The 121,896-nt window shown below is 43.4% G+C and overlaps 5 protein-coding genes and 1 long non-coding RNA gene across 8 annotated transcripts; 3 read left to right on the top strand and 3 right to left on the bottom strand.

Moving 5' to 3' along the window:
- Positions 1-458: 458 nt before the first annotated feature.
- Positions 459-14,756, bottom strand: slc37a2 (solute carrier family 37 member 2). Of its 3 annotated transcripts, none has more exons than XM_079738702.1 (18): positions 14,283-14,756; positions 13,937-14,018; positions 13,440-13,530; positions 13,216-13,294; positions 12,993-13,128; positions 12,542-12,618; positions 12,082-12,248; positions 11,863-11,900; positions 11,294-11,419; positions 10,435-10,525; positions 10,156-10,218; positions 9,929-10,014; positions 9,496-9,544; positions 8,746-8,819; positions 8,495-8,573; positions 6,233-6,330; positions 5,634-5,698; positions 459-4,980 (listed from the first exon to the last, which is right to left on the bottom strand). In XM_079738702.1, exons 1-17 carry the CDS (start codon positions 14,339-14,341, stop codon positions 5,645-5,647), a joined length of 1,449 nt encoding a protein of 482 aa, XP_079594828.1. In that variant the 5' UTR covers positions 14,342-14,756; the 3' UTR covers positions 459-4,980; positions 5,634-5,644. The 3 variants fall into 3 exon arrangements, with proteins under 3 accessions (XP_079594828.1, XP_079594829.1, XP_079594830.1); XM_079738703.1 differs by having other exon boundaries at positions 11,294-11,416; XM_079738704.1 differs by lacking the exon at positions 13,937-14,018 and adding an exon at positions 14,019-14,099 and having other exon boundaries at positions 14,283-14,313.
- Positions 14,757-16,525: 1,769 nt separating this feature from the next.
- psmg1 (proteasome (prosome, macropain) assembly chaperone 1) lies at positions 16,526-22,519 on the top strand. Its single transcript, XM_079738472.1, has 7 exons — positions 16,526-16,738; positions 17,412-17,497; positions 17,862-18,007; positions 19,872-19,934; positions 20,374-20,572; positions 21,676-21,803; positions 22,250-22,519. Exons 1-7 carry the CDS (start codon positions 16,626-16,628, stop codon positions 22,325-22,327), a joined length of 813 nt encoding a protein of 270 aa, XP_079594598.1. The 5' UTR covers positions 16,526-16,625; the 3' UTR covers positions 22,328-22,519.
- A 10,045-nt stretch (positions 22,520-32,564) lies between these two features.
- Positions 32,565-52,203, bottom strand: LOC307077140 (cytochrome P450 2K1-like; the record flags this gene model as incomplete). Its single annotated transcript, XM_079738445.1, has 9 exons — positions 51,987-52,203; positions 37,191-37,353; positions 36,896-37,045; positions 36,656-36,816; positions 36,285-36,464; positions 36,027-36,168; positions 33,654-33,838; positions 32,854-32,995; positions 32,565-32,752 (listed from the first exon to the last, which is right to left on the bottom strand). The coding sequence occupies exons 1-9, from the start codon at positions 52,191-52,193 to the stop codon at positions 32,565-32,567; spliced, it is 1,518 nt and encodes a 505-aa protein (XP_079594571.1). The 5' UTR covers positions 52,194-52,203.
- Positions 52,204-65,922: 13,719 nt separating this feature from the next.
- ncf1 (neutrophil cytosolic factor 1) lies at positions 65,923-74,875 on the bottom strand. The gene is made up of 11 exons (XM_079738883.1): positions 74,789-74,875; positions 74,321-74,401; positions 74,058-74,133; positions 70,555-70,714; positions 70,275-70,333; positions 69,511-69,633; positions 69,318-69,425; positions 68,778-68,895; positions 68,438-68,551; positions 67,434-67,591; positions 65,923-66,229 (listed from the first exon to the last, which is right to left on the bottom strand). Exons 1-11 carry the CDS (start codon positions 74,858-74,860, stop codon positions 66,069-66,071), a joined length of 1,230 nt encoding a protein of 409 aa, XP_079595009.1. The 5' UTR covers positions 74,861-74,875; the 3' UTR covers positions 65,923-66,068.
- Positions 74,876-94,297: 19,422 nt separating this feature from the next.
- LOC307077523 lies at positions 94,298-95,432 on the top strand. The gene is made up of 3 exons (XR_013811945.1): positions 94,298-94,398; positions 94,830-94,970; positions 95,384-95,432. It is a non-coding gene; the product is annotated as an uncharacterized lncRNA (long non-coding RNA).
- An 8,117-nt stretch (positions 95,433-103,549) lies between these two features.
- On the top strand, positions 103,550-112,348 carry mks1 (MKS transition zone complex subunit 1). Its single transcript, XM_079737636.1, has 18 exons — positions 103,550-103,814; positions 104,177-104,298; positions 104,527-104,579; positions 104,703-104,861; positions 105,087-105,184; positions 105,701-105,829; positions 106,621-106,725; positions 106,878-106,986; positions 107,225-107,281; positions 107,396-107,438; positions 108,012-108,074; positions 108,595-108,665; positions 109,722-109,791; positions 109,886-109,993; positions 110,376-110,509; positions 111,083-111,165; positions 111,445-111,542; positions 111,795-112,348. The coding sequence occupies exons 1-18, from the start codon at positions 103,738-103,740 to the stop codon at positions 111,890-111,892; spliced, it is 1,677 nt and encodes a 558-aa protein (XP_079593762.1). The 5' UTR covers positions 103,550-103,737; the 3' UTR covers positions 111,893-112,348.
- The last annotated feature ends 9,548 nt before the right edge of the window (positions 112,349-121,896 follow it).

Raw genomic sequence — 121,896 nt, 5'->3', positions numbered from 1 at the left:
TAGACTAGACTCCTACACCACCACCGGCCAGTCGTGATTAGACTAGACTCCTACACCACTACCAGCCTGTCCTGATTAGACTAGACTCTTACGCCACCAACTGTCCTGAATAGACTAGACAGCCAACACCACCACCTGTCCTGATTAGACTCCAGCCTACACCACTAACTGCATGTACTGATTCTGCGGTTCCTGAACCCAAGAGACATTTATTGGAGTCCAGCGGTCGCCTGGCCATCTTTAGGGAGAAATGGGGAGTCTCAAGAACTCCAGTCTCAGACTCCACTGGCGTACACGCCCAGTGCCGCTGAGACGCAGCCCATCCCGAGGAGAGAGAAAAACAGATTCAAAAGTATTTTAGGGTTTTTATTACACAAATTACACCAGGCAGAAATAATAAACACTAAAGAACCGGCAAGGTTCGGTGGTCCTGGTGAGAGCATTTATTAGGGCGGCAACAGAACTAAAATACCGGATGAAGCGGTGATAAAAATTTGAGAACATCACAAAGCCTCACTTTTTTATCCCCGAATTTTATCCCAGTCATTGAATTCTTATTAGAAATTTCCACAGAGAGACCCTGAAACAAAAACAAAATTCTAGAAAGGATATTCATCTTGATGGATTCCATACTTTGAGTAAAACTCAAATAAAAGGGTTAGAATTCCCTCTTATTATGTCAGAATTGATCTTATTCACGATTGGGTCACTATTGATTTTTTTAATGGTTGTAATTTTCTTTGGTAATAATACTCCAAGATATTTTATTGCTGTTTGCCTCCACAACATCCGAAGCATCGAACAATGAAAGATTGGAGCATGAGTTAGGGACAAATTTCACATATAACACACTGGGTCAAATGTAGTTCATTTCTGTGTTTAGCTGAGTAAACTGACCATAATGTTCAGCTAACTGTTGTAAATAATAATAATAAAAAAACATTTTCTATCTACGCGTGCAGCTGTGACCTCATGTATTGTAATTTATTGTATGATGTGTACTGATGATTATGTATGATGTGTAAGCGTCATCAACACGCCCTCTCAAGTGGTGTGACGAATACCGACTTTCTATTCCTCTTTCACATATAAGGTAATTTACGTTTCCTAGAAAATACTACCTTAGGGGTTCTTTTTTTCAGAAGATTTTCAGGATACCAATAACAGGATATTTTGTTCACACATACGGCTCATCGGGAGAATAGCAGGAGAATAGCAGGACTTACATGTATGTGGAAAAGCAGCTAATGTGTCTGGACACACTATAAAATGCCTGTATTTTGTCCCTGGCTTGCTGTGCTGGTAGCTTAAACTCCTTGGGCCACTTGGAGCTGTTGGAGGGTGCTGCGCTCCTACTCTATGCTGGAGTGCAGGAACTCATGCATTGCATTCTCTGTTTTATCTTGTACAGCTACCTCTTCCTGGAGGTTTATCTGTCACCTGACTTCGGTTTACGCTTACTTAGTTCTGGTGCCACTGGGATCATGTTATTATGTCCTGAACATCCAGGAACTGTGGCCTGAATTTCTAGCTCAGCCAATTCTCCTGCTCAAGATACCTTAGGACATGAGAAATTGAAGTTTTACCAATCATTTCTAACAGTTTTTTTTCCTGTTCAAGAATAAAACAGAAATCCCAGTTCACAGTTCAGCATTTCAGAAATTGGTTTGGAGATTTGCCTACAAGGGGAAAATGGGTGTTGTGCCAGCAGCAGGATAGCGGCGCCAACTTTGTGCTTCTTTTTTTTTCTTTTTTCTTTTTAAGCTACAAACTGTTGAGTAGGAGCGTTGTAATGATCTATGTTGTACATGTATTGTATATGTGCCACACACCATGGCGATATACTAGAAGCAGGTGCATAGGGACCAGGGGCCAGATTCACTAACATTTTCTTAAGATAAAACTTTGTCTTATGAACTTCTTTGTTTTCTGACTTCAGAAGTTCTTAGATTGTTACCCTACTTTGAAAAATTAAAATTGTGCGACTATAACGTTGTACAGTGCTAATCTCAACACTCCGGAATTATCAATAGGCCTACTAGTTACTGACAGAGATTTGGGCAATTTCATTTTCAATTGTCAAAATAGGCTTTATTTGATATACAAAAACTAGTATGACAAGCTTAAATGAACAACATTGGTTAACATATAGTCTTGGGTTAAGCAATATATTAATGAATTCATATAAATGTCATATAGACATGTTTAAGCAAAGACTTAGCTTTTCACTGCAGCTGTTTTAAGACCGGTGAAGGGTAATCTTAAAGTTGTGAAGAAATTTGAGAAGAAATTCAAGATCTTTGTCTTCAAGAATCTTGTTTTCTCTTAAATACTCTTTTAGAAAAAAAAAATAAGAAGAAGGTTAAGAAAAAACTTAAGTAAAAGTAAGAATTTCTTCATTAATATCATATCTTAATTTTTGTCTTAAGAACACAGTTGAGAAAAAAATGCTACTTAAGAACTTTTTTTTTCTTAAGAATGCTTTGTGAATCCGGCCCGGGGTGCCTTAGAGAAGATTGTTTTTCATTGACTTGTTATCAAACTCTTTTGCTCCCTCCCTCTAAGATGATAATGGATAAGCCTGGCTTCTCCTACACTTCCTATCCTGTTTGTAGTATTCTGTGCTTCTTAGCAATTAAACAGGCCACGTTAGCAATCTTAAATGATTAAACAGTAGTTTGTACAGTTTTTCAACTGAAATGTAATTTTCCTTTCGTTCAAAACTAGGTGAAAACTATTTTTGACAATGTGTGTACTGGTACACTATACACTCCTCCAAACGACTCCACAGTTTGAAATACAACTGTAAGCTATCAAATATATTTTGTTTTACCTTCACATCATTGTGCTCAGGGTATGTGTATTTCTTTTCAAGAACACCTAGGTCATTTCCGCCATCCGTTATATTCTGGTTGGTTAATAGCATATGAAAATATTTTTGTATAATATAAAATAAATAGACAATTTACAAGAGAAAAAAACATACTCTCTCTGGCTAACATTATTTGTCCTCAAAAGGCAACACAATTTATTTTCTTTAGATGACATAAAGCTGAAGCTGCCTGTATACCAATATTCTTTTTAAGTGGCAACTATTGATTTTAGGGCCATCTTCTACATTATTAGGACCCAAAATATACTGCTACATGGCCTTCACAGAATAGGCATACGTCAAACCTCCCTTCCATCTCAAATTGGCACTCTTTTGCCACCCAATAAAGTGTTCCTGAACGCCACTGACTAAGTGTAAGAGTAGCTTTGCCTCTCGGAAGGCTATTGTTGTTGTGTCAACAACATCAAACACCCCCCAGATGAAGCTCCACGTGGTGGAGGCGCACTATGACCTATTTGGAGCTCTGCAATAAGAGCTCCTGATACAAATACATTTTTTGCTCCAAAATAACCATTGAGTAGAGGCCATATGTATTGGATTATTTCATAAGATAGAATTGAGAGGTAGGCCAACTATTGTTTATAAAATCGTGAAAAGTGCATCACATATATCAATGACCAAACTATTGCTCATCACAATTCAATGCAGTATGCCTCAGTGAAAATAATTATTTGATTGAGGCTGATATAATATTTTATTGCAGGGGTGTTAGCTGTATCAGACTACTTGGAAGATTATCCTAGATTCTAAATATTTTGCCTAAACTGGTCAAGAGATACTACTCATCTAGAAATAGCTCTGCTTGATTGTACAATCCAACACCGGAACTTTCTAACCAATAGTTTACATCTAACATCTTAAATAAATATGGACAGAAAATTTGAAGGGACCTTCCAAAAGGTTTTTAACCTGTCGTTATCTATGGTTGCCGAAAAGTCTGTGTTGGGGAAAAATGGTCTTTACCGTTTCCCCTTAATTGTTTAAGTGCGTCACATTGGCCCAAAAGTAGATAATGACTTTAACGTCTTTAAGTAGAATAAGATAATGAGAAACACATTTGTGCATCCTTAGGCCCTTTTTTTGTCAAGACCATTGTGCTTATTAATGAGATGACAAGTAATCTATTGAAGGAATAATACAGGCTAAAACACTTGGACATTGTTAACACCTAACATCTAAGTATATTCCAGGGTTTATTTTTCGAGCTTTCGATGCTGGATTTCAATCGTGTAACTTTTGCTTTTGGGGAAAAACTCCAGGTCAAAAACCCACCAAAAGAAAGCTTTCAGGGAGATATAGGCTATAAGGTTTATGCTGAGAGAAACAAATTAATATCCCTTGAATCGCAGCCCGACCGGTCCGTGACCACATGCTGACCACTTGGCCAGGCCAACAGTGGCCAGCCGGCCTCTTCAAACAAGGCCCTGCATCCATATAAAAATGGAATATGTAGTCCTTCTGAGACAGTCGCCCTGAGTCGTTATATGAGAATGAAACTAATATCTAATGCTTATGGTTATAATAGCATTCTCTTAAATCTAGTTTAGGCAAAGTTAAATAATAGTGTGAGAGGATCTAGGGCGTTGTACATCCCCAATATAAATATCTGAACAATGTCAAAGTGTTTTAGGCTGTAGTTTATCTTTAAGGTTTATTAAATCTACAAATATACGTTTTCTGGTTCTACGGATCAATGAATTTACACATTTACAATGCATTCTCAACTATGTACTTTTTGATATCTGTGATTGGCATAATTTCCAAAATTTAACTAGCCATTGATTGATAAACAAAATGGTAACAATTGCTTCCTTTCTGTTTCATCTCTCTGATCTCATGTCTAAAATTGAATGTGATTTGCAAACATAATTTTATGATTAATCTACAATAGGCAGTGCTTTACGAGTTGATGAAAGCGAATAAAACAATCCTATAGAGATGTTCTTGCTTTCCATTTGGTTTTTGTGCGATAACATGTTTAGCATGTTATGTCAGAATAATCTTGTGATTAATGAATAATTAATTCACTTTGTTGCTGGTCGGCAGTCCTCTGGGATGAGGTGTGGATGAGTCAGATCTCCTGGAACCTGGAACAAATAGTTCAAACATGAACAACCATCATATCTCCAGGTGGATCCACATGTTTCCCTCATGAAATCACTTTTCCTGACAATTGTGTGGCAACAACATATAATTATTAAGACTCTCTCCACGACCCTTCATTATACAAATAACATAACAGTTAATGATGATTCGATCACTATTAGTGACCAAAAAAGGAGGTGTTTGCCAGCTATTGTTTGAAAAAGAGGGTGACTTTTTACACACACAAACAGACACACACCCACACTGTGCCTGTACTAGCCATAATTACCGACGGTAAGTAGGCTTTAGCCGACTAATAGCCCAACTAGCACGCAATAATCGGCGATTGACGTAACGGCCATTACTTTGTATTCAGACCGAGCAGGCAGACTACCGCCTGTGTGCGCATCCACATTAACTTTATTTCATTTTATTTTGTAAGAAATGTCTTCTTTCTAATCAACGTGTTATGCACATTGATAGAGTTTCAAGATGTTTAGAATAATTTGAAAGGTGAAATGATTCCGTTGACTTTTCACATGACGCTGAATTGAGTAATGTCGGCATTAAGTTAATAATTATAAAGCAACTTATTGATTCATATTCAGTCTTTTCGCCATTTTTTGCTTCTTTTGTTTGGATTAAAAATACTCACCCTCTTATAAATTAAGTTCGGCTACACCAACCGCGCACCTCCTTGTACATGAGCCTTGACAGGAACTGAATGAAAAACACGCCAAATGATTATTGTAAAATCTGTCAACTCCCTCATTGCAATTGAGTCAATAAGATGTTTTATCCACATGTCTGTCAACTATTGTAGACCAGAGCCATATCTCCTTTTACCAAAAGCACATACAATTTCAAACTTGATCATTCATGTCTCAAATCTAATATCATTATCTGTTGATAACTCTTGTTTGAACCAGTACCACAATTGTGTAATTTGAAAACATTTCAAACCAACCATTTTACAAGAACTTATTTAACTTTCATGCTTGAAGGCACCAACTAAGGTACAACGATTGGACCATTCTTCTGTTCCTCTCGAGCACTGTTTACATTTCCTGAGGCCACCTCAGCACTGTCACAGCCCTCTGGTTAAGCTCATACACGTCTCTTTCAACATGATTCTCTTTAAGTAAAGAGACACATTTCCCTTTTGTCAAAGAGCAAAGGTAAGAGGGGACATCTATGCATACTCCCCCTCCTATAGGAAGTTGTCTATATTGCATACATATAACCACCACTCACCAAGCAGGCCAGGACATCAGCAGAAATGAGCATATAGAACACGTTGTTCCACCCCGTGGGAGAGATCAGACCGGCTAGAAGAGGACCGATGGCTGCCCCTAAAGGATACACAAAGTGCCATTCATTACAACTCATGTATAATGTTCGTCTTTAACAAGGGTGGGCATTTCATGAACCATTACTGGCTATTGTTTTTCAGTTACGCACTTTGCATCTTTCATCAAGGCCTGCCTCCCAGATACTGGACGGGGACGCTCTCTACTAATGGAGCCGCCTGGGCCCCGGGGCCCCTTGTTTTACAAAGTGCCCTTTTGTGACAATGAGTTACTATTGTTACTTCGTTGGTTCGTCAGTTTATGTCCCATGATGACCCTCCCTGTCTCGACTGATGCAACGCCGTCAGGTAATCATGTGACACTCAGCAACCTTTAGATGCTGAGTTTGATTTGTAGGGGTGGGAATCTCTTGGCACCTCACAATTCGATTCGATTCCGATTACGAGGTCAACGATTCGACTCTAAAACGATTATCGATGGACCTCGATGCATCTCGATGCAACAATTTTTTTTATGTACATTTCCATGCGTGATTTTCAAAAATATATATATACATCTGAGTTTGCTACTCAGAGTTTGCTTATCACTTCCTACTTTTGTGATGATCATTAAAGACATCAACAGATGAATTATCTTATCTTATATTTTATTAGAGAAAAAGCTTTTGTCACAAATATGACTTTCTATGAACAATGCAATAATCAATGCAGCTTGCATTACAACACAATATGGAAGTATGTAAAAAATAGGTTTCAGTTTTCTTTTCTCTCTAATCTTTCTTTTCTATGTCATTAAAGAAAAAGCTGCTCTGGAATTAGAAGGAGTTCTTGTGTCTGGCTCTGAGTTTGCGTGCACGCTGAATTGTAATCGTGTCAAGACAAATCAGATCGGCCAATACACACTGAAGATAAATTAAATAATTTTAAAATTACTAAAATTATTATTTTTTTCAAATTCCGATTATTAATTTATCTGCATTGAGATGGAATCGTTCTTGAGAGAATCGCGATGCATCGCAGAATCGATTATTTTTCCCACCCCTATTGATTTGTGCTTAAAATCACTCCATTTTTTATAGTTACTGTCACCTTCAAAACCGTTCATCAGTGTTGCAACATGTGTTTAAGATGGCGCCTGCTCTGGAACCCCTTCGCTCTACCTCCGCTGCCTCAGTTCATGCTAGGGGACTGAGGCGCCACCTGCCCTCTAATGGCGTGTTTTCACCGGAGGGCGCGGGTCGGTTCAGTTCGCAAAGGTGTGGCACGGGTCGCGTTTCCACCGCCAAAAATGGCCGTGACCCGGACTGAGCGGTATTGAGTCGTACTCTCGCAGTACTCCTCCGTTGGGGTACTGAGACGCCTGAAAGGGGGCCGGCAAGTTCGAGCTACACACGCCGTCCGTTGATCGGTCGACAGAGTCGCACTTCCATGCGACAGGGGGATAATAACAAACAAACACATTATCCGTGACGTATTTCTTGACAATGGTGAAAGCTTCATTTATTGAAGAAAATGTCGCTCAATAGTTTGCCGTCCTTCTTGGACGTCCTACATTGTTGATCTTTGTTCATTGTGAGCGTTTTTCTTTTCCTTGGATTTATTAGCAGGCTACACTTTGTCGGGCTGCTATGAGGTCACGATGCTAAAGTAGCTGCCGCGGCTATCGCCATCCGGCTTAAACCCCCCCCCCCCCCCCCACCATAAGGGTACTGTCGGCGGTGGAAACACGAGCAAGTAATGGTCTCTTCTCTGGCACATTGATCTCTCCATGCATTCTTCAGTATAACCACTCAATCACAACACTAAGATCAATTGTAATTGGAATAGCAATATTTGCCACGTCCCACCTTGTGTGTAACACCTCAGGTTCTGAGTAATAGGTTATTTCATTATTGTTTTTTTTTATATTGCCTTATTGAAATGTTTCAAAACACATCTGTTGTGTTTTGGCGGGAACCAAATCAATCCAATAAGGTAGTTTACTCTGCCGGTCATGGGTGCATGGCCGTCTCCACAGGCGCTCCAGCTGCTCAATCACCCCGCACCACCATTTCTCCCTCCTTGTCGTAATTTCACATTTCTATCATGTTGTGGCTGACTGTTTTGTTTACTTTGTTGACGGTTGAATGTTTGATTTTGACATCACTTGTCCTCACATTAACGCCTGGTATTGTCACGTTTAAGTTGATCAACACATCCACACGTACCTATAGAGCCGGTGCCATCAATAATGGCAGTGACTGTCGACAACGCCCTGGAGTTCCCTTGGAGGCTTTCATGTGTTCCCTGTGAGAGCAGAGACATTTGAGATCAACAGCAAGGAAAAGCATTCACACAGCATTCATAGAAGCTTAAGGGATCCCTGGCGCTGAGTCCATAACAGGAAGATGTAAAAGAGCAGCAGTTAAGTTATTAAACTATGTTATTAAGTAAGAGACACTGATATTTCACTACATACCAGATCGGCAGACACAGCGGTGGTGATCAGTGCGTATGGTCCGTTGACCAGTCCTCCACAAACCAACAGCATCACTGCAATGGAGAGGATGCTTGAATACTATATACATATGGATACTTTGTTTGAAGACAGAGTCTTGCTTTTCACCCCAACTGATTCACATTTGTCACGTTGTAGTTTGATGTCCCTTTTAGCTTGCAACTTACTCCTCACCAATACTGCAACTCAATCAATTTCTTCACAATTAGATTACAACTGGCCCAAACAAATCCCCTAGCAAAGACTGGGGGTTAAACCTTTATGACATGATCACTACATTAATCTACCCCGTTCTGCATTGTCTGCTGCTTCCATTTTACTAATACATCATTGTGTGCAAAGTGAGAGACAGATATTTTGAATGTGCCTTTGTTCCAGCCAGCCATATCCCCAGATACTGATCACTAGCACCTTCCCTTAATTAGCTAATTAATCACCGTTATCTTTACTTCTTTAGTTCCCCTCAGGCAGTCTTGTTTTCACCTTCGGGTAGACATCTCCCATTTCCTCTATCACAACTCTTTGATGACTAATGGGGCCAATGAGCATGGAGTCAGAGCTTTGACGGTGTTACTGAGCACAGTACTAGAAGCATTTGACACCAATTGCGATCAAAGATTCTTCATTCATATTTGTTTTATTTAGTTTAATATCACTACCCAACAGGGTTCCTTCATATCCTTCAAGTCAAGCTTCGATTATGGTACATACCAACTGTAGTTGCAATGCTGGTCTGTCCAACGTAGTTATACAGGAAGAGCTGCAACATAAAGAAATACAACCTTAGTCCTTTTGAACTATTATTGGTTCTTTTTGAGGGAAAACATTTTTGAGAGAAAAATACCAACAACTTGGTAGAAGGATCGGACAATTAGTTGTGATATTTGTGCTTATATTTATGAATAACCATGAATGTTGTATCTATATGAAGATAAATACACATTATATAGTAAATCTACATAATAATATCATTGTAATCTTTATCAAGTTGTCTTAAGTTAATCAAAACCAACGTCTAATAAATTGCCTTGCCTTATTCTCATCACATGTAACTCGCAGTGCAGTGACAAAGTCCCAATCCCAATACTTATTCTATGTCTGGTTGTCTTTTGGTCATACTGTTACGACCAGCCACTATACGTACCATGGGGGCAGCCAGGAGCAACATGGCACAACAAGTGGTCGCCCGGCCGCCAGAGTAGTCGGACACTACGCCCGCCGCAATACCGCCTGGACACATACATGATCAATTGTCTTCTATTCTGAATTATACAAAGTAATATTATAGTCGAGTCAGCAACGCAGCTGGTGTTCAATAGAATTGTAACCACGATTCTCTTTGGTTAAGTATTCACTGAAAGTATTTCCTACCGAGTATTCCACCGACGTCAAACAGTGTGGACATATCTCCTGCTGCTTTGGCATCAAAATGAGCTAAAAAGAAATCAATAAATTTGAATACATTATATAATACAGGCATTCATTGCTATACAGCTTAATCCATTTTTAACCATGTTCCATGAGTTGAAATATCTCTGGGAGAGGTGAGAAGGCATAATATAATTAATGGACAGATGTAATACAAATGTGTTGTATCAGTGTAATCAAGGTTGCATATTCAATTGCACAAATTCGTTTTTCATTACTCACCTACATTTGAGATGTAAAGTGGAAGCCAGTAAAGGAAAGTGTAGCTCACTAACTTTGCAAACAGCAGACAGAGAGAGAACTCCACTACACCCTTTATGGATCACAGTGAAACAAAAGATTAGGACAGGTTTTGGACCGGGCTGGTCCTTGACTAAACAAGTGAGCCAGCCGCTGAACACTAGACTGAAGCACAACACACAACAGGACCAGATCATGTTAACCAAAAGGGATAGAGGTATAGACATAGAGATTTCCAACTGCCTCCATTAATTAGGCTTGTTAAATGTTTATGACTGATCCAATGGATTTTGGTTCTGATAAGTGAATCACACCAATCTCACAAATGGTATTATGCATAGCATTTACAAGTCACTCATCAAAATCTCATCACATTACTACAGCGATTAATAAATCAAATGCTCAGATAGGCCTGTAATAAGCCTGTCCAATCGTTTCATTCGGCCCAGAATCAAATGACTGGATGGCTTCCCTTTGCGGCTCCCTACCTACCTGGCTGACGGGGTGCGCTCTGCCCAGTCACTCATTGTGCAGGACCGGAGACATGCGCAATTGCTAGGCAGACCTATTGCTACAGCTAGGAAGCTAGGAAGCTAGGAAGCTAGGGAGCTAGGAAGCTTGGATGCTAGTCATGTGTTTTTGGGGGGAGTGGCTTTAGAGACCTGAGGGGAGGGGCGTTCTTCGGTTGGATACTTTCAAAATCCAGCTTCCTCTGGATGGCTTCTCCAAACGGCCTGTCTTTAAGTACACCATGGAGCCTTACACCATGACGTCAAAGTCCTTGTCTGAAGGTTTCTTTAGATTCTACATGATTCATATTCCAAGTGTAAATCCCACTCACAGGGATACTGAGTGCTCCACAGAAGCTGATGGCCTGTGTGTGTTCCTCGTCGGTGACGGAGGCGGTGCTGGTCCCCTCAGTAATAGTTGTGCTATGCAGTAAAGGCTCCCGCTCTGTGCCCTCCTGCTGTCACAAAGCAAAATGACAGGAAGTTAGGGTACTCTAAGAATAGGGACTAAAACACATAGGCGGTAACACAAGAACAAATATTGGGAAAAGGAAATAAATAAGCAGAACATAGTGTCGGAGAAGCCTATTTATACTGAGCATGTTCCCTTAATCACTGATGACACGAGGGTCAGTCTATGATCAAGGAGCTGTCATGTTTTCACCTAGAAGGTGGTTTTGTGGCTACACGTTCACTTGGTGGGGGATCTGAATGCAAAATTCCCCATTCAGAGTAAAGGTGTTAACAAAATCTCTGAGTACAAACTAGTTGTTAATTGTTATACAAATCTCTATTAATGATGTTTTTTAATATAATTTTCATAATAATTCAGACATTTCTGTGCAAAAATGGAAACTAGATGTCGATTGTAAAAAAAGGTTGTGGATTTCCAAACACTTACGTGGTGCTGAGGAGGTACGCAGTTCACATCTTCAGGTTCTGTTTGACGGAGAACGGTTTAGCTTAATGGACTTCAACAGCAGTTTGGATTTAGAGGACAGCTTTTTTTCACCTATCTTTTCAAAATATGGCACGCAACATGCTTCAATATAATGAGTCGGACTCTTTCTAATGGGTTGTGCTTTTCTGCAAAGTGAAAAAAAGCTTTGATCAAACTGACTCTCGACCAGAAAGAAGAAGCAGAGAACGCCGGTGGAGGTGATGATGAGCCCGGGAACGATGAAGGAGAGGCCCCAGGCCGTGGACACGAAGGCCCCGGCGATCAGCGACCCCAGGATGTTCCCCACCGACGTGTGCGAGTTCCACACCCCCATGATAAACCCTCGTCTGCTCACCAGAACACAAGACAAGAAGAAAACATGGTCTGTTTTTGTTGAACTTACGGCTGGGAGCTGTTTGGACATAGACAAATGGTCAGACGACTTTTCAATTCATATTGTTTTTTTTTGTTGTTTACAATATAACACTATAACAGTAATACGCCAATCCAGAAATGCGTTAAAATGTGTGCATAGCAAATTCTTTGTTTCTGACAGTTTGTCTGTCAGCTGCAAATACTGCAGATAATGTTGAGTCAGCAGCATAGGTCAGCTTCAGACGTGTGAAGCTGTGTTACTCACTTCCCCTTTCCAAACCAGTTTCCAACACAGGTCACGACTGAAGGCCAACCTGTTGTCTGCACCAGTCCATTCATAGCCTAAAGAAACCAATACATGCTGAAATAAGATTCCTGGAATAACATGCCAGCAGTCAGGTGACTGTAAGATACGTCATGTGATATGAACCAGTGATGCTGAAAGCTTGAATACTTTTGCTCTTTACCACTTGCATATTTACAATACAATACTTGTATGCATTCTTCAAACAATGAAAACAATTAGCTAAATATTGAATCATTCAATATATGGAAATGAAAGCTTTACCCTCAGTTGAAACTATTTCTGAATCTGTCTAGCAATTGTTAAATCACAATGTCATTACTGATCCATGGGTTAAAGACACTCTGTTAAACATGAACACAAAATGAAAATGATGTGGTTGTCAATGGCTGATTTGTGTTACAGTTGTTACCTGGATGAATGCGTAGTACCATATGGAGTGTATGTTCCAGTAGTAGCCCAGCCCAAACAGGGAGGTGAACAGGCCACTGAGCAGCATACCACACGACAGGTAATAGCGTAGTGGGAGACGCTCTCCAAATATCCCACTGAAAACACCACATGATCCGCTGGGTAACGCAAACATACCACAATGTCAATGCCGTGCTGGGTTATTGTTTAATGCACACACGTACCTAAAGAACATGCCAATAGCATACGCCACGAGGAATGAGTTATCCAAAATCCCATACAGTGTCTGGTAGTTGTCCTGATCTACAAAAGGAAAACACAAATAACAAAGTTACACACAAAACTTCTAAATTGAAAGGTTGAATAGTGTACAGGGATAACTGATGTGTCATTTAGAGATGGATGTCTGAGATTTTAAATTCAAATGGGTTGCGTTGTCTGGACTTACCAAAGGGTGCCCAGTCGCACCACGTTTCATTGTCCGTTATGTTGAGATCCACCGGGCGAATAACCATCGAACAATTTCTGTGAAGCTCATTCTAAGCACCAGATGAAATAACAGACACCAATGCATGATGACCACTCGTTTGTAAAACAACCCTCCACCTCTCCTCACAGAGGCCCACTGTAGAACACGTCCTAGTCATACTACAGGATATATAGTATTACTATGTAGTATACTAGTACTACTATAGGCTATATAGTATCACTATGTAGTTCACATCCTAGTCTTACTATGGGCTATATAGTTCATTCGACAACACAAATAATACGATGCCAATAAAACAATTGAACGAGACTGACAATAAACCATCCAACAGTAGTTGCTGTCAGGCATGTTGTTTTAGAGTAAAATCAGTAAAGGAATTACTATTCAGTCATTGGTACGAAATGCAATAAAACTGTTTAGGCCTAAACAACGGCCCAAACAAGGTTTTAAATCACCTTCACGATGCTGATTGGCTTTCGTGACAGGTGGTATGCTGTGTAGGAGAGGAAGGTGAGGAAGAGGGCGCAGCTACGATACCTGCAACACAGATCCTCCTTCAAGAACAAGTCCTTCGTACAGTTCTGGTGTCCATTACATACACATGGCCTTTCTGTATGCCTGTTAATCAGCAAATAGGCTTATAGCTAAATATTAAATCTGAATAACACTATGGCATAGGCACACACAGGCACACACAGGCACACACACGCACACACACACACACACACACACACACACACACACACACACACACAGTACAAAGTACATCAACAGTAGACATCTCTGATCATGGGAACTTACCAGCTGTCTCGAGAAAAGGACGAGAAGAACCGAACTCCAGGAGCTAGAGGCGACCTCATCTTAAAGGTTGATGTTCACAGAACTCAACTTCAGACACCACGGTTGTTATAACATGACCATAACGTGTTATAACATGACTGTAACAGAGAACAGGGGCAACCAGTCGCTCCACCGCGTCTAATTCTCCTCGCGTCTAACTGGCATTCATCCGAGAGTGACGCTAGTGCTATAGAAGAATAGGGAAACAGGACTCGTACTTCTCAAAGCAGACCTAAAGCCGGCTCTCCTCCGGTAGTCCTAAGACTTCCTAGTTTAGGGAGCGGATCCACACTCACTCCACATTCCTCTTTCAGATCACTTCTTATAAATAGTCCCTCGGCTGTTCCATGAATAGGCAATCCGGACGGCTTTTTCGTCACATGAAAATGAGTTGTGTGGCAAATAAAACGCTACCCCTTATTGTGTTTTTTTCTAATTCGCTTCTCCATGAATGTCGAGGACACGTGACGCGCCACTCAGTGACGTCACGCACCGGGATCAGACTCGGAGAGACAAAACAGTCAGGATGAGGGGTTTGATACGAAACATTGAAAAAGTTTTAAATTACTTTATTTGAAGTGTTGATGAAAAGATTATTATATAATATTATAATAATCTATTTATCAACACTTCAAATAATGTAATGAAATCCTGGTCTGCAGAGGAAAACCCTGTGCAGAATATATTAATATATCAGACAAATTATTATAGGACCAAAATATTTTGGATTGCTAATGGCATTGTGCACAGATATTTAAGAGTTGGTTATTAGTTAGTTTGTTCCATATAGTCTGGTGTACAAACTTTTTTATTTTTCCCCAAAGCATCAAGGGAGGTCCTTTGTGAATAAATTAGAATTTCAACCAAATTCCCTCCAAACGTGTACACTGCAGCACCAAGATCAAGATCTCCTTAACATGAAGAAAGCTCCATTACACCCATGAATATTCACCTATGTACTCGACCTGAGTAACCCCCCCCTCGCCCTGGTACTGCCACCAGGTAACTACCCCCTGTTATAACCGTCCTGTACCATCACTGGTGACACACAAATTCCTTCTCCTCTATTTCACCTCGCCGGCGTGGGTCTTCATCATTGATGAAGACCAGTGTCTGGGTCTGTGCTCTGCTGCTTCTCCCTTAGTGACCCTAGGGTTGGTTCCATGCCAGTCACCGTCACATGCCAAGACGCTTCTTCAATTTGAGCACGGAAAAAATGTGTATGAATATGAGTATCAGCAAGATAAGCAGAAGTTATGACCATAGGACCAAACAATCTCTGCTTAATCTGGGAGATGAGTCACAGGGAAACATGGGGACACACACAATAGGCTGCTGTTGTCGTGTGCATTGCATTGATTTTTTAATACACACTCGCGCAAACATATTTACAAATTATAAATTAAAAGGAAAAAAAATCCCCTTGCAGAAAACACACTTGACAAAGATTATTGTTGTTGCCAAAATGACTAAATGATTGTGATCCTTTGGGAACAAGACAAAGCGATTCACTACGTGATAGCCTGTGAATAAAATGTAAAAGGTAAAAGTTATTATAGAGCTAAACTTAATTAAGGTTTATTTTAATATATATCCTAGTTTTTATTACACTTCCATGAGACACTTTTTAAAGAATGAATCCTCATAATAATAAACAGATTAAATGATTCCACATTTATAATATGTAACCTTTATTTAACTATACTAATGAGTGTATCAATGAACTAAATACAATAACGGCTGGTTATTGATATATAGTAATGAATTTACTTTAATGATAACCACGACCTGCTAGTGTATTGCTCACTGCTCAGTTTTCAAGTTCGTTGTACAAGTTCGTGAAGAAGAAGAAGAAGAAGGAGAAGGAGAAGGAGAAGAAGAAGAAGAAGAAGAAGAAGAAGAAGAAGAAGAAGAAGAAGAAGAAGAAGAAGAAGAAGAAGAAGAAGGAGAAGAAGAAGAAGAAGAAGAAGAAGAAGAAGAAGAAGAAGAAGAAGAAGAAGAAGAAGGAGAAGAAGAAGAAGAAGAAGAAGAAGAAGAAGAAGAAGAAGAAGAAGAAGAAGAAGAAGAAGAACAAGAACAAGAACAAGAACAAGAACAAGAAGAACAAGAACAAGAAGAAGACGAGCAGTACCCTTCCAGACCGGTCGTGGCAATATCTGCCCTGTCGTGTTATTTTTGCACCAGCAATCGAATAGAGGAAGACGAATAAGCAGGAAGCAGGAAGCAGAAGGCAGTGTCTGTGCATCATATTATATATATTATTATATATATCAGCTGTAACGAACCGAAGTGGTCAAAGTGACGATGGCCACTTTCTTTGGAGAGGTTCTGTCGGTGAGCTCGCGGGCTGTGGATGAAGATGAGGAAGATGAAAACGACGAAGATGAAGAGATCCTCAAAGAGCTAGACGAAACGAGGTGAGCGTTATTTGACTTGAATCTTAATCAGGCTTTACTATGATAATGCCCAAAGTAATGGATATGAGAATATTTTGTAACGTGAGGCTGAATCTCGGTTTAAAGCGGTTTCCTGTTCTTTAGTCCCACACTGGACACCCTTCTTACCCCCCTCGTGGACCCGCCGGTAATCTTTCTTCCAAATCCGCCTCAGTGACATCACCTAGATTTGTGATGGATAGAAAGGCAACATTTGCTATAGTCCTGTGGTAAGGTTGATATACTGATCTATCCAGCATACATCTAGGTGGACACTTTTATTTTTCATAGGACTCGAGACTTAAACATTGTTCTGGTGCCGCTAACCTTTTAATGCAGTGGCAGGGGCACCCCTTCTTTACACACATTGTCGCAGTATTGGCAGCAGTAATAAATTCATTCGTCACGTAAAGTCTGTCTACATTCATTTGAAAAGATGAGTGAGTGTAAACATTTTTTGTTGCATTCACTGGAAACATTCACCTAATTTCAACTTTTCTCGATTATTTCGATTTGAACTTTTAAAGCTAGAGAAGTTGCAGATTGTTTTTTTCAAACAGGCAATTTCCCTAGCCTAAATGTAACATTATTATCCCAACTGCATGATACATTTATGCTTCATTCACACATTTCCATCAACCCCTTTTTTCAACAGGGAGGTGCATTTGGAGTGGTATCAGTCAAACAGTAATTTGATGACGGATACAAACTTAATCATAGCAGTTGGCAGGAATGCTTCAAGTAAGTATTTTCGTATTAAGGAAACCATTATTATTTTTTAATAACTGGTGGCAATTCTGAAATCGTAAAATCATTTGTTTGTGAAACAATGTATCCACTATAGTCATTGGAGCGCTCAATTAATAATATTCATTATGTAACATGAACATTGGAAATCAAGTGAACATAAATCACAGGTTATCCCTAATCTTCTGTCTACACTGCCCAGAATAGCCCATACTTCATGTACATTTCATTTATTTTTGATTAAAGCTCTGTATGTGTTTCAATTGTATTTCTGGGTTTAGTTTACCGTCTGGCATCTTCATAGCATTCTGTGTACATACACTGTTTTATCACGTTTCTGTTTAATTTCTGTGACTAGGTTTTCTGTCTGTGTATGTGCTCACCTCGCCAAGCTGGGAGGCAGTGGGGCATGCTTCACTTTCCAATGCGGGGAATCAAACTATCTGTGGACAAACGAGCACCGAACCAGCATGCGTCTTCTACAGAAAGAAAGACAACCCTGCAGTAAGTCCGGTGTCAGTATTGAATCAGTATAGAAGTTGCATGCGTGTTTGGATTATTACCATCCAATTTGTGTGTCAATTCATCTCGTATGTTATTGAATTGGGTGTCAAGAATTCTAAGAATTATTTGACTAAACCCCATCCAGTACAATGATAGAATATACACTCAGTGGCGGCCTTATTGGGCAGACCTGTGCTTGTAAACACAAATCTCTAAATAAGCCAATCAGGCGCCAACTACTCAATGCATGCAGACATGGTCGAAAGGTTATGGTTCAGCACAAACATCAGTATGGGACAAAGCAGTGACTGTTGGTGCCAGTGTCCCTGAACCTGCTGATCTTCTGGGACACCCATATGTCTCCACAGATTACTGAAAACATTCAGTGAGTCTAATTTATGTTGGCTCATAATGCAGTTTGATAATAAGGAAGGGAGTGGCAAGGCGAGACACACCCCACCTTGAAGTGGATGGGGTACAGCTGCAGAAGACCACACCGGGTTCAACAGCTGAGATCAGAGACGAGAGAATTTAGATTCATCAGCTTGGTTTGAGTGTAATTTGGTCAATGCCAAAGACATTCATGTGCTATGAAAAGCTCTCTGAGAGTATTTGTTGTGGCTGACTGCGGCCTCTGTATGAGATGATTTAGATTTAAGACCGCGTCTCATAAATCAGGGCATCTCTACCCTGATTGGTGTCGGGGATCCATCCTGCCTGTTACTCACAGGTGCGTGAATCGATCACTTCGCAGTGGCAGAGAATGTAGGGAGGGAGGCAGCAGAGACTTTTCAACTCTCAAACCATACCTACATCGACTTTTAATTCTAGGCAATTTAATATAGAATCACACTGAATCTCCTGAAATTTGCAGACTTACTTCAATTGCTGGTGGTCTGTCTGAACTATATTTCTGCTGTGACAAGGTCGGCCAGAACTTTGCAGTCACTTGCTTGCATCCTACCTTGTGTTAACAGCGCCGGCTGTTGGTGCTGTGAGGAACCCTTTCTCTGCACGCATTGAGTATCTGCAATTGGCGTTGTGTACATGTCAGCCAGTACGGCCTCCATAGTCACCCGATCTCCATCCAAAAAAGGATCTTTGGAATGTAGTGGGTCGGGTGATTCGCAGCATTGTGCGCTGCAGATCACAAATGTCGTGTCTACATGGAACAGAATCTCGAAGGGTGCTTTGACTTTCAGAATTCGCTTTATTGCAAGGTTAGTCTAACGCGTATGGAAGTATTTTCTTGGTATTTGCTGCAAAACAATAAAGAAACAAAAAAATAAAAGTAGAAACATTTATAACATGTAAAAAATATACAGCATATAACAAGAATACAATTATATAGATGTTGTTTTCTTTAACACAGTATAAAGTTTAACAGGACCCAGGCCTTGTTGATAAGGCCAAAAGCAGATGGGAAGAACATTTTTTTTGTGGCGTGAGGTTTCACTCTGGAGCAAACCAGGAATAATAGAAATGTTGGTTGTATCATGCATAGTGGGGCAAAAGTTAGTTGTTGGGTCAGATGGATTACTCACTGCCCTCGACCAGGGTAGGAGCCGACTGGGACCTCCCCCGTGTTGTCTCGGACCGCTTGTTTTGGTCTGACCCAAGTCCAATGGCTGCCTCACCGTTGGCTGAAATGAGTCAAACTAGGGAGAGAAACCCTCCAGGGTCCAGAACAAATGGTTCCAAGTAACCAGGCATGAAAGTGCCTTAGGGAATGTTTCCCATGCCTTGTTGAGCTCATACCACAAACTATCCGGCTGTTTGGGATGCATCAGTGGAAGTAATTTACTTATTTTTTACTGGATGTAGCAATGATGTAATTACGTTGCAATGTGATTTTGCTTTCAAGGTGATCCTATGTAAGATCAGCGGCTACATAGAAGAAGACCAGCAGTTTCAGTGGACTGAAAAGGTAGAGAAATAATGTACAACAGTGGCTACCCAGCAAAAAGTGGTGTAGCCTGTGAATCTTTTATCATGTTTCGCTTTAATATGAAATTGAGGGAAAAGTAAACATTTTTAGGGCATAAGACCAAGGGTTTTAAAGATGCATCTGATTCTAGAGATATATATTATATAATAAAATAATTTTGAGTCCAGGTCAATCTGGTAAGGATAAATAAGCCTAATTCATGATTTCTTACAATAGCGCCACCTTTGGGTGCAGTACCACAATGGGTGTATGGTTAGTGGGGGTTATTGGTAACCATACCTGAAAATTTCAAGAGTTTTCGACTTACGGTATAGGCTGAAAAAAAAACGTTACAGAAACAATAGGGGACCAAGCAGCTTCGCTGTGAACCACCTTCCACCTCTTCTCTACCCCTACTGACCTCTCTTCTTCCTCATAGGTGTTGGGCAGCTTCAAGCAGAAGGGACTGAGCGTGACCGTGCTGTCGGACAGCCCGGTGGCCGAGTACAAGAACATGGACCATGCTAGCAGCAGCTCCTCCCCCTTCCTGCTGTGTCTCCAGACCAAGTGCTCGACAGCAAACCCTCAATGTCCTCCTCTTGAGCAGCCGAATATATTCACTGGAATCCAAGCGGCAGGTAAGCCGCTTAAATTTCATTCATTGCATCATATTGACAGTTCCTATCCCTGTGTTTCATCTCAGGCCTTTTTAAAAGTTCAAATTAGTGGTGGGATTGTAATTTAACTTAAACGACGTATTTCAGCCAGTGTATGACTTTGCATCACAGCAATAGTATTGGCATTGAAGCATTATGCCTCAGGTAAATGCTCGGCTTCTTTATCATTATTATACAATCACCTGCTGCAGTGGTGTTTTTGCACTGATATATTTTCATGAAAGCGTCTCGTTTATGTTCAAAATACCTTGGATCCGGTTCCTCAAAATTTGAATACCTCAAATGCAGACGTTCCAGCCAATGGTCTCAGTTGAGTGAGTTGGATCGGGAGTGGATCAGTGTCTATGAACACTTTCAGGCCTCCATGTTGGTTCTCCAGGGGATAGGTCTGGGCTTTAGCTGGGCCACTCAAGAACTTTCACAGACTTGTCCCAAAGACACTCAAGCCCCTTTTTGACTTTGTCCTTTTTTTGGATCCCAATGCAAGGACATTGGGAAGGGTAATCAATTAATTCCCAAGGGTAATCAATTAATTAATTCAATGTTTTATTTGCGTCCTCATAAAATCACATTATTCAATTATGTGGATTTTTTTTTTTGCAATACCATACATCACCATTGTTACATTCACGCCTCTAATCCAAAATGTAATTGTGATCTTTAGACTCTGTTCGTGCGGGCAACAAGCACTTTATTGCTTCAAACACACGAATGAGAGACACTCTCAACATAAAGGAAAAGGATTATTCCAGTTTCTTCATTGATGCAACAAACTAACTTCTTATTATGTATATAATTATTTGTAAAACTAGTCTGCTGAAATAATTTGACATAAGCTATGGTCCAATATTAATTTTCTGACCATAACGTAAGTTGTAACCACTACGAGCAAATATTTTGCTACCAGTTTGGTGTAAAACAATTGCATGACATCCTCACATCTGACAGATTTATTGCATATACTTCCATGTGAGCATATTTAGGCCCCACACTGTCTGTGTTTTTATTGTTCTAAACGTTATTATTTTGTTATCGATAATGCTCATTCCGTTCTATGTCCTCAGTGCTCAGCCACTGCCAGGTAAACCAAATACCTGCGGTTGCTTACCAGTGCTACAGCGATGCCATCAGCCCTGACTCAATCACCATGGATACCTACAAACTTGCCGTCACTAGTGTTGGGGATATCGAGGTAAGTTTCCCTTTCTTGCAGCATGCATACGGTGCATTCAAACTACTTGTTGGTATACATTTCATTCTTTGGAAGATGTTTGTTTGTGCTGTGTGCAATTGAAACACCATGTCAAGTAGTTGGCTAGAAGTGAGAGAACACTTCTCTATTATGTAAAGAATATTAATTAGAAGAATTATAAGTATTGGTAAGATATTTTTATGAAATGATTACAAAACTCAGCTACCAATACGATAGTTCATATTAGATGGTGAATAGTGCAGTTTAGCTTAATTTATTTATAAAACGTTGACCAAATATATTTTCTGTTTTTTATTTATTTATTATAACATTTATTTTTCTATTAATGTTTTTTTGACATTTAATTGTCTTAAGTTTCCTGGCTAGTCAGATCCTCTTATAAATATGAATTTTAAAAGCATTTTATCCTGTCATTTATTCTCCAGGTTGGCCCGCTGCCCAGTGCTGACACAATCAACAAGTTTATCAAAACAAATCAAATCCAGAGTAATCTTTACATCTGACTTGTTTTTTGTTTTAGTGAAATGGACATGAAAACAAAGCAACTGTTGTAACTTGCCAAACACATTTACTTAAAGTAAAAACTATTCTTATTTTTACTGAACAGTTTTCTTTAGTTCCATATTCTTTTTTTATTATGTCATGGCCTCAATTTATAAATAAACATTACAAATAAACTCATTTTTAATCCTTCATTGAAATACTGTTAATGTGTTCTGGCTCATTAAGCATGGTTCATTGGGATGTTTAGCTATTTTATGTAATGTGTAATTGAGATCATTTATGTGTAATTTAGATAAAATGCACTTTATTAATCCAAGACAGTCAATTGGGAGCCCTCAATGATATATTCTTAGACGGATTAAAAAGCAAGTGGGGAAATACATTGGTGCATTAACCTGTGACGATATAGTGATATAGGTTTTGGCAGGAGTTTTATCTTCCATGTTTATGCTGTATAGGGGAAACCATGTTTTTTGCTGTATAGGGGAAACCTATGTGGAAACAGGGGACATTCAAACTACATAGAAAGGCACAAATCAAAACCCGTCACCCCATTCATAACAATTTGTGAATAACTTTTTATGGTTATTCCATTAAATCAAACAATACTGGTCAATGAATCAATTCTCATGAGTTTAAAGCCTCATTATGTAGCATTTCAAACAGCTCATAGCTTGTAATTACCTTGACATATCTGTAGTCAATGCTGATGGATGGAGACTTTAATCAATATCATTAGGGGTCCGAGCAGCAAAGCTGCTTGGTCCCCTATTGTTTCTGTAACATTTTTTTTTCCCCTCAAATTCTGTAAAAGTCATACTGCAGCCTATACCGTAAGTCGAAAACTCTTGAAATTTTCAGGTATGGTTACCAATAACCCCCACTACCCATACACCCATTGTGGTACTGCACCCAAAGGTGGCGCTATTGTAAGAAATCATGAATTAGGCTTATTTATCCTCACCAGATTGACCTGGACACAAAATTCTTTCATAATATTATATAATATATATCTCTAAAATCAGATGCATCTATAAAACCCCTGCCCTAAAAATGATTACTTTTCCCACAATTTCATATTAAAGCCAAACATGATAAAAGATTCACAGGCTACAAAAATAATCAAAAGTTCACCCAAATCGCCACATAAAATCTTTAGACCAAGCCTAACAAAAATCATCAAACAGAATTTGTCATATTTAGTTCCATTTGAGAAATATTGGCCAATAAAGTTGGAGCAGTTAGCCCATTTTTCTTATATGACCATTTTGTTATTGTATAAAAAAACATACGACTATTATTAGGTGGATACCAATACCACCCACTATCCATAAACCCAAATTGTGGTACTACACCCAAAGGTGGCACTATTTAAAAAAATTATACTTATTTCTCCTTACGAGATTGACCTGGACTCAAAATTCTTTCGTCATATTAATCTCTAAAATCAGATGCATCTTTTTCACCCTGGTCTTCTGCTCTTAAAAAACTTTTCCCACAAAAGACTACTTTCTTTCATAGAAAAGCCTAACGTCCACAGTCTCAACCCATTTTGCCTATATGACCATTTTGTTATTGTATAACTACAATACGGCTATCATTAGGTGGATACCATTAACAGTGCAAATTTCCAGATCTGTACTATTTTAAGAAAGCCCTTAATTGTCTTGTGAAATGTGTGCTTGCTGAGGTTTGTTGATGTGTGCTTATCAATCAACATTTTCACTGTGTGAATGAGGCTTCATGCAGTCCAGGAATGTCAGTGGCCCAACAGGATAATGCCTTGTACTGGTGATCCTTAAGTTGAGAGTTTGAATCCTGATTAGAGCATTATGAACAAGCTGAACATGACATTCTGTCATTGCCACTCATTTAAGAAACACAACATTGAACAGCACCTGAAATTCATCAGGTAATAAACATTCCGGCTCATTAGTTTCCAAGAATTTAACTGCAAAGACACAGTATCGCATTAAGGGGAACTTCTTCGTTAACCATATTTCCTTCATAATGAACTCTGTCATATTAATATTTCTTCCAGTGTTCAGTGTTCTTGACAACAAATGTTTAATTTCCCCAGAATTTCAGGTATTTGCTTTTCAGAAAGGGCTACATTTCAGGTTTGTCAGTGGCTCAATGGGACAATGCCTTGTACTGGTGATCCTTAGTTTGAGAGTCCAAACCTCATTTAGACAATTATGAACAAGCTGAACATGACGTTCGGCCATTGCTCTGCAGCCCAGTCACCTGAAAGCTGAGGCACAGGATGGCATTAAGGGAAACATCAACATCTTTCCTTCATAATTATGTCATATTTATATATCTTCCATTAGTGTGTTCTTGACTTTTCCTTTTGCTCGGACCCCGTTAATCACCGCTTGCGGTTATATTTATACTTTAAATTGATATGAATCTGTAAACCATACCAAAGAAAAAGGCATCAATGCTTTCCGTGCTAACATAGGAAGTGTGCAGGGTTGAATGGGCCTTTCCCATTCTTCTCCCATTCTTTTCAAAAGTAAGTTGAATGAAGAAACCTTGAATTGAGAATTTACTTATTTCTGTTCCAGTGGTGAGATACCGGGGGTAAGTGAGTGCCACTTGCACCTGCCCCAATAGCCCAGCTCTCTGCAGTCTAACTCTTAGAGTCGATCATGAATGTCGTCTTAAACAAGCCCCAGACAAGGTTAATGGTAATGTGGTTGATTATGATAAAATGAACATGGTGTAGGAAGGCTGTGTCTGTGGTGTAGGGCCACATGGAGGAGCCTTGAACATCATCATGTTGTTGGACTCACTGGGGACTGTGTTGGAACGATGCACAAGGAGTAAGGTGCAGGCCCCTCGGCAACATAGGAGATCAGTTGACGGTTCATCTCGCTGTGCTGCAGGACTTTACGGTTTAATGGATCGTTAAGCATCAGGCTTTACAACATCCTCTCTCTCTCTCTCTCTCTCTCTCTCTCTCCTTCTCCCTCTCTCTCTCTCTCTCTCTCTCTCTCTCTCTCTCTCTCTCTCTCTCTCTACTCGGTGCAATAATCCTTCAAGGACTTGTTTAAACTTTTTTATTATTTACATATTTTATTGTGTATTGCCACTTATCTATATGTATATGCCTGTATGATCTATTTATCTGCCCTCATTAACCCATAGCTACACTGTAAATGTCATTCCTTTTACTTTCTAGGTTTGTTACAACATGTTACTCAAGGCCAGAGCACGATAGTTTGTCAGGGTTTATGGATAAGGGGTTGAAAGGGAATTTATACATTCTTTGTTTGAAAGGGAGCGAGGTAAATATTACGCAATACATGTTTATACTTTGAAAGAGTTGAACATCAATAGAAGTATGCTTGTGCATGGTTGAAATATATGCAAGAAATTAAGCGCAGTGGGTTTATATAGATATTGTGAAGGGTGAGCTAGTTTCCCGGTTCCGGGAGACTCTTAATACATACATGGAAACAACCTCACTTAGGCCGAAAGACCACAAGCTATAGCCGTCTGGCTACGAAACTGACCGACTCACAGAACTGGAGCAAAGGTTTGCAACGGTGCAGTCTGAGAATGAGACTTTAAAACTAAAGGTCCAACGCATCGAGGATCATGGCAGGAGATTTAATATCCGCGTCTTTGGGCTTTCTGATGGACTTGAGCAAGGTAACCCCACTTCATTTATGAACTCTCTGCTCAGTGAGATGACTGCGGTCAAGCCAGCCATCACTTTGAGAATGGCAGTAAAGCCAGCGGACTCAGTTTTTTTTCTGTACGTATATATATTAGCCATTTCGGTAATAGCGTCTCAGAACTGGTTTAAAAAAAAGGATCCTTCGGGTACATACTAAAAGACAGTTATTAAAAGCAAATACTGCCAAATGAAATGTACAGACCTTGTGATGTGTATTTCCAAAATAAAAGCCCAACTAATTGACAAATATGAGACGTAGCCTATTAAACATGAGTTTGGATCAAATTAAAAAAGTAACTCCCTGTTATCAGAGACTAATTCCACATCAGGGTAATAGTACACCAACCCATAGTGTGCCCCAGTAAGTTTTAAGACATTCTGTAAAGTTTCAAATCAAAAGCCCTCTCAATGTCAATATTTCTGATGCACCTCATTTCTGTGTATAATTAAAAATTCTATTCGCGTCATCAAATTATAACTGCTTCTGTTATGTATGACTTTAAAAGCAATTTTAAAATTCTATCACTGGGTTAAAATTATTACAATTAGTGATTCCTGTTTGATTTTCCATTATTCCTTTTGGCCCTATGGGCCAAGCAAGTGGGCTTCATTGCTGTTAACATGTTTCTCACATGGTTTAAATATTTTAACAATCAATATTTTGCTTTAAATTGAAAGTTATTATTTTTATTTTGTAGGATCACAGTGGATGAGTATAATTTGATCTTGCAAGTATGTAAATTCTGATGAGTAAGACAAAGGTCGGTCCTCGGGGTCGTCCGAGCTCCTTTTCTTTACAGGCCAGCCCCATCTTTGCAGAAACCATTTCACCCCACCAGGAGTTCCACCAATGAACCTCTAGGTGGCGGTATAGGGTATAAATAAACAAGGGTAAACGTGTGAAATGCATTGTTTTCAACAAAATTACAGTTTTACTTTAGCTATTTTAAAGTGCAAATACAGACTTTAAAGATATCAAGTAAGACATTTTCTTGACTATTAGCAACTATGTTGTACTTTTACGGTATAAATTTTACGGAGTAAATCTATGTCAAAGTCCCTTACAATGAACAACATTTTCTCCTGACTTTTGGGTCATTTAAAAAGGATTTCTTAAACAAGTAGTACAGGATACATTTACTGTGCTGGACTAAGTTCTTCCTTGATTACATACTTTTTTTTGAGTACATCTAAGTTAAAGTCCGTTACAATGAACCATATCACATGTTTCAAATCATGGTATAGTCTGGGTATAAAATAAGTATCTTCAATCAATCAATCAATCAACCAGTTACAGCACAAATATGACATCCCGTTAACACATTTATTTAGGTTCTTCCAAGTAAGATATGGTGAATTTAAAACTGAACTCTCTAGATGAACCCTTACCCTCAAAAATTGATGCTCTACTTAAAACTCTGAAACAAAGGTACAAAAAATAATTTCCAAAAAATATAAGGTACTTATGGATTGTCCAGCAGCCAATACGGATACAACAAGAAAGAGATGGGAAACAGACCTTCAGACTCAAATAGATAATGCAGAATGGTCATATATCTGTAGGAAAATAAATGCTCACACAACTTAAGACATAAATTAGCTCAATTGAAGATGGTGCATAGGACATGTTACACACCTGAGAAACTCCATAAAATGCATGACTAAATATATTTTCTCTGTTGGCCCTGCAAAAAACAAAAAATCAAATTTTTCCATATATTCGGGACCTGTGAAAAAATATCAAAATTCTGGAACTCTGTTCTTAATACTAACTCTAGGTGCTTACAATCTCATATTCCTCCCTTACCTCGTCTATGCCTCCTCGGTACAATTGGAACAATTACAATAAAAAGCACATTGACTTGACACGAATAGCAGCCAGAAAATGCATAGCCATATTCTAGAAATCCACAGATTCTCCGTCACTGTTAATCAACTCTTACTTACCATTGGATAAAATTCATTACAGTACCAATACAGTATCAATATACAGACCTCAAGATTATGGCAACCTCACAAGGACTTTATGACATCAAGGGCCCTATCTTGCACCCAGTGCAATTTACAATCTACACCGACGCATGCATCGTTGCTAGTTTGCACCCGGCGCAAAGCAGTTTTTTCCCCCGCAGCGAACTTGCACCACTACACTTGCGCCCTGAGAGGCGTGTCGGCGAAAAATGATACATGGTGCTATCTTACAGATCGATTTTGCAATTGCGCCACTGACCGAAAAATCCTGGTTTAAATGCCCTATAGCGCAATTGGTGTTGCTATTTTGACGTGCCTCGGAACTGTAACATAAGCTTACACACACGCAGGCTATACACAGCACGAACATGCAAATAATTAGCCTAATTTAAATATTATGATGTCAAAGATTGTTCATATGTGTGAAACTGCATAGAAATAGCATGTGGATTGTGGAAGACATAAAGAAACATTAAATGGCTTAAATCAAGTGGAGGGATTTGAACAGAGTTCAAAAGTCTACATGGAGTAAACAATGTACACGCACACCATTTAAAAAAATGTAAATGGTTGGAAACAAATAAATTGACAGCTGAATGAAAAGCGCAAAGCATTGCTAAACATGCAGAAATGCAAACGGAATTGAACTGAAGTATCCGAAATAGCCGAAATTGTGTGTAATCGCCTTATGCTAATTGTCCCAGCCTAACGTTATTAAAAGTTGTCCAATTGGGCGTGAAAATCGCCGAATCTGTCAACGCTGCCTGAACTTTGTAAAAAAAATAGTCCAATTGAGCAAGAAAAACTGCCCAATCTGGCAACACTGCCTGCACATCCTCGCGCTCTAAAGGCCGAATCATACCTCCGGATCCGGTCGACATTCGTCCGTCCGTACCAAACGTCTCCGGGACTACCCTTCATACCTCCGTCCGGTTTCAGCGTTGTTATGGATGTTACACAATACACCCTCTAGAGGGCAGTGACTGTCATGTCACAAATTACCGGCATCGACAATCGCAAACATGGCATCTGTAGATGACATGATTTTGCTTTGTTTTCATCCGAAATCGGCAAAAAAAGGCGCAAAAATTTTAGCCCTGCGCGGCGGTGTCATCTGACACCCCTCACCAAGATTCTCTCCTCAAAATGTTGCACCATTTTTAAATGACCAGTTATAACTCTTTGCCAAAGCAGGTGAACAATAAAATAAAAAGGTCAGGTATATAGTATTATATAAGTATAAAACGTTAAATACAATATATATATACATCTCAGATATTATACTACTCTCTATTTTCGTAAATGGTTGGACTTCTGACTCTATACTGCCGCCTCGATTTCCGTTGGTATTGCTCCGTTTCTCCCAGAGCACTCCGGATTCGTAAGCTCAGAGGCGACGGACCCACTGACGGACAAAACGACCTCCGGGACCGGACGAAAGGGTTCCTATCCGTATTTACCGTAGGGTGTGAATGGGCCTTAACACCCTAACCCTTGTCCACTGCATCCGTCCGTTGACGGATCTCATTGACTTTGCATGGGGCGATCCCGAAATGCATTGTTGGTCCGTCTGTTCCGTCGGCTCCGTCTCTTGCGTTCAGAAATTTGCCGTTGGCAAATACCACTCGCCCATCCGTCAGACACGCCTTCCGTCGTCCGTTGACAGACGGATGCAGTGGGCAAGCTGCGTAACCTCAGCGTAAATCAATGAGACCAACTGTAAACAAGTCGACATGGAACTTAAACTGTGATTTTGAGAAAAGTATAAAGTGATAGAAATTCTGTTTTCAAGTTATTGAAAATACAAGTGTGTTGATTTGTTAAACCTTTGAACGAAGGTTAACGATAAAAATTGGCCAAGTTACGAAGTATGAGGTAGCAAGTGTCAGAGAATGGGCAGACGGCTCTGCCGTCCTCCCATTGACTTCCATTGTAAAAAATAGCGTTTTAAAAGTAGAATATCTTAAAAAGTATAAAATATTTTTAAAAATCTGAGCTAATACGAACATTTTAAAATTGAAATTGAGTCTCTAGGTGAAAAATTGAGGAAGGCGATAGTTCCCAAACTTTGCAGAGCATATGAAAAAAGAAAGAAAGAATAAAACTTAAGAAGGACAATAGTTGAGCGCTGCATGCAGCACTCACCTAACAATAATAAACTCTTGCAAAGTATATCCCAGCCTTCCAAAACAAAATCTCGTTTTAGGGTAAATGATAACGTTGGTTAAATTATTTGGGAAAGAACAGCTGATACAGCGGTAATAAGTTGTACATTTAAATCAATGCATCTGCAAACACCGTACAGCAAACACATATATTCTTGACACAGACATCGTGTACAAGACCATGACTTTTAGGATTGATGAGTATTTGATCGTGAAGAAACATAGTTTTACCGCGAGTGAGTGTTTAAAAGAATGAATGAATGACGGTGATGCTTGGTGCGCGTGTGTCTGTTCAAACACAAGCAAACTAAACACGTAACGTACAATACAGTCCATGGCAATGTATATTAACGGTGGGACACATGCATATTATGAACACAAGTTGATAACGATAATGTATACAATACTGGTAAGAAACAATGTTTGTTAATGTATTGCCGCATATCATTAAATAGACCCACAGTTGCGGCCCCAGGACCGCATACATGGTTCACATCATATCTCTCAGACAGAACAGAGTATGTATCACTGGGTGATGCTAAATCGTACACGCACTCTGTCACTTGTGGTGTCCCTCAAGGATCAGTCCTTGGCCCCACCCTCTTCACGCTATACATGCTCCCCGTTGGTCACTTCATCAGCCGACATGGAATATCTTTCCACTGCTACACTGATAACACCCAACTCTACATTAAAACAAACCCAACCCCCTCTGCAGTCCTATCCACACTTTTCACCTGCCTGGAGTAGATAAAGGTGTGGATGGCAGCTGACTTCCTGTAGCTCAATGGCTCAAAAAACGGAAGCCATTCTTGTTGGCACTCCACACTAGACCCGGTCATCCACTATCACCAACATCAGCTTCTCCGGCCACGACATCCACCTCTCATCCTTAGTCACTAAGCTTGGTGTCAGAATGGACCCTGACTTTTGAGGCCCACATTCAACATCTTTGCAAAACCTCCTTCTTCCACCTCAGGAACATTCTTCTGTCCTTCTGTCCCACCAGTGCCTCCATGGCACTGCTCCCCTATACCTCAAAGAACTCATCACCCTCCATTCCTCCTCACTTCATCTCCGCTCTGGACAGGCCAACCTCCTCCAGCTTCTGAGGACAAGGCTCCGAACTATGGGCAACCGCGCCTTCTGCCCAGCTGCACCCATTCTGTGAAACGCTCTCCCTGACCATCGTAGGGCCACAGACTGTGGATTCTTTTAAAAAGGCCTGAAAACCCATCTTTTTAGAAAAGCCTTTGGCTTAACTGCTATTTTAAATGATTTTTTTTCTCTGTTGTTTTTCTTTTTAATCTAGTTCTACTTTTATGTCGTATTTATCTTTCAATGTGCATTGTAGCACTTTGAGGTCATTAAGTTGATGTAAATTGCTTTATAAATAAAATCATGTATGTGTGAAGTTCTCTTTGCCGAAATTTACATGACGACTCAGTGTTTCTAAAGTTGTAGAATAAAACGCTATTCCATGTGTGAATCAGGCCATATTATTATGACATAAACTGAGCCATTTGAAATTTGAAATTCATGTGGTCAAGCATCTGTCTCAGGGGAGTCTGCAAACGTGCTGTCAAAATATATATTCTTAAAGGGGATGGGAGATGGCATTCTGATTGGTTTATTGCATGTTACGCCCAAAACACACCTACGGGTATTCAGACCAACCCATTTTAAATTTGCGTTGGGTGCAAGAGTAATTTATCTGCCGGTATAATAGCAACAGTGGCAGAAACCCGCCCACAAAGCTACTTCCGTTTTGCGCTTCTCACTTTAGTTTCAGACCATTAAAATAGGGCCCTAAGACACAATGTATGCATGTATGTATGTAGATAGTACATGGGAATAGGGAAATGGAGGAGGGGAACTTTTTTTTTTGCACCGTGTGTTAAAATATTGTGTCAGTGCTCATAATAAAGATATCATAAGAAAAAGAGTAGGTATGTAACATATTGCCATCCCCTGGCTGGAATACCGATTGCATTCATTCACAATGTAGAGAACATACATTTTTTTTTTATTTGACGTTTCTCTGCAGAGCTCTAACCTCTTCAAACAAACACTGTCAAAATATAGCTTCTTATTTCTGGAATGAGAAATTTGTTCTTGTTATATTACGATTAATCTTACTTCTTAAATCCAGTTTTATTTTTGTCATTAGATAACCAGTAAGGGTAATTAAGCAAGTAAGGATTTTTTTAATCCATTTAATTATATACTAAGTATATATTCCATCTAGATTTAAATTAAATTCTTCTTTAAAAATACATGTTCATGTATATGTATAGTAACTGTTCTTCAGACACACAAAGCAAATTATGAACTACAAAAACAAACACCTGCATGCAATTATTTCCCATTTCATCCAACAATTTAGCATGGTGATACCACAACAGGAACAGGTTAGACATGACTGACAGCACACAACTGGTGGGGTGAAGGATTGAGGGTGAAGCCCACTGCCGGGGTCAGATCCAGCTCCTCCTCCGTCACCCCGGGTGGAGGAGTGAATCTGAAGCGTTGAAGGAGGGAGGTGAGGAAGAGGAAGAGCTCCATCCTGGCCAGACCCTCACCCAGACACGCTCGGCGACCTTGCAGAAAATACAAATGCAACGCGTTCATTTTTGTATTCATCCAATTCATTTGAAAAGAAGAGTTGTACTTGATGTGAATGTAAATGGGTAAATCCTACCGGCAGAAAAAGGCATGAATGCGTCTCTCTTCACAAATCTCCCCTGCTTGTCTAGGAAGTGTGCAGGGTTGAACGTGCTCGGGGTTTCCCATTCACTGTCATCATGAAGGACAGATGTCAGCAGTGGATACACAGTGGTCCCCTGGCAACACAGAGACAACACAAGTCATGAGCCAGCGCTGGACCAGCTTCAAGTCTGCGTCCAGTTAGTCCAGACTAGCTTCAAATATAAATGTAATTATAATGTTTTAAGTTGATAAATACCTATTCATTCAATTTAAGTTGAGTCTACAGGATTTATTCTCAGGTAACAATAACAACTCTGTATTTGTTATGATGACAACTTCCGGCATTCATTTTTTTGGGCTTCATTTTCAACCTGGAGACGAGGAGAAACTACCTGAAAGGGTATTTTCTTTAGCTTTAGCTTGATCATGTTCCGTTTGTTTTTAGGTCCAACAAAGTCATGCTCAAGGAGTAGTCTCTCGTTTTCAGGATATTTCCCTGTTTATATAGCAATATCAACTATCCTTCACCCGAATTTTGGATAACACGAGGCTTCTAGTAACCCAACACAACAAACCCAGCTACCACTCATCAGGCATTGGCTACAGACTTGAATATACTTCAAAAAATTTTTGAAGAAGCCACATATTTCTCTTGTTTTAATAGTTACTCAAGTAAAATAAGCTCTACATGCATCTTGTGTTAAAGGTTGTATCAGCGATTCTAGGCCGAAAAATAACCTTTTTTCTGTAAAAATAGAATGGTCAAGCCCAATTTATTGAGTTTAGTCTGACCTTTCTGATGAAGAATCCCTGCAAGGTGACATCTTGAGTTGTTACATGAGGAAGGGCCACAGGGAGAATGTTAGCCAGTCTCTGGGTCTCATGGATGACGGCATCAGTGTAGGGCAGCTTCTTCCTGTCCTCTACCCTGACCTGACGACTCCCTGTCTCCCTTCTCAGCTCCTCCTGGACCTGAGCTAGGGGATGTGCACAAAGGAAACCATGCATCATTTTGGTGCTCAGTCTTCAACAGCTATTAGTTATAACTAATATTAGTATATAGAATGTAACTATGATGAGGTTTAAAAATATTTGAAAAGAAAATCTGATTATTGAAAGAGTTTAACTTTTAAACTAATGAATTTTAAACTGAATTCACAAGTCTATTCCAGCACACGCACGACTTCCGTAGCAGGGCCGTACCGTGTCTGGTGCACATTGACCTTTAGGGTACTGCCACACCTGAGGCTCAATCAAATGCTGTTGTGGACCAAACAAACTCTTGTCCACCTTAGCTTCAATTGTGACAATAATGAGTTAACCTTAACATATATTTGACCTGAGAAATAGAATGATGTCATTGAATATAGAGAGATAATGGCTTCACCGGTTACCCTAGGACCAGCTTTGATCTAGACATGAGATAAGGAGCTCCTGTCAGGAGACTATAAGGAGATGTAATAAACGACACATGGAATTCCCCTTGGAATGGGGCCCTTATGGTGTTTGAGATGCCTCGTACACGATCCGCATGAGTTGCTCTTGTGATGTAATTTCCTGGCTTGTAGCACTTGTAGCGTTCCCGTTTGTCTTTGTGAGTCATTGGCTAGTCATTGTTAATGCCTCTTTAGCAAACCAGCTCAAAAACAAACAACACGACTTTACATTGTATTACACTCACAGCAAGACCGTGCAATGCATAAATTGGTGGCCGGATTAAAGCACCAATGTAATCCAGTGTGTTAGAGCATTTGAAATCAACATAAAAATGACAAACGTGGTATAAATACAATTTCTTTGTCGAGCCGTACAGTCAACCTCACTGAAACTCGCTAGACTCTCAGAATCCCGAGTGGGGTCGACCAAAAGGGGGCGTGCCTCGGTGAAATGCTGCAAGAAAGCTGGGTGATTTCCCACTTTGCTTTGTTGGTTAACGAGGCATCTCGAACACACCATTAGTTTACTTAGTTTTTTCCACACTGGTGTCAAACATGTGGGCAAAATATTACTCATAAGGCATTTTTACACTGCCAAGCCTGTACTGTCGCTGCTTGGAACACCCTGCAATTTCACTGTCTTGCCTGTGTAAAACCGAGGGGGTATAATCCACCTTCATCACAGAACCGGCTTTCCTGGTTCATTGGAGTAGGCAGGGCTACGCACGGAGAGTAGACCTCTTTAGAATAATCAGAATGTTTTTTTGTATTTTCTATTCAAACAACTCGCATGCAAAAATGAATAGACGACATCTCAGTATAAGCTACTATTTGCAAGGGCAAAAACACCAACATATTCTTTATTTTGCTGAGCAGTTGTTTTTTATGCTGACGAAAGCCTTGTTAGGAAAGTTCCTCTGCTGCTTTCTCGTACATGAATTCCATGATGGTGAGCAGCTCCCAGATTTCAACGTCTTTCCAGTTTGAAGTATTCATGGTGATGTTGTCTGTTGTCTTGACGACCAGTTTACCTGCTCTCTCTTAGCTGTCTACTGCTTTTAAACAAAAAACTGGCTGTGGGTCGCACATTTTTCGTCCTCTACCCGAGTCCCGCCCCTGGAACCGGGAACCCGTCTAATCAAATTTACATGAAAATGAAACCCCCAATATCTCTAGGGTTCGGGAGGGTGAATTTGGGTGCGAAATCAAGCCGGTATATTACCTCGTCAGTGTAAACGTGCGGACCATGCCGGGAAAAAGGCGGGAATACGACAGGCATATTTGGCAGTGTAAAAATATTTAGTGTTCCTTTAAACCTCAGTCATTTTTCCAAGACAACGTGACATGTGTTTACAATGTTTTGTTCAGTGTGAGCGCTAACCGAACCAAATACCTAAACAAAGTATCAACTGCACTGTGGATGTGCCCTGAGTTAGCCTAACTCCAATGACCCAAAGACACCATATGGTTGGACCACAAACTGATTTAAAGACAGAGGAATCAATACGTTTAATTGTAGCCTGAAATACTTTGGCTCATTTTCAATTTTGAAGGGGCGATATCAACGTGCACAGACCTAAATACCGCTGGATGCGATCGGATAGACCTACAAAATTTGAGTAATGCAACATGTGACACATTGGTGCCAACCACATTGTTTGTTCATGGAAATGCCCCAGCGGCGCTCCCATAGGGCACTCCACTGTACAGGGATGAATGTCTTTCTTACATTGAATTTGTGGATACTTGGCCATGAGAAGCAGAGCCCATCTCAGGGTGGTTCCTGTGGTATCTGTTCCAGCAGCAAAAAGGTTGCCCACTATCTTTACCAGATTCTCTTCATGGTAGAGAGAGTCTGTTACACAGGAGTCCTGTGTTCAAGTAGAAACCATACACCTAATGAAACTCTGATGTGTCACATTGTGGCTCGAAATAACATAGAATTGTTTTATTTTTACATGAGTGAGACTTGTATACAAAACCTTACCTCATCCTTCTGTTTACGGATCAGAAATGAATCAATGAGACATCTGCACATCTCTGGGTTCAGGGAGGTTTTCAATTGATCGATTAAGTCCCTGGCATTATTGACCTGAACTTCTACATTGTTCTTCAGGAGTTTTAGAGTCTTGATCCACCTTCCCATCCAGGGAAATATGTTGTACAGCTGTCACCACAAGTTGAAAAATACCAAAAAGAAAATGTTTCACTGACAAAGTGAACAATATACACATTTAACACGTGAACGACATGCATCAATATTAAACATCACGATCCAAATGGCCAATGACTTCAATGTATTTGTCAGTGAAGTCTTCACTGAATTTCATATTTGTTTGTTCATTATTAAATGCTTACCTGTATTGGTGCAGTTCCAACAATGCGTATATTCTCATTTGTTCTATTCACCATTCCTTTAAACTGTGGGTCACTGTATTCAAATCGGCTGCCATACACAATAAATGAGATTATATTGGAAGCAGCATGGTTCATCGGTTGTGTTGTGTCAAAGGGCTGACCTGTAAAGTAAGATTATGAAAATTGAAAGGGACATTGTGAGGTAAAAAGGGCATGATACATTTAGTTAATAATGCCTACCTTTGTGCTTCTCAAACACCTCTATCAAATAGTGGCATTCTTCTAGGATTTTCTCCTCTGCGGTTTTCTTGCCCATCCCATAATCTCTGAGGGTAGACAGGGCAAAGCGCCTCATCTCTTTCCAATTATCTCCATTTGAAAACAAAATGCCTGTGAAACACATTGAACAGTCAACTATCCTTTGCATTCAATATTAAAGTTAAGTGCATTTATAATAAGCCTTTTAAGAAGTAGGGCCTGTTTAAAGTTAAGTTTTAAGGTTACGGTATATTTAAACTACAGTGTTGTGTGTTACCATGTTGTTGGTTTATGTCATCAGTAACACGGGAAACGTATCTGCCCCCAAATTCATCGGAATGGTCCACCAGAGCCTGTTTGACTGTTTTGTACCCGGCCAGGACAACCACTTTCTTGGGTCCAAAATAAACTGTGAACACCGATCCATATTTCTTGGAGAACTGTAGTTGTAGTAAATAGAAAGTAAAAATAAAATATAGTAAACAACCCATAAACACAACCATATAATGGAACCTGAACTAAAAGCTGAATGAAAATGGCAGAACTAAAAGATTCAAATAATTCTATAATTTCCTATCTTTTAAACACAGTGACATTGAGTCATTATTATTGTTAGCTACATTAGCCTCTTTGGCAAACAAGCTTGAAAACAAACCACAAACTTTACATTGTATTGCACGCACAGCAAGACCATGAAATGCATAAATTGGTGACCGGATTAAAGTAGCAATGTAATCAAGTGTGTAAGAGCATTTGAAATCGACATTAAAATGACCTTGTTACAAATGACCTTGTAACAAATAAAAAGAAAAGACATCTCATTATGGGCCAGACATCTTTGTTTGTCAAGTCATATTGTCAACCTCACTGAACTTGTTGGATTCTCAGAATCTCGTGCGGGTGGTGTAGGAGGCATCTCGAACATATCATAGCTGCGCAAGAGGCGGGATAAGTGCGGCCGCTGTCACTGTAGTTTGTTTTGGTTTGACCGCAGACGGCATGGAGGCAGAACGGGCAGAACTCATCGCGATCATCTTAAATGTTGCTGCAATGATGCATCATCTATTCCGTTGCATCCACAACATCTGAATCATCGATGAAAGATTGGAGCATGAGTTAGAGACAAATAGAAGAAATGACGAAGAAGAAAGGCGTCGCGAATGACTGCATTACTGGAGAAATAGTGTTTTTGCTGTTTAACCTGCATCAACGGCAGGGAAGGATCTGGGAGGCTGTTGTAAATAAGTCTGACGTAGTTGTAAATAATAATAATAATAATAAAATAATTCTATACACGCGTGCAGCTGTGCTGCCACTCAATGACATGCAAAGGCAGACCGAAGTGTCTGCATTTGCAAAAAAAAAAATGTTTTATTTTATTTTATTTTAATAAAAAAATTATGCATATATATATTGTGGTGATCAGAGAAGTAGAGACATCAATAGTGTTCGGTCACTTAATTGCTTTAAGCACAATAAGAGGAACAATAATCAATCCACATGGAAAATAACATTAATTAAATTAATTCAAACAAATTTAACCAAGCATTTCCCCCTACAGCCCCCCTCCCTCGTGCGCCAAACAATATCAGCAACACTATTGAACTGAACAATTGTTAACATATGTTTCCTATTTTGCTATTTTGACTATTTTTGTAATGTTTGATTTCGGGCATTAACAAGTTCCCTTATGTTAAAAAAATATATTATTATATTAAACTATCTGGAACTCTGCAAAGTATAGGCTTACTTATTTGTTGCATTTTTATGTATGCTCAACTTAATAGTTTTTGCTTGATTATCAAGCAAAAACTATATATCTACAGAAGAGTATTAGGGGCACATGTGATTTTTTTGAGTTCTGAGTTTGAAGTGAGAATTCTGACTTTATTCACAAAACTCTAACTATAAAGTCAGAACTCAGAATAATCACTTGTAATTTTGTTTATTGTTCAGAGTTTAAAGTCAGAAATTGGATATTAAAGGCAGAATTCTGACATTAAACTCAAAACTCTTACTTTAAAGTCAGAATTCTGAGGTTAAAGTCAGAACTCTCAAAAATAATCACATGGCCCTAATCCTCTTCTATCGAATATACAATTAGTAGTGTAATACATTGAATGTGTAAATCACTTTTCGTTTGTACAATCTGAGAGCGCATACACCTGAGTGCATTATCGTTTTTTAAAACAAAAATACACAAAACATGAAGACTGTCAAGGGGTGACTTTTAAAGCTGATCGGTTTTGTTGCTCGATGGCCGATGGGGCTGGAGGTTTAGCGGCTCATTGTTACCAAGGGGATTTTAAAAGTGGCCCCCTATAAAAAATAATGGCAGATCCCTGTCGATATGATAACAAATCCATAATACAAAAATGTATTACTATTCTTCCTACTGGTTAATCAATCTCAAACAGTCCATCGCTGTGCTGTCTACAGGTGTTTTGAAATTATTCAGCTTATATAGCAGTTTTCAACATAATAATTGACCAGGGGAGATGACCTATTGTCCCATGCTAGTAGCCTACTGTGTGTGCATCACGCAGCCATCTAAGCATGCTCACTTGTGTTATATAACATGCTATAACACGCCTGCATACATGTTAATCTGCCCAGAGAGCCAGTCCGTGTATTCAGAAAGCGTAGCCTCTCAGTTTAAAGGGCTGCCTTGTTTTGATTACCACTGTTGGGGCAAAATAACCTGCTGAGCACATCACATGGCAGTCACCTTATAATATAGTCAACTTTTAACACATAACACATACATGAGAATATAGTCAGGTCAGGGCCGGAGCCAGGGCCCCGTGTCTCCTCCCGGCAGATAGTAGACACTCAGACAATGCACCAGTCATCCTCAAGGACGGGAGGACCACAACGGATGAATGCTCTGAAGCTCTCCCCCGTAAGGAGGAACACAAGAAGATATACATGCATACACTAGAGCCTGGGAACCAAGGTCAAGTAAAAACACACAGAACCACACACATCTCAAACGCACACACCTCATCACGAGGAGATACAGCATAAAACTGTATCACTCTGAGACTCTTCACCTTCTTCCGAAGCAGACCTTCCACGGAGGCGAAGCTCCGGACGAACCATCAGCGCTGATTAGGGACTTAGACATATTCGATTTCTCACGCTTATGACTCTGTATAACCGTTGCCACTTTACTTAATAAATCCAAGGTCCTCGTGCCGATAGACTTTATTACCTCTCCGTCTCATTTCATCTGGTCCAGTAACTAGCCAGACCGTTTTTCCCAACAAATTGGTGACCCCGACGTGATTTTTTCTGAATTGGACCGCAACTGGGAAACGAGAGACGGAGAGCGGCACGGCCTCGGGACCCCGGAGAACCGGACCGATTCCTGCAGTCTCACCTCGCGATCGCCCAACAAAAGGTAGGCAGAACCTGTTGATAAAATCCAAACTCTGCATAGTTATATAGGAACCACATTAGGAGATGAGACTGTGAGAACGGTTCGCTACGGGATATCTCGTGGGGACTAATAGGACTGCACCCCAGCATTTCCCCGTAAAACCCGATTGACCCCGAATGCGTGACACATCGAATATCGGCTCGTTGCATGGTGAAAGAATACCCTCGAGACCATAGGGCCTATAAGAATCGGTCAGTGATACAAGACTACCGATGGCCAAAAGAATATATGCCTGAGCCATTGAGTGGACTCAGAGGGATGCCTGGGCCGGGTTCGGAACCCAGATGGAATATATGCCTGAGCCATTGAGTGGACTCAGAGGGATGCCTGGGCCGGGTTCGGAACCCAGATGGAATATATGCCTGAGCCATTGAGTGGACTCAGAGGGATGCCTGGGCCGGGTTCGGAACCCAGATGGAATATATGCCTGAGCCATTGAGTGGACTCAGAGGGATGCCTGGGCCGGGTTCGGAACCCAGATGGAATATATGCCTGAGCCATTGAGTGGACTCAGAGGGATGCCTGGGCCGGGTTCGGAACCCAGATGGAATATATGCCTGAGCCATTGAGTGGACTCAGAGGGATGCCTGGGCCGGGTTCGGAACCCAGATGGAATATATGCCTGAGCCATTGAGTGGACTCAGAGGGATGCCTGGGCCGGGTTCGGAACCCAGATGGAATATATGCCTGAGCCATTGAGTGGACTCAGAGGGATGCCTGGGCCGGGTTCGGAACCCAGATGGAATATATGCCTGAGCCATTGAGTGGACTCAGAGGGATGCCTGGGCCGGGTTCGGAACCCAGATGGAATAATCTGTGTATTAAATAATTCTATGTGGTGAGAAGTTTAGAGTCCTTTATCAGGGTTAAAGTCCCTTTGCAAAGGAAACAGTGTGTGTATGCGCGAGAATAAGAGAGAGAGAGACGGAGTGGCTGTGTGTGTGTGTGTGTGTGTGTGTGTAAGAGGCCCAGAGAGAGAGAAAGAAAGAGAGCGAGCGTATTTTTGGGCCGGCTAAAATATGGAAATATGTGTGCAACGCTTGCTTGCTTTGCTATGCTTAACGCTATTCTGCTGCGTCTGATGATTGTGGGTGCGGGACACAGAATGAGAAGTCTGTCGATATGTTTCTGGGTGCGTCTGCGAGAAAGAGGGAATCTGTGAGTGAATCAGTGGGTGTGTATGCGTGATAATCTGTGAGTGAATCAGTGGGTGTGTATGCGTGATCCGCTCTATCTTTGTCCGTTAAAACGGGTAAATGTAGGAATAGATAGATTGATAATAATGAATAAATGTCTCTCTGACGTATTGCGTTGCTCTATGGCGTAACCAGCGGAAATAGATAAATTGACAATGATAAATAACCTTTTTTACTGTGTCGCTTCAATTTACTGTTTGAACCGTTAAAACTAGACCTAGACAAGTTGACAAGGATAAATGATATCTCTTTTACTGTGTTTCTTTGAATTACTGCCGGACCTGTCGCATAGATAAACCACAATACTAAACAACATCTCTTTGCCGCGTTGGTTGACGGTTTAGTCTGATTGACGCAGATTAATCAATAAAGATAGATAACGATTATTGGCTATAAAGAATATCTGGATGTATTGAATAACGTCTATAGGCCCTGTTGTTGTTTTTTGCTTCCCTCCCCCCTGTTTTTTCCTCCTTTTTCTCGTTCTCCTCCTCCAAGAGTGACAAAAGTTACCCCCTAGTCTCTCATCCGCTCTTGTGTGTTAGACAGGCCACACAGAGTTATAGCATCAGGGCCGCCATTTTTTGAGTTCTCTCGCTCAGTCCGAAGCCACACCTCCCCCTCCGCCAAAAGTTTAGCCACTCCAACCTTACCCTTCCCCAACTAGACTGCCCCCTACTGGACCACTCCAACCTTACCCTTCCCCAGCCATAGCGCCCCCCACTGGACAACTCCAACCTTGCCCTTCCCCAACTAGACTGCCCCCTACTGGACCACTCCAACCTTACCCTTCCCCAGCCATAGCGCCCCCCACTGGACAACTCCAACCTTACCCTTCCCCAACTACAGCGCCCCCCACTGGACCACTCCAACCTTACCCTTCCCCAACCACCGTGCCCCCCACTGGACCACTCCAACTCTTACCCTTCCCCAACCACAGCGCCCCCCATTGGACAACTCCAACCTTACCCTTCCCCAACCACAGCGCCACCCCCCACTGGACAACTCCAACCTTGCCCTTCCCCAACTAGACTGCCCCCTACTGGACCACTCCAACTTTACCCTTCCCCAACCACCGTGCCCCCCACTGGACCACTCCAACCTTACCCTTCCCCAACTAGACTGCCCCCTGCTGGACCACTCCAACTCTTACCCTTCCCCAACCACAGCGCCCCCCATTGGACAACTCCAACCTTACCCTTCCCCAGCCATAGCCCCCCCCCCACTGGACAACTCCAACCTTGCCCTTCCCCAACTAGACTGCCCCCTACTGGACCACTCCAACTTTACCCTTCCCCAACCACCGTGCCCCCCACTGGACCACTCCAACCTTACCCTTCCCCAACTAGACTGCCCCCTGCTGGACCACTCCAACTCTTACCCTTCCCCAACCACAGCGCCCCCCACTGGACCACTCCAACCTTACCCTTCCCCAACCACCGTGCCCCCCACTGGACAACTCCAACCTTGCCCTTCCCCAACTAGACTGCCCCCCACTGGACAACTCCAACCTTACCCTTCCCAAGCCACAGCGCCCCCCACCGGACCACTCCAACCTTGCCCTTCCCCAACTAGACTGCCCCCTGCTGGACCACTCCAACTTTACCCTTCCCCAACCACCGTGCCCCCCACTGGACAACTCCAACCTTGCCCTTCCCCAACTAGACTGCCCCCTGCTGGACCACTCCAACTTTACCCTTCCCCAACCACCGTGCCCCCCACTGGACCACTCCAACCTTGCCCTTCCCCAACTAGACTGCCCCCTGCTGGACCACTACAACCTTACCCTTCCCCAACCACCGTGCCCCCTGCTGGACCACTCCAACTCTTACCCTTCCCAAGCCACAGCGCCCCCCACTGGACAACATCAATACCAATCCAACCCCGACTCTCGATCACCCCCTGCTAGAAGAATTATCCCGGTGAATAATAAAGATAAAAAGACAAACCTCCCCGCACCCGGCCTCCAGTGCAAAGGCGTCCACGACCCCGACCACCCCCACACCAGGCTGCTAAGGAACGGCGAACACACCCACCATGTCGGACGAGCAACGGACCAGAGCGGTGGGCTGGTTGTGCCTCAACGCTGAACCGGGAAAAATATTGAAAGGCCAAGACCGGAAGAAATGGGAGAACCGATGTGATGTCTACATTAAAACCTGGCAGAAAGAGGGCGTGATCCGAATGGGACCCCTCGACCACACCGGCCGGGCCGCCATACACGCGTACATTGGCAGCCAGTATGAGCGGGCAAAGGTCCGTCGCGACAATGCAGGAAGCCCAACCGGAAGCAGAAAGGATGCGTACGCGGATCGGCGTACCTGGCGCCAACACATTGGACTTGGCCTCCTTCCTGATCAACCTATCGTCTAAAGAAGAAGAAACGGAAGTGTCAGTAGCAACAACAGAAATGAGAAGACACTCCGGGATTCCCCAGGGGAGACACGGAAGACACGAGGAAAGAGACGAAAGAGATGAAGAAGACGCAGACACCGTGGAGTGGGACCCAGTGGGAACGAGATGGAAAGAAGAAGCGCTGGAAAGAATGTCCCTTGGCATCGAGACAGAAGTCCATCTCCTGTCTCGACAGCTGCGGGAAAGGAGCGAAGGCAGAGATCAGAGGTGGGGAAGAGGCGCAATCCACAGGACAATTGGCCCGGGCAGATCACAAGCCCGAAGTACCGCAACCCCGATCGCGACCCTGGCCATCACCAGCACTCCACAAGCTGGCCCCCCGACACAACGGAGCCAAGCCCTCGACCGCCGGACGAACCGCGACCTGGATGAGGGTCCAGGACTGATGTTCCCGCTAATGGACACCCCTGCAGGACGAGCGATGTACGTTCCCTGGACCCACCGCGACCTCAAGGGAGTAGTGGAAGACCTTCCCCCGATCAAACAGGGTGCGGGCAAGTGGATCAGAAACCTCGAGCGACTGACCACAGCTGACCGGCTCACCATCGGGGACATCCGAGCGGTCCTCATGAGAGGAGAAGGACCCCGGGCAGTCAACGACGTGGAAACCGCAGCCAGAACCACCAGAGAGCCGGACGACTCCCCTTTCGACCCCTTCCGCCCCATATGGTGGGAGGCCCTGAGGGGCCTATACCCCCCTCAGAACTCAGCAGCATGCATGACCGGCCTGAAAAGAAAACCCAGTGAATCAGCGGGCGAATACCTCACGAGAGCCACTGAACGATGGAAAGACGGATTCGGAACCCGACCAGGAGCCTCCGCCGCCACCGAGGCCATGTTCCGGATCGCGGTTGAGACGGGTCTCTGCACCAAGACCCGCGAAGGCCTCAAAACAGTGATTGGACTCGGAAGAATGAACGCCATGGACTGGGAGGAGGCCATTACACACCACGTGAACCTGGAGCAAGAACGGGAGGACGAGGACGTCAAAGAAGACCGCGACCTGAAGAAACGACTCTTGCGCATGGACGTGAAGAAAGCAACCCAGGAACACAACCGGGACAAGAAGGAGTCCAACAAAGACCACGCCTCCGAGATCATGCCCCTCGAAGTGGCCACGCCTCCGGCCCCGCTGCCTGCCCCCAACCCCTTGGTACAGCCCAGCGGACCCCCTCCGACCCAGATGCAAGCCCCTCCCGCTCAAGCATGGGGGCCCCAGCCCCCGCCGTACCCGTACCCGTACCCGTACCCATCGTATCCATACCCCACACACCCACCCTCGAATCCAGCAACACAGACGGGACCCGGGATGTATCAGAACCAACAGTCCAAACAAAGAGGCGGATTCAAATGGAGAGGAAGAGGCCGGACCCCAAACACAAACCCCCGGTCCTACCCCTGCTTCATTTGTGGGCTCATGGGACACTGGGCGAAGGAGTGCCCCCAAACGGGACAGCCAGCGATGCAACACGACCAACAGGATCATCAGCAGCAACCCGGCCCGACCCACGGTAACCCTGGAAATGGACCGACACATGCCTCAAACCCCGGGACCCCGATGTACCCTCTCTGGGAGGACCCGGGATACAACGGCCAATATTGACGGGACCCGAGAGCCTCGAGAGGGACCCAGGTGGTGAACCTGGGAACGGGAGCCCCAATGGTGGACGGACTCGTAAACCAAACACCAATTCGTTTCATGGTCGACACCGGAGCCCCAGTATCCACCATCGGGGACCTGAACCATGAAATCCCGCCCCTCTCCACTCGAACCCTGACTACCATGGGGTTCTCGGGAATAGAAAAGACCAACCCCTTCACCACCCCCTTGCCGCTCACCATCCTGGGACAAACCTTCTACCACTCCCTCCTATATGCCCCCAAGTGTCCCACCAACCTCATGGGTAGAGACATCCTGAGCAAAATCAACTGCCTCATCAGCTGTTCCCCCGAAGGGACTACAATGACGACAGAAGCCGACCAACCGCTCCAGATGATGCTGGTGCATGAACCCCCGCCCCGAAGCCCCCCGTCAGACGTATATTGGATCCGGAACATGACTACCCCGGACGGACTCAAGCCCCTAGAAGAAACATACCGAGAGTGGGCCCCCTGGATCCATCAACAGGGGGACTTCTACCCACCGCACGACCCCCTCCACACGACCCTCAATGTCCTTCGAGACCCAGACGAAAGCTACGACGAACAATGGAGACGCACCATGGAGGGAACCGGCCAGAAGTGCCTCTACGAAACAATGTTCATCGGACCTGAGGGGGTGGCGGCCCTCACCCTTCTCACCCCGGATCAAGAATATTGGTACCGCCTCAAACCCGAGTCCCGACCACACGTGACCCTGGCAGTAGCCAAGCACCACACGGCTATGAAGCTGGGGCCCATGGTCTGCCGAGCGACTCAAGTATGAGAGTGGGCCCCCACCGACAACCCACACATTCACCTAGCCCCTGACAAAGGCTTGATCCGGGTCTCCTTCCCCCAAACGGCCTCCTGGGGGGTGGCAGAACGAGTGGAGTGCGACCGACCGCTCGCCCCTGAGGAGGTCGACACCCCCAGCCCCCTGGAAGCCGAAGACCCCGACGTAAAGATCATGCTAGACGGCCTCCCTCAGAATCTCTGGGCCACCGGCGCCTACGACATGGGGTTTACCCCCCAACACAACATCCAAATACCTCTCAAACCCGATCAAACCCCGATTCATCAGCCCCAATACAAGGTCAGACCCGAGGCAGAAGCAGGGATCACTGCCACCATACAGGGACTCAAAGAGGTAGGAGTGCTCCGGCCCTCTCAGTCCCTTTGGAACACCCCGATTCTCCCAGTGAAGAAGGCGGACGGACTCACGTGGAGGATGGCCCATGATCTCCGCCTAATAAACGACGCCACGGAAGGACCCCCCGAGAGGGTGCCAAACCCGCAGGTGGCGCTCCACGCGGTTAACCCCGACCACCTCTGGTTCTCTGCAATAGACCTGGCCAACGCCTTCTTCTGCATCCCCCTGAACAAAGACTCACAAGACATCTTCTCTTTTACCTGGAGGGGAGAAAAACTCACCTACACCCGAATGCCACAGGGGTACCGATCGACCCCCACCATATTCAACGACTGTGTGCGGAAGGACCTCAAGGACACTGTACTTCCCGACGGAGTGGTTATGGTTCAATATGTAGATGACATCCTGCTCGCCGCGCCTACCAGACAAACCTGTGTGGATGCTACCAAGACCCTGCTCGAAACCCTAGGGAAAGCAGGGTACAAGGTCAAGCGGCCCAAACTACAGGCTGTCCGGCCCAGGGTGAAATTCCTGGGGAGGCTGATCGGAGAAGATACCAGAGACATGACCCAGGATACCCGAGAAACCATCCTGAATTACCCAAAACCCGCCACGGTTCGCCAAATGTTGGCCTTCCTGGGCCTGTGCAACTACAGCCGCCAGTACCTCCCGGAATTCACAGAGCGAACGTCCGAACTCCGCCAGATGGTCACCACAGCCGGGGCCCGAAACCTACGGGCCCCGCTGGAGTGGGACTCAGGAAAAGACACCGCCTTCCATCAGCTGAAACAAGCCCTCCACTCAGCCGCCGCCCTCCAAGCCCCCGACTATACGGCCCCCTTCCATCTGGACGTCACACAGAGGAACGGAAATGTAGCGGCCACCCTCTGGCAGGCAAAGCCCGGCACCCGAAGGATCCTCCACTATCACAGCTCGGCCCTACCCACTCCGGGCCTAGGACTCCCTCACTGTGCCAGACATCTCATGGCCATCGCCATCGCCCTACGGAAGACACAGTTCCTCACCATGAACAACCCCACGGTAGTGCACACCACTCACGGAGTCAAGGCTGCAGTGGAGAGCTCACTCTTCACCCTGTCGGCTGCCATTACCCAGATCCGGTTGACCGAGGCCCTGACAGATCCCTCGGTGAGCTACTCAACAAAAGGAGTAAATATGACCGGAGAGTATCCCGCAGACACAGACGGCACCCCCCACAACTGCGCGCCTCGCATCCTGTCGGAACTCCGAGCACGACCAGACCTCCAAGGGACACCCCTAGAAACACCCAAAACAGTGTGGTACACCGATGGCTGCTGCTACAAGGATGCCCTGGGGACCAACATCGCCTCTTGGGCGGTGGTGGAACAGGGGCCGACAGGGGTCTGCCACACCAGACACTCGGGAATACTCCCGGAGTATCCCTCGGCCCAGAGGGCTGAACTCACAGCCATAGTCGTAGCCCTCGAAGCCGCGAAGGGCCTACGCCTCGACCTTTACACCGACAGCAACTACGTGTACGAGCTCTGCCACCTGAACGCTACCCAAGCAGAAAGGCGGGGTATGCTGACCTCTACAGGGGCGCCCCTGAAGCACAGGGACCTCGTCGTCCGCCTACTCCTCGCCATCCAGCTACCAGAGTCTGTGGCCATCCTCAAGTGCCAGGGCCACACAAAAGGAGACTCCCTGATCACCCGCGGTAACAACGCCGCCGATGCCGCCGCCAAGAAGGCGGGGGGCTACGCACCGCCACTGGTCCTTTCCCTGATGGACCCCCTGGACGGGGAGCCATACCCGAGGAGCATGAGCGACTTCCTGATATACCTTGGCGAAATGCAAGAACACGCCGGTCCTTATGAGAAGAGCTGCTGGATCGCACGAGGATGCACTCAGGACGAGCTCCCCTACACACTCCCAACCTACGCCTCCGAAGAGACACTCCCAGCCCCCGCCGACGACTGTGTCCCCGCCGAGCCGGACATCTACCCGTGAGTGCGAGTGGCCTCTCCAGATGCACGGCCCCGGCGTCCTGTTTCCATCACCGTCGGCTGACACCCCACCGCAACACCCCTTCCCTCTTCCCCCCCCCCCGCCTGTGACGTGCTAGTAACCTCTCCAGGTGGGCTGCCCCATTCCCGTCCCCGCCAACGGCATCACCCCCCTCCCACCTGAAGCACCCACGACGCCCGGACCAGGGATCTGCGTTTCGGTACCAGGGGCTGCGGCCCGCTCCCTTAAGGCTTGAGGGCACCCCTGGCTGTATTCGCTTCTGTACGCTTCACTGTTTTTAGCCGCTCCCATATCTATGCCCGCGTCTACGCAACCGACGCCGGGAACGTAAATGTTGTTGTTTATATCGCTGTCCCACTAGATGGAGCTCGGGGATTCACACGGGCGAGATTCCAGGGGCCTTGATTGCCCGTTTATCAGACGAGGTCCTGAGCGCAGTTGAATAAAAGGGTCTAATGCTCAGGTGGCGCCTTGCGACCACCTGCCCATGATGACGCTCAGGACTATTCCATGGTTTCAGTTGTTCCCGTGCCCCGGGCCTACCCTGGATGCCCCATGCGTGTGATTGCTTGTTGTAACACGACCAGTCAACTCCTCCTCACATCCTTAGTGTGTGGTCCTCTGGGGATGGGTTGAGGGGGATTGCCATTGCCATATCATCACCTTATAATATAGTCAACTTTTAACACATAACACATACATGAGAATATAGTCAGGTCAGGGCCGGAGCCAGGGCCCCATATCTCCTCCCGGCAGATAGTAGACACTCAGACAATGCACCAGTCATCCTCAAGGACGGGAGGACCACAACGGATGAATGCTCTGAAGCTCTCCCCCGTAAGGAGGAACACAAGAAGATATACATGCATACACTAGAGCCTGGGAACCAAGGTCAAGTAAAAACACACAGAACCACACACATCTCAAACGCACACACCTCATCACGAGGAGATACAGCATAAAACTGTATCACTCTGAGACTCTTCACCTTCTTCCGAAGCAGACCTTCCACGGAGGCGAAGCTCCGGACGAACCATCAGCGCTGATTAGGGACTTAGACATATTCGATTTCTCACGCTTATGACTCTGTATAACCGTTGCCACTTTACTTAATAAATCCAAGGTCCTCGTGCCGATAGACTTTATTACCTCTCCGTCTCATTTCATCTGGTCCAGTAACTAGCCAGACCGTTTTTCCCAACAACAGCAAGACCATGAAATGCATAAATTGGTGACCGGATTAAAGTAGCAATGTAATCAAGTGTGTAAGAGCATTTGAAATCGACATTAAAATGACCTTGTTACAAATGACCTTGTAACAAATAAAAAGAAAAGACATCTCATTATGGGCCAGACATCTTTGTTTGTCAAGTCATATTGTCAACCTCACTGAACTTGTTGGATTCTCAGAATCTCGTGCGGGTGGTGTAGGAGGCATCTCGAACATATCATAGCTGCGCAAGAGGCGGGATAAGTGCGGCCGCTGTCACTGTAGTTTGTTTTGGTTTGACCGCAGACGGCATGGAGGCAGAACGGGCAGAACTCATCGCGATCATCTTAAATGTTGCTGCAATGATGCATCATCTATTCCGTTGCATCCACAACATCTGAATCATCGATGAAAGATTGGAGCATGAGTTAGAGACAAATAGAAGAAATGACGAAGAAGAAAGGCGTCGCGAATGACTGCATTACTGGAGAAATAGTGTTTTTGCTGTTTAACCTGCATCAACGGCAGGGAAGGATCTGGGAGGCTGTTGTAAATAAGTCTGACATAGTTGTAAATAATAATAATAATAATAAAATAATTCTATACACGCGTGCAGCTGTGCTGCCACTCAATGACATGCAAAGGCAGACCGAAGTGTCTGCATTTGCAAAAAAAAAAATGTTTTATTTTATTTTATTTTAATTAAAAAATTATGCATATATATATTGTGGTGATCAGAGAAGTAGAGACATCAATAGTGTTCGGTCACTTAATTGCTTTAAGCACAATAAGAGGAACAATAATCAATCCACATGGAAAATAACATTAATTAAATTAATTCAAACAAATTTAACCAAGCATTTCCCCCTACAGCCCCCCTCCCTCGTGCGCCAAACAATATCAGCAACACTATTGAACTGAACAATTGTTAACATATGTTTCCTATTTTGCTATTTTGACTATTTTTGTAATGTTTGATTTCGGGCATTAACAAGTTCCCTTATGTTAAAAAAATATATTATTATATTAAACTATCTGGAACTCTGCAAAGTATAGGCTTACTTATTTGTTGCATTTTTATGTATGCTCAACTTAATAGTTTTTGCTTGATTATCAAGCAAAAACTATATATCTACAGAAGAGTATTAGGGGCACATGTGATTTTTTTGAGTTCTGAGTTTGAAGTGAGAATTCTGACTTTATTCACAAAACTCTAACTATAAAGTCAGAACTCAGAATAATCACTTGTAATTTTGTTTATTGTTCAGAGTTTAAAGTCAGAAATTGGATATTAAAGGCAGAATTCTGACATTAAACTCAAAACTCTTACTTTAAAGTCAGAATTCTGAGGTTAAAGTCAGAACTCTCAAAAATAATCACATGGCCCTAATCCTCTTCTATCGAATATACAATTAGTAGTGTAATACATTGAATGTGTAAATCACTTTTCGTTTGTACAATCTGAGAGCGCATACACCTGAGTGCATTATCGTTTTTTAAAACAAAAATACACAAAACATGAAGACTGTCAAGGGGTGACTTTTAAAGCTGATCGGTTTTGTTGCTCGATGGCCGATGGGGCTGGAGGTTTAGCGGCTCATTGTTACCAAGGGGATTTTAAAAGTGGCCCCCTATAAAAAATAATGGCAGATCCCTGTCGATATGATAACAAATCCATAATACAAAAATGTATTACTATTCTTCCTACTGGTTAATCAATCTCAAACAGTCCATCGCTGTGCTGTCTACAGGTGTTTTGAAATTGTTCAGCTTATATAGCAGTTTTCAACATAATAATTGACCAGGGGAGATGACCTATTGTCCCATGCTAGTAGCCTACTGTGTGTGCATCACGCAGCCATCTAAGCATGCTCACTTGTGTTATATAACATGCTATAACACGCCTGCATACATGTTAATCTGCCCAGAGAGCCAGTCCGTGTATTCAGAAAGCGTAGCCTCTCAGTTTAAAGGGCTGCCTTGTTTTGATTACCACCAACCGTACACACCTCTCTCAGGGTGTTGTGTGGCCTGTTCAGATCCAACTGCAGCAGGTTTCCAAGAAGAGGCAGTCCTCTGGGTCCTGGAGGCTCCTTGTGGTGCACATGGAAACCCTGCCTGGAGGAGAGGAAATACAGGAGTAGCAGCAGTAAAGCTGTCCACATGAGGACACAACCAGGAGTCTGGACAAAGACCAGGCCTTCTAAAACAGACATACTGCCTCCGAGCTTGACTGGTTTGAGACGATGGTTCCTGCTTGTGCTCACATGTCAACAGTAGTCTACAAAGTGGGCCGTCACCTCTATCACCTGACACCCGCCCCTTAAGGCTTAAAATGGTTAGGCTCTGGTTACCACTGAGAGGAGTGGGAACAGGGAGGTGCAACAAAGAACACGTGTTTGTAATTAAATGCTCCAATGACATTGTTTGTTTCACGGCTCAAATTTTTAATTTAAAATGTATTTGAATGCTCGGTTACCTTGTGTTTATGTCTTCTGAATATTTTTAATTCCAATGAATAAAAACATAAATTTAATGTGTTTATCATTTAATTAAATTGTTTAATGATTTGGGGTGTTAGAAGTGCTTTATGTTGATTTTCACAAATATATTTTGGTTTAACAACTATTACAAAGGAAGTCACCTTTAATTTGTAACGATAATAACATGGCATATTGCTTGGAGACAACCAAAAGACAAATGGTTTTGTTTAATGATTGTCTTTATCTTTGACCCCTATCCTGAGTTCATGTAGCAACTATTAGAAATCTCTTACCACTACAGATTTAGTTCTGAGGAGTATAAGAGGGAGAAAGTGTTTATAAGTACAGGGCAATAAAAAAGCCACAGCATTACAGACATAATTATTAAGGAAAAGGTTTTCTATTCATTTAGTAAAAAGTCAGCTCATTATGATTGCACGATTTTGATTGATGGGATTGAGGCTGAGACTTTTAGTTTCGGCAGAAACTGAGTAAGAACAACAGTTCTCGCAGGTAATCGACAACACAGAAATTACAAAGGAATCAGGCGAGCAGGAACACACTGCACACAGCACACAATAGACACAAGAAAGGGGAGAGGAAACTAATGCTCTATCATATATATTGTAGCGGGCCAGTGGGTGTGGGGTTTCCACACAGCCTGGGTTGCCGACCCCTGGTCTGTAGCATATAACCGCGTTGTCTGATTACAGTTTAATTCATTTTTCACAATTTGCCAGCTCTCGTTTTGAAGAATAATCACAGTGCCATTCGTTTCAATGGAAATCTCGATGGTCTATATACTTTCAACATAAAGTGTACATATTTATAATTGGAAAAATTCGTCCCAGCCTTTATACCACAGATACTATAGGGTTTATAGCATATAACCGTGTTTTCTGATTACAGTTTAATGTAACAGATAAACATATTATCCCCCTATTGAACGAAGTTAAACCGAGTGAGCGTGCGGTAACTGCCGTTCAGGTGGAACGGCACGTGCCGTTCAGGAACGGCACGTGCCGTTTAGGAACGGTAATAGTGGAGCACATTAATGAAAAATCGTTCACTTTGTGGTACAAGCGCCAAATTTGGTACACAAGTGCTTTTGGACCTACTATCTCATAAAAGTACGTTGCCCACTTGAACAAACAAAGTGGCCACCATTTTTCAAGATGGCCGCCATTCGAAGTGGTTTGAAACAGCGTTTGAACTATATTTTGATTGAATAGTCCTATTCTGATGGTTTATACATTGAAATATGTGTTTTTGCACATGAGAAATACAACTCTGCATTTAGAAAATTATTGAATATTATGATGATACAATGCGAATTAAATGAAAAAAACACTCACAAACAAAGACATTAGTTTCACTTAAAGCTTTTGGACCTGTAAGCTTCTTGTAGGGGAGGCCACGTAGAGGCTGTCTTTGTCTCCCCCATTTTTTTTTTTTTTTTTTCGTATAGGCTTTTTTTATTTTATTTTTTTTTTAAAATTTTTAGATAACGGTATAAAAACACAGAAAAGGTGTCAAAGCATAGGCTGCATGTTTTACGATCCAGAACTTGAATCAACATAACTTAAAAAATAATAATACAAATATCCAACTCAAACATTCAACTTAAACTTGGTTGTTCTATTTTCTTAGCCCTCACATGCACAGGCACACAACTGTGTGCACTTCAGGCCGAAGCGATAGCATTTGCATCGTCCTTGGCATTCAGTCTTGCAGCCACATTTTGTCAACTGCTCACAAATCTGAGCAATGGGTGGAAGGGTTGTCCAGAGAACTTGCCAGATCTGACCATCTTTTTGCCAGCCCCAGTTGGCAGGACTTTCAGTTTGCATTTTGCACACTGTTGCTTGGCCCCATATGCAGGCAGCTTGGAAAGCAGACCGTTTCACATGCTGAACGAGGGATGCGCTTGTTGGTGGAATGGTATCATAAGACCTTTGCTTCCGAGCAAACAAGTCCAGTCTTGCCTCATCAACCTTGCATGTAGTACTTTGCTTGTCATACATGGTGATGACAAACTTCTCAAGGATGTTGAGGTCTGCATCTTCTATGATAGGTGGGTATTGGCTGATAGGTGGGTATTGGCTTTGAAGACAGGACTAACTTCAGGGCAAACCTCCCATGCTTGCCATGCACTTTTCTTGCTTTTACCACGGAAAGCTGACACAACATCGCAGCCAGTGAAGGCATGGAAGAACAGCATGCCACTGGATTTCTCTGGGCCAAGATTCACCACCATATCATGAATTGGCAACCACCTAATGGACTGACCCTGGCCAAATTCTATCCAGATCTTTTCCAAGCCTGCATCCTGAAGAGTCGCAAAAACATTGACTGCAACCACAAGAATATCTGTGTCGCATGCCTTAATCAACACAGACTTTATCTGTTGCTTGGCTGCATGAAGAGCATGTGTGAAGATTCTGGAGTCAGCTTCTTCGTGGTTGCAAGGACTTAAACCTTCAAGGCTGATGGGTTTGTTTGAAAGAGCCTGCTCTCCTTTGGTCACAACTACGACATTGTCAGGACACAAGGTCACTATCTTCTCTGCTAGGAACCCAAAGAGTTCAATCTTGTTTTCATTGTCTCGCAAGAAGCTTTTCCAGTTGGGCGGTAGTTTGGTTTTGTCGGTCACTCTACGTCGACCTCCCTTACCTCTGTTTGACCTTGTTTCAGCCTTCAGGCTTGAAGTCCAGTAGACATCAAAAATTATGTCTGTTCGCTCATACTTTGATGAGTATGCCTGGATCTTTGGAACTACATCTTGGACAGCATATTCCTCAAAGGTCTTTGATGTCTTTGGAGACAATGAATACACAAGAGAGGAACCATCAATGATAATAGCACCACATTCTGGTTGTTTGTCAGGAGGAGAAATGGTAGCTTCCAAAATGTTTGCAAGCTGAGACTTCTGGCCGTAGTAGAGTTTCCCTGTGTCGCTCAGTGCTGCAGGGAAAGACTGATTCTCATGCTTAAAGAACTCAAGCAGGTCACACTCTCGTGATTGGCAGGATATAAATAGCTGTGAGAACAGGCGACAGTCATCTTTGAGTACCTGCTTCTTCATGTCACTGCAAGCTGAAGCTGCTTCTTGGCGAAAGAAGTCAACTTTGTTCTTTTTAATCGGCCTATAGAAGGAAGTCTCATCACCCAGACCATTGAAAAAATCTCTGAAGGCAACTTGACCTTTCTCAAAGTGAGTTCTTACAAGCTCAGCAGCACTGGGATGTGCAATGTTTTTTGTGTCCAATGTGAGCAGATCTTTGGACTCTTCCTGAAAAGGATTACCCAGATCCTTCATCACAGCAAACAACCTCTGGACCTTGTCAGTGAAGGACTTCTGAGACTGACGAGTCTGCTCATGATGCCTGATATCTTCAGTTGCTTCATTGACCTCAGATGCCAACTCATACTGGTTGACTAACTGGCTAACTTCTGGTCCAGACACCATCCACCGCCTCAGTGCAGATGGATCCTCAGTAACTCCAATGGCACCACCATCACCTTTAACAACTGCATTAGCCTGCTCGTGAGCTTGGTCAATGGCTATGCCTGAGAACTCCCTGTGAGTCTTGTGGACCACAAACTTTCCCAGCTGAAATTCATTGAAAATCTGAGGGTGAGTTTGCTCCAAAGAAACCATGTCTCTGAGGTGAATGGGGAGCCATCGAGCATAGTTCACATTGTTGTTTGCAAAGAAGAAGGGGATTAGAGCAGACAGTGCTTGACAATACAAGTTTTTCATTACAAACTTTTAGTGGCACACTTGAGTTTGTAGTGGCTAAACATTTTGCGACAATTTTGGTGATACATTGCACCGTTTCGCCTCAATGTATCCTCAATGCCACCTCTATCATCCAATCTGGATGTGTCTAACCTGATGGGCAACAGGTTGATTGCCTGAAATAGAGGTATGTTTTTGGCTATCATGGAATAGCCGTCAGAACTACACTCATAACGGGTAGGGGGAGACTTCAACGCTGCTTTTGTATCTGTCTGACAGAGGCAACACTTGCTCCAGTCAGTTTTAGTAGCACAACTCAATGGATTATCGGCAGACATCTTATACAGTTGAAGGTCGAGGGATTATCCTTTTACCACCCAAACATACAAAATATCATAGCACATTGGAATATGGGATGCAACTAGGTTCAAGTATCTGGTGCCCTACACCTAGCCCGATCGTTCATCCAGTGCCATAAATCCCGTGCGATCTGTACACCATCCAGGTAACTAAAGCCCCGTTACCCTTGGCTCGGCTATCCCGCGCTGGCACATCCTGTCAATTCAGGTGCGGCTATCTAACTACAATACTACAACTAACTAAACTTCTAGTTGAGTCTATACAGGGGCTTATTAGATAGCATTTGGGACACTAAAGTATACTACAACTACAGTGAGTACACCACTACAACAGTTAGTAAACTACAACTACAGTTAGTACACTACAAGCTGACACTGAACCCCATGCTGAGTCTCACAGCAGTGATGTCACCAGTGTGCCCTGGTTGTGCTTTGACATCACTCTTATAAAAAATTACTAACCAATAAATGTTGACCACAGAATTTTAATGAATTATCATTTATATTGCTAAATTAGTACTTTTATTTCAGTAAAGAACGCTTGTGTTGCTGTATGTGTGTGTGTGTGCGTGTGTGTGTGTGTGTGTGTGTGTGTGTGTGTGGTGAGTGACAGTCAAAAGGTTGGACACATTTTCACAAATGATTCACACAAAAAACACATCCCTCAGAATTCTGCTGATTTTCACTTAAGATCATTGCAGAAAACTGAAGAAAAAACGCGAAAACGCTACTTTTTAGTCATTTAATAGCCATTATCTTGAAAATTGGTGGCCATATTGGAATTCAATTGATACCATCGAGTTATTCCAGTCATAATACATTCATTTTGATGCTTGGATCATTAACATTCTTCTGTTAATTCAAGTTCTACCTCGAAAACCTTTTTTTGGCGTTTGACGAGGCGGCCATCTTGAAAACTGGCGGCCCTCTTGGATTTTCAGCTGGGCAACGTACTTTTATTAGAAGGTATGTCCTGGACATCATTTGTACCAAATTTGGTGCTTGTACCATGAAGTGAACGATTCGGCTCAAAAATGGACTTAAGCAGCCCCACTATAACTGCCGTTCAGGTGGAACGGCACGTGCCGTTTAGGAACGGTAACTGCCGTTCGGGTGGAACGGCATATGCCGTTCCACTCAGTAGGCTATATAGGCTACGCTACTAGGACACCTTGATAAAACACGAGTGGAAAAATCGATGACTGTCTAGCCATAGGCTACAGTTCCACCCCATGGTAGATATAGGGACCTGCCTCTGTAGTCATAGACTATAGCTCTAAATCTCTGTTATTGATTAGTCAGACCTGTTTAGGTGGCTAGGCTAACTACCGTCACCGGAGTAAGTCTGGCTGTTTTCAAAAGCATCTGTCGTTTCAAAAGCAACAACAAACAGATCGCACATATACTAACAACAGAACGGACACGAGAAACGTATAAATCCCTTTATTTACGGCGTTATGTTGTGATATAGTGTCGATAAAGACCAAATATATATAGCTTTACATTTACGGCAATACTTGTCTTGAAATTATACGGAGGAGGCGGGGCGTGCTGGTGTCATATACCATTGTTGGGAACGGCACTTACCGTTCCTGAACGGCATATGCCGTTCCACCCGAACGGCATTTACCGTTCCAGAACGGCATATGCCGTTCCTGGACGGCATATGCCGTTCCACCAGAACGGCAGTTACCGTTCCTAAACGGCATGTGCCGTTCCTGAATGGCACATGCCGTTCCACCTGAACGGCAGCTACCGTTCCTAAACGGCATGCCGTTCCACCTGAAAGGCAGTTACCGATCCTAAACGGCATATGCCGTTCCTGAACGGCATATGCCGGATTCATATCTGAATCCATGATAACCCCTAGATTTCTGGCTATCGTGGTTTTCAGGGACAGAGAGTGAAGGTGTTGGGTTACTTTAAGCCTTTCCGTTTTAGCACCAAATACAATTATCTCGGTTTTGACCTCATTTAGTTGAAGGAAATTTGGGCACATCCAGTCTTTGACTTGCTCAATGCACTGGCACAGCAGATCTATGGGACGATAGTCATTTGGTGATAGCGATACATAGATTAGCGTGTCATCGGCATAGCAATGATGGTCAATATTGTTATTTTGCATGATTTGCCCTAGTGGGAGCACGTAGATGTTGAATAAAGAGGGTCCCAAGATCGAACCTTGTGGGACTCCACATGTCAGGTTGGTTGATTCCGATACAAAGTCGCCAATGGAAACAAAGTAGTTCATATTTTGTAGGTAGGACCTAAACCAATTTAAAACTGTGCCTGAAAGCCCCACCCAGTTTTCTAACCTGTCCAAAAGTATTGCATGGTCTACAGTGTCGAATGCAGCACTGAGGTCTAGTAGCATTAGTATTGAGGTTTTGCCAGAGTCTGGGTTAAGACGGATGACGCTTATCACTTTAATAAGGGCAGTCTCGGTGCTGTGTAGGGGTCGAAATCCTGATTGGAAGGTGTCATAGCAACCAGTTGATGCCAGGAAGAGATTATGTCGCTGGAGGACAACTTTCTAAATGTTTTTACTTACGAAGGTGTAACAGGTTCGAAGAATGAGAGCAGGCGGGGTTGTCGTTCTCTCCGCAGGAGATCGGTTTATTTGCGATGCAAACTGAACAGAAATATCAAAAGGTAACAAAAAGGTCCATTTAGCCGTCTCGCGGTGGATCTAGGTCAGCGTCACGCTCGCTCCGGACCTCCCTGGTCCGTTCGCTCCTGGGTCTCCTACTATAACAGAAAACAGGCACATAAGTACAGCCTCCCTGATTGACCTGAGTGCAGACACCTGCTCGTCACCAGGTTCAATCCCCCCCCCCGGCCAATCCCGTGCACTCCCAACCTGTCCATACTCCCCCTGCAGGCCAGACGTCGCACGTCCCCCCACACGCCCCCACCGCCCGACACCGGCCGGGGTCACATCCGGCCGCCGACTCACTCCCCCCCCCCGGAGCGGGAGAGGAAGTCTGCCACGGCCATTTGTGCCCCAGGCCTGTGCACGACCCGAAAGTTAAAGGGCTGCAACGCGAGGTACCACCGGGTGATCCTCGCGTTGGCGTCCTTCATGCGGTGGAGCCACTGGAGGGGGGCGTGGTCGGAGTAGAGGGTGAATGCGCGCCCCAACAGGTAGTAGCGAAGGGCGCCGACCGCCCACCGGATGGCGAGACACTCCTTCTCCACCGTGCTGTACCGACCCTCCCGGTCCGATAGTTTCCGGCTCAGGTACAGCACCGGGCGGTCGACCCCCTCCACCTGCTGGGTCAGGACCGCGCCCAGCCCCCTATCCGACGCGTCCGTCTGCAGGGAGAAAGGGAGATCAAAGTTAGGGGCGCATAGGACCGACTCTCCACAGAGGGCTGTTTTAATAGCCTCAAACGACACCTGGCATGGCTCCGACCACTGGACTGTATCTGGGGCCCTCTTACGGGTGAGGTCGGTCAAGGGGCTGGCCAGGTCCGAGAAGTGCGGCACGAACTGCCGGTAGTACCCTGCCAGCCCCAAGAACCGCCTCACCTCCTTCTTGGTTCTGGGTCGAGGGGAGGCGGCCACCGCCGTGGTCTTAGCGACCTGTGGCCGGACCTTCCCCCCCCCCAGGTGGTACCCCAGATACTGGATCTCCCTCCGCCTGATCACGCACTTCTTCGGGTTGGCCGTGAGCCCCGCTCGTCTCAGCGACTGAAGGACGGCCGCCACCTGCCGCACATGCTGCTCCCACGTTCCACTATAGATGACCACGTCATCAATGTAGGCAGCAGCATACGCGGCGTGTGGCCGTAACACCCGGTCCATCAGTCGCTGAAACGTGGCCGGGGCCCCGAACAACCCGAACGGAAGCACCTTGAACTGGTATAAACCGAGCGGAGTGGAGAACGCCGTTTTTTCCCGGGCTGCTGGAGACAGCGGAATCTGCCAGTAGCCCTTCGTGCAGTCCAGAGTCGTATAATAGGTGGCCATGCCAAGCCGGTCCACGAGCTCGTCGATCCGAGGCATTGGGTAGGCGTCGAACTTTGAGACCGCGTTCACCCTACGATAGTCCACACAGAATCGGACCGACCCGTCCGGCTTCCCCACAAGCACGACGGGACTGCACCAGTCGCTGTGGGACTCCTCGACCACGCCCAACTCTAACATGGTTGCTAATTCGCGCCGTACCACATCTTGTTTGTGGACGGGCAGCCTATAGGGGCGTGTCCGCACCGTTAACCCGGGCTGCGTCTCGATGTCGTGAGTAATTAGCGGGGTGCGACCGGGCAGGGGCGAAAAGACGTCAGCGAACTGGAGTTGCAGGCCGGCAACGTCCCGCGCCTGACTCCGCGAGAGGTCCTCGCCCTGACCTACCGGAGGGGTGGGACCTGGGCCCGGGACATCCGGCCCGAGCTCTTCTCCCTCCGGCAGCGTCGACGCAAACGCGACAGGGACCACGTCATTCCACCTCTTCAGGAGGTTGATGTGGTACACCTGTTTGTTTTCGCCCCTGTCCGAACGCGCTACCTCGTAATCCACGTCCCCGACTCGCCGCGTGACCACGAAGGGCCCTTGCCACTTCGCGAGTAATTTGGTGTTAGAGGTGGGCAGCAGTACCAGGACCTTGTCCCCCGGGGTGAGATCGCGTAATCTAGTCCCTCTGTCGTACAGGCGTCTCTGACTCTCCTGGGCGCGGTGCAAATGCTCACGTGACAATACCCCTAGTGAGTGAAGCTTTGCACGCAGGTCCATGACGTACTGGATTTCGTTTTTGCTGTCACTGGACTCCTCCTCCCAGTTTTCTTTAATGACGTCTAGGACGCCCCTGGGCTTGCGCCCATAGAGTAACTCAAATAGGGAAAACCCTGTGGAAGCCTGGGGCACTTCCCGCACTGCAAACAACAGAGGGTCTAGCCATTGATGCCAATTTCGAGCATCTTCATGTACGAACTTGCGGATCATGGACTTTAACGTCCGGTTAAACCTCTCACACAAGCCGTCCGTGGCTGGGTGATAGACGCTTGTGCGGACGGCCTTGAACTTCAACCGTAGAGTTCTCTAATCGTGTTTGACATGAAATTGGTGCCCTGGTCAGTGAGAATCTCTTTCGGGATTCCCACCCGCGATACGACATGAAACAACGCCTGCTCAACACTCTTCGCGGAGATGTTGCGCAACGGAATTGCTTCCGGGTATCGGGTTGCGTAGTCGATCAGGACTAACACAAATCGATACCCTTGTGCGGAACGTTCTAATGGCCCGATAATGTCCATGCCAACGCGGTCGAAGGGGGCTTCCACCAGGGGGAGGGGCCGTAGGGGAGCCCTGGGGACGGCCGGGGGATTCACCAGCTGGCATTCGGGGCAGGATGCGCACCACCTGCGCACTTCCGCCCGAATCCCCGGCCAATAGAACCGGGCCATTATCCGGTTGAGTGTTTTCTCGTACCCCAAATGGCCCGCCATTGGGTTGTAATGCGCCGCCTGGAGGACCATTTCCCGGCGGCTCCTTGGCACCAGCAACTGGGTGATCACCTCCTCACTCTGGGTGTCACGACTCACCCGAAATAGCCTGTCCCTAACCACCATAAAGTGTGGGTAAGTCAGCGCCGCGTCTGGCCGGACCCGACTCCCATCAATACTTATCACCTGGTCGTAGGCTGAGCTCAATGTGGCGTCACGAGACTGCTCGAGGGGGAAATCCTCCACCGGTGGGAATCTCGGCGCTGGGACCTCGGGGTGAGGACCCCCCCCTTCCCCCGATTCCTGAGCAGCGTCGGACGCCCCCGCCTCGGCGCAGAATACAGCACACGACTTACATGTCCCTACCTGTCGTGTCCGCATCCCCGTAGTCCCCCTAACTGCCTGTGGAAACCCCGCCCAATCCAACCCAAGAATCAGGGGATGCGAGAGGCTCGAACTAACCGCCGCCTTCACCCTATATTTTCTACCCCAACAACGAATTTCGATGGGGACCAAAGGATACTCGTGCACATCCCCGTGTATACGCCTCACCGAAACGTTCGACGCCTCCACCAATGCCTCGGACCGCACCAGGCGCTGGTGGATCATGGTCTGCATGCAGCCCGAGTCCAACAGCGCCTGGTGCGTCCCACGCTGTATCCTCACCGGGATACGGTACGCCTCGCCGAGACCGTGGGGAGGAGACGGGGCCCCGGTGACGCGGACGACCTGACCCACCTCCATCATGGGGCACTCCCGCCGGAAGTGGCCAGGCCGCCCACACCGCCAACACCCCTCCCCTGCCGCCTGAGCGCCCGTCTGTGGAAGGGGGGTGGAAGGCGACTCATGTGCCCGCTCTGGACCGCCCCCCCCCCATCTCGCCCTCGGCGCCGGGGTTGGCCTCTCCCGCCGTGGGGCAGCCGCCCCGGTACGTGGGCCCGGTGTCGGCGGTCGCTGGCTCGCCGGTGGTGGCTGCAGGTGGCTCTCCGCCAGGTCGACCGCAGCAGCGAGGCTCTCGGGCCGGTGGTACCAGACCCAGGCGGAGGTCCGAGCCGGCAGCCCCTCCACGAATCTTTCCAAGACCACCTGCTCGACCACGTCCTCCGCCGTGTTCCGGTCTGGGACCAGCCACCTCTTGGCCTGGTCCCTCAGCTGCTGGGCGAAGGCGAAGGGTCAGTCCCCCTCGCTGAAGGCCAGCGCCCGGAACCGCCGCCGATGTTCCTCGGGGTAGAGACCCAGCCGGTCCCGGATGGCCCCGGTGATCGCGTCGTAGTCCCGCTGGGCCCCGGCCGGCAGGCTGTGGGCCGCGAGGTGCGCCTCTCCGGTCAGGAGCGGTAGGAGCCGGTGCGCCCACTCCGGTCGAGGCCACCCCGAGACCTCGGCCACCCCCTGGAAGGTTTCGAGGAAGGCTTCCGCGTCGTCGGCCTCCCCCATCTTCGGGACGTGAATCTGGGCTGCGGGTCCCGGCCCTCGGGGTCCTCCGCCGCGTCCGCCGGAGGCGAGGAGCTCATGGAGCATGGCCCGATCGGCGGCAAAGGACTGGGCCAGCTCCGTGAGCACCTCGTTCTGGCCTGGTGGAGCTGGCCTTGCCTCTCGGCCATCTGGGCCAGGTGCCCGAGTACATTTCCCAACGGGGACTGGTCCATTTATCTGCTCTCGGGGCCCCAGCTTGGGCTCCAGTGTAACAGGTTCGAAGAATGAGAGCAGGCGGGGTTGTCGTTCTCTCCGCAGGAGATCGGTTTATTTGCGATGCAAACTGAACAGAAATATCAAAAGGTAACAAAAAGGTCCATTTAGCCGTCTCGCGGTGGATCTAGGTCAGCGTCACGCTCGCTCCGGACCTCCCTGGTCCGTTCGCTCCTGGGTCTCCTACTATAACAGAAAACAGGCACATAAGTACAGCCTCCCTGATTGACCTGAGTGCAGACACCTGCTCATCACCAGGTTCAATCCCCCCCCCCGGCCAATCCCTTGCGCTCCCAACCTGTCTATACTCCCCCTGCAGGCCAGACGTCGCACGTCCCCCCACAGAAGGGTAGATTTGATATTGGTCTGTAGTTGTTAATAATAGAGGCATCTAGGCTCCGCTTTTTTTTAAAGGGGTTTAATAACTGCAGTTTTCAAGGCATTTAGGAAATTGCCTGATTGGAGAGAGTTGTTAACTATTTGCAATATGTCTGTTGCTAGGCAGTCAAAAACATTCTTAAAGAGGTTGGTAAAGTATCAAGGCAACAGGTGGATGGCTTTAGCTGTGTCACTGTTTCCACAAGAGTTCTAGAGTCTATGACATTAAACATTTAGTTTAATGTAATTTAGTTGTATTGGCCTAATTATTGGAAGCATAATGATTTATTCGATTTTATATCCAGGCGTTTATTAACTGTGGACTTCCTGGTGTCTCCCCAGGCTAAACCCTCACTGCATCTTTTTGAAGGAATATAAGTTCATCACTTGTGTCATGGATGCATTTGTATCAGTTTTTTGTTTTAATGAAGTAAATTGTGATCATGAGTAACGGTCAAAGCAGAAGTCAGTCGGCTAATATTGAAAATGCAAATTTTTAATATCATGTTTTTTATTTTTTTATGGTCAAAGCACAAGATTAATTAACGAATGTATAAAAGAGATTGGGAGATGTATTTGTAATGGAAGGAAAAGACAGATGTGCGAGAATAAAAAGCAAAATAAGAAAAGGGATGGGGAGAAAGATAACCCATCTGCATCTAGTTGTGTTCAAATAGATCCGGACCTGGACAACGCTCCTCCTCCTCCTGCTTTCAGCCCCACCAGCGGCCCGACCAGTGCAAATACCCCACGTCACGACTCCTCTACATCCACCGCACAACGACAACTGTGGCTACGGACGCTGACTATGGACCACGGGAGGCCCACCTGAAGAGAAACAGGACGGAAAGCTCAATGTGCAACTGGCTCGTAGTGGCTGTAATTCTGCATCACGGCTGAATTTCGGGAACGTCTTCAATTACTGTGTTAGGGGCCCACTAATACCTATATTAAAGCATCCATAAAGTAGCATGCCATGGGACCTTTAAAGAGTTGTCCCTGGCTCTAACAGAGGACCGCCAAGCGTCTGGATGAGCGTCATTATGAAGGACGGGAAGGAGAAGAAGACTACCTGTTTTGTTTTTTTGAAGAGTTGAATGTTTTTTTAACAGATGATTTGAATGTGATGATTATGTTTATAATTATCAAAAGTATGTATGGAATGAAATGGGAAAATATTTTCATTCTGTTTCTGTAGCTGCCATTTGTTGATTATGCCTTTTCGCTGACACCCTTGGGGTGGTCAAGGGTGAAAGGGTCCAACTGAGAATCACCACTATGAGACCCCACAGAATTGTCCATGATCAAATCAAATAATGTTTACTTAAAGGACAGAGTTTCCTGTATTCTCATCAAGGAGAAGAATGCATAAGGCGATCTCTGCTTCCTCGTGACCGGTATACCCTAGGCACAAAGGTTAACGTTAGATAACGCTAGGAACAAGTAGGGTGACAGTGCAAGGAATAAGGGACAGAGTTTACATGATGAAGGGGAAACAACATGATGGATTATTCCATCACACATCATGTGTGGAGCAGAGCTAATCTGAGCATTTCTGAGAGCTGTGCCACTGCATAAAAAGTTCCTGCATTTGTCAATGCATTGGACTTCAGCTTGGGCAGCTCTTTGAGTGACACAGGCGGATTTTCCATGCATTGGATGTCAGCTTGTGCACCTCTTCGAAGGGCACAGGTTGATTTCCCATGCGGAGCTCTTGGAGAGAAGCAGGGGGAACTCCCATCTAGGCCTCGGATCATCATTTGTTTGTTTTATTGTTTGTTGTACCATTGATTATATGTTATTGTACCATTATTACCCAAATATATGACCATAACTGTTATAATTTCAGATTACGTTATGATTGACTTGGTTCCGGAATTCCCAGCACAAATACAATATAAATACTGCTTTGTCTTCGTTTCATACTTTGTTTATTATTTGTATATTTATAATAATATTTTATTTTATATTTGAAATGACAACCCTAAACAAAGCAACGCTAGGGGTTTGCTGCGGACTCATTTGATTTCCGGACGCTGACTTTCTTGCGGGTGTGTTCGGTGCAGCGCTGCATGATGAGGTCGGCAGTGGGCCGCGTCGGGATGGCCGGCATTTGGCCTTCGTCCTTCGGAGTGGACTCCAGCTTCTCAGGAAGGTTGGCTGTTGCCGGGTACAAAATGAAAGCACATGGCAACAAGGGAACGGGTTATTTCAGGGCACAACCCCTGACGCTTTTGGTTTGAAATCAATATAGTTATACACACACACACACAAAACGGAATACATTGTTTTGATGATTCTTAACAATGTCTATGTTTAAATTTTGATAAAAAATTGTCTTGACTGATTAATGCCAATGATTAATGGTGATAGATTTATTACATTCATATATCATGAATGAAGAAGGTCTAGACATCTGCTGTCCAGTTCACTTTCTGGCAGGTGTGATAGAGGCATCGTTCCGTTTCACCTTTCCTGATGTGAGCAGTTATGGTGTGTTCCAGATGCCTCGTACACCACCCGCATGAGTTGCTCTTGAGACGTAATTTCCTGGCTTGTAGCACTTAGCGTTCTCCTTTGTCTTTGTGATTGTGTCATGTCATTGGCTAGCGTTAGCTACATTAGCCTATTTAGCAAACCAGCTCGAAAACAAACAACACAACTTTACATTGTATTGCACGCACAGCAAGACCGTGCAATGCATAAATTGGTGACCAAAATAAAGTAGCAATGTAATCAAGTGTGTAAGAGCATTTAAAAATCAACCTTAAAATGACCAACTCTTTAAAGGCGTAGCCATTTTTGTTGTCGAGTCGTACGGTAAGCTTCACTGAACTCTATATACTCTCAGAATTCCGATTGGGACCGACCAAAAGATGAAATGCCAGGACAGCTGGGATATTTCCCTACTTGCAACTCGTGCGAGTGGTGTATGAGGCATCTGGATCACACCATTAGACCTCGAGCCCAGGCGTGATAAAAAATGGCGATGTCGATCAGTAAGCCTTCTGAGGCTTCGTAACCAATCACGTTTGTTATACATTGTTATATAGAGGTGCTGGAACATGTCAATATCACAATGTTTTGAAATTACTTCTTGTTAAGATACACCGTTTTATCCTCGGCCCCAAGACGACTCGATGGCCGATTGAGCCGTTTCTCCTAGCTAACGACAACTGCAACAGTGGCTACCATGGCGGTTATGGACAAAACTGAAGGTTTATGTTACAACCTTTCTGCTTTTAACAACAAAGAAAAGGGGGATAAACACAGAGTCTTTGAATGTGACAAAGCAATTCCGGAGACTTCTAACGGAATGAATATGTGTCTATCAGAAGGGCTTGACCAGACCGGGTGTTCAGACCTTGGTTCATCTTTTCCCCGAGTGGGGACTTCCTCCCCCCCTCGGTCAGGCCGTCCCTGGTGGTCTGCAGAAAGCGCCGGCTGTTCCTGCGGTAAGCATCCTGGCTGAGGCTCTGGCGTCCCTTGGTGTGGATGCTTTTTGGATTACGTATGGTTGACCTGCAACCAGGGAACACTGGGATTGAACTCCTGTGTGTGTGTGTGTGTGTGTGTGTGTGTGTGTGTGTGTGTGTGTGTGTGTGTGTGTGCGTGTGTGTGTGTGTGTGTGTGTGTGTGTAAAAGATATGAAAACTTTGCATGAGCGGTCCTTTTTCATGAAGTGAAACTTCAAGGCAATAGGAGGTTTCACAAGATGTACCTAGCATGGTTTCATACTTACGTGAATTATCTACAATAGAAACTAATACGAATCTTTCATGGGACTATAAATGAGCGTGAATCATATTAATGAATTGAATTAATTGGGGATATCCAAAATAATCAAACTAATGCAGAAGCGTTTTCTTCAAAATCCTCTCTTTGAAATAAATGTTTACGATTGTTAAGCACAATCGTGTCCTTTCTATCACAAATCCAGCCCCTATAAGTATAAGTGGGGTGCCCTTTCTATCACATGCCTAGCTACTATTAGTACAAGTGGGGTGAGGAACGACCCTCACCCAGGCCTGCATTAACCTGCCATTGGGCCCTGGGGCTGAGCGGTTTTGTAGGCGGGGGGAATTTACAATGAAGATGTGTAAATTATTTCCCAACATTTTGCCGTTGTTGACAGGGGGTTGGGCGGCAGGAGGGTTGGACGACTGTGGCTGTGGTGTCAAGTGGCCACTGGGCCCAGCTACCACTAGCCCCTTTTTTTTGGCTCATGATAGGCCTCTGATCTTTGTAAGCCCCAAACAAAAAAATCACATTGTCTTGGGCCTACGCCGATCGGGGAGCCTTTCATGAGCCAGTATAAAAAAAAATAAAATAAAGTAAGCCTGTGCATTAAGGCGGCCTTGCCCTCACCGGCGTGGAGGTGGCCGTCTCTGGGAGCTGTTGTTGAGCTGTGGTTCGGCCGGCTCCTGTCTTCCGACACTCTTGAGAAACATGGAGGGAAAATGTCCTGTCTCATCTCCTTTCCTGTGGGGCACAGCAAACACACACGCATGTACGTACGCACACACACGCAAATACTAAATACCTTAACTAACTTAATGTGTGTGAATATATTATATAGAATCAGATTATATTAGATATTTTTACAGTCAAAGAGGGCGAATTCATTACAAAATATGTGATTATAGGAATAAACAATGTCATAGCTGAAACCATGGCATTTGTTGGTTAGCTGGGAGTTTGTCCTTACCGCACTTCCCACCAGCCGTCTAGCAGCTTATGGATGACCTCCACCACCTCATCGACCTCCAGGGAGAGCTCATCCTCCTGCTCAGCCTTGTAGGCTATGGTAGTGACGTACTTCTCCCCTGGATAAAACCGAAAGCCAGGCCCGACACAACATGCACACGGCTGGTTTGAATGGAGAACCAAAGCCCCTGATCCCCGCCTTAAAAAACACTTTCCTATTTAATTTTGGGGCTGTCGCAAGAGCGGAGTGTCACATCATCGCTTAATCTGGAGGTGACCTGGTAAACATATCAGCCAATAAGTCTTTAGAGGGAGTTGCCTGATTCACAAGTAATGCTGGCGTTTGGCATTTGATTTCCATGTGGGAGGAGCATTGACGTCCTTAACATCATTCAAATCTATTTACTGCACGTCTATCACCTAGCAGTAGTAGAAGCATTGAAAGTAAATTGGATTTGATTAAAAAAATGTAAAGGGACAAGTCTATACAGGTTTTGTGTTTGGGCGGTCTGTTGTCAGACCCTGCTACCAGGTCACTTGCCTGCGTAGTTGGGTTCGGCTTCCTCAGGCTCCTCTGGGGTGTCCAGAGGCTCAAGGTAGGAGGCCGGTACCCAGCCCAGGTTGGTATCATACTGGCAGAACCACCAGCCTGCAAACACACAAAACGTCATTCTAGTAACAAATGAAGCCATGCAGGACAGGGCAAAGTCCAAGAGTGACCGGCCGTTTCTCACCATTTGTAGATTTCTCCACAATTTCCACCAGATCTCCTGTTTGCAGCGTGATCTCATGCTTGGAAGTCTTTTCAAAGTCGCCGATGACCCTGTAGGTGTCCAAAACGATGGGGCCAGTGATCACTGTGGCAACAAATAGGAAGTCATATGTCAACCAAATTCAGAATGCCCCCATATCTTAACTATGTTAACATATGTTAACTCCATTTGTATATTTTATGATTACTTTAGGTTTAGCTATTAAATACATTCAAATAAAATCTGATATGCAAACAAGATAAGAGATTTTGTAATCTAATACCAATATTGTTTCAGATATTTTAATAGTGGGCCAGTGTTGCAACCCTAAAAGCGTGTTGACTTCAGACGCGGTCAGACACGGCGCAACCCACTCCATTGTTTTCCTAGGGTGGGAGCCCCTAGGAAAACAGGCAGGGGAGGGGAGGGGGAGATGTGCCACTGAGCGGACTGCAACCCAGTGTGCCGTGTAAAATAGCGAGCAAACAAATAGATTTGCACTACTTTCCAAAAAGCCAGAATGTTTTAATCGTTAGCTGACTCAGAGCGTTTCTTAAACTTTCCGTGTTCGAGAACGTAGGTCTCCAACCGCATCTCAAGCGACTGCCCCTCAACAGTCAAAAGCAACCTCGAAAACATGTAATTGGTAAGGGTTATAGTGCAATAGGGAACTCTTTTATATGACCTTAAGGACGATGGACAACATGATATTTCTACGTCCTGTATTTTTAAGTATTTCCACTCACCAGATATCGTTCCTTTGAATTGGTCTTTGGACGCAACATTGGTTTCATTTTTTCTGGTTCTGAGAGATGAGTGTGAGATAAGAGATAAGTCATTAGGCTTGTAAATCATGTCAAATGTCATCTGAAGTCAAATAAAAATCAACTTATTATTATCTTGGCACTATCTCAAGCTCCTCATGATGTTTATTGGTTCACACAACAACAGCAATCACAACAAACAAGCTGACGAGACAGGGGAAATGAGTCCACCAGTGAAGGGTGGCGTGAGGGTGACACTGACGGGCTTGGTGGGTTCTCATCCTCAGGCCGGACGGCGAAGAAGCTGCAGACCAGGCGACAGCGAGAGATATGCGGCGGCTGGCTGATGAGGGAATGGCAGTACTCAGCCAGGGGGCTCTGCCGGGTCTCTGTGGCCTTCTGGCTGTCCAGCCAGCTTGGTGCTAAGAACATCCAAATCACAGAAGAATGAAAAAACATGCACTGAAATGGGCCAATGACAAAACAGGAGCATGTTCTCCATGTACATCATTTCGTTTTTTTTGTGCTTTATTTTTTTTCGCCGTTTATTGGAAAACCCAACATTACAAACGAGCCAAACTTCATGATTAAAAACTGAGGCTCTAATTCTACAGAACTGGGGCTTCTTATTTCAAAGCAACTCTTAAATAGCAGGTGCCAGCTGGAGTTTTGCTTTCAATCGGAAATGTTAAGGATATTCTGAATAACCCTGAACGCCTGATGAGGAAGTGGAGTGTATGGTGAAAAAACGACAAATGCGACACATGGGTTTCTGATGTGACAACTGGACATGACAAAAACTGCCAAGCTAAGTTTCACAACAGCCTTTTGGCATTGCCTATTTTTATATTGCAAAGTTAATATTCCCCTTATTTGTTTGACTTTGGGGCAATGGATTTCAGAATGTTGAAATTAGTTTGCTCAAGAAAATGAACTTTTCACGTATTTTTGTTATACTTTCCATTGTAATGGAAAGTCATCTGCAAATGTTGTTTTGATAAGATTTTGCCCATATTATTTTTTTGTTGCCATAGTGACACCTCATGCAGACAGCACAGAGGTTGTCATACACTTCTTGTGCAAGAATATTACAAGACTTGACAAATCATACAGACAAACAGACTTTGTGATTCAGATAAGCAAAAAAATAATAACCAGGAAGTTAGAATTAAAATGTCAAGCATCAAGCAAAAAAATCAGGAGAGGTATGGCGGGCGATTAGGGAAGTCGAAACACTACATCGGGCCGTGTCGTACTCCGGTGAAGCTTGACATGGTCAACAACTTGCAAACTGGAATCTAGAATCTACCAATGTAGACTCTATTGTCTACCAATAGAGTGCTCTCTTGTGAACACTCAGAGGGTTTACTTAAGAGTTTTAATAACAAACCTATCTAGCAGCTACTGTGGTAGAAAATAACCGCGTTCTATCACTTCAACTAACTAAGAGAGCAAAAAAAATCAAGGGGTCCGGAGCAAGTAGCGAGTGGCTGGCAACACTAATCTAAAACACCGGGCTGACGTCAGCACGCATTGACCCCATACCCTCTGGTGACGTGTTGGCCTCTAACTCACGCCCTGACCCCAGACTCCCTGACGATGTGCCAAGTCCTAGATAAGAGTCCGGAGACGTTTTTAGATGCTTTCTACCATTAGATATATAGGCCTAATAATAATAATCAAGGTTTACCTTAGAATATAGTCATTCATTTCTTCCATACTACTTGTATGTTCAAGCGAAGGCAAACAATAAGCTTGACCTACGGATAATAATAAGGTTGGTAATTAAATACATCACAATAGATCAGTGAGCGATCTTTCTTCCTTTTCTGGCGATCCGACCTCATGGCTCAGTGTGTTGTCTTATTGCAAGTAAACAGTTCTGGTCCTACTGTGCAATTTCATCAAATCTTTCCACTATGTTTAAACCTAGACGCAAACAACTAGAAGGAAGTTCACATTTGAGTCATTTATTTCGACCAGTTAGTTGCAGCCAATATTGCACCTTTATGGTCAGCTTGGGTAACACTCCTTGGGTTTGCATGCGTTTGGTTTCCTTCCTCATAAGTGCAATAAGTGTATCGCCATTTAATACAATCAGATCAGCCTTAAACTTACATGAATAGGGCACTCCATAATAGAGCGTAACAGTGACTGTCCCCTTTTGGACCAGCTCTGGTTCCAAAAGTAAATTTCCCGTTTATTTTCGACTTTTCGTAAAATCATTATATAAAGAGAATGAATCATGGAACCAAGCCAATCGTTCTTCAAGGTAGTCGTGACCATAAAACGTTTTATTCGGGGCAAAAAATAATTTGGAAAACGGAAGAAAAGGCAAGGGTACAAGACTGTGTACATTATTTTTGTGAACGAGTGAGGAACTACTCAGACCATAACGTTACTAGTATTTATAACATGTGAATTCAGTCTTGTATTCCAGTGACGTATTTATTCAACATTATGTATTCCTTTGCTTTTATACTACCCAAATTACAAAGAAAGCACTGGTAGTGCTATATCATTTAATTGTACTTATTTTTATCATATATTCTATATCAACATATTTTCAACATGTACAGCTCATTTCCTCTACAGTTCCAACCACAACTCAAACTTTCCATTAATATGGTGGTGGTAAGCGATAAAGTTCAATAGCAGTAGCAGTCATTCACTTTCGCGGGTGCAGTAAACGTTTCCTGGTAACAGCGAGCTCCATCAATCAAAGACGTCGTGTTGCTGTTGATGTTGCTGCGTTTAACTTGTCGCTTCTACAGGAGCAAATTTACATAATGACTCAGTGTTTCCCATTGTGAATTAGGCCTATTATTTGGCCATAAACTGAGCCATTTGAAGTTTGAAATTCATGTGGTAATGCCTCTGTCTCAGCAGACTGCAAACGCGCTGTCAAAATATAAACTTGTCAAGTTTAAATGCGCTCGCTCTTAAAGGGGATGGGATATGGAACTCTCATTTGCTTGTTGCACATTACGCCAAAAACTAACCACCGGGTTTCAGACCAACACATTTTAGAATTGCGTCGGGCGCAAGATTAGTTTATACAATGGTATAATAGCATCAGCGCCAGAGATCCGCCCACAAAGCTACTTGCGTTTCGTGCTTCTCACTTGCGTTTCAGTTAAAATAGGGCCCTAAGGCTTTTAATCAAAATCTCTATGATGAAAATTAATGGGATTTTTACTTCTGGAACCATACTGTTGCGCTCTATGGGAATTGTGTCGGGAAATTGTAACATGCTCTTTGTGGCTAGTGCAAACCCCCTTATTTCCTCCACCCCAAAATAATCCAGTGACTTCCACACTTCAATCGTCGTTTTAATGTAGTTTTGCTTTTTGGATCAATAAAATAACACATTAATGTCAATGAAATGAACCACATTAGAAGTTAAAAGGATCTGCATTGTTGCAGCACTACCTCAAGTTCTCTATGAAAGATAGACAGCCCATTTTGTCCTTTTCGTGATAACAGGTCCACAATCCTTCTTTCATTTCAGTCACTAGAATGTGAGCATCACACATAGCACTTCAGAATTTCCTGACCCTCCTTCCCAACAGCCTACGAACTTGCAGAATGTTTTGAAAGGCAGAAGATTGGTCGGGGACACCCTTGTAGTGTTGTCTACCAGCCAAGACACGGAACGAATGCATGGTCCTGCGATTGCCTAATCTGACACGTTGATTCTTGGCCACCATCATGAAAGAGAAATCTTACGTTTAGTCTGATCTTGGATTGATGCCCGCTTCCTACCTGGTAATGTCGGGATGGTTCTGTCTCTCTTCTCAATCGCCCCTGACTCGATGGGAAACATCTCTTTCAGCGCTTTCTACGAACCAGAAAGATGTTCAACGACAAGCATGGATTTAGCCTATTTTGTGTGTCAAATTTGCTGAAAGAAATTCATGAAAAACTGGACGGACCATCCATGTAAATCTACATGGTTACAGTTACAGTTGAGTTAAGTTTCATTTGGCTAGAGGTTAAGGTATTTTTCCGTCAGGGGTGGAACTCACATGAAAAGTGTGAACCTCGGGGTACCTGCGGTAGATGAGTTTCTCAGAGAGGTCACTCCACTTCACAATCAGCATGTACACCTGCTCATTGCGTGGCGAAACAAGTACAAACTGACACAGCAATCATCACAACATATCAATACTACACTGGTACACAGTACAGCTAAATGTTTTAAGTGAACACTTAGACCTGTCCTTCACTCGTGAAAGATTCAAAGGCGTGTGTCAATGCTGGAATATACGGTAGGCCTCAAGTACAGAAAAACAAAAAACACAAAAACTCAAACCGACCTAAAAATACATTTACAACAAAAAGCATTAAGCAGTATGTCTCAAGAGGACAGTTGCTCATCTGACATTAACAAATGAATAAACAGAAAGTATTTAGTAATAAGCAGCCTTCACTAGGTAAACAGTCAAGTGTATCTTAAACCGCTAGTGGCTGTGTAAGAAGGATCCGGGTCTTACAAAGTGCTGGCTGGGGAACAGACGCTTCTCGTATCCCAGCAGCTCCACATGGCGGACGTAGATCTGCTCCATGGTGCTCAGGGCCAAACTGCATCTCTTCTGGGAGGGATCTGGGGGCCGACAAGCTTATATACGCATCCAGATTGTGTGTGTGTATGTGTGTGTGCGCGCGTGTGACAACAAACTTACCACACTGGTCACTTCCTTTTTAGCAGTCTTTGAAACTATCCTAATGAAAGCATTTGCAAAAAGAGGAAGCGTGACTGTGACTGGGAAATACCAAAAGATAAAGAGTGGAATCATCCCTTACGTCCAAGAGAGCATTTCTGATATTTGAGAGGATCTTTTAAGGATTTTGCCAATGTAGAGATATCAAGCAAAGATGACAAATAAAAAAGCTGCATTTTACAAAAAATAAAATGCATCAATAAATGAGAGAAACCACATCTAGAGAAGGGGAAGTGACACTCTCTCTTTCCATCTCCCCCTTCCTCAACCAAACATAAATAGTAACAACAAACCTCCCCAAGACAAACAGATGCACACAGAAACAAACACACACACACACACACACACACTATTGGGTTGAGGTCAATTAGATCTCGTTATTGTTATTTTAGTGTAAATGTAGAGATCAACTAAGGAAGTGACATCCACCATCAGTGTAATTGTCGCAGAGGGTGACTAGGGGGGACAGTACATTAATTGCAAAGACAGTTGATCCCCCCCAGATCCCGAACAATAGACTCTGACTAGAGCCATTATTCCCGGGCCCCAGGGGCACTGTGGGTTGGGGTGTACGTTGTGTTTAGTCTTGTACACAGAAGAAGAGGGACCAGGAACTGAACGATCATCGCTGACCACCTACGCCAGGAAGGACCTCTTGGACGTTCTTCAGTTCCCGAAAACGCCTGCCAGCCCTGTGAGAAAGGGACGTATCTTAGCCTTAAGTCTGGTTCCAATAACGTCACCCAACACTGAAGCATTGCTTTGTGTATCTTTTCCGTCTAGGTGTTAGTCGAGTTATTATTATAACCAAGGGCGTAGGAACCGGGGGGGACGGAGGGGACGTGTCCCCTCCAATATTGGAGACAGGCGCATTTGTCCCACCTAAACATTATACCAGGGGGAGAAAAATATTTTATTTTTTTTGAAAACGCAACACAGCGTCTTGTCACCGCTTCTTATTCTAAAAAAATGGATGATTGAGCGTGCAATTAAAGAATTGATTTGATATTTATCAGTTCCTTACTGCCATTCAAAATGTGTTTTCCTTTACATTTACAAATGTATCTTTTTAGTAGAATAAAATATATTTGTGAATTTTTTCAGTGTGGTTAATTTATGACATATTTCTGTATTTCAAACCATTAACGGATCTGTCAGGTTTCCGATATGTGTCCCCCCCAATGTTAAACTCATTCCTACGCCCCTGATTATAACAAGGCTCGTACAATGACGTGATCGGAGTCTGTCTTTATTATCCAACTCTATACAACAGTAGTAGACTAGCGTGCATGCAAGGGACTCCAGCTAACCCGCCCCTGGTACCGACGTCCATCTGGTTACTACAAAATAAAGGCATTCCTTAAACTATTATTCCATAATACCACATCTCCTTTTCTTTGAGAACAAAGGGTGGACTACCTGTGTCTGCGCGGCTCTGAAGGGGTTTATTATGCCCTTTTGCTGGAAGACCTGTCCCTGATCTGTCCCTGTTTCAACCATACTGTGACCTATTACTTAAGCAGGCTGTGTTCTCAAAACTGAAACTCTCAGGTTTCAGGTAAATGTAAACAGTAAAGCAGTCAATTTAACAATCACATTTCTCTCTTTTTTTCTTTCTTTTTTTACTGTAGAAAACAAACCAATAAATCACCAATCAAGTCTCTGCGGCTTTATAACCTCTCTCCCACACCTGGTCCACACAGTCTATGTGGTGGGGCCCTCTCTGCTGGGTGATTTTGTCACTGGTGGAGCTGGCTCTGGTGCAGGTGAATCTTCTCCCACCGGTTGCTCATCAGCGTTGACTACCCACTGTTGGTCTGCATTGGCACCAAGTGATCCCGTTTCCTCCTCAGTGTGCCCTGAGGCACCTGGACGATATAGCGAGGGGTGTTGTGTGTAGATAGCACTGTGCCCTGGACTCGTGCATCGGTGGTCCACACATCCTCCCGAGGTACGAGTGGCTCCAGGTTTCTTGCTCGGTGTCTCTTGTCGAAGTATCTTGCGTCGTTCCTCCTCTTCTCCATTTCTTTGGCCTCCAGCGCATTGTAGTCAGGCAAAACTCGATTCAGCAGGGTTGAAAGGGCAGGAACTGTAGTGCGGAGGCAGCACCCCATCACCAGCTCGGCTGGGCTATAGCCGTTCTGTAGAGGGGTTGCTCTGTAGGCCAGCAATGAAAGATATGGGTCTGATGCCTTTGTTAGCAGGTTCTTCACGGTTTGTACAGCGCGTTCCGCCTCCCCATTGCTCTGAGGAAACTTGGGGCTGCACGTGATGTGCACAAAGCCATACTCTGCTGCAAAGGCTTTAAAGTGGCTACCTGAGAATTGGGGCCCATTGTCACTTTTAAGAAATTCACAAATTCCATGACGAGAAAACATGGATTTCAGGTGCACCACCACATCTGTGGACCTTGTGGGTGACAGCAGCGCAACTTCCACATACCTTGAGAAATAATCTACTACCAGTAGATAGGTCTTGCCTTTCAGCGTGAAAAGGTCAGCTCCCAAGGTTTGTCAAGGCCTGTCTGGCATCTCCGTTGGCATCAGCGGCTCTTTGACATTCCTTCTCTCTTGAATTCAGGTCCTACATTTCAGCACCATGTCATTCAGCTGGCTGCTGAGTCCTGGCTACCATACCGTCGGATTGGCCCGGCCTCTGCACTTTGTCACCCCCAGGTGTCCCTCATTGTAGTCTCTGCAGCAAATCACCTTGTAAGGCCGATGGGATGACGAGCCTCGTGCACCGCAGTAGAAGTCCATTGTGCACAGTCAGCACTGCTCTATCAGCCAAGTAATGTCTCAGCACTCCCTGCAGTTGGCTTTTGTCAGGCCAGCCGTCTGTGCAGTACTCCATCAGTGCAGAGCATGTGCTGTCAGGTGGTCACGTAGGCTGAACAGATAATCCCCACTGACAGGAATGTTGCTGATGACAGAGTCTACATAGATGTTGGTGTCCTCTAATAGGCTTGTATCTGTGTGTGCTCTTGCGGCTCTCAAAGGAGCACGAGATAAGGTGTCGGCTGTCCACAGGCTTTTGCCAGGGACATGATTGACTGTATAGTTGTACCTCATGAGTCTCATCCTAAACCTTTGGATTATTGGTGGGAGGTCATCCAAAGCTTTCCCTCCCAGCAAACTCACCAACGGCTTATGGTCAGTTTCCAGCTCAAATGGTCTCCCCAGGATGAAACAGCACAACCTTTCACATGCCCACGTCGCAGCCAATGCCTCCTTCTCCACTTGAGCATAGCGCTGCTCTGTTGGTGACATTGACCTGGACGCATATGCCACAGGTGACCACATGGCATTGCTCTTCTGCAGCAGGACTGCCCCCCAGCCAAAAAGAGGCATCATCTGTTTGGGTTGTATAGTGTGAGCACTGGTGTGGATGACACCTCTGTTTTTAACTGATCAAAGGCGGCCTGCTGCTCTACCCCCAGTCCCAGTGGTTCTTCTTGGACAGCAGGTCTCGTAGCACTTTGTCTTTTTCAGCCAGGTTAGGCAAGAAGCGGCCCAGCTGATTGACCATGCCCAGAAAACTCTGAGTTTGCTGACATTTTTGGGTACATCCATCTCTTGTGCTGCTCTCGTTTTCTCTGGATCTAGTTTCACTCCATCTGCTGAAATCACATGACCCAGGAATCTGACCATTTGGCGTGTGAGCTCACATTTGTCCATGTTGAGCGTAATGCCGGCCTTTTGTGCCTTCTCTAGCACCGCATGTAACCGCATATCATGCTCCTCCTGCGTCTGTTCCCAGACCAGGATGTCATCCATGTGACCCAGTACCCCCTCCAGGCCACCGGTCACTTCTGTCACCATCATCCATTGAAAGTGCTCGGGGGCTGATACTATGCCGAAGGGTAGACGGTTCAAATAATAGCACCCAAAAGGCGTGATGAAGGTGGTGCAGTTGGCAAACTCTTTTGTCAATGGTACTTGCCAAAAGCCCAAAAAATGTCTTTAAGTAACACCAAGAAATCCCACAGCTTTCCCCTGTCACCTTGCAAGTCCCGATCTGAATACAGGACTTGAAGTTCAGACCTCAGGCTCCCTGAATCAAAGTGATGGCCAACTACCAAAACGATATTAAACTTGAACAAGGAAATGTGGGAATTCTGTTAAACTGAAATAAGGTATTGTCTATAAATGTATGAAATGTAAGATGAAAAATGTCTGGCAATTTCGCCAAGCAAATATCAAGAAATAAGTTTCAGTTGTTCAGTGCTGCGTTCGACACAATCGACCACAGCATTCTTCTTCACTGTCTTGAGCACGATGTTGGCTTCGGGGAACAGCTCTTCGCTGGCTTGAATCTTACAGATAGAACACAATTTGTGCTCTGAGGGTTGAGAATCAAAGCACTGCAAACTACGCTTTGGTGTAACACAAGGGTCGGTCCTTGGTCCATTGCTTTTTGTAATCTACATGCTTCCCTTGGGCGACATTATCCGCAGCTTTGAAATTAGCTTCCACTGTTACGCGGCTGACACCCAATTCTTTATTCCTGTAGAATCCCGCAATACCTTGGGAGAAAATGGAAAATCAAGAAAAATCCTAGGCAATATGGCAGGTGAAAAGATGCGACAGAATCGAAAGCCACAAATGTTTTTATGTTTATAATCATTAAATAAATGATGATGACCATCGCATTATCATTATGCCGTTTGAATGTTGTATAGGCATTTCCTTCATAACAAGCACAACCATGGACTGATGCCGGGGGCCCCGTGGCCGGCAGCTGCCGGGCCCATGGCCCATTTTGTTAGTCAAAATTGGACTAGGGTCTAGGGATGTTCTAGGCCTAGGGACTCCAGGTTGAAGATAAGCTTTAATCCTCTGCCAAGTAATGCAATAGTTAGTTTTAAAAATACTTATTAGCCTGGAGAATGGTGGATCAATGTGATGTGGGGTTTTTTGTAAACCAGTGTCTTTTTTCATTTATTTTGGTAGAAATATTGATCTCTCTATATATTAGTTATTATATTTTGTTCATAACATGTGGCCACATAACTCAGTCCTGCCATATAATTCCTTATTTGTTATGTTTTCTTTCAGGGGATCATTGAGGCCACTGCCACCACAGAGTGAGACGCAAATCTTTATGTAATATCTGCACATATAGCCACCAGGGAGTATGGTAGAAAATAATGAAGGTTTAAAAGGATATTTGCCAAATGTTGGAATTTATTGGTGGAGTGGAATGGACCAGCAGGGGGGGAGGGGCAGGCTCCAGACCTTGTTCCATTGTTATTCAACACCTCAGAGGGTCACAAAATCAGACAGACATCCCTCTGTAGTTAACGACATCAGTCTCCCAGTTCACTTAGATGCAAGTATAAGTAATGTTAACTTTAAGCATAAATTATAAAGAATACAGAAAGAATACATTTACAATGAAGCCTTATGTTGAACACTATTGATATTGCCTGGCCTTCCTGTGTCAAACAAATGCCTGCATTCCGATGAACCCCCGACGCCTCATGCCCCGTCCACACGGAGCCGATTTTTTGGCGAAACCGCATACGCCGTCTACCCACTGCACCGTCCGTCAACTGATGGCAGAAGGCGTGGCTGACGGATGGGGGAGTAGTCTTTGCAGAGGCATACATCAGCCAAGCCCAAGCATACGCGATCTGATTGGATGACGGATCTGTCGCTCCCTGAAAAGTTGAAACTTCTTGACGGAGCCAACGGATCCAACGGAACGGATGCAGTGGGCAAGAGGTGTAACCCAGCTTGCCCACTGCATCCGTCCGTCAAAGGACGACGGAAGGCGTGCCTGACGGATGGGGGAGTGGTATTTGCCGACGGAGCCATGATCTGATTTGCTGACGGATCCGTTACAGCCTGAAAAGTTAAAATTTTCTCAACTTCTGAACGCAAGAGACCGAGCCGACAGAACAGACTGACCGACAATGCATTTCGGGATTGCCCCATGCAAAGTCAGTGAGATCCATCAACGGACGGATGCAGTCTGCAAAGGGGGTGCGTTTCGTGTGCGTTTCGGCCGACCGCCCAGACGGAGCCGGCGAATCCGGTGCCCGAAACCGCACATTTCTGAAACCACCCTCGGAGGTGGTTTCAAATCTATCCGGACCTATGCGGTTTCGTGTTTGGATTGGTGTGGACGCCTGAAACGCAAACGATGACGTCATTAGCCCCCCACCAGCTGGGGGACGTCAGAGTTGCGTTGAATTCTATATTTATTATTTTATTTGTATTCTTTTTGTTGCTTTAAATAAAGCCCCTTGATGAATTTAATTATTAACTGTACATTAAAAAGTATTTCGGCTCGATTTAAAAGGTTGAATCTCCTCGTGACTCAATGTTTGTATACACCGCGCAGACTGTATGGGCGCAGGCTTGATGTGCTCCACGTTTATCTGTGGAGAACCAGCGCCTTGAATATTTACTAAAGCATTTCTTCAGCTCGATGTGGTTTCGCAATGACTCTGTCTTTACGGAGATATTCCTGAACCGCATAAATCGAAACCGGATCGTTTTCATCCGTTTCGGCTCCATGTGGACGGGGCCTTAGCAAAACATCTGTTACCCCCTGTGGTTCCTAGTCTATGGCTATAGAATGTACATTCTGTAGGCTTCAAGTTAGAGTTAAGTTAACTTATCCAAACCCCATTTAAAATCAGACACTCCCAGCTTTAGGATTATGACTGTATATGCCACAGACAAAAAAAGTGGCATTGTTAACTATTACAAATGCATATTTCACCGTTTAAATAATAATGCTTTCACAGGGCTCATCTCTTAAAGGAGACATACGGACAATACCACCAGGTGTGAGTGTGATTAGCCTTACAGGGGCAGATTTTCGAAATGTCTTGTAAGGCTAATCACACTCACACCTGTTGGTATAATATATCTCCTTTAAAGGCCCACTATGCAGGATCGGCCATTTCTTCGCTGTTTTCTCGGTTTGCGCTCACACTTTTCTCTACCAATCTCCCCCTACAGCTTCGTAGTAGGTATTTTACAACACTGTCGTAACAACTCGTTGACGACCCTTCCCCATGCACTTCTACGCCAGCCATGTGCATTTGTTTTCAAAGAAGCCGGCGAATGTGTGGAGCCACGTCGAGGTAGATTTTCATAAAGAGTAGACAAGGTTATACATTTTGAAATGGTGTATTTGTGTTACAATAAACCCATCCTTTTTTATAGTTGACGGGGAAATTTTATATCCTAGATTAGAATCGTTTATCTTTGGTTCAACAGAACGATCAGTGGGTTGGCCAAGATAATTCATAACGATAGCATGAACAATTTGCGCAGCAATCGTACATTTATGTATCTGCCCAAGTACATCACTTGTGCGGAATTGCCGGGAGTTGGATTCAGAAAACAAGAGGGTATGCTGTCGCCAGTGTGTGGAAGATTAGGGACACGTTTATGTTTACATGTCAATGTTTGCAAATAAACATTGTAAATAAATATTGTCTATGGTTTTAAAATGTTTCCCTCTTTTTAAAATAACAGATGTTTGCACCACCTTTCATTCATTTGTTCAATAATACATACTTTTTGGTTAGAAAAATATTTATTTTGGATATTGAAAAAAATGCAAGTGACAGTTCTTCATGATTTGTTTTTTGCCTTACGGCTATTGTGTAACATCTTCTTGAGGGTTCTCTGGATTTCCTCGTGACACTTGTACCCGCACAAGTTTGGATATGAGTGGCTGTACCGGGGCAGGCAGGCCGAGCCGTCTTGGGTCATCAAGCCTCGTAACGATAACCCATAACAATGCTGTTTGCCAACGCTTGTAACTAAGAAAAATACAAAGCAATCTTTTTACAAATATGTTGACAAGTGGGGAACTACACCAAAGGTATAACATGGCTAAAGCTATAATGGAGGTTCACGTCTCGTAAAATGTAACAGTTCTGTTACCGACAAATATGTGCAAACTAGCAGCTCTCGTGCAGGGTACTGCATTACATGGCCAGCCGGACATATCACATGATATAGGCTACACTCTTAGGAAAATATGGGGCATTTGAACAACATTAGCAACACAGCCAAGTCGGCGTCCGATTTGCAGTCTTCTTTTTCTTTTAGTTCCGATATTCCTGAAAAGCTCGCCCAACGTTTACTCTCGTCTGGCCTCTCTTGTCAGTCAGTCTCCCTTTTCTCTTCTTCTGTTCCTCCGATGTTGGGTTACTCTGTCTCTTTTTAGTCGGCTGATCCATGATGAATGTAACAATCCCTTCTGTACTTGTGTTTAGATCGAGCCGGTTCTGTGTTTGTGGGTCTGTAGTGCCATATAGCAATTCGTTGCTTCGTGGAACCCGAGACTCCCGCGAGAGTGGGCGGCGGGTCGCCGGCAGAAACTTGCATATTCCCTTTCTCCGCCAAGATGAGCTGGGGGGAGTCGAAACAGCGACCAATCGGACCAAAAAGTTTAAAAGAACCACCACAATGACTCTTAACCCGTTATATTAAGGTCAATTAAGCCAAAAAAGTTGCATAGTTCCCCTTTAAACCCATGTGGTGTAAAACCATATGTCATGGTGATTTAAGATCAGGTTAATAAACAAGGCGATGGATGGATTTGAATGAAAGACCTCACTTCATATAACTAATGTGTAATATGTAACTTCATGTAACTAATGTTTAATGTGTAACCCTTGTGTACGTAATGCTTGAATTACTGTATGGAATGTAGATTTGGGTATCGTGGGCGTGAACGTCGAGGGCCCGTAGTTTGGAGCATTGTGATTGGCCAAGGGCATTGTTATGTTGGGTGTGTAGTAATAACCAACACGAACGCGTTACTTTCCAGCCAAATGTTTATCTCCATTCTTGTATCCACATACATTACATTCTTCTTCCACTCCCCTCGCCTCTATCCGTCTGCATTACTACGCCACCTAGAGGCTGTACAATTCAACTGGACATAACTGTTTGAGTAACTCAATGCAGTAGTGAACACAACAGGCATCTAAGGGGAGGCCACACAATTAGGATATACCAAACCAACTCAGGTGATGTTGTTACTCTCTGCGGTGACACAAGCGTTATGGCATATCTGCAGTCTCTTGGTGCAGATTTAAAAGGACCAACTATGTCGATTGACACTTTTTCCCACGCGGCGTCAGGCAAAGGCACAGGTTGGAGTGGGGCATTGTAGGTAATAACTGACTTGTCATTTTCTCTGCATGTAGTACAGTCTTTGATGAGTGATTCAACTTGTGCATCCATTTTAGGCCACCAGTAAAGTTCTCTGAGGCATTGTTTTGTTCTGGCGATGCCCTGATGAGTCTCATGTGCAATGTCTATGAGCCTTTTCTGCAGTGACCCTGGAACCACGAGACGGTGAGTGCCTCTGATCACACAGTCATCCAAAATTGCCAGTTCATCACGTATCAGGTAATATGGCTTTAAGTCATGGTCAAGCACTTTTTTTTGTTTTGTCCAAGGCTTTTGTAGCTGTGCGCGAAGTTTGGTCAGCACAGGGCAGGAGTTACTCTCCGCTTTGAAGTTCGCCTGAGTGACTGCTTGAATGTCGTCCAGTATTGTTGCGACTGACTCCACGGTCTCAGTATAATCCATGTCTGTCGCAGGAAGTGGTAGTCTGGATAACAGTCGGCAATGTTGTTCAGTGCTCCAGCTCTGTACTGACCCTCATAATCAAACTCCATTAGGCGAGCAGACCACCGGGCTACCCGAAGTCCAGCTCGATTACTTCCCTTGGTAGTCAGGAGTGTAGTTAGAGCTTGATGATCGGTGCGTAACAGGAACTTCCTTCCCTAGAGCCACACACGCCACTTTTCAGCAGCCCAGACGCATGCAGGAGCCTCTTTTTCAACTGTGGAGTACTTTCTTTCAGCATCTGATAAACTGCGGGAGGCGAAAGCGATTGCGTCTTCCTCTCCGGCCTCATTCACCTGTGTCAAAACAGCTCCAAGTCTGTAATCAGAAGCGTCAGTTGAGACCACTGTTGGTTTGTTTGGGTCAAACTGTTTCAGCGCTGGGCTGTTGACCACCATGTTTTTGACTTGATCAAAGCTCTCTTGTGCTGCATCATTCCACTTGAATGTCGTATTCTTCCGCAACAGAGCCCCCTATTGACTCGACCAGGCTGGCGTAGGTAGGTATGAATTTGCTATACCATGCACATAAGCCCAGGAATGAACGCAGGGTGGCTACATCAGTAGGAGCAGGCGCATTCAGGATTGCAGTCACATGGCCATCGCTTGGCTGTAAGCCTTCAGGTGAGAGTCTGTGGCCCAGGAATGTCAGTATAGTCTGACTGAAGAGGCATTTTTCCTTGTTGAGCTGCAGAACTGCTTCCTGGATACGCTTCATTACAGCTTTCAGGTTAGCGTCATGTTCTTCCTGTGAGGGTCCATAGATTATGACATCATCTAGGTAACACTTCACCCCCTTTAACCCACTGAGTATTTTTGTCATCATTTTCTGGAATGCTGCAGGGGCTGAACTTAGTCCATAAGGAACTCTGCGGTATCTGTACAATCCTTCATGTGTAATGAAAGCAGTCAGACCTCTGCTCTCCTCATGCAGTTCCAGTTGATGGTAGGCGCTTTTCAGATCCAAGGTAGAGTACATCTTTGACCCACGCAGCTCAGCTAGTATGTCCTCGATGAGTGGTAATGGGTGGCTGTCGGGGACCACTGCCTTGTTAGGTTCTCTCATATCCACACACATGCAGATTTTTCCGTTCTTCCTTCTAGTGACTACAATAGGGGAAACCCATTCAGATGAATCAACTCCCTCTATGATTCCCTGCTTTTCCAGTTCATTCAGCTCTGCAGTGACGGTATCACGTACAGAAAGCGGCAGGCGTCATAGTTTTTGTTGCAGTGGTTTAACATCTGTGCGTATCTGCACTTTATGCACAAAGCCTTTGGCATGTCCAATGTCCAAAGAGGTTGTAGTTTCAGGGGGCTTAGGTGACTGTGAAAGCATGGCACAGTCCATTGTTGGTTCCACCAACTTTCCTCCTTTAATCTCTATGTTGAGGTCTTCACGTAGATCCAGCCCAATGAGAGGTGTACCAGACTTCACAATGTTGAAAAATCCAGTTGCAGTCCTCTGTTGGTATGTTACTGTCGATTTAAGACGTCCAAATACTTTTAGGTTCTGTCTTGAGTATGTCAACAGTTTTACTGTAGGTGTGCTTAATATACTTGTGCTGAAGTTTTCTCTGTACAGTTTTTCAGGTAGTATTGAAACACCAGATCCTGTGTCAACTAACATGTCACTTGCATGTGTACTTGTAGGTGATGTAGCCAGAGTGAAGGTTCTAATTAGTTTTCCTTGCACATCAGTCTTCTTGCCAACATTGAGGACAGTCACTTCAAACTCACTTCATTGACTGACTTAGCAGAGGATTTGCACACTCTGGAATAGTGGCCTATCTTCCCACATGTTTTGCATTTACCTTCTTTAGCTGGGCATGACTGGTCATTAGCAAGGTGATCAGCAGAGCCACATCTGTAGCATTGTTGACTGGCATCATTCCGTTTTCCCCCTTTTTGCTTATACTTCACTTTGGGGTTTCCTGCCCTCTTATTTCTCTGTCTGTAGACTGCAGACTAGTTTCATTCCACTCTCAATGAACGTTTTTGCATCAGCAACGGCGATTTCAATTCATCTGGCTAGGGCAAGTGCCCTGCCAAGAGTTAGCTCAGGTTCCAACAACAGCCTTTCATGAATACGAGGCAAACACGTTTTCTCCACTATCTGAGCACGTAGCATTTCATTTTCCATTGCACTAAAATTGCACGTTTTCACTAGTTCACGCAGCGCTGCCATATAGTGATCCATTGACTCACACATAACTTGAGCGCGCTGCGGAAAACGGTACCTCTCCGCGACCACGTTGACTTTCGGGGGGAGAAAGGTTTGCAACACCAGCAAGCTACCACCGTAGGTATCCTCAGTAAGCGGCAAGGTATTGTACAACCTTTGTCCTTCTGTTCCCAGACAGTGAATCAGCAGTGCTCTTTTCCTCTCCGCGGAAAATTCTTGACCTCCAATTGCAAGCAAGTAATTGTCAAATAGCTTTCTTCAAGCCTCGAACGCAATCTTCAGTTCTCCCGGGCACTCCAGGAACACAGAGGGCTGTTGTAAACCGAGTAAAGCCATTTTGTTTCTTTATCCTCGTCGCCACTTGTTATGTTGGGTGTGTAGTAATAACCAACACGAACGCGTTACTTTCCAGCCAAATGTTTATCTCCGTTCTTGTATCCACATACATTACATTCTTCTTCCACTCCCCTCGCCTCTATCCGTCTGCATTACTACGCCACCTAGAGGCTGTACAATTCAACTGGACATAACTGTTTGAGTAACTCAATGCAGTAGTGAACACAACAGGCATCTAAGGGGAGGCCACACAATTAGGATATAACGCAGAGCTCCGAGACTGTTCGCGAGTTCTTTGCAAACCAACTCAGGTGATGTTGTTACTCTCTGCGGTGACAATAAAGGCTTGATCATTCAACCCTAGTCCTTCTTAACCTCTCGTAATTTTAGGCCGTGGGTTTTATCCACGACATTCTGCAGTATCGTTTCTCCAGTTTCAGGCTATGTCCGCGGGTTCTTCCTGGTACAGCTAGTCTGAGGGGTTCATGGTTTGGATGGTCCACTTTGCCGGTCAGGATCTTGTACGCCTCAATCATGTCTGTCGTGTTCTTTTTGTGAAGGATCGCTTTCAACTCACTTTTTTTGGTAAAGGTTTGGTCTAATCTCTATGAAGCAAAAGGAGGTGAATAGTATAGGCACGCGTGGAGAGACACTTAGCTGGGCATTCGAGGTTGCCCTGCCTCTAGAGTCTCTGATATGTTCTCACTTGCACGCTGTTTAGATACGGAGTAGGCGCGGCCTCTATGACGTAGTACATGTGATTGGCTATGATGTTGAGTGCCCGCCTCCGGCTTCCTCGTATGTGTGATGGTGCTGCCATCTTGTGGCAATGTGCAGTTATTACAGCTCATATGCTTGGTCCTGCTCCCCTTGTGGCTATGGGCAGTTATTGCAGCTTATATGCTTATTTGCCTCACATGTCCCCACGGCTACGCCTGTAGAATAGGGACGGCAGATTCAGCAATCTGATCCTCTCCCCATAGGGTTGGTTCCTCATTTCCAACCCTATCTTGCTTGGAGACCAGATCGACACCCCATACCCAAGATGTCAATTTAATTTAATTTTTGTATCGTCTGCAAAGAGCATTGCGAAGCTGGAGATGATGTCTGGCAGGTCGTTGATGAAGACTATGAATAGAAACGTAGGCTTATTCTGTAGGCTTGTCGTTTCTGGATCAGCTTCTGGATCGGGACAGTCTCGAAGGCCTTCTGGAAGTCTAGATACATAATAGCTAGGTTTGATCCTTCATCCAGGAGTTCCGCCCAATGGTCGAGTACCTTCAGTAGCTGTAAGGTGGTGGACCGCTTAGCTCTGAAGCCATGCTGTGTGTCTGAGAGAAGGCTGTTATGCTGTAGGTGGTTCATCATGTGTCGCCTCACTACTTTCTCAAGGAGTTTGCACACTGTTGACGTCAAGCTTACAGGTCTGTAATTTCTCGGCTGCGATTTCTGATTTCTGGACTAAAAGGCTTTTGGTCTCATCTTGGCTTCCTTCGCTATTAGCTTCTCGAAGTCTATCATCAGTTGTAGGTTCATGTTCTGTGACACGTTCCTCTTCCTGGTGTATTTCTCATAGTCTTTTTACTGCCTGTGTATACATACCTCTTCAATGCCCAGTGTTTCTACTTGTCCTTGCTGTAGTTCCATTTAGGTGCTCCATGACTTCCCAGTTTGTGTCAAAGAACTTCCTCATCTTTGCATAGTCACCTCGGTTTATACTGTGCTTCAGGGTCTCCGACTCAATCACTGGTTCAACATCTATCGTGAACATCAAGTATAATTTATCACTTTTACCCAGTGGTTCTGTGTATGTGACGTTTGTAATAATCTCTTCCTTGTTGCTTAGGACTAGGTCCAGTAGGGAAGGTGTCTGTCCGAATCTGTATCTGGTAGGTTCTGTGATGTGCTGCGCCCAGAATTCGTCTTGAATGACATCTACAAACATTTTCTCGTCTCTGCTAACACAGTTTTGGTTTTCCCAGTTGATTCCCGTCATATTGATGTCACCCACTACTACTATGTTCTTGGCGTTTCCTCTGCAAGTGCCACTCAGCATATCTCTCAGTTGTTTGTTCTTTGCGGTACTGCGTGGGCTGTGGTATATGTTCCCAGAGTAGAATTCTGTTCCCATCTGTTGATCTGATTATGCACCATAGTTGTTCCTCGTGAGCTGCTGCAGACGGAGCTTCTTTCGTCACTTCCAGGTGATTGGCAGTATATATCAGCACTCCTCTATTGCCGTGATTCTCTTCCATCAGCTTGTAACCTTTAATGCTGAACTCCACTGCTGTGTCCACCCAGGTGTTCGTCTTGTTCTTGGGAAGGGACTTGGTTATCGCTATAATGCCAGGCTGGTCTCTGTTGATGCGCAGCTTCAGCATGTTGCGTTTCCCGAGTAAGGAGTCTGCTTTTGTGTACATCTAATCTACATATGCATCTAATACCTCTCGTTTGTCTAGTGGTAGTCTCTTCGCCCGCATCCCCATCCATCGTATTCTCTTCAGTGTCTCTGGAACTCTGTGCTGATTGTAGATTCATCTGGAAGGAGACTATTGTCCATGATTTGGCTTGATCCGCTTCCGAAGTCAGAGGAGTCGTCTTCGCCTAGATCTACGGTTTCCCCATCCAACCTCACATCATTTCAAAATATCTCTATGTCGTCCCCCGTGTCATCACCAGTTACTCTAGGTGCATTAAAACCTTCATTATCTGCAACATTAAAACTTGATCCTTCACATGAATAAAATGTCTGGTCCCCTTCTTGGTTGTGTCATCTTATACTCATCTTCTCCTTGTTGGTCGCTTCTCCACCAAGAAAGTGCTGGTCTCCAGTATGGAAGTAAATCTGTGCCATCGGGTTTTGAAAATAAAAACACATTGAATTATAAGCACTGAATATTTATGCATTGAAATAACCTATCTGAATTGTTTGCCTCTGAATTTAACTCTTTACATTTTCAATTTATCATATTCACCTTTATTTTTCAATGTTAAAAAATTCAACGTTGAAAAATTCAACGTTAAAATATTCAACTCAAATATTTTCAACGTCCCAAAATTCAGTCCGCCAAAGTCACCATCAAAATTCAATGTACGAAATTCAGTGTTAACATCCGGGGACCCATGAAAGAGCAATCGATCCTAGATGCTAGATCGCGGTCAAACGAGTGGGCGCGTCATTCTCGTTGGATACCTGATTCACGCGGGAAGGCATAACAGATTTAGCCATGTCCAACGGAAACAGCAGCAGTAATGGTGCTTCGGTGAGTACATTTTTCTATCTATATATATAAATAAAACAGTCTTGCCCACTCCACAGTACACCCGAGGTAAATCAATTATAATGCCAGACTATTGATGTAATTGTCTGTGTTGATAGAATAATGTTCGATATTAAATTAACCTCGCATCGCATGAATCATCGCACTGTTTTATTAGCAGGCTAGCATTGCCCTTTGACTTGCGATAGCCTAGCACGAGCGAACTCTGCAACTAGAAGGACTGAATGAAATGTGTTAAACTGTTTCCAATGATAAAGAACACCAACACCATTCTGTGTATTTATTATGACAGGGCAGCAACGTCAGTCAGGGTGAAATCGTGGATTCAGCAAGACTATTGCTGGATTTAATTACGTCCGCTGAAAGACAACGGTGAGCCGATGTCATAGATGTGAGGTTTTGTGTTAAACTGCAATTCATGTAGGCCTATATGGCATACTTACTTCTACATTCTCGATCTATCGGATACGATCTTGCAGAGAACCGAGGCAGGTCGATGACAATGGGCGTTCAGCCCCAAAGCCCGCCTCGCTTCAGATGGAAATGACCAGGTAAAGGCTTCAAAGTAAATAATTAGCTTTTTTAAAAGCAACTCTATGCATACTTACTTTGTCGTGCTGTCAATTTGTAGTCACATTTTTACCTGCTACTAACAGTAAGTAATGATATACTGTACATAGTGTAGTGTAGCATTCTCTGCTTCTTACTAATATTGCAGACAATCTATATGCTTTTTTTTGACCATTCAGTGAATTTCAGATTCAGAGTAAAGACCTGTTTTGAAGGTTCAATCATTGCCTGTTACACTTTACTGAAACCTGATGAGTATACAATATAGTGCAGTTTTTTTTTCATGCAAGACAATGTTCAATTATAAATATGTCCGATTTTTTAATGCAGTAAGAAAACACTAACAATGTGTTTTATATTCTAACACTCTTATTTTCTATAGGTCATTTCCAGGGATGTTCACCAAGGCCAGAGGAAAGAGGCGCTTTCCCACCCCAACACTTGTCCCAGCCAAGAAGTTGAAGCCATTAGAGGTGGCTTTCTATTTGCTTCCAAAGCAGTGTGAGAAGACCCCGAAGGAGGGGGACCAAATCCTCCATCTCCAAGCAGGGTTAGGCCGCAGGACTGCTCACCTGGATGAAGCTTCAACACACGAAGAGGTATTCAAATACTATTAGTAATTTAGTCTTGCTATACAACAAAAGAGTCAATATGATGAATTGAATCATCAGTTTGATAAAAGCAGAACAGTGATGAAATAATGTGTGTCGTCAAACACTATAGAAGAACATTGTGAGCGTGGGCATTGAGCGGGTTGCAAAACTAAACTGAAAATATCAAAAGCAAAAAACAGTGGATTCATATGTTTGAGTTAAATATATCTTTTCTCCTCTGCGTGCAGTGTGCTTCAAGGCTCTTTAACGTGCAGTGTGGCACTTGTTAAAGATCACCCTAAAGGCCATATGTCAACTCGTTTTGTAGACAGAAGGCCTGATATCTAACTCCAATGCAATTTTCTGTAGTTGAATAGTCTAATATCTCTGTGACTGAGAAATCCTGAGTCGAGGACAGCCCTAATAACGGCACCAGAAATTATATATTCATGTTTTTTTTTTTATTGCTTTCTTTTATTGATTTTGATTTTGCCATTGGTTTAACCAAGCTATCCTTGTTTCAGAGTGTTAAGCTTAAATACATTTGTATAATTTTAACTTGCAGCTATGTGAGGCCCTAAACATTATTTTTCCCAAACTGCGGAATGTTTCCGGTGGGTGGCTGGTTTATAAAGCTTCAGGTAGGCCAACACAAGTGTGTTTTGTTTTGCTCATTAATTTAAAAAAGTACATATTCAGCAGCTAACTGCATATTATGCAATGCAAACTTTTAATTATTTCTTACAGATTGTACCCAAATAATCAAAATAAACTCTTCAAACTCATTTATGTAAATGTATTATTAAAATGATCTATGTTGAATTTGAATATTTTATTTACTTTGTGTTTTGAAAAGTAAAAGAGACAGGTGAACTCTTCAGACTGGACTGTATTCACACAAAGAGTCTAGTCAATTGGCCTTAAAATATATTTTATACATTGTTGACCATTTCTAATCAAATTTTCCTATGCAATATTTTCTACAGCTGGATGGGGTTGCCGAAAAATCACGCTTGTGCCTCCTGAAGATAGTGGCTATTCAGGCAGGATCCTGAAGTTTGCAAGTCGTGGGGCCAAAAATCTCTTCATAGCCACAATTCAGGAAGAACTGAGCACAAGTCCCCTACAGTTGGATGACGAGTCTTTCAGGAACATGCCGAAAGCAGACTGTCAGAAGTGTGGACTACCAGTTCCGCTTCCACTCCTGACAGAACACATCAAAACATGTGATGTCATTGATGATATAGTCATTGAAGAGAGGGAAAGTAAGAATTATTACTTCTCTCCATCTGCTTCTAAATATCTGGGCGGTATGAATGCCTAGTTTGATTGCGCCCTAAGATAGCATATTATATAGCATTTTTAAAACAAAATAATTCTGAATCCTTTGGTTCTATAATAACAGTGTTCTTGCTTGTAACTTCAATTTCTCAACAGCAGATATGCAGGAATGTCCTGTGTGCACACAAATCTTCCCAACAGATTTTATTGAGGCACACGCGTCGGCCTGCGGGGAGAGGTATCCATTTACTTGTTTGTCCTTTTTCTCTCACCAACAATTGTCTACTCTTTGTGCAAGTGTAACACAAAATATTTGTATGTGGCTAGTGCAGGGAATGAGATGCATGCAAGTACGATCAGTGAGGAAGAAGCAGCTATACCTGGAACATCCGGAGGAGATAGAGATAGAGATGGAGGTGAGGATACTTAGGCCCGTGTTCTCTGAATGCCATTCCCCTCTGCCCCATTGAATCTTTTTTTTATTTTTCTTATTAGGCTGGTTCACCATTGCTGACCCCGCCAAGGCCATAGCGCAGTGTGTGGAGAATCATCTCAGCCTTCACAAGGAGGAGAATCCATTGCAGCTAACCATGGACATAAGAAGTAGTCCTACCGAACAGGACATGGCCCTGATCTCCTTTTACAAGCCGCCAAATGTGGAATGGGGACGACCCCTGAACTGCAGACTTGAAGGTTGCTCCAATATCAAGTTTCAGTTGTCAAATTAATATTTTCAAGTATTTCCTTTATCTTTATTCTGTCAAACTGTTTCACAGGAGATACTGCTATTAGCCAGGGTGTGACTCGCTTTTTTTTGTCCTCCTGCATTGAAAAGCTGAAGTCAGGATTTTCCATAAATTTTGGTATGCAATTTAGGTGTATGGCATCCTTTTAAATGTTCTATTTGTTTAATGTTTATTTCAGGTGGGATAATAACGGGGGAGTCCAGTTCAGCACAGACAGTACTAACACATGTTTTTATTTAATGTATTTTTATGTGTTGAACAGCAAATGCCGATGTAACGCGGCTCTTTGATGGCGAGCCTGGCCATTTGGTCCCATCAGCCTCTCATTTTCTTGTCGAAAGTGACTTGTTCATGGTGGCGGGGAGAATGCTAGGCCACTCTTTCCTTCACGGAGGACCATCCTTGTCTGGACTCAGCCCTGCTGTTGTTCATGTACTGCTTGGTGGGAGTCCTGAAACGGCAACTCTAACTTTGGAGGATTGTCCAGACCTGGACATCAGAGAATTAATAAGGCTTGTAAATTGACGGTATAATCCTGGGAAAGACCAATTAGAACACAGCAGCATTTATCATTGCTGTGATGTGTTATAGCCAGTACTTTTTAAAAGGGCACATAGTACCTAGCATTACTCAACTTTGTATCCTAATTTGCTTATTGTGCTTCTGCCTTAAAGCTTAAAGGATGCAGCAAGTGTCCAGGAATTGGCCTACGCCTGGGACCTTCCATCCATAACTGAGACCAATAGGAGATGGATTTTTGAGAAGTTATTGATCCATGCTGTGAGTGAAAGTTTGAGAAATGTTTGCTTCCAAAATTACAAGTGGCAATTCTTCTTTTCTAAAATCTGAGTTATGTGCACATTGTTTATCTGTCGCACAACATTAGGCAAAATTATTCTGGTTAATTTATAACCAAGGAAACAAAGTGTCACGGTTTATGTAAAATGTTTTACTTCGTATTTGTCAAATTATTCTCCTGGAAACATAAAATATGGTGGAGTCACTGGTCAGTAATAAATGCAAAAGTGGTTTTATCACTAAACTGGAGGACACAGTATCCTGTTACTTAATTCCCTTGTGGATAGACACATAACAAATGTATATTAATGTTATTATATTCTTAAATTGTCTTTTTCCAATCATTGACTCTCAGATATTGCTTTGAGATTAGGTATTTTATATGTTATACCCTGTCTTGTTACTATAAACAGGTTATCGGCCGTGTCACAAGACAAATAAAACAGCTCAGGCGAGGTCTCAAAGAAACCCCAATGTGGACAGTACTGACCCAACGACCTGACACAGTGGACAGGCTTCTCCCAAAAGAGGGATCTGGGAATATAAACTCTGAGGTACATTTTTATTAGTGATGTTTTATCAAAGACCTACAAAAGAGCACAAAAGTGATATGCAATACAATTATGATAAAGAATTGCAAGGTCCCCACAGTCATGAAATTCATGACTGTTCATGTCATGCCATACAATTAGAAAAACTATTCTCAAGGCCTGGAAATGTTGTGGAATTAAATGAATGTTGAGGAGAAAGGTTATTATTAACACTGTTTTTGGCTGTTTGTCCTCATCTTCTCATCCTCCGGGAGTAAGTCTTATAATATTGCACTTTAATGGATATATAGAGCTTCCTATTAAAAACTATTCATATCAAGTAATTGAAATGGTGTATAATATTTTTTAAATTTCATGAACAACTTTTGAACATTCATTGATAAAATTGTGTCGTAACCCTGGATTTTTCAATTAAGGTACTTCTTCAGCGAATCACTTGGCCCCGTGAGGACGACGAAGACGCAGATTATTCAGTCGCCACGATATGCTGCATTACAGGCTATCTTCGACAGTTCATTGCTCATGGTAGGTTTACACAATGCATTTGAAAGTACTATTAAAATGTTATTTGGCTACATATATGTTTAGTATTTACTTCACATTTAGGTGAATTGTTTTTCATTGTAATGTTGTTTTGAGCTCATTTAGATATTTTTGGTGAATTTCATTGTTTAATCTCCTCCATAGCTACACCAACCGAATTGACTGATCTGGTCAAATTTTGGACTGGATGGGAGATCCTTCCAAGGAGCCTCTCAGTCGAAGTAGTCACTGGCAGATACCCCACAGCCTCCACCTGCTTTGAGGCCTTGCGGGTCCCAGGGCATTACAAAGATTATACATCTTTCAGAACTGATGTTCTGGCCAGCATTTCATCGTGCCAAACAGGATTTGGTCTGGTGTGACCAAAGACTTTCACAGATTCTTGGGACGAACAGAGAAACTAGCTGCTGTTTCATTTGGGTTGGAGCCAACACACATCTAATCAGGCTGATGGAATATTGCAATCTGACAAAAGAACACACACTCTTACACACACACACACACACACACACACACAAAAAAACAAACGTACACACAAACTCATACAAACACACACACACACACTCTAGATTTCTAGATATTATTTGATTTTGGATGTTACATTATCCACCAGTTATGCTTTTTTGAGTTTTGTTTTAACATTTCAGATGGTTACGTTTCACTGAGTGTTGAGCCCTATGTTACTGTCAAACGGATCAGTGAAAACTGTCAGTTTGACCCCGTTTGAAGCATAACATCTATAAATAAATGGTTGATATCATTTCTTTGCTTTATAATTATTACTTTTCCTAATTTAATGACCACTGGCAAACACAAAAAGTGCAATAGTTCTTCCTCTGTTATATCCAGTATTACTACACAGCCTAGGCTCTGTAAACTGGTATGTAAACAGGCCCACCGTACCTAGCAACATGCCTGTTTACTAGGGCTGTAACGATACACCAACTCACGATTCGGTTTGTATCACGATTTTTGACCCACGGTTCGATACAGCCCACAATCTTTTTTAAATTAAAAAGCATTTTATTTAAACAACGCTTATACAACAATTAACTTAATGTAACATTTAATAACAAATCATTTGGAACACTGAACAGATTCGAACAGAAAGAATACTATTAAAGTATAGCTAAATTAATTAATAAATGACCAAAGATTGCAGTTGGAGGATGCTTGCACAGATTCGAACAGAAAGAATACTATTAAAGTATAGCTAAATTAATTAATAAATAACCAAAGATTGCAGTTGGAGGATACTTGCAGGTAGGCAAAAACCCTCAACTAGTTTGGTTGTTTAGTCAAATATCCTATAAGCGCTTCTTATTAGGCTATGTAGCTAAAAATAATGACATAATCACGCCGTATAGAATGCAACATGTTTAATAGCCTAACTTTCAATAGAGGCGAAAAAACATGAACGTCATGAACGTCGCGAGGCATAGCGTTACGAGTAGCCTATGTTTGTGCGCGACAATGGCAGTGTGCGTATGTTTGTGTGTGAGTGACGTCAGCGAGTGAGGACGAGCGAGGAGAGCGAGCGGTAGCGTGTGTGTCTAGTGAAGAAGCGAACGAGTCCGGTAGAATAAAGTACCCATCCTGTCAATAATCGGTGGCCGCTTCATTCCGACCTATAAGCAGACCAACTGCCGGTCAAATCACACAAGACAATAGAGACAGCGATCACACAGGCAATTTTTTTCGTGCTTGGCCCACTCTGGATAAATGTCGTTCATATCGCATGAGGACTTTGACGGCTGTGGAGAAGTACAATCCTTCGTAGCCACGGAGAGCTGTCATCACAGAGAGGGCATCTCGTCGCATACTTACGGCATCGATAGGAGGGGGCGTTGTCAGCAGACTATTATTTCAACAAATTATTAGCAAATTTCAATCTGACGAATTGACCGGAGAGTTAGAAAGGGCGTATCGTGCTTCTGCCTCTTCACACCGAGACAGGTTCGTGGCTGTTTACAGAGGCTGTGTAGTAAATCTGGATTTTTTTTATTCAGGGAACACAAAGTATGTACAGTTTCTCCTAAATCAGTGTTCACATCAAAGCTTTGACACAATTTGGCTTTAAAAGAAAGAGTGAACGTAAACTGTTAAATGTTTCAACAGCCCTCATCTATAAATTAGAGGGGAAAAAGCAAGCCAGTTTAAAATTGTGTTAACAAAAGTGTAAAACTCAAAGTATTTACATTTCTTTTTCACCTTTTATAAATGTTATTTGATTTGCATGGCAAGTTATCACAACTGTTGAAATTAGGTAAGTCAAGAAGGCCATGGGAGATGGTTTGAAATGTTTTTTTCCCGCTCCACATCAAGATCATTCCAGTCCAGACGTAATGACGACCTTCATCTTTTGGAGCCCGCTAACAAAACCAACGGGCCTCATTAATGTGGGCAGTCCAGCGATAAACGATTTGCTCCGATACAAAAAAATGACAGTTACATGACAGACATGGCCTATTTAAGCCAGGGTGAGTGGGTTTATGTCTCTATGCAAATCTCAATTCAGTTCTTTCACAGGGAAAGAAATTGTTCACAAAACTGAACAGTGGCAATGTAAATATCACAGCCAAAGGACTGGGATGCAGCTCTTGGGTTAACTGCATGTCTCAAAGATGTAATTTGGTCATCAGTCAGCGGGCATTCTGTTTCTGGGACAATGATGCCTGAGTGGTCATCACGGGGAAGTCCACTGTTTTCCCACTCAATTTCTGGAATGTCCATACCCTAAAAACAGAATAATTTTGAATTTCATGCAGTATTATCTGGATAAACAGTAGGCACATTTTCACATATGTCTTCTTGGATTCTAATTTAATTGCTTAAACACGAGAACCAGACTACTTATTAAAATCACATATTTTGCACGTACCTCTGTGTTATCTGGGCCAGGAATCGGGTGATGTGCATGACCCAGCACCCACAGTTGGTTAGGGGTCATCTGGCTCTCTGTTCTAATAGGATGATTGTCCCAACCACTGCGAAAAGTGTCAAGGTCATCCTGCAGGCGTGGAAGGAACACAAAGTGGCAGCAGAAGAGGTGTGTAGCATTGTCAATGCTGAGGAAGCCCTCCTCTTCAAGGTAGTGGAGAGCATCGTAGTAAATGTTGGTTACAGCTACCCACAGGTCTCTCCACAGCCGCTCAATCCTGTAAAATTATGAAAATTAACTAGTATTAATGTCATATTAAAAAAGACCTTCCACTCAACTTCTTGCATCCCCAAATCAACAGGAAACATTGATTGTCATGTATTTATTTTTTAAATATATTCCTGATGTGACCTTTCTTTATACTGTGTTTATGCATACAATTTAATTATAGTTACATACTGCGTTTGTACCCAAATGTGACATCAGTGGGGTGGCAGTAGTTAATTAACATTATTTATTCTGTTGAACAAACCTTTGGTTGTGAACACTCTTCCCAGATATAAAGCTGCTCCTCCCAGTGCCACGGACTGTAAACATGAGTCGTGCAACATCCACGTTTTCCACCCCATGATCACCACGTACCCTAAGATAGACAAAAACATACAGTTCCTGTACTATTGATTACAGTATATTGGTTGGATATTAAAACAGTGCAACAAGAGTGGTTGAGCATCTGAATAAAAAAAACAGTTCAAGTCTAAAATTATTGTTGTGGGATAGTAGTGTTGGGCACTGTTGTACTCAGGTTGAAAAAGTATTCAGAACTACTACAGTAAAAATTTGTATTATGAAATTGATGTGTTTAAAAGTATTGAAGTATTAAAAGTCGTGGTTTGTTCCCTCTAACAGAGTTTTTATATAAGGTTCTTACCTACTTTTCAATGAAAATTCAAAACTTTACTGTCATGTTCCATGACTTCATTCAATTTAAAATATGTAGGCACATAAACCGATTACAGGGCACAATAGGAGATGGTGAGGAAGAGAAAAGTGAAAGAGTAGAGGAAAAATCAGGGTACAAATACATTTTTACTTAAGTACAGCACTTGAGTAAATGGACGTAGTTACTTTCTTCCACTGGTTGTACTGTACTATAAAAAATAAATATAAAAAGTAAAATTTAAAGTATACATTTACCTGAGAGGAAACCCAAACTTCTCAACAGATTGTTGGAAGAAAGCCAGGGTAGTTGATGCTAGGTTGTTGGAGGCTGCACCAAGATACATTATCTGCAGCACAAATGCAATTACATCCTATGAGAGACTCAACTACTTAATGATTATAAAAATGTGTACACTTTGTCCTGACAACTGTGTTTACCTTACGGGAAAATCCATCAATGCCGCCAAAGATAACAATGTTGTAGCTGAAAGGTAAAAGGCAGAATTTGTCAACTGTACATTCTGCAAGTATGAAAAAGTGTTAAAACAGAGAACAGAACAGTTGCTTACATTGCTTAAGGTCAAAAACATCTTAATTCACTTGCATTTTTTTTTACAAATAATTACCGAATCAATTTATGGTTTGTGTCGATATGAATCAACGACTGGGGACCTGAAACTGTCGAGCAATACATCCTAAATGGACCATTCGGGAGATGACACCAGTGGTGTCAACACGGTGCATGGACGCTCGGACACGGTTATACTGCACCCTCAGTCCTTGCAGAAGTCCCTTCACCATTCGGTATCCAGAGTGAGGCTGTCGGGATTTAATCTCGCTCACACACTGGTCCAGCTCTGCATCTGACATGGTGCTGTATAGTGCCTTTACTGAGAGATCATACTCAGCCATGCGCCGGTAAACTGTCCTTCTTGACATCCCCAAGAGTTTGGCAATACAAGGGACCGACAGATTAAGTTCGAGAAGTTGGCGAAGGTAGTCTGGGGATATGACCATTCGCTGGCGCCCAGCTGGCTCTTCCTCAAACTGCAAAACTGAAACATGTTGCTTCCTTTTTTCTTTTTCTAAATTGATTTCACTGTATAGCTGTGTTAGTGCATCTAAAATTGATGGACAAACAGCAATTTCAGAGGATGCAGCATTTAAAAACACAAGTTCTTGTGTGCAAGTGAACTCCAAGTAGTCCAGATCCAGAGGCATGCGACCCAGAATATGTTCCAATCGAGAACGGAGTCTTTCTAACAGGTGACTAAGCAGCATTTCCTAAGAGAAGGAGAAAAAAAATATGTAATGTAAACCAGCAATAGATAAAAAACGTATGACTTTAAGAACAGTCTATATTTCAATTGATGCATCTACAGCTGAAATCTGCTGCAGTCATAGACCTAAATATTAATCAATAAAAGCTATGGAAGTAAATCTGTGCCATCGGATTTTGAAAATAAAGACCCATTGAATTCTAAGCACTGAATATTTATGCATTGAAATAACTCTCAAAATAAAATGTTTGTATTAATGGATATTTGGAATAATTATTAGCTATTGCATATATAAACCCACACATGCATAATCCCATTCACAAATATATACAAGTTTTAACAATTCTTGCTACACTTTTATTTAGTTTAATTGAGTATTTATGTTTTTTCTTGAAGTTTTACATTACATACATTGCACATATTGTACCCCTGAAATCATCAATATATACGTTATAAACAGCATAAACAATGTACATGGGGTGAGTAGTGGTGTAAAATAACGTGAATCTGCAGTGGGAGCATTATTTGATAGAGGCAATTGGTCTATCCACAATACTGTGTAACGTGCGATGGTGTAGGTCAGGGTTAGCATGAAGGAGGCAACATGCGAGAGTCTCCTCACGGTACTTTTAGTATACTATAAGCTTTTCACCATACCACGCCAGGTCTCCACAGCACTATATATATTTAACACACAGGTGGAAAGTCTTAATATGAGTTATTACTAAATAACTCATATCAAAAAGGGAGACTTCGATCGTATATTGCTGTTTATTCTAGCAGAGCGGAAGAGCACGCACTACTTCACTCCACGTTATCTCGTATAACCAAACAAAAGAGGGCGGCGCCCCCTAGTGGCGCTACACATTTTAAACCTGACTGTTAAACTGTACCCCTGAAATCAAGTGAAATAAAGACGTTATAAACCAGCATCAAAGTATGCCCGTTGACTTGCGCTAGCCTAGTCTCCAATGATAAAGATCACCAAGGCTAACTTGAGAATCAGGTCCTATGTCCAAAATTCCGAACTACCCCTATTTTTCAATTCGACGTCCTTCTTATGTACAAGTGTCCGTTAGTATTGTCCATTGCTGAATCTTACAGAAACAACCCATACTAATGGCATATATATATAGAAAAAATGTACTCACCGAAGCACCATTACTGCTGCTGTTTCCGTTGGACATGGCTAAATCTGTTATGCCTTCCCGCGTGAGAATCAGGTATCCAACGAGAATGACGCGCCCACTCGTTTGACCGCGATCTAGCATCTAGGATCGATTGCTCTTTCTTGGGTCCCCGGATGTTAACACTGAATTTCGTACATTGAATTTTGATGGTGACTTTGGCGGACTGAATTTTGGGACGTTGAAAATATTTGAGTTGAATATTTTAACGTTGAATTTTTTACCGTTGAATTTTTTAACATTGAAAAATAAAGGTGAATATGATAAATTGAAAATGTAAAGAGTTAAATTCAGAGGCAAAAAATTCAGATAGGTTATTTCAATGCATAAATATTCAGTGCTTATAATTCAATGTGTTTTTATTTTCAAAACCCGATGGCACAGATTTACTTCCATACTCCAGTCACTTGTTCCAGTTGTCTTTGTTGTTCTTGCTGTTGCCTTCGCTGGACTCTCGCTTGTCGTGTCTGTTTCGGTAGTTGTACAATTTTGCCGTTCCTGATTGCCAGTCCTTGTTCAACACTCTCTTCTCTCGTCTTTATTTCGTCTCTCAATGTTTTGTTGTAGTCTCACCTTCTTGGACTCATCTGGTGTAATGTTAATGTGTTTCAGTTCTTCTATGTTCAGTAGGATCTTGGCATTGTTCAGCAAACTTATTTTCTGGCTGACCTGTTCTAATAGGCCTACTACTTTTGTCAATAGTGCGCCACGAAGAATCCTACGTTTAGACTTATCAAAGTTGTTTACCTCTATAGGTGTGGTTCCCGAACGGTCTCTTAGGAAACACTCCTTACGTCGTTTGTACACGGCGCTGTCCAGAAAGAAAGTGCTGAAATCGATCGCTCAATTTTCTATTTCATGCACAGCTGCATACACAGTGTTCTAAAAAATATTGTAGTCTTTGCGAATAAAACATTGCTCAAAATCCTTCTAGTAGGCCTAAACATTTATTTGACCATTGGTGAACATGCTACACATACTACACATATATTACTACATAAATATATAGAAAATATACAGAAATTCATAAAATATACACAAAAAGTACAGAACAAATACTTACTGGTATTCCATACAAGTGCTCTGTAGTTGGGCTGGAAATTGCCAATCCAATCTGGAAACAAATCTAGACAAACGATATAGCTATATGAAAGCTGAGACTCAAAGGAGTCCAATGGTATAAGCCTTATCATTTGTCATTTTGTGAGCTTATTTCGATGAACTGTGAAGGAATAAGGTCAATAACATACCTTTCCAAGTAACTACCACCAAACACGCACACACACACACACACACACGCAAACACACACACACACACACACACACACACACACAATCAGAACAGCTCAGCTATTTTATATTTTATCTCAAATTTATTCAAACTTGATGACTTATCAGCTATTTAGTGAACTCTTCACTTTATTTGTTTCCAACCATTTTAATTTTTTTAAATGGTGTGTATGTTTACATTTTTTACTCCATTTAGACTCTGTTCAAATCATTTCACTTGATTTAAGCCATTTAACATTTATTTGCGTCTTAAACGATGTGGTTTACTAACCATGTAGTTCTGATTCTGATTATGTTGGTGTTTTGTCCATATTGTTTCATCCCGCCCTGCAGGCGACGCTGTGGTGCATAACATGTAATGCTCAAGTGACCGAGTGAAGAAGAAGTCCGTTACTACGCAACGGCCATAACGCTCATGGCTTCCTTGAAACGGTGATCTGGTTCAGATCTGTTTCTTAACATCATGGTGGTTCACTCTTCAACCAACAAGCTTCCAGATCATTGATGTAACGAGGCTTTATAGCTGTTTATCCATCAATGAACACGGGAGCAGGTGTCTGGAGACTCGGACCCAGACGGTACTACTAGTTTAGCTGACCAAGCTCGACCCCGATCAGTTTAATCTTTTGGTTACCGTCACATCATCAATGGCAGAAAGCTGGAATACAGACACGAGTGAGGCTGTGTACCGATCGAGGGATGCTATCAAAAACCTCAGGATATCGTAAGTAATCTTTTACCTTTTGGCCTTCTTCTATCTCGCTAATTCTGCCTCACGTCACCTCCAACACATCATGAAACTACATTAAAGACCTCCAACCCGTCATGAAACTACATTAAAGACCTCATTAAACTACATTAAAGACCTCCAACCCATCATGAAACTACATTAAAGACCTCATTAAACTAAATTAAAGACCTGCAACCCATCATGAAACTACATTAAAGACCTCATGAAACTACATTAAAGACCTCCAACTATCATGACATTAAACGACATTAAAGACCAACAATAATGACCGCCTTACAATGTAATCATGATGACTCATTTAAAATGGTTTTGGTGTCTGCTGTCGGGTGTCTCAGGGTGCGTGTGGAGCGGGTGACCTCCACCGTGGTGCTGTCCCAGCACCTCCAACAGACAGTGCTGTCCCAACAGAACCCAGGGGTCATTGAGCTGGACACCCTGACCCCGCAGGCCAAAGCTGGTACTTTTCACGCAGTGAATACTGTGTTAGAAATAGATGAATGTGCACTTTAAGTATTGTAGTTATCACATCTGCACTTCGTATTACATGATAATACAAGATCTGACTTGTGGTAGTTTACCCTATTTTGTGTGTAAAATATAAAAACCATTGATCAAGAATCCTTAGTATGCACGCCTCCTTGCAAAAAAAACAGCACAGCACTTTTTTTTCTCTCTCTCTCTCTAGGAGATAATGTGGAAGAGCTTGTGGTGCATTGGCAGGAGAAGCTTTTCAGCCAGGTACCAGTACAGGCCAGTTAGTTTGAAGTTAGAATGTCTAGGATCTCTTCTAATGTCACTCCTTATTTCTTAATGCTCAACCGTTACCTCTTGGACCAACAGTGTGTTGTTCTGTGTGTTCAGAGTGAGATGGATCTCTTCCAAAGCGAGGCAGCATGCCACAGTCCTCTGGAGAAGCAGTACCACACAGAGGTCAGGGCCCTCCTCCGGTCCAAGGGCCGACGCAACCAGAGGGTCTTCACCTACACCGACCACGACCGCTTCACCAGCCTTCAGCAACTGGTGGGGCTCCAGTGGCACACACGTTTCCACGAAAACACGCACAAACGCACGCACGCACGCACACACACATAGAGAAATGCATGAGATGGACGTGAGGAAATGTAACTTTTTTATGTGCAAGCACAAATAAGCCCACCCTTGTGATAAAAACACTCTGTTTGTGTGTTCCATGGTTCTCTATTTAAAAGCTCTGATTTGATTATTTCAAAAAAAAAAATGAAACAGCACAGTGAAGACTCGGTGACCACAGCCCAGTCGGCCCCCACCTTCCTGGCTGAGAGGATGTCCACGGTCAGAAACCGACGCCAGGAGAGACGCACCGTGTAGGTAGTCCTGTTGCTCAGATCGGCCTCCACCTCGTTGAAAGGCTTTTATTGGATATTGGCTGACTAGCAATGTTAAAAAATGAACAGTAATATGCATGGGAGGGAATATATTTTAGCTTTTTTACTAGCAAGAGTGTCACTTTGTTATTTAATCAGATGGCTGAAGTATTTCTAACATAGTAAGGCAACACTTATACCGTTATCGTTGTAAAACGCACCATTCTGGATCGTCTCCCAAGGGTACGTTGCTAAACAATTCCCGTACAGAAGGCAACACAAATGGGGGTTGCGAGTCAGATTCTGTCACATTCTGATTGTCAAATATTTATCTTAAAGTTTAAGTATAATTATGGTATTCATACATAATCTACTTTTCTATTTACGCCCATGATGTCATCCATTTGAAAATCCGTGACATGATCAATCTTCAAGTAGCAGGGGTAACAACAGAGAAAACGAGTCATCTTGTTGTTCACTGTGAGGTAAACCGGTGTTCATGTGGTCCGCCCGCAGAGACTGCAGTGTTCCCCGATCTAAGATGATTACCTGGGAGCCCTCGCACGGCTTCGTGAAGAGCAGTCATGTGGTGACCAAAGCCATGACAACCATGCACATCATGGCTGACCTGGGACCTCCGGGCAGGTGAGTGGAGGGGGAACCATCACATACGGCCATGTTCTGGCCTCAGGAAACCTAGCTTGTTGTGTGTAGAACCTCCCCATGTCATATAGTCTTTGGTTGTGAAATGTTTGTATAAGTAGCAATAGTGGATCCATGAAGCTGAATATATGTCTGAATGCAGTCAGACAGCTGGGTCAATAAAGTTACAGAATATCCTACTTGTGAGAAGTATGGATTAATTCGTTAAGGCTGATTATGTTAGAACTAATGTCGTCTACCTCAAACCGTTCAATTAAGTAATGGATTCTGTACAGGATCTAATACACTCTTTATAATGTAAGATTTGGAAGTTGCGAAGTGAAATAACAGAAGAGAGCGAGATAAGATAAATAAAACAATGAATTAAAGCACAATAAAACCTCCCTTCCCTCTCTGCTCCCTTCCTCTCTACACGTTTCTCTGCCATTTAGAAGTGCTGCCATTCACCTGTGAATTAGAGGTAACATGGGTACTCACAACCAATCAAGGAAGAGATGCCCTGATAAGCCACGAGCAGTCTAGAAAATGTTCCCATCCAAAAGCAGGTGTTGGCAACCAGTACTCCCAAGGCGCGTTTCACTCACTGATGGCTGATGGATGGCTTAGGCATTCCTTAAAAATGAAATGTAAATAACTACTTACTACCATAATAATCGTACCTACAGCACCTTTTAATGGGATTATGAGGAATGATTGTACTCAATATCCAGGCGTGAATGTTGCTGAACCCTCTTGTCTTGTAGCGTACCGTCTGTGTGTGTGTCTGTTCCCAGGCTGGGCCTCAAGGAGAATGAGTGTCTTCTGTTCACTGTGAGGACGGACGGGAACGGCATCGTCCTCCTGAAACCGGACTTTAACAAAGGAAAGGAACCATACAGGTAGGTCTATAACGGGAACCCTTCCTCATCATCTTCATCCTTCAGTTAATGTTGGGGTCCTCTCCTCTCTCTCACTACACACCTCCCCTCTTGTTGATGAGACCCAACAAGAGGTATCTCTCTGATGCAACATGTCTGTGTGTGACTCGCAGGGTCGAGACCAACGGGGAGAAGAAAGAAGTGTGGCGTCTCACTCTGGACAACGTGTCGACGGCAATGGCGGCGGAGGACAAGGAGAAGGAGCAGCACATGTACAAAGATGTGAGCTCTTCTCACGTCAAGCTCAAGGTTTAACAGACCGTTAAACCTGTCTATTAAACCTGACTTCAGCTCTCCTTACATCAAGCGTCAGGTGTAATAGACCAAACCAACCATGGTTTGGCTGTTATTAAATCCTTTGACCTAGCACATCCATGTGCTAGGTCAAAGGATTAAATAACAGCCAAACCATGGATGGCTAGCAAGGCTATCATGACTGAATACCTTATACTATCCACAGCTATACTTACGGCACAAAGACTACCTTAACAGCCTGGTTGGACATGATTTTGAAATGGTGAGTCAATGTAAAATTTGGGTCATATATTTTTAAGAGGGGCAATTTCTGTTTGAGAAAGGAGATGGCTTGCTAGCCTATACTAATGTTTGTTGACTGATGCATTTCCTCTAGCCACCACCAGGAGTCCTCCGTCTCATGGTGAACGGGGAGATCGGTGAGTGAGACCCATTAGACCAGGGGTTCCCAACCCTTTTGTTTGTAAACTTGAATGCATAATTTTAAGATGCATTATTTTTTTAACAAAGGATGTGGCGGTTTTTCAAGATGGTTTATGTGTCATGTTCACAACAATTATAGTAACTGCAATGAAATGCCTGAGTATCAGGCTCCCTTCAACACTGCATTCATATAAAAACTACAATTTATAAGACAAACACAATAAAAGTCACTTGAGACTTCAATAAAAAGTAGTGCAAAAAAAGTCCTTAATTTTCAGAACAATTCACTAAATGTTTCTCTTTTCTCCACTACAAATAAGTAAATGGAGTCTATGTTTTGGAGGAGTTAACATGACTCGTATATCCTAAGTTATGCAAAAAGAAAATAAAAAAAAAATGTAAATCTTTTTTTAGAATTTTTTTGTGGAAATATTTCAAGGCCCGGTTCTAACCGGTCCGTGGACCGGGTTAGGGATGTCTGCATTAGACCATTCAAGAACATCAGACTACTCCCATCGGTCTCCAGATCCCTCCTCATCCCTCCTCTCCTCCTCTTCTCCCTGTCCCAGTGTCTGCCCTGGGCTTTGAATACGACAACCTGTACGTCCACTTCTTCATGGAGCTGCCAAATAGTGAGTCTCTGTTGTACGTCCACTTCTTCATGGAGCTGCCAAATAGTGAGTCTCTGTTGTAGTTTCACTTCTTCATGGAGGTGCCCAATAGTGAGTCTCTGTTGTACGTCCACTTCTTATTGAGCTGCCCAATAGTGAGACTCTGTTGCACTTCAGAATCCAGTAGTACAACATGGAGCTGCCCAATAGTGAGTCTTTGTTGTACTAAAGGTTCTAGTTTGGTTGTTTTAAAATACTGTCGATGATGATGTGGTTGATTTAAAAAAAAACTTAAATCAATGCACAAGGAGTTAATTTGATAAAGAGTATTGGAGAGTGATCACTCTGTGTTTCAGGGAGTATAAAAACATCTTAATGAATAGATAGATGAAATGTCTCACTGTCATGGTGACCTCTGCTCCTCCTCAGATTGGTCCACTTTGGTTGAGACTCATGTCCCAGTGTCGTGTTGAACCTCAGATTGGTCCACCTTGGTTTAGACTCATGTCTCAGTGTCGTGTTGAACTCTGCTCCTCCTCAGATTGGTCCACCTTGCCCTTCCAGCCTCTTTCAGGGGTGACCCAGACCTGCCGAACCAAGACCATAGGAAAGGTGAGTACCATGCGAGGAACATAAGGCAGTACTTAGCAGAGATGTGGACTCGAGTCACATGACTTGGACTCGAATCATGTTTTTGATGACTTCAGACTCGACTTGACAAAATGACGCATGACTTGCGACTCGACTTAGACCTGACTGCTATTGACTTGAGACTTGACTCAGACTTTGCCTCTTTGACTTGTAATGACTCGACATGTCTGGAGTCAAAAACATTTATTGTTTCAGATATCTAACCTATTTCCCGCCTAGAGGGCTAGACACCCAAGACGCATTCACTTCCATGAAGATGAAAAAAAAAACAGCGAGCGAAGACAAATCTACACTTCAATAATATCAAAACGAAATTTCGATATCGTTTATACTTTATTCAGAATAACAGTTTTAGTTTCATATCGGCTGCATTTTTAGTTGGTCCCATTGAAGCCGTCTGGCCAGCCTCTGACAATTAAGACATCGTAGCTAAAATATTGTTCAACCGTTTACCTTCGTTCAAAAAATGTAACAAATCTACACACTCGTATCTTCAATAATATCTAAACTGAATTTCGATATCATTTATGCTTTCTTCAGAATCACAGTTTAAGTTTCATATCGGCTTCGTTTCAGTTGGTCTCATTGATTTACGTTGACGCTGGAGGTGAGGACGTTCAGCTGTGTTGCCAGATTGGGCGTTTTTTTTACCGCCCTATTGGGCTACATTTTGAGGACGTTCAGGCAGTGTTGCCAGATTGGGCGGTTTTCCCACCCTATTGGGCTACTTTTAACGTCATAAGATTTCGGCGCATGCGCATATCATAACACATTTGAAGACAAAAACAATGAACATATCATAACTGTATTGATAAGAAATTACTGTAAATTAAAGTGATATGTTGAAATTATGATCAATAGCCTAATAATGACATTATTAAGTAAAAATACATGGTGACTTGTTCAAGACTTGAAAAAGTTTGGGACTTGGACTTGGACTCGACTTGAGGAACAGAACGCAGTACGTTTGAAGGCCGAATGAGACTAGTGAACCATCAGGTGTCCCCCTGTCCACAGGAAAGCGTGGCTCTCTTCAGTTACCCTTTCAGTTTTGAGGCGTTCCACCTGAGGGAGAACGAGAGCCAAGGTTGGTTGTGCGTCCCTCAGATGTGTGTTTTTGTGTGATGGAGTCGGTTGTGCGTCTGAAGGCTGCTAATGACCGCCTCTCTGCATGCCACCAGAATCCCTTCCCCAGTGGCCGGTGCTGTACTTCAAGGTGCTGTCGCTGGACTACTGGCAGCGCTACCGGACCGAGGGCTATGGCTATCTGGTGTTCCCCGCCACTCCTGGTGAGTCAGGAGTTCTCCTCATGTCCAACAAGTCCAACGGCTGGCAGATTGGAACGGAGATAACAATGATTGTCATCTGTCAAGCGATGTGTGCGACCAAATGTCATGATTGGAATGGCTTTAGAGGGGATCTATTGTACTGACTGTCCCTTGCAGTCATAACGAGTTCATTGTGGAACATTCATATTAATGCTTAATATTACATCAAGTCTGGAACCTGCCGCCTCTCAGAAGGGGTTTGGTCGTCCAGACACATGCATATGAATCGTGTGTGTGTGTGTGTGTGTGTGTGTGTGTGTGTGTGTGTGTGTGTGTGTGTGTGTGTGTGTGTGTGTGTGTGTGTGTGTGTGTGTGTGTGTGTGTGTGTGTGTGTGTGTGTCAGGTAAGCACGTAGTGACGTGCCACACGTGGCGCCCCCTGCAGGCGGGCACAGTGTCGGGGCTGAGGCGCTTCTTCATCGGGGGGTCTCCTGAGCTGGAGGACCACAGCTATGTCCGGGTCCCGGGAACCTTCAAAGTAAGAGTACCCCTCTGGGCTTGAATATATTCAGGTCAGAAATGAGCTCCGAACCGGATACAATTCACTTTATTTTTCTAGCCCGATCCTTGCTCACTTACTTGATGTAATAAATATGATGTAGTATTATATATATATATTGAAAATTATAAATTGAAAATTGTTTTCAGACACAAAGATATTTTGTTTTACTGCAATTTAACTACATACCCTGCTGCTAAAGTTGCTAATATACCACACACACACACATATATATATATATATATATATAGACGCATACATACACACACATACATGTATATATATATACATATACACATATATATATATATACATATATATATATATACATATATATACACATATACACATACATATATATATATATATGTATATGTATATATATATATATATGTATGTGTATATGTGTATATATATGTATATATATATATATGTATATATATATATATGTGTATATGTATATATATATACATGTATGTGTGTGTGTGTGTGTGTGTATGATATGATATGATATAACTTATTTATCATGTATATATTTCTAATGTTTTTAAGGGGGACCGACTGAGTCGCTTTGGATTCTGTACTGAAACTACAGGAAGTGTAGTCTTTAACCTCCACTGTCTCCAGCACGCCAGGTGAGTGATGGACACATTTGGCTGACAAAATATTTCCTAATATTTCCTCCTAGTTAAGCAATATTTACAACTTGATTCATATTAGTTTTCACCATAATGCTATCTGCTGAAGCAGTTTGAATCAATGTCGCTTGTATGCTCAACATGTTCTCAGCCACTAAAACCTGAACAACTGTCTTAACCTCAGGGTTATATCTAGTTGATGGTTAGTTTCTAGGCGTATTTTTACCTTTATTTGGGGGTTTTCTTTTTGCCTACCTGCTTATTCCCGTACTGCAGGGCATTCGTTGACGCCAGAGATCTAAGGAAGAAAAGACAGTGTGTTGTGGACCAGTTGGGGGGCTTCAGCCAGCAGGGGGCCGTCTACAACATCATGGGTAGGAGACACAGACCGCCTGTCCTCCTAGTTGGATGTGATGTGCCAGCTCCACTCAAGAATAGTTTCCACACCAAGATACTCTGATCACTATCAACCCACTGTATTACTAACAACTCAGCTATAAACACACACTGAGGTGTCCTGATCACTATCAACCCCTCTGTATCTTTACTATATTCTACGTGTGTGTGTGTGTGTGTGTGTGTGTGTGTGTGTGTTTGTGTGTGTGTGTGTGTGTGTGTGTTCCCAGAGGCATTCCAGAGGGCCAGGAGACGCATGCAGGAGGCCCGGGAGAGCCTACCTGGGGATCTCATCAACACCAGCGCCCAGACCCAGTCCATGATGTAGACCAGACCCAGTCCATGACGTAGACCAGACCCAGTCCATGATGTAGGCCAGACCCAGTCCATGACGTAGACCAGACCCAGAGCCAGACTGAGTCCTGACGTAGACCAGACCCAGAGCCAGGCTGAGTCCTGACGTAGACCAGACCCAGAGCCAGGCTGAGTCCTGAGGCAGACGCTCGCTGCAGCTGTGTAGCAAGCTTTGTGGATTTGATGCGCTGGATTTGAAGCTTTTTGGGATTTTATTCTGGTCAAATTGATGAAATTGTTAAGCCATTATAAAAAGCTAGACCTTGACTAGCATCTGGGGTTTAAAGACTGACATGTTGCCTTTGTTAGACCTGTCCTGTGAAATCTGGAACGAGCTTTAGGGACATTACAGTATGTAAGTATTATAGAAACTATGAGAAACCCTTTTTCACAGAGATGCTATCAATTCCTTGGTCAACTTTCTGTGGTGATGCGCATCAAAAAACTTTGTAAAGATATAAACAATTTTATAATTCAACTTCATTTTTACACTATATTACTTATTTGACTTGGTTTATTTGAATGTTTCTGAATATGTATTGTGTATTTGGATCACTGGATCTGGTGTGAATACATCTAAATAAAATTTGTATAAATAAATACATGAAGGGTATCTCTCCTTCCCCTCCCAAAGCGTGGGCTATCTCTGGTTGATCAGGGGCTATCTCTGGTTGATCAGGGGCTATCTCTGGTTCATCAGGGGCTATCTGGTTCATCAGGAGCTATCTCTGGTTCATCAGGGGCTATCTCTGGTTCATCAGGGGCTATCTCTGGTTCATCAGGGGCTATCTCTGGTTCATCAGGGGCTATCTCTGGTTCATCAGGGGCTATCTCTGGTTCATCAGGGGCTATCTCTGGTTCATCAGGGGCTATCTGGTTCATCAGGGGCTATCTCTGGTTCATCAGGGGCTATCTCTGGTTCATCAGGGGCCATCTCTGGTTCATCAGGGGCTATCTCTGGTTCATCAGGGGCTATCTCTGGTTCATCAGGGACTATCTCTGGTTCATCAGGGGCCTTGCTTCCAGTCTGACTGGTACTGGGGGGCTGGGTCGCTTGGGTGGGACTTAATAAAATGGAAGTACCTGGACTATTTCTACAGAACCCATACATGCCTGGTGGTTTTCGTCCTAAAATATATGTACTAAACATGTAGGACAGTCGTGTTCATTTTTGCTGTATGCTATACAAACATACAGCATCATATCATTTTTGTCTTTCAACTGTTAACAAATGTACTATGCTACATATTAGTTCATAGTAGCTAAATATGTTGCCGTAAGACATGTCGGACGATATATATATATGTTGAATGTCTTCATGTGTTTTAAAATCAGGAACAGAGTTCCTTTGAGAGAGTGAATGCTTGGACGTTACTCTCTTCCTACAACATCTCTCATCCTGCAACAACTCTCTTCCTGCAACGACACCAGTGGGACTTGTTTGACAGAATAACAACAGTTTGCCCTTTGATGTGCCTTTTTGTTAGAATTCTGGTCTGAACTGTGATCCGTTCATCAGTTGATTGCTGCATTTTGCTATTCTTTGATAAATCTTTAGCTTTGCTCAATAGACAGGTTTCGATCTCTAAAGCGAACATGTGTTCCCATAGAGCGGTCGCTCTTCATGGAGACGCAGCTCGTTAGAGGGGAGTCTGCTCTCTCCTGCTGGACTCTTCAATAAACCGTATTTATTGATGTTTGGTTGATATTATTGTTGATAATCTTGATCATTTTTCCGTCTGTTAAATATCAGTGAATTCCATTAACCTGCTCCTTTTCATGGGGACACAGCCGGGTTACAGGGGAGTCTGCTCTCTGCGGTTGCTCTGGGCTTCAACCAAACACAGACAGAGCTTTGACGGCTCAGACTGAGGGTATATCTGAGGATGTATCTATGTATCTGGGCTCTGGGATGGAGGCACAGACAATAGGATATCCTCTTCTTACCTCTGAGCATTACTCAGGCATTCCCCAGACTCCCCCAGAGTGGTACTAGAGGAAGGACCCCCCCACCAGACTCCCCCAGAGTGGTGCTAGAGGTAGGGCCCCTCATCAGACTCCCCCAGAGTGGTGTGTATTAGAATGATCTGCTATAAGAGCTATAAGTTGTATTAAGTCAAGTACGTGTCATACGATTTTTTTTAACCTGGTGAAAAGTGTTGTTGTTGAAAGCAATATGTTTTGTTTTGTGATAATGCATCGAATGCAGTCTTGAGGTTGCAGAACAACAAGAGGTTACAACTTTTTCTCTCATTCGATGTTTGTAGGCTCAAACGTTTCCTAAATCCCAGTAGATGTGATTTGTATTGCAGTACCACAGTCAGCCATCAGGCAGCCCCAGACCGTTACTAACTGCAAGGTGAGGCAGTGCCACAGTTGGCCACCAGGGGGCCCAAACCGTTACTATCCGCACGCTGAGGGGGAATCTGGATCAACACGAGTAGACGAAAGCAGTGTTTATTTGTGATAATAAGATTCAAGACTCTCAGGTAAGTTGCTAGATGTAGGTAATATAATTCAAAGTCGTACGTAGTGTTAAAAATGACATCTTCTTGAATTACATCGTATGAACCCAGTGCTTCCCCACCCCAACAGACTCAAGCTATCTTCATAAGGAGCTTAAGCTAACATAAGTTAAAATCAGTTAACATTAGTTCAGGTAAAATCAACATCACAGTTACAAACCTACCAACAGTTTGATGTTTGCCACAATTAGTCAACTAGACAAATGTTACCTGCTTCAGCCATTGGTTTAATACATTTTTTGCTGAATATTGTAAATCAAATCTACAACATTCAGATGAATGCACATTTAACAATTAAACGCAACGTTAAACGTTAAAAAACACTTACACCAGTGTATTCTGTTACACTTCTCCCACTTTAACTGTAGAAGTCCATCATATCATAAAGTCTTAAAACTTGAAACAAGTAAAGTGTTTCCATTTAATGAGTACAGTTGTTTTTGTTCCCTATATTATTACAGGGACCCCTACACCATGACAACACTGCCCTTCCCCTGCCCTGTGAGACTGGGTGTGATGAAGACTGAGGGCCTGGAGGAGCAGTTGCACAGATACGCAATGGAAAAGAACCTGACTAAGATGGAGAAGTTATTGAGAAAGGGTAGGCTACTCTTCACACTATCTGCAGCCAATAAGATGAACATGGATGTTCTGTGTTAAGCATGGAGGCCTTGTTGTCCTGTGCTGTAGGGGTGGATGTGGACTGTATCAATGACCTGGGTCAGACACCCCTGTTTTGTGCTGCCCTCCTGGGCCACGAAGCAGTCTCTGAGCTGCTGCTTCAGTATCGAGCTGACCCCAATCAGTAAGTGCTATTATTTCTCCAGAATAAAGGCGCTTTTTATTTCATCCCAAAGACCTCCTGCTTTCATCATACACATGGGAGATGTAAGAAGGCAAATGTAAAAGCCCCAGAAAAGTGGCTGCAAAGTTTTCCATTCAAAATGTCCATTTTATTGTCCTAGGGTTAGGGTTAGTGTATCAGCTCTATACAATTGTTGTGGTCCTTTTCTGGATCGAAGTTCTGTACCGGTCTCCCGTATAATGATCTAGATACCATTCAAACAAATCCCACTGAGATCTTAAAGTGGCTGTGTGGCTGACTTTAGTTTGCATTGTACTTCCATTGCTAACAATATAAATCGTACACTTACTCCAGTCGCTGTAAGGACTTGAGCACCCCCGTCCATGCTGCTGTGTTCTCCCGTAACGCCCGGCTGCTCAGTGGCCTTTTGGATTCAGGCGGGGACATCAGACTACATGACCAGGACGGCAGAGCCCCTGGTGAATGGCTTACGGCTAATATTCCGGAGAACGGGGTCTGCGAGGTGTGGCAGCGTGATGAAAATGAGAAAGGAAACTGTAGTCCTGATTAATCTGTGTGCCACTGGTTGAGTCAGCCGATATAAGACTGCATGCCTCCTCTCCTGTGGTCTCCGTGTTTCAGATGAGTGAGTTCCTGCAGAGCTGTGCGTCCCATGTGCACCAGTGTTACCAGAGGCCAGATATCAGGGAGCTGAGTCAAAGCCAACCCTTTATTTCTACTTCCTCTAAGATCCTGCTGCGAACGCCCTCTATGTTAGGTCTTATAAAGTCACGGTAATACATGAAACATGAGCACATCTGATAGATAATCTAGTCTATTGATATTTAGGGTTCATATATTCCAATTGGAGGGAATTGAGCTCAATTAGCTTGATTTAATTGATGGATACTTAATTTAGTGTTTTGTGTTTGCGTTTTCTGTGCTCACTTTCTTTGCCTTCATAGTGGATTGGTTCAACAGCTCCAGAAGAAGAGCAACAACAACTACAACAAAGGCTTATGTACAACAGCTCAGTGCTTTGGCTTTGGAAAGGTAAGTTCACCCACCTGGCACCAGAATGTACGAAGGGAACTGAACATAAGTGATGTCTAAACGTTGTCCTCTTTGGGGTGTTCTGCGTGTGTCTAGGTGTGTATGGACAGACCCTGCAAGTCACTGGGTGTGCTGGCATCTATTCCATTGATCCAGGAGACTGATCTCACCCAGGCTGATGATGAAACTCTTCACTCCTTCAGCTGTGGTTCTTTGACATCCATGACTAAGTAAGAATACAAGACAAAATCTGAGAGTGTCTTCAGTACCTCAGCCTAGTACTGCAAAACCCGGTTCAGAAATTGGCATTTTCAAGCTCTCAAATGATATGACCTTACACTACTTTGAAGTTAGTATTTACTGTGTGTCCATGTATGTTGGATGTGTCAGTTACAGCTGGAAAGGCTCCAGGGTCACGGTGAAACAGATCAAAGCCTTGAAGGCAGCATACAAAGACCTGCTCCTCACTGAGCAGGACTACTGCAGGTGAGTTAAGGGCCGTCTCCCTGAGCAGGACTACTGCAGGTGAGTTAAGGGCCTTCTCCCTGAGCAGGACTACTGCAGGTGAGTTAAGGGCCTTCTCCCTGAGCAGGACTACTGCAGGTGAGTTAAGGGCCTTCTCCCTGAGCAGGACTACTGCAGGTGAATTAAGGGTCTTCTCCCTGATCAGGACTACTGCAGGTGAGTTAAGGGCCTTCTCCCTGATCAGGACTACTGCAGGTGAGTTAAGGGCCTTCTCCCTGATCAGGACTACTGCAGGTGAGTTAAGGGCAGAACTGCAAACATGGGAACCAAATACCTTGACTGAAATTAAATACAGAAAGCCTTAAAAGGAGTTTACTTGTTGTGTTCCCATTGTTCAGGCATGAGCAAAACTACAGAGAGGACAAATAGAACCAATCCAATTCCTTTTTTGCGGTTCTCAAGTCACTGTGACAGTAATGTATTATGCAAATTAGTTATAAAAAGACTGACTTTTTGGGAAACGAGGTTATTTTCCACTTACCCATAATCCAACGAGAAGCATTGTTACAGAACGAGCCTGTCTATCTCAACGGCCTTCATTGATTTTGGTTTCCTCGGGCAGATGCAAACTCGGTAAAATCATGTGATGGGCCGAGAAAATGGTATAGCACTTTTTTAGCAATTGTTTGACTCCGTGCAAGTAGAATAATATTTCCCGAAAATGTCTGAGCATTCCTTTTTTAATAACAGTGTTTGTGTCCCAAACAGCCAGCTCTTTCACCCCCACCTACTGCAGCTAATGGCAGTAAGTCTATCAGCGGACCTTCTGAAGACCAGGCTAGTGTTTGAGAGGGTCCATGTCGATTCCCTCCATAACCTGCTACACCACAAAGTAAGGGGAGAGTCGAGCAATAGTCCTTTGGGATACAATTCTTTTTTTTATTGTACCCATTTTACATTGGCCAATGTCTTGTGTGAATATTCTAAAAACTGAAAATTAGGGGTGTCAATCTTTCAGTATCTACTGCTGCCTGCTAAGAAAGGCAGAGTGGCAAATGATGGCATGAAAGCAGAGTATAGATTAAGATTAACATAAGATTATGTTGTTTTTACATTTAAAAAGTTGTACCAACTGATTGCAGCAATGTTGATACACAAAGCAAACCAAACCAAAAAAAAAAGGTTTGGTTTGGGTTATCATCTATAGTATGAATGACTGAATGTAGGGGTTATCATCTATACAGTATGAATGACTGAATGTAGGGGTTATCTATACAGTATGAATGACTGAATGTAGGGGTTATCATCTATACAGTATGAATGACTGAATGTAGGGTTATCTATACAGTATGAATGACTGAATGTAGGGGTTATCATCTATACAGTATGAATGACTGAATGTAGGGGTTATCATCTATACAGTATGAATGACTGAATGTAGGGGTTATCATCTATACAGTATGAATGACTGAATGTAGGGGTTATCATCTATACAGTATGAATGACTGAATGTAGGGGTTATCATCTATACAGTATGAATGACTGAATGTAGGGTTATCTATACAGTATGAATGACTGAATCTAGGGTTATCTATACAGTATGGATGACTGAATATAGGGTTTATCATCTATACAGTATGAATGACTGAATGTAGGGGTTATCTATACAGTATGGATGACTGAATATAGGGTTATCATCTATACAGTATGAATGACTGAATGTAGGGGTTATCATCTATACAGTATGAATGACTGAATGTAGGGTTCTCTACAGTATGAATGACTGAATGTAGGGTTATCTATACATTATGAATGACTGAATGTAGGGATTATCATCTATACAGTATGAATGACTGAATGTAGGGTTATCTATACAGTATGGATGACTGAATGTAGGGGTTATCATCTATACAGTATGGATGACTGAATGTAGGGGTTATCATCTATACAGTATGAATGACTGAATGTAGGGGTTATCATCTATACAGTATGAATGACTGAATGTAGGGGTTATCATCTATACAGTATGAATGACTGAATGTAGGGTTCTCTACAGTATGAATGACTGAATGTAGGGTTATCTATACAGTATGGATGACTGAATGTAGGGGTTATCTATACAGTATGGATGACTGAATGTAGGGGTTATCATCTATACAGTATGAATGACTGAATGTAGGGGTTATCATCTATACAGTATGGATGACTGAATGTAGGGTTTATCATCTATACAGTATGGATGACTGAATGTAGGGTTTATCATCTATACAGTATGAATGACTGAATGTAGGGTTCTCTATACAGTATGAATGACTGAATGTAGGGTTATCTATACATTATGAATGACTGAATGTAGGGATTATCATCTATACAGTATGAATGACTGAATGTAGGGTTATCTATACAGTATGGATGACTGAATGTAGGGGTTATCATCTATACAGTATGAACTGGATGCAGGGTTTTCCTTTTCACATGACGACTATGTTTTGTGTCTGTTCCCAACAGCGAGCAGAGTTCCCAGTACTGCATATGGCAGGGTTGCTGCCAGTGCTGCTGCAGGTCTGTGAAGGGGTTCTTTACCTCCACAGCCGTGGGCTTGTGGTCAGGGCCCTCTCCTCCCACAGCGTCGTTCTCACACGTCCGGGATTGGCCAAACTTACTGGGTTTGGCTTTATGGTTCATAGGTAGGTGGTAGTGGCAATAACCCCACAACTATAAACCACTGAAGGCGGTCTTAAATGAAGTCCTATTTCTACCCTGTGTGCGTGTGTGTGTGCGTGTGCGTGCGTGCGTGCGTGGGTGTTTGTGTGCTTCTCAGGAAGAGTCCATGTGTAAAACCTTCAGTTCAGTTGGACGTCCCCCCCAGCTTTTACAACTGGGCTGCCCCAGAGGTTATCAGGAGGAGAAACTGCACAGAGAAGGCTGACCTGTACAGCCTGTGCACCATCATTCAGGAGATGTATACGGGTATATATGTATATGTATGTATACAGGTGTATTTATACAGTGGGGCAAAAAAGTATTTAGTCAGCCACCAATTGTGCAAGTTCTCCCACTTAAAAAGACGAGCGAGGCCTGTAATTTTCATCATAGGTAAACCTCAGCTATGAGAGACAAAATGAAAAAAAAAAATCCAGAAAATCACATTGTCTGATTTTTTTAAGAATTTATTTGCAAATTATGGTGGAAAATAAGTATTTGGTCACCTACAAACCAGCAAGATTTCTGGCTGTCACAGACCTGTAACTTCTTCTTTAAGAGGCTCCTCTGTCCTCCACTCGTTACCTGTATTAATGGCACCCGTTTGAACTCCTTATCAGTATAAAAGACACCTGTCCACAACCTCAAACAGTCACACTCCAAACTCCACTATGGCCAAGACCAAAGAGCTGTCAAAGGACACCAGAAACACAATTGTAGACCTGCACCAGGCTGGGAAGTCTGAATCTGCAATAGGTAAGCAGCTTGGTGTGAAGAAATCAACTGTGAGAGCAATTATTAGGAAATGGAATACATACAAGACCACTGATAATCTCCCTCGATCTGGGGCTCCACGCAAGATCTCAACCTGTGGGGTCAAAATGATCACAAGAACGGTGAACAAAAATCCCAGAACCACACGGGGGGACCTAGTGAATGGTCCCAGAGAGCTGGGACCAAAGTAACAAAGGCTACCATCACTAACACACTACGCCGCCAGGGACTCAAATCCTGCAGTGCCAGACATGTCCCCCTGCTAAAGCCAGTGCATGTCCGGGCCCGTTTGAAGTTTGCTAGAGAGCATTTGGATGATCCAGAACAGGATTGGGAGAATGTCTTATGGTCAGATGAAACCAAAGTAGAACTTTTTGGTAAAAACTCAACTCGTCGTGTTTGGAGGAGAAAGAATGCTGAGTTGCATCCAAAGAACACCATACCTACAGTGAAGCATGGGGGTGGAAACATCATGCTTTGGGGCTGTTTTTCTGCCAAGGGACCAGGACGTCTGATCCGTGTGACGGAAAGAATGAATGGGGCCATGTATCGTGAGATTTTGAGTGAAAACCTCCTTCCATCAGCAAGGGCACTGAAGATGAAACGTGGCTGGGTCTTTCAGCATGACAATGACCCCAAACACACCGTTCGGGCAACGAAGGAGTGGCTTCGTAAGAAGCATTTCAAGGTCCTGGAGTGGCCTAGCCAGTCTCCAGATCTCAACCCCATAGAAAATCTTTGGAGGGAGTTGAAAGTCTGTGTTGCCCAGCGAAGGCCCAAAAACATCACTGCTCTAGAGGAGATCTGCATGGAGGAATGGGCCAAAATACCAGCAGCAGTGTGTGAAAACCTTGTACAGACTTACAGAAAACGTTTGACCTCTGTCATTGCCAACAAAGGGCATGTAACAAAGTATTGAGATGACCTTTTGTTATTGACCAAATACTTATTTTCCACCATAATTTGCAAATAAATTCTTAAAAAATCTGACAATGTGATTTTCTGGATTTTTTTTTTCATTTTGTCTCTCATAGCTGAGGTTTACCTATGATGAAAATTACAGGCCTCTCTCATCTTTTTAAGTGGGAGAACTTGCACAATTGGTGGCTGACTAAATACTTTTTTGCCCCACTGTATATAGGTATATATATACAGGTATACCACTAGAGAAAGGTCAACAGTGCTTCTCTCTCTCACATCGGCCCTTGGCTAACATGAAGATGAACTAAAGATGGAAAATGTCCAAACAGAATTAATATAAAAGCAAATATCAAAGCACATTATTATCTATTTAATTTTCCTGTTGAGCAACCCTTAGCACTTCTTCACTCAAATATGCATTTGTGCAGACTTTTTTGCTTTTGCGGGTCATTCTCCCACTGAACAAACCCATTTTTGGTTAAAACTGAAGGTAAATGTAAGTAAATAGTTAAGCGTGCTGAATGCTCTGCTTGTAGACACGGTGCCCTGGGGGGCGGTGGACCAGAACTGGATCAGACAGGTTGTGGAGGGGGGTCAAGCTCTGCAGGCGGACAGCCGCGTCCCAGAGCCGTTCTACGCCCTCATCTGTGTGGGACTGCAACCTCACTTCTCGGAGCGAACCCAAAGTGTGCAGGACCTCTGCGTTACACTGCGGTCTGACATTAAGGTGTG

The sequence above is a fragment of the Pollachius pollachius genome (assembly GCF_949987615.1).
Source record: "Pollachius pollachius genome assembly, chromosome: 6".
In the NCBI taxonomy this organism is placed as follows: Eukaryota; Metazoa; Chordata; class Actinopteri; order Gadiformes; family Gadidae; genus Pollachius; species Pollachius pollachius.
This window is presented reverse-complemented; position numbering and strand designations above follow the sequence as displayed.

What these genes read in the sequence shown, in the direction of transcription:
- psmg1 (XM_079738472.1), top strand. Translation starts at nt 16,626, where the DNA reads ATGGCCACTTTCTTTGGAGAGGTTCTGTCGGTGAGCTCGCGGGCTGTG. An exon ending in AGTTGGCAGGAATGCTTCAA is followed by an intron (nt 17,498 to 17,861) that starts GTAAGTATTTTC and finishes TTCTGTGACTAG; the next exon opens with GTTTTCTGTCTGTGTATGTG. An exon ending in CACTGGAATCCAAGCGGCAG is followed by an intron (nt 20,573 to 21,675) that starts GTAAGCCGCTTA and finishes CTATGTCCTCAG; the next exon opens with TGCTCAGCCACTGCCAGGTA.
- ncf1 (XM_079738883.1), bottom strand. Translation starts at nt 74,860, where the DNA reads ATGGAGCAGATCTACGTCCGCCATGTGGAGCTGCTGGGATACGAGAAG. An exon ending in AACCATCCCGACATTACCAG is followed by an intron (nt 70,715 to 74,057) that starts GTAGGAAGCGGG and finishes GGATGTTCTTAG; the next exon opens with CACCAAGCTGGCTGGACAGC. An exon ending in AGACGGCCACCTCCACGCCG is followed by an intron (nt 67,592 to 68,437) that starts GTGAGGGCAAGG and finishes CCCTGGTTGCAG; the next exon opens with GTCAACCATACGTAATCCAA.
- slc37a2 (XM_079738702.1), bottom strand. Translation starts at nt 14,341, where the DNA reads ATGAGGTCGCCTCTAGCTCCTGGAGTTCGGTTCTTCTCGTCCTTTTCT. An exon ending in CCGCTGTGTCTGCCGATCTG is followed by an intron (nt 8,574 to 8,745) that starts GTATGTAGTGAA and finishes CTGCTCTCACAG; the next exon opens with GGAACACATGAAAGCCTCCA. An exon ending in TGATGGCACCGGCTCTATAG is followed by an intron (nt 6,331 to 8,494) that starts GTACGTGTGGAT and finishes TGTATCCTTTAG; the next exon opens with GGGCAGCCATCGGTCCTCTT.
- mks1 (XM_079737636.1), top strand. Translation starts at nt 103,738, where the DNA reads ATGGCAGAAAGCTGGAATACAGACACGAGTGAGGCTGTGTACCGATCG. An exon ending in GACCCCGCAGGCCAAAGCTG is followed by an intron (nt 104,299 to 104,526) that starts GTACTTTTCACG and finishes CTCTCTCTCTAG; the next exon opens with GAGATAATGTGGAAGAGCTT. An exon ending in GGCCGTCTACAACATCATGG is followed by an intron (nt 111,543 to 111,794) that starts GTAGGAGACACA and finishes GTGTGTTCCCAG; the next exon opens with AGGCATTCCAGAGGGCCAGG.